Source organism: Henckelia pumila, chromosome 4 (genome assembly GCF_033568475.1).
Source record: "Henckelia pumila isolate YLH828 chromosome 4, ASM3356847v2, whole genome shotgun sequence".
NCBI classification, from domain to species: Eukaryota; Viridiplantae; Streptophyta; class Magnoliopsida; order Lamiales; family Gesneriaceae; genus Henckelia; species Henckelia pumila.
Window position 1 is genome coordinate 125,382,272 of NC_133123.1, and position 143,310 is coordinate 125,525,581.

General features: G+C 35.4%; 5 protein-coding genes, 1 long non-coding RNA gene and 1 pseudogene across 7 annotated transcripts; 4 read left to right on the forward strand and 3 right to left on the reverse strand.

The window, feature by feature from the left end:
• Positions 1 to 24,870: 24,870 nt before the first annotated feature.
• LOC140861695 (uncharacterized) lies at positions 24,871 to 33,163 on the reverse strand. Its single transcript, XM_073264712.1, has 4 exons — positions 33,113 to 33,163; positions 26,742 to 26,856; positions 26,242 to 26,482; positions 24,871 to 26,200 (listed from the first exon to the last, which is right to left on the reverse strand). Exons 1-4 carry the CDS (start codon positions 33,161 to 33,163, stop codon positions 24,871 to 24,873), a joined length of 1,737 nt encoding a protein of 578 aa, XP_073120813.1.
• Positions 33,164 to 55,781: 22,618 nt separating this feature from the next.
• Positions 55,782 to 56,573, reverse strand: LOC140894376 (uncharacterized). 2 transcript variants are annotated; one of them, XR_012153806.1, is made up of 3 exons: positions 56,510 to 56,572; positions 56,374 to 56,406; positions 55,782 to 55,929 (listed from the first exon to the last, which is right to left on the reverse strand). It is a non-coding gene; the product is annotated as an uncharacterized lncRNA (long non-coding RNA). The 2 variants fall into 2 exon arrangements; XR_012153807.1 differs by lacking the exon at positions 55,782 to 55,929 and having other exon boundaries at positions 56,079 to 56,406; positions 56,510 to 56,573.
• A 726-nt stretch (positions 56,574 to 57,299) lies between these two features.
• On the reverse strand, positions 57,300 to 60,651 carry LOC140861696 (rust resistance kinase Lr10-like). The gene is made up of 4 exons (XM_073264713.1): positions 60,624 to 60,651; positions 59,413 to 60,234; positions 59,237 to 59,263; positions 57,300 to 58,998 (listed from the first exon to the last, which is right to left on the reverse strand). Exons 1-4 carry the CDS (start codon positions 60,649 to 60,651, stop codon positions 57,878 to 57,880), a joined length of 1,998 nt encoding a protein of 665 aa, XP_073120814.1. The 3' UTR covers positions 57,300 to 57,877.
• Positions 60,652 to 61,684: 1,033 nt separating this feature from the next.
• On the forward strand, positions 61,685 to 66,896 carry LOC140863688 (LEAF RUST 10 DISEASE-RESISTANCE LOCUS RECEPTOR-LIKE PROTEIN KINASE-like 2.4; annotated as a pseudogene).
• Positions 66,897 to 71,559: 4,663 nt separating this feature from the next.
• Positions 71,560 to 74,342, forward strand: LOC140859941 (ubiquitin-conjugating enzyme E2-17 kDa-like). The gene is made up of 5 exons (XM_073262580.1): positions 71,560 to 71,681; positions 71,777 to 71,855; positions 73,240 to 73,367; positions 73,759 to 73,863; positions 73,977 to 74,342. Exons 2-5 carry the CDS (start codon positions 71,786 to 71,788, stop codon positions 74,118 to 74,120), a joined length of 447 nt encoding a protein of 148 aa, XP_073118681.1. The 5' UTR covers positions 71,560 to 71,681; positions 71,777 to 71,785; the 3' UTR covers positions 74,121 to 74,342.
• A 39,411-nt stretch (positions 74,343 to 113,753) lies between these two features.
• On the forward strand, positions 113,754 to 115,025 carry LOC140861697 (uncharacterized). Its single transcript, XM_073264714.1, has one exon. The coding sequence runs from the start codon at positions 113,754 to 113,756 to the stop codon at positions 115,023 to 115,025; it is 1,272 nt and encodes a 423-aa protein (XP_073120815.1).
• A 720-nt stretch (positions 115,026 to 115,745) lies between these two features.
• Positions 115,746 to 116,953, forward strand: LOC140861698 (uncharacterized). The gene is made up of 2 exons (XM_073264715.1): positions 115,746 to 116,007; positions 116,121 to 116,953. Exons 1-2 carry the CDS (start codon positions 115,746 to 115,748, stop codon positions 116,951 to 116,953), a joined length of 1,095 nt encoding a protein of 364 aa, XP_073120816.1.
• Positions 116,954 to 143,310: the final 26,357 nt, after the last annotated feature.

Consider the following 143,310-nt stretch of genomic DNA (forward strand, 5'->3'; position numbering starts at 1 on the left):
ATTTCCTGATGAACATCTTTTTGAGGTAAATTCTAAACTTCCTTGGTTTGCAGATTTTGCTAATTTTCTTTCGTGTGGTGTTATGCCTCCAGATCTCAATCATCACCAAAGGAAAAAATTCTTTCATGATGTCAAGTTTTATCTGTGGGATGATCCGTTTGTGTACAAGAAGTGTTCGGACCAAGTGATAAGGAGATGCGTGGATGAAGCTGAAGCAAAAGAGATTTTGGAACAATGTCATTCTGCACCGTATGGTGGTCACTTTGGTGCCACACGGACAGCCGCCAAGGTACTTCAGTCTGGTTTTTATTGGCCAAATTTATTCAAAGACAGTTATACCTAGGTAAAATCATGTGATAGATGTCAAAGGATGGGGAATATATCTAGGCGTCATGAATTACCGCTCACAAATATTTTAGAGGTTGAATTATTTGATGTGTGGGGTATTGATTTTATGGGACCATTTCCTATATCCTTTGGGCAATCGTATATTTTATTGGCTGTTGATTATGTTTCGAAATGGGTGGAAGCAATCGCCACCTCCACTAATGATGCTCGTGTAGTGGTGCAGTTTGTGCAAAAAAATATTTTCACGAGGTTTGGAACACCAAGGGCCATTATCAGTGATGAAGGTACGCATTTTTGCAATAAAATCTTTAATTCATTGCTGACAAAATATGGTGTTAGGCATAAAGTGGCATGTGCATACCATCCACAAACAAATGGGCAAGCTGAAGTATCCAACCGGGAAATTAAGCAAATTCTGGAAAAGACTGTCAACACGAACCGGAAGGATTGGGCAGTTAAGTTGGATGATGCACTATGGGCATACCGGACCGCGTTCAAAACTCCTATTGGCATGTCTCCATACAGGTTGGTCTTTGGTAAAGCATGCCATCTGCCAGTGGAGTTAGAGCATCGAGCGTATTGGGCGGTGAAAAAGTTGAATTTTGATATGAAAGCTGTTGGAGAAGAGCGATTGTTGCAGTTGCATGAGATTGAGGAGTTTCGTAATCATTCTTACGAAAATGCCAAGCTCTACAAAGAACAAACCAAAAAGTGGCATGACAAAATATTACTGAAGAGGGAGTTCGAGCCTGGACAACATGTATTATTATTTAACTCTCGTCTCCGCTTATTTCCAGGTAAGTTAAAATCAAGATGGTCTGGTCCGTTCACCGTGGTGAAAGTGCATTCCTATGGCGCCATTGAACTGAGCTGTCAAGATGGTCAGACATTCCAAGTCAATGGGCAGAGGTTGAAACATTATTTTGGCAATGAAGTGCGGAACATGGAGAAAGTTGCCTTGATAGACCCTGCATAAACACTCCAGAAAAGTCGGGCTGACGACGATAAACCAAGCGCTCTTTGGGAGGCAACCCAAATTTCTTATTTTTTAAAATTTTGTTTTATTTTATTTTATTTTATTTTATTTTATTTTTTTTAGTTACTTTTATTGAAATTTCAGTTATTTTACTAATTTGGTCCTAATTCGGAGTTTTATTGCAGGTTCTGTTCTTCACAAAAATCACATTTTGGAGTATGAAATTCGAGAATATAGCGCTCCAGCTCCCTCCATATAGCGCTCCAGCGCTGTTCTTACGTTGGATTTTTTAAGAAAAGTCGAAAGTTTCGCGCTCCAGCGCTATCTTTCCGGCGCTCCAGCGCTCGTATGTGAGCATCAAAGTCGAAGATATAGCGCTCCAGCGCTGCTCTGTATCATCAAGGACGAACGTTTAGCGCTCCAGCGCTCTGCATATAGCGCTCCAGCGCTGTGTTTGAAAAATAACGGGCGCTCCAGCGCCACTTATATAGCGCTCCAGCGCTATCGCGAAAATTTTGAAAAATAAAAGGGGATCTCAGAATTCATTCAGTCATAATCTTCAAATTTTCTTGCCTTGTTCGCCGCCTCCAAGAAATTGGCCCTTGCAATTCGAGAAAAACTCCCACCTGAAACTCTCGGCTACACCATACATCGCACAAATTCATCCTTTCCTCGCATCTTGTTCGAATTTTCGTCATCCGGGTTTCAATATTTTCGCAGCTAGGGATTTCGAGAAAAGGGGCATCGATTTCTATTAATTCTGTCGAAGAAGTGAACTTCGAATTCATTGAGGGGCGAAGCCGAGTTGTTCTATATATTGTCAAAATTTCTCTATTCCGCCGGACTCGACACCAGCCGAGGTAAATTGAACATTTTGGGGCTAAAAAAAAAAAACAAAAAATTTCTGCCGATTTTTTCTTTTGGAAGGGCTCCGTGCTGAGTCTTATTTACATGTTTATGGTGCTTTTAGAATTGATCATCCGAAATTGTTGTGAGAAATTCGTACATGGATTGGAAGTTGATCATTAGGTGGTGCATAATATTTGCTTATTTGTTATTGGAAGGGCCAATGTATGTGACATTGTTGTTCTGCTGAAGATTTGCGATTTGTGCGGTTATATCGGGTTGGTAGACTTGTTATTGTTGGTTGTGCGGCGTGGTAAATTATTTAGATTGGTTGGAGATTAAGCGGCATAGTGGGCGGTGGTGTACTGTTGTGTTGAAGTATTACTTGGTTCAATTGAGATTGCACTATTGTAATGGCTCCGAGAAAGAAACAAAAGCAGGGTGCATCTTCGTCCGGTACTTTCGATGCCCATCGGTTTTGGGATGAAGAGGCCGCCAAGAATTATTCTCTCATGGTGAGCAAGAGCATGGTTAGAGAAAGAGGGTTTGATCCTAATTCTCCTCTACCTTTGTGGGATGTGCGACAAGCAGCTGTTGCGCAAAGATGGACGAATTTTGTCCAACACCCCGGTGATGCTGTGATTTCTTTGGTCCGGGAATTTTATGCCAATCTAAAATGTAAGCATGAGCAATTCCATGTTCTAGTGCGAGGTAAGCGCGTGGCATTTGATGGGCACACCATTAATACCCTCTATGGTATGCCATCTATAGATGAGGATGGGTATTCGGCATTCAAGGCGAGTGATGTGGACTATGATGAGATTATTGCCACTCTTTGTGAAGAAGGGGCACAATGGAAGATGAAGAATGAAGCAGTGGTACATTTTCCTTCCGGGAAAATGAAGCAAGACGCGAGGTCTTGGTTTTTTCTGATAGCTGCTCGTGTGCTACCCACTGGCCACACTTCTGAGGTGACAGCGAAACGGGCTGTGCTGACTTACTGTATTGTCACAGGAAAGACGGTGAACTTGGGGAACATCATTCAGGATTCCATTATTTCGGCGGTAAAGGGCACCACGACTGGTGGATTGCCGCACCCTGCTTTGATCACCGCGCTTTGTGCACATGCTGGCGTTACATGGGGTGCAGATGAAGAGATTTTTAAGGTTCAAGGACCTATTACTGGGACTACACGAGAGAATATACCACCCCCTCCGCGAGCAGCCGCACCTCGAGATCGCCCGACGAGTAGCAGCCAGCCACCACCACTACCACTTACTGGAGCGTATGAGCATTTTGATGAGCGCTTGATGCGAGTGGAGCAGCGGCTAGACCTTCATTGTCATCGGACTGATATTTTCATGGATTATATGGTGGATTTCACAACGACTCTAGCCCAGCGCTTTCCTGGCTCCAGTGAGGATCCGCAGTTTCCCCCACCTCCTACGTGGCAACCCCAGGATGATGACATGGGCGATGACCACTGATGGTCGTTGCCATAGGTACGTGTCTTCCCTTGTTCTTTTATCGATTCATTGTACATTAGGGACAATGCACGAATCTAAGTTTGGGGGGGTCTTGAGTTGTTATGTTGGTTGAGATTTGGATGTACAATGTTTGATGTTTATGTGGTTGTTGAATTGTTGGATTGGCGAAAGTGGTTGGGTTGAAACGTAGTATGAAATTTGGATAGTTGTTGTTGCATGCTGAATCAGTCACTAGTTCCTGCATCTGTGTTTTTAGTTCTCGTTCGCATTTTGTTTTTGCTTGTTTTGTTTTGTGTCAGTTTTATTGTTCAGTTGTTCGTTTTATTTTAATGTTGTCTGTGTTCGGTGGTGTGGTTGTTTATTTGAGAAAACAAAAACAAAAATATGAAAATGAGAAAAGAAAAAGAAAAATGGCCTATGACGATGAAGTTGAAAAAAAAAAAAAAGAAAATATAATCTAGTGTTGGCGACATTGGATCTTGAGTTCTCACTTTTTCTGCACTATAGCCTTGACTGTCGATACTCCTGATAAGTAGAGAAAATTGTGTGGATTTTGTGAGAAGATTAACTGATTTGATTCTTAACTTTGGTGATACATATTCGAAACTGAGGTAGATTTTTACAAACAGAGAAATGATTTAGGCAACTTTGTTTTTGAGCCTGCAAGCCTTTGATTTGTTAGTCTTTCATTTGTAGCCTTGCAAAAAAAAAAAAAAAAAAGAAAAATCCAATTGGATGAAAAAGAAAAGATAGAAAAAGATGGAGAAAGTAAGGTGAGGGGAGGCATTGAAAATGGACTGAAATTTGAGTCCAAAGAAAATGCAAAAAGGTGTAGAATGTATGGAGTAGAGGAGTCAGACAAATATCTGACAATGCCCTGCAACTGATAAACCTAGCCTACTCAATACCGCAGAAAATTATAAATATCCAATTCTCTTTGCTTGAATCTTATATGCTTACATTGACTATGGATACTTCTCTGCTATAAAAAGTGCTTGCCTAAAAGAACTCCCTGATAAGTCCTGTTGATCTTTGGGAGTAACGGTTGAACTTGGTGGAGAGTGTGTTGAAACTAGAGAGCGGGGTTAATGACTCTTTGAGGCTTACTGATTGCATGATTTGACCGAAAGTTAGGTGGGTAGACAAGATTGGCTAATCACACACACACGAGAACTCTTGAGAAAATTAGCTACACATGGATTAATTGTTGAACATCTGAGGCCAGTTGGGTTAATAAGTTTTACTGTTTTCTTGTGTGTTTTTAATTCCCTGTGCGTCTTAGTATTTTGTTTGTGTTGTTTTGTTTTGCTCGGGACTAGCAAAAGTTCAAGTTTGGGGGGATTTGATGAGTGCAATTTATGCACTTATATTTTATATGATTTAGCTTGGCTTTTGTTGTGTTTTGAGCGATATTATGCATTTTCCTTGTTGTTTGTATTGTTTGCAGTAATTTAAGTGTTATTCATTTTAATCGGCCAAAAGAAGTGAAAAGGAGGTGAAAAAAAAGAGTTGAAAAAAAAAAAAGAAAAAATATTGCCCAGACTAGCGCCCCAGCGCTACAATTCAAGTGCTCCAGCGCTACACGGAGCTTTCCGAAGGGTGAAAAGTCGAAGAAATAGCGCTCCAGCGCTATCAAACCAGCGCTCCAGCACTGTTGAGGAAATTGGACGGGCGCTCCAGCGCCAATGACTAGCGCTCCAGCGCTGCGCAATCCTAAAATTTGGAAAGTTTTTGATCGAGTTTAAAAAAGGATTTTAAGGCTGATTCTGAGGGATACGAGGGTTAGAGAGAATTTTTCAGAGCATAAGACGGCTATTGAGCGATTGGAAGCGCACAAGAGCTTGAGAATTCGGTAAGAAGACGGAAGACGGCGGCATCCGGCGACGGAGAAGCTTCATTCTAATTCGTTCTACTTTCTCTTTGAACTCTGTTTTTCTTAGTTTATGGATTGTTGGAAAAACATGAGTTATTTGATTTTGAATTGCGTTATGAACTAATTTCTTAGTCTAGAGGTAGACGGATCTTGACTGGAACCCATGATTGACATATTTTGATTTATATATTTAAATTTCTTCACACAGTTTATGTGTGTTTTCCTGATCTTAATACTTTCAATTTACTGGCCATAGATTGAATGATATTTTATTTAGAATCTATCACTTGAGAGAGGAGATTTTGAATACGACATAGGAAAATACATCCTTGGTGTTTATACTGTTCGAGAGGCATATAACTCCATAGAAGTTGTTATAAGAATTCTTGTGCTATTTAACGGATTTAATAATTGAACTTTGATAGAGATATTGAGTTTGTTATTGAATACGAATTTCTGCTTGACACTCGAGAGAGGTAGTAGAAAATAATAGGGATTTTTGGCTAATAAACTAGAAGATTTTATAATTGAACAATCATTAGAAATAAATTGTGGTGTACAGTCAAGTGAAGTCGAACCTCTAGCATTCATCACTTATTGAATTTTTTTCTCGTGAACTCGTAGTTATTTAGTTTTGTTTCTTGCAAAATTTAGTTTTATAAAAATCAAATCAACTTCGTAGCTCTACATAGGATTAGGATTATATTAGTTGCAAATATTTGATATAATATCATTTATTCATTCTTCGTGGGAACGATCTGGACTTAAATTCCTGTATTATAACTTGACATCGTGCGCTTGCGAGCGAAAAACACGCAACAAACATCACTCACACATTGAAGGAACAGAGCCTAACCAAGATAACTTGACTGATCAAGATTTAGAGGCGCAAGTGTACTATGAAAATCAGACTAATACTAAACTCAAATGGTCCAAAAAGCATCCACTCAGTTCGGTGATAGGTAATCCTATAGCACCACTAAGGACTCGAGGGCAAATGATTAAAGAACTTCTTCATGCAGCCTTTATATCCCAAGAAGAGCCAAAGAAAATTGAAGATGCATTGGCTGACAGCTGTTGGATAGAGGCTATGCAAAAAGAATTAAATCAGTTTACTAGAAACGCAGTATGGGATCTTGTTCCAAGACCATCACATCAGTCAGTCATTGACACTCGATGAGTCTTCAGAAACAAACTCAATGAAGAAGGAATTGTAATCAGGAATAAAGCAAGATTAGTAGCTCAAGGGTACAGGCAAGAAGAAGGAATTGATTATGATGAAACTTATGCACCAGTAGCTAGATTGGAAGCCATAAGAATATTCCTTGTGTATGCATCCTTCAAAGACTTCAAAGTATATCAAATGGATGTCAAAAGTGAATTCTTAAATGGAAAACTTCAAGAAGAAGTATTTGTTGAAAAACCGCCTGGATTCACAAATCATCAGTTTTCAGACCACGTATATCATCTAAAAAAGCTCTATATGGACTGAAACAGGCTCCTAGAGCTTGGTATGACACTTTAACCAAATTTCTTATTGAACACGAATTTATAATAGGCACAGTTGATAAGACTTTGTTTAAATTCACAAAAGGTGATCACACACTACTAATTCAAATATATGTTGATGATATTATTTTTGGGTCAACTAACCCCAAATTGTGCACAAGATTTTCTAAGCTAATGCAGGAAAAATTCAAAATGAGCATGATGGGTGAACTGAACTTCTATCTTGGTTTGCAAGTTCGCCAAATGGAGAATGTGATATTTATAAGTCAAACTAAGTATGCCAAGGAACTAATCAAACAATTTGGCATGAAAAACTGCACAGTGGCAACAACTCCCATGGGTACATCAATCAAGCTTGACAAAGATGAAGGGGGAATACCAGTTGATGCAACTATGTATCGAGGTTTAATCGGGTCATTACTTTATCTAACCACCAATAGACCTGACATTGTTTTTGCAGTCTGTTTATGTGCCAGATTTCAATCCAATCCCTAACAGTCTCACTTCATAGATGCCAAAAGGATACTTAAGTATCTTAAAGGGACACAGAGTGTTGGTCTATGGTATGCTAAGGAAAATTCTTTCAACATAGTTGGATACTCAGATGCTGACTATGCTGGATGCAAACTGGATAGAAAAATTACAAGTGAATCATGTCAATTCCTCGGGGATAGACTGATCTCATGGTTTATCAAGAAACAAACATCCATTGCAACGTCTACAACTAAAGCTGAGTACCTAGCTGCAGGTAGTTGTTGTGCTCAACTGCTCTGGATTCAACAACAGTTGAGGGATTATGGAATTGAAGAACATGAATCACCTATATTTTGTGATAACACCAGTACCATTGCAATCCATTACAATCCAATTCTTCATTCAAGAACAAAGCATATCGAAGTCAGACATCATTTTATCCGTGATCATGCACTCAAGAAGGACATTAGACTGGAGAACATTTCAACGGAGCAACAAACTGCTGACATCTTCACCAAACCACTCCGAGAGTCTAAGTTTTCTTTCTTTCAAAATATTTTAGGGCTCATTGAACTGACTTAAATTTAAATTGATCAGTTTATGCTTTGCAAATTTCTTAACAGTTTAGATTGACCTAAACTAAATCTTTTAAATCATTGAACTGATTTCTTATTTCATCCAAGATATTTCCTTGTGTATATCTTCGTTTATTTTTAAAACACTTTTTATCTGCTTAAAATCAGTCTACACATATATTAAGGGGGAATATTGATATCTTTCTTGCATTTTATCTCTTAGGCATATCACGGATATCATAATAACACAATATAAAAAAATATCATATTTTATTAATAAACACCATTTAAAATGTCTATTTCACTTTCCACAGCTATTTTTCAGAGGAGCAGATGCTCCTCCAGTGGGCCATCCTCCACCTTCTCCAAGCCATGGAGAAGGGTCACCACCCTCAACTCCTTCTTCAGGACCAGCAGCTGTATGCCCTCTCGGCCGAGGACATAAGCAGGATCGTTGATCCCAAGTACTTGTTTGTACTTTTCGAGGCGTCGAACCTCGTCAGGACCACGGGCTTCCAACTCTTTAAACTGCATATACACAAGTTTTGCTCAAAGATGAGCAAGCTTTTCTTCGACAAAGTTTTCATGAACGATTCTCCAATTATCCATATCCTTTCTGCTTATCTTGATTATTTGATATCTGAATGAATATCTTAATTTCTCTTTTTATAGTCTAACAGTTCAGATATCGAAGAGTCTCTCACATTTATTATATTCAATTTACTGAGAATATAAAGAGTCTCTTACGTATACTTTCACGAAATAAGACACTGCTTATGAAAAAATATCTCTGAAATTTGATTGCATGTAATAATTATCTGATAACATCATTTTTCGTGCTTATTATTACATATTTCAGTTTACCTTTATTAACTTAGCAGTTGCATTGAAACAGTTTAGGTAAACAGTTCGTGCACAAAATCAGTTTAGTAAAATATCTTTTATTGATAATCGAAATTAAAGGAGACAATCACACACGTTTAATTTCCCTCATCTTAAGAAAAATCTCAAAACTCCAGTTCATCACCCATGCTCGTAGAGGAGCAACTGAAGGATCCATAAGTTCATCTGATGCAAGGCGAACCAATGTGATGTACTCTTTACTAAGCATAATATAGAGAACATTTTTATCCTTAAAAATGTCTCTGGGTTCAAATGTGTCCAGTGCTATCATGTAGAACATTTCTCTCTAAGCTATCTCCTTCGCATCCTCAAATTTCCTTGGAGGAAACCGAGCATTATGATACATGTGGAGTTCTTCTATCTTCAACCAGACTTTCATCACTTTTTTATACACTCTTTCCTCGATCCTCTTCTTTTCAGCCTCAAAGTAACTTTCTCGACATGCTTCACATGTCACGTATGGACTTTGACCAAAACTGAACAAGAGAATATTGTTACTTCTATTTCTCTGCACAACTGAAATTATAAAGTTGGTTATCTTACTGAAATTCTTTATTTATAGTTGAAACTTGTAGAATTTTTAGAGGGAAATATGTGTACTATCTCCCGCTTTACTATACTATTTTTTTTGAATTTCAAATTTTTTTTGCTTGCCACATCATTCTTTTGTCGTATTGACCAAGTCACTCATTATATACCATTTTAGTTTATCATAAACCTTAAAACGCCTATACTAACTTCATTTAGATTTCTCTATTGATCCACAGGAACTATTTCAATGGCTACTTTATCTGTGGTTTGCATTCTCAATGCTCTCGCCGTCGACTTTGAATCTCTGTATGGAATGGATAAACCGAGCATAACCAAGATTTGCACAGCTCTTGAACAATCTGGACTTCGCTCCTTTTTGGATATCAAAAATCTGAATATCTATCAAATGGACTTGATATCATTATATCACAATTGTACGCTCAAAGATGATGGCATACTGTTACTTTCTCTCGGAGGACATACTATCCAAATCAGTGAAGAATTATTTGCCAAAACTTTCAGTTTACCTACTTCAGGTGCTACTGACTTCAATATTATATCAACTACTGATATCACTAAAATTCAAAGCATATTTTCTGGCTCAAGTCAACCGATTTCTCTGTCTGGATTCAAAAGAGACCTGAAGCCTGAATATCAAATGCTAGCTGATATTTTTGCTAAGAGTATTTTGGCAAAAGGAGGGTCCTTTGCCAAATTAAATGTCGGAAAGTTCAAGGTGATGACTGCTATCATGAAAGGTGTAATGATCAACTGGAGTAATATTCTATTTAATATTTTTGTTCAAATGATGACTCCTACAAAGCAATCTTTTGGATATATACTGCAAGTCAGTCAACTCCTTGAAACTCTCGGAATTACTCTTCAAGCATCTTCTCAACTGCACAAGCTTAGAGTTCTGAATGTTGAGTATCTGACCAACTTTCACTCGAGGGAATCGACTGATTTAGTTATTTCAAAAATACAAAAAACACCAGTAAAGAAACCAGCCAAAAAAAGAAAAATCTACTTATATATGACAGTGAGGACACTGACAGTGAAGAAGTTGTGATAAAGCCTCAAACCAAGCGAACAAGTACTCTCCAGACAAAGGCTATCTCATCTCCATCTAAACTGATCATCTCTGTGTTTCCTAAACTAATGAATGTGGCCTCAACTGAAGACACACATTCCCTTGATGAAATAGTTAAAGAGCTACAAGACAAAACTGACTTAAAGGGAAAGCAACCCATGATGATTGAACCAATTCAGAGCCTCCATCCTTCTCAAGAAATTCCTTCAAATGAAGACTTGGAAACTTTTGTTAAAACTCAGAAGGCTCCCTTGCAATTTATATCACCAATCATAAATTTGCCTCAAGCTATACCAATCGGTGGTTTATCTTCAAATCAACTTGTTGAATACACTCATTCAGGCTTGGACTTGGCAACATGAAGTTCTCAAATTGCTTCTTCCTTAGATCCTGACAGGCCATCCAATGTCATTCAACTTTAAATTGACTTGACCATGGATGAGGTACTTGAATATGCTGAGAAGCGCACTGCTGAAGTTTTTGATACTTGGCACAGATACAGGACCTCTACATTGGCCAGACATCTCACCAAAAAGAATGAGCTGTCTAAATTTGTCAAACCTGAAGAAATCGTGCTGAGGGTATTCAAGACTGCCAACATTCCAGAAGTCCTGACAAGAAGAAAATACTTCTATGATCTGTTAAGGATCAAGAAATTGAGTGAAATTGTTGATGAATTTCAAAGGAACTATGATCCACGCGCCAGAACTTCTTATGAAGATCGAGTCATTTTTACTCAACTTCAAACTGATCTCATCAATATACAAATAGAAGTAAAGTTTGGAAAACTGATCAATCTTTGGAAACTCCAGAACTATTTGTATGGAAGAAACACAAATCTCTCTCCAAGTCTAGATCCAAACACAAGAAAATCAAGAAAAGTCACACTTCCACTGAATCCTCCAACCATTCAATTGATCAGGTGTTTGAAGAACTTCAAAGAGAAACTTCAGTTGCTCACAATATAACAGATACATCCATTGAGCAGCAACTTCACATTTTAGGCGCCAAAACCACACTACCTGACCTACAATTAATGAACATTGATGAAGTGATTTCTCATATTGAAGATGACACACAACAACTTTCTCTCTTAACAGATATATATATAGGAGAAGTTGTGCCTTCACTTAATCTTCAAGAAGAACCTGAGGAACCTCAACCACTCACTATGGAAGTACAATCTTCTCAAATTTTTGACAATGCAGATGAGACATTAACTTTGTCTCATAAGAAATCCACAGAACCACAAATTTCTCAAATAGATGAGTTACCTTCCTCAAATCCTACTGAACAAGCTCTGAAAAAATCAAAGAAAGTCTCAGAAACTTTGGAAATTCCATCTCAGCTTGATGACACTCCTGTTCCAGCCAAGTTTATTAGTGAAGAAGTACTTCGGACATCCAGTTCAACTGATGATCCATCAGTCACACCATCTCTTGTCACTGATACCAAGCTGCAAGAATCAGTACATGAATCACCATCACATGTACAAATCGCCAAAGATTCATCTCTTAATTATAAAGCTATTGAGACTGAGACTTTGTCTCAAAATCTAGCAATGATTGTTCATTTAGTCCCTGAATCATTAGCTCATCAGGACAAAGGAAAAGACAAAATTGAGATGATCTCAACTACACCCTCATATCCTCCCAAAGGACAGAAGACAGACTTTGTCAAGGAACACATTTCATTCAGTGGTAAAGAGACTTTGTCTCCCACATCAATTTACGATGAAGATTGGTATCAGTTGATCTCTCAGATTGAAAATTCAGTGTATGCTATATCCAAGATTGTCACTAGTCTCAAGGGAAATCAACAAGAAACCAACAACAATATCTCCTTTCTGAAGCAGTCAATGAGTACATAACTAGGTAAACTTCAAGAAAAATTTGCACTATTGGACCAAGTTATACTAAATTCAAGTCACTTAACCAGCTCAGTGTCTCAACTGCAAAATTCTAATCAGTCTCTTGAGGCCAAAGTTGACAACTTAAGTGGATTTGTTCAATCCTTTCACACTTCAGTTCAATCCAATTTTCAAGGAATTTTTCGGCAACTCAATACTTTGGCAAGCTTATCTCAGAATATTTTGCGCACTCAACATGAAGCTCAAGCCCTACATTGTAATACTTCAGCAGCTCATCAACCATCTCGCAGTTCATCATTGCACAGATCGTCTTCCGATCGAAGATAATCTATCTTTTATTGCGTCAAGATTATTATGTTATCTACTTTTGTATCTTTAATTCCGGATCTTTATTATCAGTTTATCAAAAAGGGGGAAGATTTACAAGAACTTGAAACTACATTCGTATGTCAAAAACTAGTTTACATTGAATATCAGTTTATCACGCTAAGTCTCAAAGTTTTGATAAACACCAAAAAAGGGAAATTGTTGGAAAATTTAGTTTTGGTATTACAAAGTCTAAAAGAAAGCCAAACTAATTGAGCAACTAAAAAGCGCTAAACTGATATTCAAAAAAAGGGAAATTATTGAGAAATTTAGTTTTGGTATTTACAAAGTCTAAAAGGAAGCCAAACTAATTGAGCAACTAAAAATCGCTAAACTGATATTCGGAACTAAACTACGTCATCATCAACGGCCGCGCTCAACTGGCTAAGGGATGCAGTTTACCTCGGTAAACTGAATCCATCAGTTTACCTCTGCCAAACTGACTGCATCAGTCTACCCACAACAGTTTACTACCTTGCCATTTTTGGATAAGATCATCCGTACTCTGACAACTCTGCAGAAGGTAGTGTCGCGATACTAAGGGAATGTCGGATCCAGAATTCGTTGATGATAGTGACAAATCCAACGGGAATAATTTAAATCCTATCTGAAGGACAATTCGAATTTATGACCGTTGGCAATCCAAAGGGTATAAATAGAGATCTTGATCAATCACAGGAGCACTCTCACGTTCTAAAAGCTCTGCCATTTTTTGCGAGAATAAAGCTTCATACGCTCAAGATTTGACCAAGGAACTCGAAGCACAAACGCCCAAGTATTATTCTGATCATTGTAGGATCATTTTTGTGCTAAGGATTTCGAGTTGTATTCATTTTGTTCTATTATCAGTCTAGGACTGAAACTGAAGTGTTGTACTAGGAGTTCTTGTTTAGGCAGTGTCTAAGTCCTAAATTGGATCGGGATTTTGCAAATTGCTTGTAAAATTCAAAGTCTTCTAGTGAAATCCTTCCAAGATGGAAGAAGGGGTGGCGAAGGAGTGTTTGAAATCTCCGAACATCCATAAACAATTGTTTGTACTATTTCAGTTTACTCACCTTCACCACACACCCTAAACTGATATTCACTCAGTGTTAAATCTGCAGTTTGACATATTTTCGCACATATTTTGTTTGTCAAACTACATCTGACATTAAGATAAGCCTCGAGCTCAATCACTAAACCGATCGAGTTCAATATTTCTTACTAAAATGCTTGAAAGTATATTCACCTCCCCTCTAGACTTGCAACCGATCCTAACAGATATTAGTAATGTTTTAGTCGGTCACTATTTATAGAATTAAGAAATATTTAATATATATATATATATATATATATATATATATATATATATTGTATGTTTGAAAAAAAAAACTATTGTATATTGTATGATAGATTTTCAACATGTAATAATTATTTTGTAAAACATTGATTTTTAAAAATAAATTTTATTTCATGTAGTATATATATTTTAAATTGTGTACACTCGAACTTTTAAATTTAAATCATATAAAACTATATAAGTGAGATTTTATTATTATGTATTTAAATCAAAATATATTGATTACTATTATGTGTATTTAATTATTTTTTAAAAAAATTTGAAAAATCAAATATTTCGGGTTCAACTTGAACCTCAACCTTAATCCGATAATTATCTGGTTTAATCAGGTCGGGTTCAATTTTGACACTTTTAAAACTACACAATAAATAATAAAATAAAAAAATACTATTTTCGTTAAAAGTTCTGTTGAAAATAGGGCATGTAACCCTCTATGTAAAACTCTATGTACACATAACATTATCTATAATGAATTGTGTTTGGATTAATAGATTTCAAATGTATTTTATTGTTTAGAGAATTAAGATCATAAATTTCAAATCCATCTCTAGCATATTTATATTATATTTCATGTTAATTAGGATGGATTTCAAGTTCACGTGATAATCTTTTTATTTGAAATTCATTCTACTTTGTATTACTATAAATAAGTAAGATGTGAATTTAAAACTTGATCTTTTATTTTCCATTGTAAACAATTTATAACTTTCAAATTCATCTCTAATGAAGTGCAACCATTGTGTACATTTGGAATATTGATTCATTCTAGTTCTGAACCAAATGGATACGATGAAATTGCGTAGCGGATTTGAAATTGATTCCACCCAAATCCTTTTATTAAACAAAACCTTGAAATAAAATCTTATGTTTCATTTGGATTGAATAACGTGATTTTACATATCAAAACCATATTATGCTTTAGCAACTGGCAATTTACTTAGCTCAATATTGAGAATTATGATGAATGATTTGAAATCTCGTGTATTGCTGAAGCGTATTGTTATATTTCAATGAGAAATCAACTTTCTTACATTTATTATACTCCATGCATTCCACAATCATTTATTATACTCCATGCATTCCAAATCTTCCTACAAATCCAAATTTTTTTATTGAAACACATCTCTAGAGAAAGTATCTATTGAACGAAGAACTATAGTAAGAAAGTGGTGTTTAATAGCATAATATAGTTTATCCAGCTGTTATTCGCAAGATATGCTTGCATTCATAATTTATATCAATTAAATTTTGTGTATAATGATTTTTAAATTTTATTTTATAATTTTATTTAAGTAATTTTTTCTATCTAATGTTAGGATAAATTGTGGATAAGTTATGTTGATTGTGGATAAGTTGTGTTGTTTATACTAAAAATAAAAACTTTACACACATAAATGTGTGTGCTCCGATGACTAATATGAATTAACATACTTCTTCATATTGGTGAAACTTTAAATGAAAATTATACATACGATATATTAATAGAAATTTAGTTAATTAACTTATTTGTAAATTATCAATAGTTATAATATTTATCTACTTTTTAGTTTTTTTTTAAAATTACAAAATATTATTTTATAATTATCTAAAATTTTAAATATTTAATTAATCGTATATTCCTAAAATTAACATAAAAATTAATTGATAGTATAAAATATATATATATGAACTTATCATGTGTAAATGACATTAGTTTGAATGAATAAAAGTGATATATATTATAAGATACAATATAGAATTTTGTTGTTACAAATTTACTATAAGAAATGGTTTAGTGAAAAGTTCATGAATCAATATTTTCCATCGACCAAGCTTGGAAAGTTCATTAATATTCAATATTTCCACCAACCAAGCTTGCACAATTGCGTACAAATAAGACGAAAATTAAGGTACATAACCGTTTTAAGAAAAATAATGCATGCTTTCAGGTATGGGTTGATTGAGACTATATTACTCTTATAACATTTTAAGAAAAGTAATGCATACTCCCTGGTATGGGTTTTTTTGGGACTATAAGTACTCTTTTTCACCAATTAATAACATTTTTTTTTTAATAGAATTGAGTTCTATCTCTCTTTTATAATTAGAGGTAATATCTCAAAAATTTCAATGCTCGCATAAGTGAATTCAAACTCAAAATTTGTCCAAAAAAATTGTTTTATTTTTTAAAAAAATGATATTTTAAAATATTTATGTATAAATGAAAAAAAAAAATCAATTATAAATGAGTTTTTTTGTTTGTATATGCATATTTTTGGCGCTAACAAAATGAATTTCTCAAAAAAAAATTGAATGACGTGTTGTTTTGGACTTATTTTGAATGTATCTTTGTTTTAGGGGTAAAAATGGATCCAACCGAAATGCATGTAATAACTTGCTTCCAGACACCGGAAGAGTTCTATGGAGTAAATAAAACAAGTCATAACAGTTAATAATTTATCTAAACAACATTCAGCTTTCATCCATGTAAAGTTTTGATCATTCCATAGAATAGGAACAATACCAATAAATAAATAAATAAATAAATAAATAAATAAACAAACAGCTTATTCTCTATATCAAACTTAACGCCAAAGACATGAATCAATCTGATGCCTATGCTACCTAGTGTTTCTTGGTTCGAGGCTGTTAGTGGACTAACATTTCCATAAACAATGATCGAAATGTCCCCGTAGTAATTCAACATTTCCAATGTGAAACTTAAGTTATTTGATAGTGAGATGACATCGAAATTTTTTGGGATCTGAAAGTTCTCGAAATCCCACCATATGGACATTTTTTATCCATGAAACTCTTCCGGTGACAGAAAGCAAGTTATTTCATGCATTTTCATTGGATCCATTTTTACCCCTAAAACAAATATACATTCAAAATGGGTCCAAACCAACATGCCACTTAAAAATTCTTAAGAAACTCATTTATTAGCGCTAAAAATAAACATACACAAACAAGAAACTCATTTATAATTGAATTTTTTTTAAGTTATACATAAACATTTCTAAATAGAATTTTTAAAACAAACAATAAAACAATTTTTTGAACAAATTGAGCTTGAATTCACTTATGCGAGCATTGAAATTTTTTGATATTACCTCTAATTATAAAAGATAGATAGAACTCGAATCCTCAATTCTATTAGAAAAAAAATGTTATTAATTGGTGAAAAAAAACAATACCTAGGAGCATGCAATATTTTTCTTAAATGGTTATAAGGCTCCGCTTGATACATGTGATGAGATTATTAATGTAAAGATTAAATGTAGGATTGTTATGTTTCATGTAAAGATTAAGAAAAAAATGAATTTTGTTTGGTTGGTTTTTTATTCTCAGTATTAATAATAGGACTAATTTTTAGTGGACAAAATTACCCTCGGCATTCTAAAAAGGATCTCGTTCCAATATAATGAAACCCTAAAGCCCAGTGTTACATCGACGAAGCTTTCTCCGACTCGGTTGGCCATCTGAGTTGTAGTGACCCAGCATGGAATCACCTACTAACTGGCAACTAATAGCATGCATTAAACTTAATACAGCAAAATACTTAACAGAGTAAGAACGTGCGGAAACTTAACCATAATTTACATATCAGCTTAGTAATATAATCCAGGCTTAAATCTGTAGTGATACAACCATATCGAAATTCTTAAACAGTAAACATTATACAGCTAATAAATCGAATCTTGCTGTATAATAAAATCCTCAAGGCTCCTGCTCCCTAGTCCTGCCTTGAACTACCAGCTCCGTCCATCCTGCGACCTGCCCCATAGAATAGGGTGTCCAAGATAACAACTAGGACGTGAGCGCTAACGCCCAGTACATAGACATGAGTAAACATATGTATATAATGCATGCAACATGATGACTGGTACAGGGTCATCTGAAAAATCATGCTCAGAACCGGCGCCATATGAGTGCTGCCACCGCACGGATCAACCTCTGGGTGCAACCACACTCGTCTAGTACACCAGAGTAGACAGACATAAATGCCCCCGCCGTCGCGGTACTCTCAGTGACAGACTATCGAGTATAGAGCTGAGCGGCTCTATAGTCAGGTATAACAAGGTATAGGCTCAACGTGTATATGCACATGACATATGGATATAGAAAGCGGTAAATCATATATCATGCCATATAATAATGCCAAATAAATGCAACATATAAACATGTATACTCGCTGGCAATCTCAGTCAATGTGTACGTACCTCTAGGCTAGTTCAAGTATAATAGGATCCTAGGTTCCAAGCCTATATTCAAAAGTTTACCGTATCACTACATAAATTCTATAAGCCTTAACTAAGCTAATAAGTACTCCCAAAAATTAAATAGATTTCCGGACCATACCTTCGTCCGTCGATAGCCCTTTGAAGTCGCTAGTCCCGGATGACTATAACCACACCTTGGTTATTCCAGAACCTCTATTATAACCGATAGGGCCCTCAAGTGTATAACTCACACTATATAACTGAAGAAGGAAACTCGGGAATTCGTAATTGAAAATGAACTCTGAACGGCCCTATTTATAGCCAAATTTCTCGGCCAGGATCGGAACTTCCGATTTCGGGATCGGAGCTTCCGATCCAGCTCATTGCGTGCATGTCTGCCACGCCAGGATCGGAACTTCCGATCTACGATCGGAACTTCCGATCTGCTCTATGACCGACACTTGTCAAAACTCGCGACTGAGTCATCGATCATTTTTGACAGCTGGGGATCGGAACTTTCGTTCCGGGATCGGAGCTTCCGTTCAAATCGGAGCTTACTATCCGGGATCGGAGCTTACTATCCGGGATCGGAACTTACTATCCGGCCCAAAATGAAAAAGCTCAAATTTTACTTCTGAAGTCCAATAACACTCCGAAATTGGTTAAATACCAACCCTTAATCATGTTTAACATATTATTATCTTAAAATGGTATCTGGGTTACTACATGAGTTGTGCCATTTTCTGCGCTAGATCTGTCGAATATCAACGACTATGGTAATTTCACGACCTCCGATCTTCCTCTTCTCTGTTATACGATTCGCTCGGTGTTCATTTTCGCATCAAAATAATTTGGACAATATTTTCAGGTCAGATTTTGGGATCTGACGTTCACCATAGGGCGATTCTTCGAAGAACACATCTGACTGTTAATGGTGAATTTGGGTGCATATTTGAGACATGGTGATTGGCTTGTTTCTTTCTAATACTCAACGTAGTGAATTAATCAAAGCACAATGTATATTGAAAGGCTTACAACAGAGAAATTACCTTAATTAAAGAAAAATGTGAAGAAGGGTGTGTGAAAGTAGTACAGTGGAGAAACCCTCGTAGCGGCGAAGGTGCATAAGAGAAAAAAAAAAAAAAAAAAAAAAGGAGAATGGAAAAGGTTGGGTTTTTATGGGAAAATTGGGGAAAAGAGAGTCATTTCTATTTTATTTCAAAAAAAAGATTCAACTCTCCATTTACCATATTGTCCCTCTGTTTAATTGCATATGTATCATTATATGTTTTAAAACATTATTTAACCCTAAATCTTTATCTCACTCTTATCGTTACTCCCCTCTTTCAAACTATCTTCTCAATCCCTCGTTGCAGACCTCGTCTCACTGTTCTTTTTTTTTCAAAAAAATCTTTATTCTTCTTCTCAAATCTTTATCAACGAAATGACCAACAATCTGGTATGTTTTCTCAAATTATTTATTTAAAATATCAAAAAAAAAAAAACAAATTGGAAAGACCCAAGCTTGGGTCAGACCCAAGCTTCGAAAGCACGGTGCAGACCCAAGTACTTGGGTCTGACCCACGCTTGGGTCGACCCAAGCACTTGGTCTGACTCGTGCTTGGCAGACCCAAGCTTTGGTCTGACCACTTTGGTCAGACCCAAGCTTGGGTCTGGCACGTGTGGTCAGACCCAAGATTGGGTCTGCCAAGTGTTTGGCACTTGGCAGACCGTGCTTGGCAGGCCCAAGCTTGGGTCTGACCCAAGTGCTTATTGCTCTCTAGGTCTACTCATCTAATAATTGTTTTTTTAATTATTTTAAAGCATATATTTTTGTATTTTGCAGGTGAATTTGCCAACAAAATTAGGTAAGGATGTAATTTTTCGTGTCAAATTGACTATGGAGTCGAGGTATAAAGAGACGTCGGAGAAGATTCATAACTATCTAAACAACAATGAGAGAGAGACGTTTTTTGAGCACTCTCCATTTGGTAATCTCGTTAAGTATTACCGAGATTTTAATGTTTTCGGTCAAATTATTTGGTATCTAATGAGTAGGCAAATATTTGATAATAACAGTGATGATTTTTGGATGGTCGTGCGCAAGAGGCCGGTAAGATTTTCTATGTTAGAGTATTGTTTAATAACCGGTCTCGATTGCGGTATAGAGCCGATAGATTTACCAGAGGGAGATGTCTTTGTATCCAGACATTTTGTTGGTAAGTCTCAGATTTTTCTCAGTGATTTGGAGGTAAAGATCAAAGCCGTAGGGCAGAATATGACCAAGGGGATGGATGTGGAGAAGTTGAAGATAGCTAGTCTTTATTTTTATTGTGTTGTGCTCGGTGGGGGGAGGGGGAGTAGGAAAAAGAGCATGAAGATTGATCTCAGATGGTTAAGACTTATAAAAGATTTGGATAGATTTAATAGTTATCCTTGGGGTAGAATAGTCTATCGGGATGCCGTCAAATCTTTGAAAAAGGACCTTTTAGGGAAATATACTTCCCTTAGCGAGGCACATGGTTGTAAAGAAGTTGATGGCAGTTTTTTTCTCAGTGGTTTTGTGCTTCCTCTGTAGGTATATCATTTTTTTTTAATTTTAAATTTTAAAATGACTTTGTTTTCTTTATTTCTAATAATAACATTGCTTGAAATTTATGATACAGATACTTGCTTATGAATATTATCCTAGTGTGGCAGAAAAGTTTGCCAAGAGAAGAGATGTGGTGGATGGTTTGATGTTGCCCAGGATGTTTCAGTGGATAACTAACACGTGGTCCTCAAACCGTGCCCCGTCTGATGTTGATGTTTGTGCAGCCTTTGGTGCCTGTGATATACATGTAAGTAATATGAATTAATTTGATATAATAACTTTTGTAATAAATTTTTAATTTATCTGATACGATATTAAATTAATATAGGATTGTGTTGGATTTTTGACTCCTACTCCTGAGGAGCTCGTGTCATCGTATTATACGACCGGTGTATTTGTTGATTCTGCACCAGATGTTGTCACCACTCGGGTACTAGAGCTGTGGAGTCAGGGTCAGACTGTTATATGTAGTCAGCACCCTCTCGAGAATGATGTGGAGTCTCCCCTAGTCCAGCACACACCTTCTTGTCAAGATGGTTCCCGCACCCCTTCTATTGAAGTCACTAGATCCAGCTCTAGCACCTCTTCTGCTGAAGCCACTAGATCCAGCTCCAGCACCAGTTCTCTAATTCGTACAGGTCCACGAGTCCACTTTGGACTCAATCCTTTCCGCCGCCCATCACCACTGGAGCATCGTTTGAGTGCATTGGAGGATAATGTTAAATCATTGCGTACAGAGATGAGAGAGTGCAGAACGGAAATGAGATTGGGTTTTGATAAGTTGAGATCGATTTTGGTGGAACAAATTAGAGCAGGTTTGGATGAGATCAGGTCTCAAAAAACAGTGCATGATCAGAGAGATTTTAGCACAGTCTATTGCAGAAGACAGAAGAGGAAATCATCTGTACTTGAGACAGACGTTGGTGAGTAATTTTTAATTATGTTTGCATAAGAGGATTATGTAATAGAATTCTCTTTAGAATTTTAATTTATTTGATGTATGCTATTAGGTGTGGATCATAATATGGTCAAGAAATTGTTTCCCTATAATAGCCGAGCTGAGCTGCCAACTATACCAGAAGAATCCTCGAAAGGTGAGTTGATGCATTTTTTACTTATATATTTATGTATAGTATAATAAAAAATCAACTTTATGTTTAGATATTCAGGTGACTCCTGATGCGGTCATGTCAAGTGCCGAGGCAACCACGTCGAGAGGTTGTGACGGTGTGAGGTCATTTGCGAAGAGTGTGACTATCAAGGTAAACAACTCGCTGGCTTGAGTCAGGGCATCGATACTCGTGAGTTCGCCTAGCAGAATTAAAGGGTTTTATAACGATTATGACAAGACGTTTTACCGGCACATGGCGATTGCAAATTCGTTATTCATGATTAGTGTAAGCATTTACAATTCGTGTATATTTGTATAACACTTATTTTTAAACTTTGAAAACTTATTGTTCTATCAAATGAAGCACATGGGTGAAGCTCTCCGGGGATTGCTCGAGATTCAGCTGTGACATCCTGAAGTGATGTCACCCAATGTATCGCTGATGCATAGGCAATTCTATACGTTGATGTCAGTAGTAAATGAAGATGAAAATCAAGTTCTGAACAAAAATCTTGTGGGGGTGGTTAAAGGGACTAATCCAGAATGGCCCTGCGTGCCATGGGAAAAGGCACAACTAATTATGATCCCTGTCCACTTTGATGGGCGCTGGTTTTTGCTAAAACTCGTAGCAAGGGTCAATAAGTGCATTATATTTGACTTGCAGCGAAGAGACGACCCTAATTGCAAAGATTTGGACGAGGACATATGACCTATACTTATCAATGCTGCTCGTCTGCTATCTCTTGTTGGGAACAATCCACACCCTAAGAGGTCATGGTATATAAAGATGCATGATGAATTCAAAGCCCAGATAAAACAGTAGGTTCTCTGACATATAATGTTTAATATGTTTAGCATTGACAGATGACTAATTAGTTCATTGCTTTTTATTGTACAGCGAGGATTCAGGAGCATTTGTCCTAGCTGCGGCTGGATATTCATTAACTAGAGACAGTGCTCACCTAGTGTTAAAGTTAGATGATAGACTTGTAACTGAGTTTAGATTTTTTTAACATGTAATATGTTTGATAATCGATGGACATTATTTTGATTTGTAATTATTTTTTTTGAAGTGAGAAATTTAAGATTTTATGGTTGAATCTTTGAATGTTTGACATAGAAATCATTTGAATTGGTCAACAATGGCTCTCCACGGTAGACCATAGAAATTTTTTGGTAGACCATGAAAAGTTTTTGGTAGACCATGGAAATTTTTTGGTAGACCATAGAAATTTTTTGGTAGACCATTAAAAGTTTTTGGTAGAACATAGAAATTTTTTGGTAGACCATGAGAAGTTTAAGGTAGACCAAATTTAAGGTAGACCATGGAAATTTTTTGGTAGACCAAGGTAGACCATAGAAATTTTTTGGTAGATAATTATACATATTTTGATATAGAAATCAACTGATTTAATGATAATGTTATGTTATTATACATATTTTAATATATGAATCCATTAATTTCACGATTATGTTAGATAAAGATGCATATTTTGATATAAAAATCAACTGATTTAATGATAATGTTATGTTATTATATATATTTTAATATATGAATCAATTAATTTCACGATTATGTTAGATAATTATACATATTTTGATATAAAAATCAACTGATTTAATGATTATGTTATGTTATTATACATATTTTAATATATGAATCAATTAATTTCACGATTATGTTAGATAATTATGCATATTTTGATATAGAAATCAACTGATTTAATGATTATGTTATGTTATTATACACATTTTAAGATATGAATCAATTAATTTTACGATTATGTTATATAATGATACATATTTTTTGGTAGACCATGGTAGACCATAGATAATTTTTTGGTAAACCATGGCAGACCATGTTAGACCATTGACATTTTTGGTACAGACCATGGAGATTAGGTAGACTACGGTAGACCATAGATAATTTTTTGGTAGACCATGACAGACCATGTTAGGCCATTGACATTTTTTGGTACAGACCATGGAGATTAGATAGACCATGGTAGACCATAGATAATTTTTTGGTAGACCATGGCAGACCATGTTAGACCATTGACATTTTTTGATACAGACCATGGCATGGTAGACCATAGATTATTTTTTTGGTAGACCATGGCAGACCATGTTAGACCATTGACATTTTTTGATACAGACCATGGCATGGTAGACCATAGATTATTTTTTTGGTAGACCATGGCAGACCATGTTAGACCATTGACATTTTTGGTACAGACCATGGAGATTTTTCTTGCTGGACCAAGACAATCGAGACATATTTTAACACAAAAATCAACTTATTTCACGAGTATATTATATAATAATACATGTTTTAACAATCGAATACACTAACTCACGATTATGAGATATAGTTTTACATGTTTTTGCAAAAGAATACAATCCTCTCGCTTCTACCTTTTGCTAAATTCACCAATAGAAGGAATTCTCTTTTGTTTTTTTCTACCAACTCTCTTCTCTAAACAAGGAGGTAGGACCACTGGAAAATTAATGTTACGTGGCCATTCACTTTCTTCGGGAACGGGATAGACAGTCTCTGAGTAAGCCATGCACCATGTCATCGTAGAATAATACTCTGAACACAATTGATATAAGTCAATCTTCGCTAACCAACTGGCTGCAATGGCATGAGCACATGGGAATCTATCAATATCAAAAACTCGGCAAGTGCATCTTTTAGATTCCAGGTCCACAATGGCCGAATGTCGACCACTCCGAACATCAAACTCAAGACGGCCCAATTCAAAAACTTGCATTCCCTAGGCATCAGTGAAACGGCTTCGAAGAATTCCCTCTATGGCTGGGGTCAGATTAGTGTTAGCTGCAACTAATGCGTTGCGAGAGCGGACAAACCAAGATGATGCCAGTCTCTGCAAAGAATCTAAAAGTGAAATAATAGGAAGCTTCCTCTCTTCAAGTAGTCGAGCATTGATCGATTCAACCCCGTTTGTCGTCATAATATTGTAACGGGTATTTGGGCAATATGCTCGAGTCCATCGATCAAGTGTATCTCTCTCGTCCAAAAACTGTGCGGCCTCAGGATATCTCTTCCTAAAATCACTGTATGCAATATCAAACTTGTTTTGCTTATAAATTTTTTCAATTTGCAGAAACAGTTCCGTTGCACCCTTCTTTTTGCACCTGATTTTCAAGTTCTGGGATAAATGCCACGTACAATGGCCATGATGTGCATTTCTATAGACACTAGAAACCGCATTAATTATTCCCTGATGTCTGTTTGAAATTATCACCAGTTCATCCTCGTCTGGTACTACTTCTAACAACTTCTTCAAAAACCAACTCCACGAAAAAGAAGACTCAACATTGACGATTCCCCACGCCACAGGATATTGGTGATAATTTCCATCCTGTGCGGATGCCACAAGTAAAACACCATTGAATTTTCCCTTCAACCATGTGCCATCAATTGATACAACTTTTCGCATGCTTTGATATCCCCTGACACATGCACCAAAAGCAAGAAACATATACTTGAATCGATTTTCCTCGTTAACACATATTTCTGTTATGCTTCCTTGATTCATCTTCTCAACCATTTGTAAATAACAAGGCAGTAAAGTAAAACTTTTGGTAGGATCACCTTTCAAAATATTGTCTGCTAGTTTTTTCCCTTTCCAAGCCTTGTAATATGATATATCAGCATTCATATTATTGTGTATCATCACCATGACTGTTTTTGGGGCTATTGACACTGGATTACCTTGGAAAGTATTCACCAACATATCACGAACAACATCCGAACTAGCTCCGCGGATTCTCTTACTTCTCCCTGTCAAATCACAAGTGTGTGTATTGCAATATGTTCGAATGGAGAATACATGTGAATCTTTAATCTTTGAGGTCCAGATTCTCCACTTACACTCAGCCACTATACATTTTACAGCATACACTATATGACTACTTTTTACTGTCTCAAATTCAAAACATGCTTCCAAACTGATCCTTCTTAACACCTTTTTCACTGCATCTCTGTTTGGAAATTCTTGACCAACAAATAAGTTTGAACCATCTGTGAATGAAAATGTGTCGTTAACAATATCCACATTTGCAACCACATCTGCCTCATTTCTTGCAATCACAATTGTCTCATTATTTGCAATCACAATTGCCTCGCTATCAATATCCACATTTCAACCACATCTGCTTCATTTCTTGCAATCACAACTGCTTCATTACTTGCAATCACAATTGTCTCGCTATCAATATCCACATTTGCAACCACAACTTCCTCACTATTTGCAACCACATCTGCCTCATCAAAAGCCTCACTGATATTATTATGATCCAAAGAAACAATATTCAAATCAAAATAATCATCATAAGAGGTTTGATCGTTATAATCAGTATTGCCTTAATCAATACCAACTTCATGTACGTTATCAGAAACATCCAAAAAACCAACAACATGTTCAATTTCAACTTTGAGCACTGGCCTCGTTTTGGGACAACCAAAATACATATATGCTTTCAAATCTTGGTCATTCTCTATATATCGGTTGAATGTTGCACGTCAACTCTAGAAGGTAACTCAACCTCAGGTTGGCAGACTCTTCTATTTTCCCAGTTCTATATAGTTCACGATTTAAATTTTCAAGAAGAAAAAAATCACCATCTAGTGGAATAGCAGCAAACTTTGAATTGGGCCCTGGATTCCATTTATTTATGTTATATTCACTCGCTTCCCATCGACCATCAAAATGAACAACAATAACTGTAGGCATAACCTACAAAATTCACAAAAATAATGAGAATAAGACTATTTCAATTACAAAAAATAACAAAAATTCTCCATGGTCTAGCATTGTGGGGACCTCGGGTTGCTAATCTCATCTTAGGGCAATAAACGATTAATCAACAATTAATCATATAATAAAAGAATATTCAAACCAAATTTTTTTTTTTTAGAACCCCACGCGCGCCCGCGCCCCACTTCAGGCGCGCCCGCGCATAGGTTTCGGACAGAATCTGGTAAAATGATAAACATAACAGTTGTATATCTTTGTCTTAGTTTTCCAATGCCACCAACCGCACCCTAATCGGAGTTTTCATTAAAACGTTATGCTCATTCTACCAAGAAGGGTCGGTGCAGAAATTTACAAAAATTATCAAAGGCTACAACAAAGATCAAAGTTGCTAGGGCTATTTCAAATCTGAAAAATTGCATACATAATCTCAATATGTCCGAAGCATAAACACATGCATATCTAGACATAACAATAATCGCATACATGTTTCTAAGGTGCAATACAATAAACTCAATTCTAAGTTTTCTAAGCTCAAACTAAATCAACACCTTCTAACATGCATTTGACAGCAATCTATTCTTAGCCCGAAATCACCACATGCTAATCTTTCTCAATCTTGAGCTATCCAAGCCACATCTGACTCGCTCATGCCCCAAACCTGATGCAATGCACACATACAAACAAAGCAACAGCCGGATAACTCCGGTGAGAATAAATCTCAGTATGAACAACATGCATATACATCATTTAAGCATGTAACTTATTCAATCATGAATGTCATATAATAACATAACATGCTAGCATTTATATACGCATATTCTAAACCATAGAAATCTCTAGGTTAATGCATAAATGCAATGCATGTGCCAAGGAATAGGCTATCAAATCTGATATCAATAAATCGTAGTTCTGGGATCCCGAGGAAATAAAATCTTTAACCGACCACCGACTCTCCCAATCGAGGTGGTGATAAATATCTCAATTCCCCTGACTTTGGTGCAACTATAGTGAGTCATCTAGCTCTGGAAAATAAATCTATATTTCGTGCCATGAGTCATCTGACTCTGAAAGTAAATCTACATTCCATGCCACTCACTACAGTTCTCCAAACGTCATCTGCACTCTAGGCCATTCTGCCCTCTGTGCTTTTCAGGCTGGAGTTCAAGATGAATGCAACATGTTTTGTATGCATTAAATGCTATAAAAAAAACCTTGAACACATCAATCATATAATCATATGAGCATATAATCACTCAACGATACCGAAAAATCTGTAAGTATCACATGTAATACATAAAACATGTTCAATACAAAAAATACTATAAATCAAAGAAGACAAGTAAATATTTACATAAATATTCTGGGAATTCAAGAAGATATCTATCTTGAATAATCTATCCCATTTATGTAAACGTAAACAATAACATATATTAAAACATGCAGGTATGTGATTTTAGGAAACTCGATAATCAGAAACAACCTCGAGTTATTCTGCCCATCTTATTAATGTCTATTCATACCTTTTTCGATCTCGATTCAAACTTCTGAACTCGTGCAAATCGTGATCAATCACAAGTTATCAAACTTCTGCTCTTCTTTCCATCTTGCTATTCCAACTCTTGTTGCTTCATTTCTGTTTGCATTCCTAATCTTATTTTCAACTTCAACTTCATCGATTCAACTTCTAAATCTCGAGTCTGAATCGCTTATTTAAGAATCTGAAATATGGCATAACAATTTATGCAAATCAACTAATGAACTCACATTAACATATTCTTCAACACATCTCAACTTCAAGGCCAAAATTAAGTGCAAACTTATCTCATTCTTAGCTTATTCAAATTCTAATTCCCGAGTTGGACGACTCGACTTTGATACCTCATTTCTCAACTGAAACTGAAGTGTTTAACATGTTTAGCAATCTTATCAAATCTGATATTCATTGCTAAGTCCGATCGATAGCTGAAATCGGATTAAAAATCAAACCGACAGCGTAGCGATTTGAAATCGATAATCCCGCAACGCCACAACATTTATACAATGCTAATCCAATCTCATATTCAAGTTAGTTTCCTGGCTTATACACGTCCAGCACAACTCTCAAAATCAGAATTATCAAAAATCTTTCAAAAATCCAAAACATGTCCAAACGACGATCTTTTCTCGATCCGTCTTAAATATGCTATCGTCATATATGCTAGAACACATTTATACAATCAAATCTTAATTCCAACAACAACTTAAAATTCAAACATGGTAGAACTTCATAAAACTTACATCAAAACTTAGCACTCAAAGTTGTGATCGCAAATATATGTTCAATCGGAAATTCTACCGGGCGGATCGAAAGATATCGGAGTTTAAAAGTGCCAAAATGGCTTGGAACCCCTTTTTTTCTTCCTCTCACGTTTGCTTCTGGATTTTTTTGTTGAAATCTGATCAGATTACACGTTTTATATAGCCAAGTTGCAAGAAATTTTCAGTTTGGTCCCTGAACTTTGGCCTAATTGCAATTCAGTCCTCAAACAAGCGATTTAATTCAATTTCAATTCTAAATAATTTAAGAATATTAGAATTTAATTCTAAACTCTAAATATTCTCAAATTAAATATTTTCGAATTAAAATTAAATCATTTCGAACTTTATCGCATTTTAGTCCTTGAACTATTCAATATTTGCAAATGGGTCCTTGCTAGAATTTCATCCTCAAATTAAATTCTTGATATTTATCATCTTAGAATTCACATCTTAAATTTCATAAATATCAATTTAAATATTTTTAATCTTTTAATTTAAGAATTTCGGATATTAAAATCTTAAAATCCGAAAAATCCTCAAATTAAATATTTCTGACCCGAAATTGAAATCTCTAATTTCCATACATTCTTAAATTCATCTTTTCTCTCTTATTCGGAATTTAAATCTTAAATCCCATAATTAAGAACATAATATTTTTGGGCCTTACAATTTCTCCCCTCTAAGGAATGATTTCGTCCTCGAAATCGCATTCGATCTTACTGCTGATTCTCGTAAGTTGTATAGCTGACGAAGTAATACTGACTTCAATTCTCTGAGCTTTCGATATCTATTCTGATATCGTCTCTTCTATAATATCTTACTCTTCCTGATCACTTCTATAAAACATATAATCACTGAGTCAACTTATATCTAAGTTGCTTTTTCTCGTGATCTAACTCTGCATTAGTTAGTCTGTCTTGCTTACAATCTTATCAACTTCGGTTGTATCTGAATTGAATGCATATACATATTCTAGCTGATATTCTTTAGCCAATGCATATGGATAACAATTCATTTATCGGACAATTCGAAATTGAGTATTAATCAATTAGCTAGATCAAATACTCACAGGGATCAATTCTTACATCTCTTTCTAAACCTATTGATGCTTGAGAAAGAACTTCTTTTCTGATCATTCTGTTCAGGCTTCAAAATCTATATCTGTTGCTCATTTGCTAACTCTTTCTATGCTGCTCTATTCTTATTCTGTTCAAATCAATCTTCACATTCTCTATCTTTTCTTGACTCATATATGGTCTGATAGCTAATATTTTTGAAATATCGTTTCAATATCAAGACAATGCTGTGTTTTTGATCAATCAATCATCAAAATACTGTCTTTATATCTATCAAATAGCTGTCACAGGAATCATAGTAATCAAGTGGAAAATAATCAATCACTAGTACCGGATCTAGTACTATCGTTCTGAGTATATCCTCGGAAATCTGGATAATCACATCTGATTTTCCACTAATCGGAGGATGGTATAATGAAATCTCATACAATTATACACTCAGAACATCTGACAATCAATGCCACAATCTAAAAAAATAAATTTAAAGTCTCTATCTCGACAATAGATATCAATAATTCCTGTAATCTTATCATCTTGCTAAATGCATAACCAGTATCGCTTTATGTTTGTATCATGTCTAATACAACATATTCGTGAATTTGTCGATATCTACTACAATCTAAATTGCAAAATCATGACATTTCAAGTAGATTCGAACCAAAGTCGTTCACAAAGTTAATCTTATGTCAACTCTTATGTAACTAATCTGTTACAGAAACCACTTGAGTTCTTCTTTTCTGCTTCTTTTACTGGAATTTTAGTATTGGTAATGTTAATGATATCGTATCTGCTTTCATTTCTTTCACCAATACGAATTTCCAAGTAATGACTGCATGTAAGTCATACATGTGTAGACAACTGAATGGATATTCAATATGTTGTCATATGCCTTTTTCAGAATCTGATATTCCATATCTAGAATATCTTGCATAATCAAACGATTCATCATCGAAAAATTCATCTATTCTGCTCGGCTGTCTTATCTCATCTCTTAATCTAGCGTTCTCAAACAATATTCTATTTCTTGATCTAAGATCAATGTTGCTTTTATCTTTCCAAACCAATTCAAATTTAGCTTGGATCGCAACAATTCTGATCGTTTAAGTATTTGTCAAGCATAAACATACAACAAGTACAGATCTGTACTCAATCAATCAAGCAATTATTTAAAACCCATAAATCTTGCTAGTATTCTGAATCTGAATTTCTATCAGTTACGAGCCAAATACTTCAAGATACACTGAATAAATACATCAAATAATCAAAATTCTCAAATCTCAACTCAAAGGAACTTGCTCAAATCAAGATCATCCAAAATTACATATTCTGAATGATAAAATCTGCTAAGTGATACCAACTCACTTGCATCATAAATTTCAAGAAGAATGAATCAAATCAGACTCTAGCAAAGGAATAAGAGTCAATCAAAATTGATCGAGGTCGAATACAAAAACCTCAGAATCGATATCAAGAAATTCAAGAATCACGATTTTTATGATGTAATAGCTTCAACAAAATTGAAGATAACGCTCAACTGTAACTAATTTTTCTTATTCTCTAGTGACATGAGTTCAGTTATTAATTCTTAGCTGACAATAGTCGAATATAATCTTTTCGACGTAACTTATTGTCATAGAATTAATCATCATTTCGGTACTACATAACTCTTTTCTACTCAATCTTCTAGCTGTTTTTGGAATTCTTTAGTTCACGTAATGCTTTTCTATACAAGTTGCCATAATACTTTCGTACTAGACACCACTCTATATAGAACTGCATTCATGTCGTAGAAAGGTCGAAATATGTCATTGAACTATTTCTGTACATTCTAACCACTGACATAGCTGTCAATTCTAGGTTAATTTTGTACTAGTTCAATATATCAACTAGACTTCTACTGACATTCTTCCACGGTCAAATGTGATATAACCAGTACCGAAATAACAAAATCTACTTTCTGAAACTCATATCATAAATTGCTAGTCATGTCTATTGCTTTATCAGTGCACGGATTCAATCAGCTATTAACTGATACTCAGTTATTGCATTAATATCTGTAATGCATTCTAGCTTAATATCTCATGCCTGATATCAGCACATTCAATCTTATTTCCTCAATTCTGTATTTCATCTGTTATGACTAATCTTACAAATATATTCCATCTACTCAAAGGCCAATTCTCAGCAAATACGATGAATAAAGGCTCATCAGATACGAATTATAGCATGTATGCTATGCAATCAATATATAAGCGGATAACTAGAATTAACTCACTTACTTGTAATATTCTTATCTGATACAACTTGAGCCTTTCAGTTAGGGGAGCTATGCTTATAGTTCTTCCTCTGCTGGCATTTAGACTTATTCGATTTTTGCTACTGTTGTCACTAGCTCTTGCTTCATAGCTATACTGCTATGGAAGTTATAGTAAAGGTAATGATCATAGCATTTCCACAACTAAAGAGGCATGAATAAAAATTCAACTCTGCCTCGTACTACCGGTTCATGATTTCGTTCTTCTATTACTTGCGTGAAATCAACTTATGCTTCTATTCTGCAAAGTCTACTGTTCTATCTTCTTTAGCATATACGAAAAGAAACAATTCTGTTTACTTACCTGCCAAACAATTTCAGTACTTCTTCTGACAACTTCACCAACTTCTTGCTAAGTCTTGGAGTTGATATAAAATCAAGCTGATTCTATGTTCATCTGAATATTCTTCTCTTAACCAACTGATCCATCTTTTCAAATCAACCCCTTTCTAGACATAGCATTTTCTGTATCGTTCTGAGTTGATGATTAATAGCTTTGGAGTTGTTCAACTCACATACTCCTCAGTGCATCGGCTCAAAAACTTACCTTAACACTGTTCTGTTCTATCTGCGGTTCTGTTATGTCTGAGGTTCTCATGCTATCTGCATAGTCTGTCTTATTCGATAACAGAAGCAATATATATGGCAGAGATTATAAATAACATACATATACTCTCATGCTTCTGAATAGAACACATGCTTGCAAATACTCATGCTTTTTCACATATTACATGCTTGCAACGAATTCATGTATTCAAATGAATTCAAGAAATCAGGCATACATATCAGCATATAAGCATGTAGTTCTTATCTCAATAAAGCAAGTAATGTTCAATCAAGCAATCATAGTCGCATACAATTCTGTAAAGCAAGTAAAGCATACTCATTCCATACTATCAATGCATGTGACTCAATCTACCCCTCTCAACTTCTAGCTTAGTTCAAGACTTTACGCTCTGATACCACCTGTTGTGGGGACCTCGGGTTGCTAATCTCATCTTAGGACAATAAACGATTAATCAACAATTAATCATATAATAAAAGAATATTCAAACCAAATTTTTTTTTTTAGAACCCTACGCGTGCCCGCGCCCCACTTCATGCGCGCCCGAGCATAGGTTTCAGACAGAATCTGGTAAAATGATAAACATAACAGTTGTATATCTTTGTCTTAGCTTTCCAATGCCACCAACCGCACTCTAATCGGAGTTTTCAGTAAAACGTTATGCTCATTCTACCAAGAAGGGTCGGTGCAGATATTTACAAAAATTATCAAAGGCTACAACAAAGATCAAAGTTGCTAGGGCTATTTCAAATCTGAAAAATTGCATACATAATCTCAATATGTCCGAAGCATAAACACATGCATATCTAGACATAACAATAATCGCATACATGTTTCTAAGGTGCAATACAATAAACTCAATTCTAAGTTTTCTAAGCTCAAACTAAATCAACACGTTCTAACATGCATTTGACAGCAATCTATTCTTAGCCCCAAGTCACCACATGCTAATCTTTCTCAATCTTGAGCTATCCAAGCCACATCTGACTTGCTCATGCCCCAAATCTGATGCAATGCACACATACAAACAAAGCAACAGCCGGATAACTTCGGTGAGAATAAATCTCAGTATGAACAACATGCATATACATCATTTAAGCATGTAACTTATTCAATCATGAATGTCATATAATAACATAACATGCTAGCATTTATAAACGCATATTCTAAAACATAGAAATCTCTAGGTTAATGCATAAATGCAATGCATGTGCCAAGGAATAGGCTATCAAATCTGATATCAATAAATCGTAGTTCTGGGATCCCGGGGAAATAAAATCTTTAACCGACCACCGACTCTCCCAATCGAGGTGGTGATAAATATCTCAATTCCCCTGACTTTGGTGCAACTATACTGAGTCATCTAGCTCTGGAAAATAAATCTATATTTCGTGCCATGAGTCATCTGACTCTAAAAGTAAATCTACATTTCATGCCACTCACTACAGTTCTCCAAACGCCATCTGCACTCTAGGCCATTTTACCCTCTTTGCTTTTCAGGCTGGAGTTCAAGATGAATGCAACATGTTCTGTATGCATTAAATGCTATAAAACACCTTGAACACATCAATCATATAATCATATGAGCATATAATCACTCAACGATACCGACAAATCCGTAAGTATCACATGTAATACATAAAACATGTTCAATACAGAAAATACTATAAATCAAAGAAGACAAGTAAACAATTACATAAATATTCTGGGAATTCAAGAAGATATCTATCTTGAATAATCTATCTCATTTATGTAAACGTAAACAATAACATATATTAAAACATGCAGGTATGTGATTTTAGGCAACTCGATAATCAAAAACAACCTCGAGTTATTCTGCTCATCTTATTAATGTCTATTCATACCTTTCGATCTCGATTCAAACTTTTGAACTCGTGCAAATCGTGATCAATCACAAGTTATCAAACTTCTGCTCTTCTTTCCATCTTGCTATTCCAACTCTTGTTGCTTCATTTCTGTTTGCATTCCTAATCTTATTTTCAACTTCAACTTCATCGATTCAACTTCTAAATCTCGAGTCTGAATCGCTTCTTTAAGAATCTGAAATATGGCATAACAATTTATGCAAATCAACTAATGAACTCACATTAACATATGCTTCAACACATCTCAACTTCAAGGCCAAAACTAAGTGCAAACTTATCACATTCTTAGCTTATTCAAATTCTAATTCCCGAGTTGGACGACTCGACTTTGATACCTCATTTCTCAACTGAAACTGAAGTGTTTAACATGTTTAGCAATCTTATCAAATCTGATATTCATTTCTAAGTCCGATCGATAGCTGAAATCAGATTAAAAATCAAACCGACAGCGTAGCGATTTGAAATCGATAATCCCGCAACGCCACAACATTTATACAATGCTAATCCAATCTCATATTCAAGTTAGTTTCCTGGCTTATACACGTCTAGCACAACTCTCAAAATCAGAATTATCAAAAATCTTTCAAAAATCCAAAACATGTCCAAACGACGATCTTTTCTCGATCCGTCATAAATATGCTATCGTCGTATATGATAGAACACATTTATACAATCAAATCTTAATTCCAACAACAACTTAAAATTCAAACATGGTAGAACTTCATAAAACTTACGTCAGAACGTAGCACTCGGAGCTGTGATCGCAAATATATGTTCAATCGGAAATTCTACCGGGCGGATCGAAAGATATCGGAGTTTAAAAGTGCCAAAATGGCTTGGAACCCCTTTTTTTCTTCCTCTCACGTTTTCTTCTGGATTTTTTTGCTGAAATCTGATCAGATTCCACGTTTTATATAGCCAAGTTGCAAGGAATTTGCAGTTTGGTCCCTGAACTTTGGCCTAATTACAATTCAGTCCCCGGACAAGCGATTTAATTCAATTTCAATCCTAAATAATTTAAGAATATTAGAATTTAATTCTAAACTCTAAATATTCTTAAATTAAATATTTTCAAATTAAAATTAAATCATTTCGAACCTTATCGCATTTTAGTCCTTGAACTATTCAATATTTTCAAATGGGTCCTTGCTAGAATTTCATTCTCAAATTAAATTCTTGATATTTATCATCTTGGAATTCACATCTTAAATTTCATAAATATCAATTCAAATATTTTTAATTTTTTAATTTAAGAATTCCGAATATTAAAATCTTAAAATCCAAAAAATCCTCAAATTAAATATTTTTGACCCGAAATTGAAATCTCTAATTTCCATACATTCTTAAATTCATCTTTTCTCTCTTATTCTGAATTTAAATCTTAAATCCTGTAATTAAGAACTTAATATTTTCGGGCCTTACAATTCCTCCCCTCTAAGGAATGATTTCGTCCTCGAAATCGCATTCGATCTTACTACTGATTCTCGTAAGTTGTATAGCTGACTGAAGTAATACTGACTTCAATTCTCTGAGCTTTCGATATCTATTCTGATATCTTCTCTTCTATAATATCTTACTCTTCCTGATCACTTCTATAAAACATATAATCACTGAGTCAACTTATATCTAAGTTGCTTTTTCTCATGATCTAACTCTGCATTAGTTAGTCTGTCTTGCTTACAATCTTATCGACTTAGGTTGTATCTGAATTGAATGCATATACATATTCTAGCTGATATTCTTCAGCCAATGCATATGGATAACAATTCATTTATCGGACAATTCAAAATTGAGTATTAATCAATTAGCTAGATCAAATACTCACAGGGATCAATTCTTACATCTCTTTCTAAACCTATTGATGCTTGAGAAAGAACTTCTTTTCTGATCATTCTGTTCAGGCTTCAAAATCTATATCTGTTGCTCATTTTCTAACTCTGTCTATGCTGCTCTGTTCTTATTCTGTTCAAATCAATCTTCACATTCTCTATCTTTTCTTGACTCATATCTGGTCTGATAGCTGATATTTCTGAAATATCGTTTCAATATCAAGACAATGTTGTGTTTCTGATCAATCAATCATCAAAATACTGTCTTTATATCTATCAAATAGCTGTCACAGGAATCATAGTAATCAAGTGGAAAATAATCAATCACTAGTACCAGATCTAGTACTATCGTTCTGAGTATATCCTCAGAAATCTGGATAATCACATCTGATTTTCCACTAATCGGAGGATGGTATAATGAAATCTCATACAACCATACACTCAGAACATCTGACAATCAATGCCACAATCTAAAAAAACAAATCTAAAGTCTCTATCTCGACAATAGATATCAATAATTCCTGTAATCTGATCATCTTTCTAAATGCATAACCAGTATCGCTTTATGTTTGTATCATGTCTAATACAACATATTCGTGAATTTGTCGATATCTACTACAATCTAAATTGCAAAATCATGACAATTCAAGTAGATTCGAACCAAAGTCGTTCACAAAGTTAATCTTATTTCAACTCTTATGTAACTAATTTGTTACAGAAACCACTTGAGTTCTTATTTTCTGCTTCTTTTACTGGAATTTTAGTATTGGTAATGTTAATGATATCGTATCTGCTTTCATTTCTTTCACCAATATGAATTTCCAAGTAATGACTACATGTAAGTCATACATGTGTAGACAACTGAATGGATATTCAATATGTTGTCATATGCCTTTTTCAGAATCTGATATTCCATATCTAGAATATCTTGCATAATCAAACGATTCGTCATCGAAAAATTCATCTGTTCTGCTCGGCTGTCTTATCTCATCTCTTAATCTAGCGTTCTCAAACAATATTCTATTGTTTGATCTAAGATCAATGTTGCTTTTATCTTTCCAAACCAATTCAAATTTAGCTTGGATCGCAACAATTCTGATCGTTTAAGTATTTGTCAAGCATAAACATACAACAAGTACAGATCTGTACTCAATCAATCAAGAAATTATCTAAAACCCATAAATCTTGCTAGTATTCTGAATCTGAATTTATATCAGTTACGAGCCAAATACTTCAAGATACACTGAATAAATACATCAAATAATCAAAATTCTCAAATCTCAGCTCAAAGGAACTTGCTCAAATCAAGATCATCCAAAATTACATATTCTGAATGATAAAATTTGCTAAGTGATACCAACTCACTTGCATCATAAAATTCAAGAAGAATGAATCAAATCAGACTCTAGCAAAGGAATAAGTGTCAATCAAAATTGATCGAGGTCGAATACAAAAACCTCAGAATCGATATCAAGAAATTCAAGAATCACGATTTCTATGATGTAATAGCTTCAAGAAAATTGAAGATAATGCTCAACTGTAACAGATTTTTCTTATTCTCTAGTGACATGAATTCAGTTATTAATTCTTAGCTGACAATAGTCGAATATAATCTTTTCGACGTAACTTATTGTCATAGAATTAATCATCATTTCGGTACTACATAACTCTTTTCTACTCAATCTTCTAGCTGTTTCTAGAATTCTTTAGTTCACGTAATGCACTTCTATACAAGTTGCCATAATACTTTCGTACTAGACACCACTCTATATAGAACTGCATTCATGTCGTAGAAAGGTCGAAATATGTAATTGAACTATTTTTGTACATTCTAACCACTGACATAGCTGTCAATTCTAGGTTAATTTTGTACTAGTTCAATATATCAACTAGACTTCTACTGACATTCTTCCACGGTCAAATGTGATATAACCAGTACCGATATAACAAAATCTACTTTCTGAAACTCATATCATAAATTGCTAGTCATGTCTATTGCTTTATCAGTGCACGGATTCAATCAGCTATTAACTGATACTCAGTTATTGCATTAATATCTGTAATGCATTCTAGCTTAATATCTCACGCCTGATATCAGCACATTCAATCTTATTTCCTCAATTCTGTATTTCATCTGTTATGACTAATCTTACAAATATATTCCATCTACTCAAAGGCCAATTCTCAGCAAATACGATGAATAAAGCCTCATCAGATACGAATTATAGCATGTATGCTATGCAATCAATATATAAGCGATTAACTAGAATTAACTCACTTACTTGTAATATTCTTATCTGATACAACTTGAGCCTTTTAGTTAGGGGAGCTATGCTTATAGTTCTTCCTCTGCTGGCGTTTAGACTGATTCGATTTTTGCTACTGTTGTCACTAGCTCTTGCTTCATAGCTATACTGTTATGGAAGTTATAGTAAAGGTAATGATCATAGCATTTCCACAACTACAGAGGCATGAATAAAAATTCAACTCTGCCTCGTACTACCGGTTCATGATTTCGTTCTTCTATTACTTGCGTGAAATCAACTTATGCTTCTATTCTGCAAAGTCTACTGTTCTATCTTCTTTAGCATATACGGAAAGAAACAATTCTGTTTACTTACCTGCCAAACAATTTCAGTACTTCTTCTGACAACTTCACCAACTTCTTGCTAAGTCTTGGAGTTGATATAAAATCAAGTTGATTCTATGTTCATCTGAATATTCTTCTCTTGACCAACTGATCCAGCTTTTCAAATCAACCCCTTTCTAGACATAGCATATTCTGTATCGTTCTGAGTTGATGATTAATAGCTTTGGAGTTGTTCAACTCACATACTCCTCAGTGCATCGGCTCAAAAACTTACATCAACACTGTTCTGTTCTATCTGCGGTTCTGTTCTGTCTGAGGTTCTGATGCTATCTGCATAGTCTGTCCTATTTGATAACAGAAGCAATATATATGGCAATATATATGGCAGAGATTATAAATAACATACATATACTCTTATGCTTCTGAATAGAACACATGCTTGCAAATACTCATATTTTTTCACATATTACATGCTTGCAACGAATTCATGTATTCAAATGAATTCAAGAAATCAGGCATACATATCAGCATATAAGCATTTAATTCTTATCTCAATAAATCAAGTAGTGTTCAATCAAGCAATCATAGTCGCATACAATTCTGTAAAGCAAGTAAAGCATACTCATGCCATACTATCAATGCATGCGACTCAATCTACCTCACTCAACTTCTAGCTTAGTCCAAGACTTTACGCTCTGATACCACCTATTGTGGGAACCTCGGGTTGCTAATCTCATCTTAGGGCAATAAACGATTAATCAACAATTAATCATATAATAAAAGAATATTCAAACCAAATTTTTTTTTTTTTCATAACCCCACGCGTGCCTGCGCCCCACTTCAGGCGCGCCCGAGCATAGGTTTTGGATAGAATCTGGTAAAATGATAAACATAACAGTTGTATATCTTTGTCTTAGATTTCCAATTCCGCCAACCGCACCCTAATCGGAGTTTTCAGTAAAAAGTTATGCTCATTCTACAAAGAAGGGTCGGTGCAGAAATTTACAAAAATTATCAAAGGCTACAACAAAGATCAAAGTTGCTAGGGCTATTTCAAATCTGAAAAATTGCATACATAATCTCAATATGTCCGAAGCATAAACACATGCATATCTAGACATAACAATAATCGCATACATGTTTCTAAGGTGCAATACAATAAACTCAATTCTAAGTTTTCTAAGCTCAAACTAAATCAACACCTTCTAACATGCATTTGACAGCAATCTATTCTTAGCCCGAAGTCATCACATGCTAATCTTTCTCAATCTTGAGCTATCCAAGCCACATCTGACTCGCTCATGCCCCAAACCTGATGCAATGCACACATACAAACAAAGCAAAAGCCGGATAACTCCGGTGAGAATAAATCTCAGTATGAACAACATGCATATACATCATTTAAGCATGTAACTTATTCAATCATGAATGTCATATAATAACATAACATGCTAGCATTTATAAACGCATATTCTAAATCATAGAAATCTCTAGGTTAATGCATAAATGCAATGCATGTGCCAAGGAATAGGCTATCAAATCTGATATCAATAAATCGTAGTTCTGGGATCCTGGGGAAATAAAATCTTTAACCGACCACCGACTCTTCCAATCGAGGTGGTGATAAATATCTCAATTCCCCTGACTTTGGTGCAACTATACTGAGTCATCTAGCTCTGGAAAATAAATCTATATTCCGTGCCATGAGTCATCTGACTCTGAAAGTAAATCTACATTCCATGTCACTCACTACAGTTCTCCAAACGTCATCTGCACTCTAGGCCATTCTGCCCTCTGTGCTTTTCAGGCTGGAGTTCAAGATTAATGCAACATGTTCTGTATGCATTAAATGATATAAAACACCTTGAACACATCAATCATATAATCATATGAGCATATAATCACTCAACGATACCGACAAATCTGTAAGTATCACATGTAATACATAAAACATGTTAAATACAAAAAATACTATAAATCAAAGAAGACAAGTAAACATTTACATAAATATTCTGAAAATTCAAGAAGATATCTATCTTGAATAATCTATCTCATTTATGTAAACATAAACAATAACATATATTAAAACATGCAGGTATGTGATTTTAGGCAACTCGATAATCAGAAACAACCTCGAGTTATTCTGCCCATCTTATTAATGTTTATTCATACCTTTCGATCTCGATTCAAACTTCTGAACTCGTGCAAATCGTGATCAATCACAAGTTATCAAACTTCTGCTCTTCTTTCCATCTTGCTATTCCAACTCTTGTTGCTTCATTTCTGTTTGCATTCCTAATCTTATTTTCAACTTCAACTTCATCGATTCAACTTCTAAATCTCGAGTCTGAATCGCTTCTTTAAGAATCTGAAATATGGCATAACAATTTATGCAAATCAACTAATGAACTCACATTAACATATGCTTCAACACACCTCAACTTTAAGGCCAAAACTAAGTGCAAACTTATCTCATTCTTAGCTTATTCAAATTCTAATTCCCGAGTTGGACGACTCGACTTTGATACCTCATTTCTCAACTGAAACTGAAGTGTTTAACATGTTTAGCAATCTTATCAAATCTGATATTCATTGCTAAGTCCGATCGATAGCTGAAATCGGATTAAAAATCAAACCGACAGCGTAGCGATTTGAAATTGATAATCCCGCAACGCCACAACATTTATACAATGCTAATCCAATCTCATATTCAAGTTAGTTTCCTGGCTTATACACGTCCAGCACAACTCTCAAAATCAGAATTATCAAAAATCTTTCAAAAATTCAAAACATGTCCAAACGACGATCTTTTCTCGATTCGTCTTAAATATGCTATCGTCGTATATGCTAGAACACATTTATACAATCAAATATTAATTCCAACAATAACTTAAAATTAAAATATGGTAGAATTTCATAAAACTTACGTCAAAACGTAGCACTCGGAGCTGTGATCGCAAATATATGTTCAATCAGAAATTCTACCGGGTGAATCGAAAGATATCGGAGTTTAAAAGTGCCAAAATGGCTTGGAACCCCTTTTTTTCTTCCTCTCACGTTTGCTTCTGGATTTTTTTGCTGAAATCTGATCAGATTACACGTTTTATATAGCCAAATTGCAAGGAATTTGCAGTTTGGTTCCTGAACTTTGGCCTAATTGCAATTCAGTCCCCGGACAAGCGATTTAATTCAATTTCAATCCTAAATAATTTAAGAATATTAGAATTTAATTCTAAACTCTAAATATTCTCAAATTAAATATTTTTGGATTAAAATTAAATCATTTTAAACCTTATCGCATTTTAGTCCTTGAACTATTCAATATTTGCAAATGGGTCCTTGCTAGAATTTCATCCTCAAATTAAATTCTTGATATTTATCATATTGGAATTCACATCTTAAATTTCATAAATATCAATTCAAATATTTTTAATTTTTTAATTTAAGAATTCCGGATATTAAAATCTTAAAATCCAAAAAATCCTCAAATTAAATATTTCTGACCCGAAATTGAAATCTCTAATTTTCATATATTCTTAAATTCATCTTTTCTCTCTTATTCGGAATTTAAATCTTAAATCCCGTAATTAAGAACTTAATATTTTCGGGCCTTACAAGCATGGTATACCATGGTCTACCCATGGTCTAGCATGGTCTACCCATGGTCTATCAAGAGAGTTTATGGTCGACCAAAAGAAAGTTCTCGGTTTAACCATGGTCCCAAAACTCTTTGGGTCGTCCAAAAAATTCTCCTGGGCTACAGATCACCAATAAAATCAAACTCAGCTTATTCCAACGCATCATTTTTTAATCCACACTTGCTAAATGAAAAAAAAAAAAAAAAAACTTAAATCGTATTAATGCTTACATTCAACAACAATGGAGAAAACTTGCGCTTGTACTAAGATAAGTTTTTTCAAATACAGATGAATGAGAAATAGAAAATGTTTTAAATAGATTAGGTCCTCTTCACAGCTCAAGGATCGGAGCAGCCACGTGAAGAGAAAAATGAAGAAGATGACTGCCCCAAGTTTTTCTTGCGGGGAAAATAAAATAGGGCAAATTGCGGGAAATAATCAAATAAAACTGGTAGGATTGTTAATTAGTTTAACTAATTAACTTGTTAGGTTTAATTTTAATTTAACTTAATCAACTTCCTTTTTTTAAAAAAAAAAAGTCAACATCCCTTTTTTTTTAAATACTCCCCAAAGTAATCATATTTTTTTAACCAGCTCGGGTTTTTATACGGGTCTTGTAGGGAAAAGGGTATTTTGGTCTTTGAAGCTCTCTATCACATACACTGTAGAAGATGGTGTAGATAATACCTTCTCTCATCAGGGATTATTTTCACCCATTTTCACGTTGCAACAGTAACATTTTCACGGACCCATTGTTATCTTGGGTAGTGTGAAAAACCAGACAAACGGTGGACTATTTCCTTTATCCCATGCTAATCCTCCATACCAAACTGGCCCTAAGAGTACTATAGTCTCAGTCAACCCATACCTGAGAGCATGCATTACTATTCTTCAAACGGTTATGTACCTTAATTTTTGTTTTATTTGTAAGCAATTGTGCAAGCTTGGTTGGTGGAAATATTAAATATTCATGAACTTTTCAAGCTTGGCCGGTGGAAAATATTGATTCATGAACTTTCCACTAACCCATTTCATGTAATAAATTTGTAACAACAAAATTCTATATTTTATCTTATAATATCGACCTTTATTCATTCAAACTAATGTCATTTACACATTATAAGTTCACATATATAAATTTTATACTATCAATTAATTTTTATGTTAATTTTAGGAAGATACAGTTAATTAAATATTCAAAATTTTAGATAAATATAAAATAATATTTTGTAATTTAAAAAAAAGTAAAAATTAGATAAATATTATTATTGATAATTTACAAATAAGTTAATTACCTAATTTCTATTAATATATCGTATGTATAATTTTCATTTAAAATTTTACCAATATTGTACGTTAATTCATATTAGCCATTGGAACACAAGCATTGCTGTGTGTAAAGTTTCTATTTTTAGTATAACCAACATAAATTATCCACAATCAACATAACTTGTCCAAAATTTATCCTAATATTGGATAGGAAAAATTACTTAAATAAAATTATAAAATAAACTTTAAAAATCATTATACACAAAATTTAATTGATATAAATTATGAATACAAACATATCTTGCGAATAACAGCTAGATAAACTATATTATGCTATTAAACACCACTTTATTACCATAGTTCCTCGTTCAATAGATAGATAGATAGATACTTCTCTAGAGTTGTATTTGAATTTGGATTTGTAGAAGGATTTGCAATGCATAAAGTATAATAAATGATTGTGTAAGAGAGTTCTCATTGAAATATAACAATACACTTGAGCAATACATGATTTCAAATCTTTCATATATCCTAATTCCTAATATTTAGCTAAATTTATTTCAAATTGTTCATCCTAATTCCTAATATTTAGCTAAATTACACTACAAGAAAACATGGTAATTAGCGACGATATTTGAAAATTTGTTCCTAAAATTCGCGACAGTTTGTAACAAACCGTCGCTAGTAGCGATAAATTTTTAAAACTACGTCGCTAATTCCAAATTTTCAAATTCAGCGACAAGTTTTGTATTTTATTCGCTGAATTTAGCGACTAAAATAAAATATTCGTCTCTAAAAATGAATGTGACAAATTTAATTATTGATGTTCGTCGCTATTTAGTACGAACTTCAAATAAAATAGACCGTCACTAAAAGTGTACGGATTACATTAGCGACTACTTCATAAAATTCGTCGCTAATAACGACACACATAAATACTTGTCGTTAAAATTAGAGACTAACTAATGACAAAACGTCGCTAATTGCGACTAAATATTTTTTTCGTCGCTGATTGTGACCAAATATTTTTATGCATCGCTAATAACGACGCCTTAAATATCGTCACCATTAGCGACAAAAAGATTAAATTGTCGCTATTAGCAACGATAAATGTTTGTGTCGCTACTAGCGACATATAAAGAAAACGTCTCTAGTTGCGACGTTTTATTTATTTTAGTCGCTATTAGCGACTATTTTCATAAAGAAACGTCGCTATTAGCGACAAAAAATTAACAACTGTCGCTAATAGCGACGATTTTAAAAAAATTCGTCGCTAATTTTGAGATAATAAACACTTCAAACCCCAGCGCCGCACTATTTCCTTCTTACATTTTTGAGTTTTCTCCCTACACCCGCCCATCGCCCATCCCCAATCGCCGCCCCAAGCCCGAAGGCTTTGCCTGTCCTTTACAAGATTCCGGCTTTCGCCGCCCCACACCGCTAACCGCCATCGCCGCTGTAGAAGAAGGTATATATATATATATATATATATATATACGTAAATATTGTGTGTGTGTGTATATATATATATCTACAAATTTATGTGAATATTATTGAAAATTTTGGTTTGAAATGAGTTTGTAGTGTGAAATTTTGCTTCCTTTCGGCCGTCGTCCTCTGCTCCGGCCGCCGCCGTCCTTTGCCTCGTAAGTGATTTTAATTTTGTGTTAATTATTGTAGTATAATTTATATATATATATATATATATATATATAAATAAATGCAATTGCAAATGAAATTTGTTTATTTTGAAAATTACAAATTAATGTGTTCTTAGTTGATTTGTCATCGTCGCCGCCTTCTTCTTCTTCTTCTTCTTGAGGTAGGTATGTAAATATATAAATATCTATATATATATATATAATTATAGATTATGGCTTAATATGTTTATTGCATTTTAACATGTTTAGATCGAAGACTACCTGATGTATGGCCGAGGATGATGACGAAGACTACGAAAAGCAACAGGACTATAAAATTAATACAAAACAATGTATTAAAAGAGCAAAGCATATTTTTGAATATATTTTTTCGGCATTTAGCGACATTTATGCACAAAATGTGTCGCTAATAGCGACGAAATGTTAATTGTTTCGTCGCTATTAGCGACGTTTAGAAACAAAAATCGTCCCTATTAGCGACGACTATTATTATAAAACGTCGGTGTTAGCGACGATAATTATGATAAAACGTCGCTAATAGCGACAAAATTAAAAATTTATTTCGTCGTTATTAGCGACATTTAAATATTAAAAATGTCACAATTAGCGACGTAATGTTTTATGAAGATCGTCTATATTAGCGACGCAATTATCTATGAAGATCGTCGCTATTAGCGACAGAATTTTATATGAAGATTGTCGCTAATAGCGATGATTTTTTCAATTTCGTCGTTAACAACTAACGACGAAGAAAATAAGGACGAATTTAAAATTAGTCGCTAATGCATCGTTAATTTAAAATTAGCGACGATTTTTTACCCTAAAAAGCGTCGCTAAACACCGAGCATTTTTGTAGTGTTACCAGTTGCTAAAGCATAATATGGATTTGAGATGTAAAAAACCACTTTATTCAATCCAAATGAAACCTAAGATTTTATTTTGAGATTTTGTTTAATAAAAGGATTTGGATGAAATCGATTTCAAATCCGCTACGCAATTTCATCGTATCCATTTGGTTCAGAACAAGAATGAATCAATCCAAACACAACGGTAAGCTATGTATTGTTTACAATGAAAAAAAAATAAGATAAAGTTTTAAATTCACATCTTTCTTATTTATAGTAATACAAAGTAAATGGATTTCAAATAAAATGATTATCAAGTGAACTTGAAATTCATCCTAATTAACACGAAATATAATATAAATATGCTAGAGATGATTTGAAATTTATGATCTTAATTCTTTAAACAATAAAATACATTTGAAATCTATATAGGTGATTTATATGGCTGCCCCTAAGTATAAGAATTTAACCCTTGACCATTATAAGAATTTAACTTTGACCATAAGCTTTTTCCCAATTTAGAGATCGTTAACCAACCAACCGAGACTAAACCACTCCTAACTTGGTCATCCCCTATCCAAAATGACTCCAACTTGAACCGACAGAAGCCTCACATCCTAGACTTGACATTGGACCAGCCCACAAGTCCACAACCGGACCCTGCCATTGGACCTATCAACCTAAACAGAATATCAACAGCCCACAACAAAGACTAAAAAATATACACTACTCACCTAGGAACAATTCAATCATTTGCACTCCTTAACCTCAACCAACCTTGGACCAGCCATAGTGCACACACCCTGGACCATCACTTGAACCACACATAGCCCCGGAACTAACCCTGGTTCGAACTCAGCCACCAATGACCCGATTCAAGCACAACAAGCCTACACTTCTCAACCAAACCTCCACCCATTCAAACCACTCTAAACACAACCAAAACACTACAATGGGTGCTCAAGAACCTAGCCACGGCAGCCCTTAATCACCATGCCCAATAAATTTTCAAATTTGCACAAAAACCACCAACATGAAGAGCTTCAAATTTTCAAACTCCAAGAAACAATCAAAGATCATTCCATGGCTCAAACATAACCCAAACCCAACCAAAAACAGTAGTACTTCCATTTTTCCCTGATTGAGAAGTGTAACTTCATTGAAGCTAAAACGATTTGCTCGTGAAAGCTTCTCAGCTCAAGAAAGAGTCTCTTTCTTGAGGCGAGAAGCTTTCACCAGCAAATTCGATTTAACCCCGACGGAGTTTTACTTGTAAAATGAGGGCAAAAGATTCTCTTTGCCTTAGAAATTCTTTTGAATTTTTATATATTGCACAATACTACGCAACTGATGCATACTCAAGACAATATATTTCCATGTGCATGTTTTGAAAAAATTCGAACTCTAAAATAGTTTAGTCGTAAATAGCATCGCAAAATATAATAATAAATCAACTAACGAACACACACATATGCATTGATGCATGTATACGATGTAGTACGTACTTGTATTTTAAAAATATTTTTTGATTTTGATATTATTTTAGTGGTCGTAATATTTGTAATTATATATAAAGCTAAAATAAGAATCAACAAAAAATCTATTTAATTTAATATTCTAAAAAATTAAATAAGACATGAGAGTTAGCAGCAGTATTTTCTTACAACTTTGACTCGTGGACGTTACAATAAGAAAAATATATATGTGAAACATGCAAGGTTATGGTTTAATGGAAACTTAATTAATGTTTGGTATATATATAATATAACTAATTAATTACCTTTGGATTCTCCAACCAAGTAATATTGGCAGCTCTGATAGAAGAAAGCGGGGAGGGCCTATGCCACACCGGGTGTCCTTCACCCGGTGCAGCATCTGCTCTTCATTGGCCCGAGACCCATACAAAATCCCAAGCCAAGAAAGCGGGTGTGACTCTGACTCCTGCATTTGCCAACCTAGCTAGCTAGCTATACGGGTGAGACTATGCTCCACCGGGTGTGTTATACCTGGTGAAGCTAAGCCCTTGGATCAATAGAAATATCCGTGCACGAAAAACCTGATAAAAGCTGCAAAAGTGGTTGGGCTCTGCTTTAGCCAATTACATGGAATGAAATTCACCACATAGAAATATCCGAAAGTCGTTGGTGTTTTGGCTTTCATAAAAGATCAAAAATAATTTAGGACCAAAATCTTATTCTCAATTCGCAGAAAATAAATAAAATCGGTAGATTTTGTATGTGATGGGTAAACTATATTTAAGTCTAAATTAAAACCAGTCACATATAAAACGGGCTAATTACATCCACACCCCCTGTGAAAAGTCTAAAAGGCATAAAACACCCTGTGTAAAATTAATAGCATGTTAGACCCTATGTTATAAAAAAATTAGCATAAAAACCCCTATGAGAGGGTATAAATGTGCCCGAGTTTGTATAATATAGGGGTAAAATGTGCTACATTTTAAAAAACTGAGGGATTCATTAGCCTATTAATATTTCTTAGGGGGTTTTATGATTATTAGACTTTTCACGGAAGAGATTAATGCAATTAACCCATATAAAACTGACTCATGTCACAATAGTTTGGGGGGAAAAATACTTATTTTAATAAAGATTAGGTGACGTGGTCAATAAATACGGATAACAGTGCAATTATATTTCCACGTGCAGCAGGTACATATTGGTACGTTTGACCACTTTATGTACCTTTTAATGAAAATTACTCTTTTTTATGTATTCTTTTTCCTCATCGCATAAAGCATACTGCAAATCTTGTGATAAGAAATATCACAATCCGGGATTTGCAATCCGAATTCATGATAGGCTGTTATGTCGGCAGAATCTCTAATGTCTGTCCCGGATTCAAATTTTTATTTTTTATCCCGTTTGATTGTACGTAAAAATCGGTTGGATACTTGGATCAATCTCTAACCCAGATTTTTTTATAAAAAAAATACTAATACGGTCTGGTCTATATCTGATAATTATATTTTACTTTGAATTGTTTTGAAATTGACATATCTATCAGTTTATAAATATTTTGTTTTGTGAAATAAAATATAGAAGATGGAATATCTTTAGCCAATTTTTTTATTAAATTCTTTTTAATATTTACTTTTTCGTACTATTATGGATATTTGACATAGTAAAATCTACCATTTATAGTGAAATTTATTTTAAATCAATTGGATTTTTTTTAATGTTATTGGTCTTTTTAAACTACTATCATAAATGATAAAGTTTATGATTTATACATGTATTAGATATATATTTAGATAGTCTTTGCAACTTTTACAAATAAATGATTATAAAAAAAAAATTCAGAAAAAAATTCATAATCACTTATTTTTTAATGTTGCAAACAAACTATTTTAGCTATCAAATTACAAAATTGAGAGATGATAGAGTATTAAATTTATTTTTCATCTTTAAACTAGCGATAGAAGATCCGATTAAATATTTGATAATTAAATAAATTTAATACTCTATCGAATATCTCGTAATTTTTTAATTTTTTATCGCTAAAATATTTTAATACATACCTAATTTAGAATTTATAGTCGTTCGTTTGCAATTTACATTTTTCTTTAACACAAATTGGTGCATTCGCACCTAGCACGTCCACATTCCCAAAAGTTTTACGTGAATAAATATGTCGATAGAAAATTAATAGGTTAATATTTTCCTTATATATTATTTTAATATTTTAATTTGTGTGTATTTTTCAAAAAAAGTTTTACGAGCCCAATCTCGTTAATATTGTGTGTTTTTTTTAACTTTGTTATATTTATTTCCTAAATTTTATCCTTTTGATTTTCTATAAATTCAACTTAGAAGTTAGAACATTGGGTTATATTTCTATAATTAACTTTTACTTTGAAGAAATATATATAAGAAATTTCATTGGATGAATGAAAATTTTGTTTTACTTCCAAGAATTTTGAAAAGTTGATACATTTAGGTTCCTTTTGATACAAGGATGAGATAACTCTTGACTAGAAGATTGATTGATAAGTGGTTGATGATAATGGAAGATATGTATGTATTGATATTTTATTTTTATGTTTGGTATGGTTTTTAAAGGTGAGATAAGTTAGTATATATTATTTAGGTGGACCAAAATACCCTCCTTTCTCACCCAAATCTTCTTCCTCAAACCCATCAATTATTGAAGGGATAGTTTTGTAAATTATTTGTGTAATCAATGAGACAAATTTAATCCATGAAAAAAGAGGTGGATGGGTTATCAAAGTGCTAATGTGGTCTTCTATCAATCCAGGTCCATATCTAAGCTCAAAAATTAAGACAAACATGGGCTTATAAAACAATCCCGGATTTATCAAGGATACCAAACGGGGCCTAGTTCTATAATTGTCAAAATCTGAAAAAAAAAAAAATGAGAGAAAACTTTTTATGTTGAAGTATTTAATTTGAATGTAACTTACATTGGATGTTTGTTCATTTAAACATAAACATAAATTAATTTGATTTATCAAAAAAATAATTAATTTACTTGATGGAATATAATTGTTCTGTATAAAAAAAAATAAATATTTTTGTTTTATTTTTCACTTATTATTTAATTTATATTATTAGCACCCGTTGTAACACATACATAGTATATTAGGCCATCTCCAACCCATTACGCTATCTTGGTGTCACACTAACTTCAAAATAGTGTAATTTTTGCACCAAATTCAAAACTCATCTCCAACCCATTAACTCTAAATTTTACACTAAAAAGAATATTCTCGGAATATTTTCTATTATTTTATTCACAACAACTAATTTATTCCACAAAATATTTTTAAACACCATAATTAAAATATCAATAATACCTAAAATAATTTCTATATAGATATTAATTAGAAATATTGATGAATTAAAACTTTAAATTAAATCTATTTTAGGAGATATTTTTTTTAAAATTCAAAAATTTAATTTCGTTATTTAAATACTTAAACTTCTTAATTAATTGAATATAAATAATTAACTATTAAAAACATTAAAATCACACGTAAAAATAATCTGAATAAATCAAAATGTAAATTTAGTTTATTATTGAATAAATTAAAATTTTAAAATAAATAATTAAAATTTTATATAATAATATAATTAAATTATTAATAAAAAATCTTAATATTTATTATAATAAAAAAATAGAAAGAAAAAACAAAAAAAAAACGGGGGGAGGGATAGCGTTGCTACAGTGTTGCACCAAATTTGGTGCAACACTGTAGCAATACGCCAACCCAGCGCCAAAAATAGCGCTGGGTTGGAGCTCCAATTCAAGCGCCAATTTGGCGTATTATGCCAAATTGGTGTCTGATTGGAGAAGCTCTTAGGCTCGAACATTATCTAAGTCCATTGCAATTTTTTCTTGAGTTCAATAGTCAGTGGTGGACCTACATGGTTCTGAAAGTAGGTGATCCTCCCCCCCTGAAATTTAAAAGTATTTAGTATTATATATATAATATATTTTTAAAATATAAATTTTAATGAGTGATGCTACATGCACAACGAAATTTGTGCATCAAATCTCACAACATAAAAAATTTAATACAAGATTTTAATTTATCAAAATCTCACAATACATTAAATACAAAATCTCACGATAGCAAAATACAGTGTTGTAAATGTCAGGAGGTGGTGGCGGGGCGGTCCGTGACTGTTTACCGCCTCGGCCGCCTAGGCGGTTGAATTTTTTAGCTTTTTTTTATACGTAATCCGCGCTGCAAAAAAAATAAAAATTCTTGGCTTATTGGTTGCTTATTGAATGATTAAATTTAGACTAGATGATTAGAACTGAGGTCCTCACACGCTTAGTTGTATCACGCTCAAATTAACCCAACTCGGTTCAACTAAATAAACATCTAGTAGCAAGAGTAGGGATCATTCTCACAAGGAAAGCGAAATTTATCGTGTTCTTAAAAATACTAAAAATAAATAAAAGGGATTTTTTAGATTTTGAAATTAACTACAAAAAATTTAAAGCAAATCAAAATGAATTTTACCAACTAGCATGCAAGAAGAAAATTTTAGCGAAACAATCAACTAAAACACGTCTTGGTATTGGTCGACTACGCCCTTGAAATTATTCACTCGATTATCGATTCTCTAAAAATAATTAATTCACATTTGAATATTCATCATTAAAAATTTAATTTCTATCTCACCTTAATCTTAGTTAATTAGACATAAGTGTTCTAAATTAACCCTTATCGATAAATTAACCAAAATACAAGCGATTAAGATTTAAATCTAAGGTAGCATTCAAACTAGTGAGATTAATGAATCTTGACAACACATATAATTAACAAATTCATAAGCGAAAATTATTAATCATAGTTGCTTCACAAATTAGAGGGATCAAATAATTACGGATTTGATATCTAATTTAGCTTTAGATTTTATGAAAAATCATTAGGTGATCAAACCAATAATCAAACACACAAGCATATCAATTGATTCCAAACAACTCTTGATACTCAAATAAAAATCAAACAATGAAAATCAAAATCTCACGAGATAAATAAACTTCAAGGATTCGTCTTCCTCAACCAAGAATTAAACTTAGCCACTAATATTCATGAATTATTAAGAAAAATTAAAGGAAAAAATAAATTTGAGAATAGAGAAGAAAAACCTAGCCGCCTCTCTATCTCTGCATGTGATTTTCTTTTTAATGCTCTCTAGTCTTCTATTTATATGACTTGAAAAGCTCACGAAATAAAGCCCCCAAAATAAGATTTTTAATTCCCAAAAATATAAATTTTTTTATTCGCAATCACTCGCTCGAGCGGTAGAAAATCCCGCTCGAGCGAGACAACTTCTGCCTCAAATAATTTTTCACCTCGTTCGACCGGCAAAAACACGCGCTCGAGCAAGAATTTTTCTGCTCCAATTTCTTCGCAACACAGCATCAGCGCAAATGCAAGCGCAATAGCGCTTAAACTAGCGCTATAGGAAAATCAAAGCATGTGAGGATCAAAATAATGTTTTATTTTTAATAAAAAATTAACATTTTCTTGCAACGTAATTATAAAAAATTTGAAAACAATGATACGTCAAAACTGAATAGATATTTGACGATGAAAATATATATATTTGAGAAATAACATTTTGTTGAAACATGATTCTTAGAAAATCTACAAAAAACAATGAATTGAAAAAATGATTATATATTTGATAATAAAAATATACTTTCATTATAAGAAATATAAGAGAATATATATATTTAATCTATTATACCACTAAAAGTGTGACTAGAATGACAAAGTTTTTCGTTATGGATTTTCTACATTGCCTTTAATTAAATCGTATTTTTCTTTGTTAATCGTATGGACATTTTCTTCATCATTCTTAGGAAATCTAAAAAAATGACACATTAAAAGTGAATATATGTTTGACAAAAAAATATTTTTCATTGAAATTATTATAAAAAACTAATGTATATTTAATCTACTGTGAATATAAGGGAAAAAAAATTATTAGAGAAAGAACATTTTGTTGAAACATAATTACATGGACATTTGATGAAAAATTAGTATCAACTATTAAGGGAAAATTAAATGAAACATAAATTTTATGGATAATTTGAAGTTTCAATAAAGGTAAGTATTATAAATTAAATTCATCAATATAGTGAGTCAAAGATAATTATTTCAAAGTAAATATAAAAACATAATCCGCATTTATCGAAATAAATTTAAGATTCAAGTATAAAACTCTCAACAACTATACATCTAAAAAAAATAAAACAAATAGATTATTGTAATTTTAATTATTATTAGTTTTATTTTTTATTATAAATGTGAGTAGCTTTAATTAATTTATTTTATTTTATATTTAATACGGTGACAAATTTAATTATATCAAACAAAACAAAGCATTAATTAATATATAAACATGATAAATTTAATTAAATATTGTGAATTCTCAAAAAAAGGAATAAACTATCAAGTTCATCTTCTTCAATTCCCCCTTTTTTTTCACAAAACTATTTTTAAACTCATTTTCATCAGGTTTATTTGGGAAAAAAATGAATGAAAAATTCGGGTAGAAAGTTCAGATTGTTTAAAGTCAATACGAAATTTTAAATATTTTATTTTTTATGGTTAAATATTTATCTTTCAAATATTAGGTTTTGCACGTTTTTACCTGGGTTCCGAAGACCTGTGGAAAGGTATTTAATGCACCAGCATCACTCTGTGTTCTCAAGGGACAAACGTACAAGGAAGATTACTTGAGGCTCGGGCTATGCTCCATCGGGTGTGCTTCACCCGGTGGGATCTTGGCCATTCATTGGCCCGGGACCCACACAAAATTGTGTGGGTCCCAGGCCAATAAATGGCAAATGCTGCACCGGTGTAGCATACTAGCATAGCCCCTGCCATTACTTGATGGTGCTTGAGTCATTCAAGTTTCTTGATTTTTGTGGGGACCTCGGGTTGCTAATCTCATTTTAGTGCAATTAACGATTAATTAACAATTAATCATACACAAAAGAATACTCAAACCAAAAATTTTCTTTTTTTTTTAAAACTCAACACCTCGCTCGATCGGGCAAACTCAGTCGATCGAGCGAGCTGGAAATCCAAGCTTTCGGGTCTGCATCATTTTTGGCCTCGCTCGATCAGTTAAAATCAACCGATTGATCGGGCACAAAGTTTTAATTTTTCTGTTTTGGATAAACCAGGCCTCACTCGATCGGTGCAATTCAACCGATCGAGCGGCCATCCCTGCTCGAAAATTCTGCAGAATCCATTTTGCTGTCAAGTTGAAAATTCAATCCAAAATCGACCAAAAACCAACTCAAATCATGATTTAACAAATCTGGATCAAGCATATATACATATATGAAGTTTCAAGCATAAATCCATGCATTTATTACATCAAACAGATCATTCAAAAGGTGATACAAAGCACAACTACATCAAGTCTAGTACATGAACTTCAAACCAAAAGAGTTCTAACATGTTTGATGTTTCTAGACAACACAACTTTAACTAAAACCCGAGTTCTCACGTGCTAAACTCTCTCCCGTGCTGTCAATGTCGTATCTGACTAGCTCCAGCCCCCTCTGTTGCCATGCATACATACAAAACAAAGCAACAGCCGGATAAACTCCGGTGAGAATTCGTTCCCAGTATAATCGACATATAAAGCGTTAAATAAATCATATCAACTCTAACCATAATCGACTCAACAGTAGAGCAAATAACGCATATATCGATCAAAAATTGATTCATATAACGTCGTTGTCATCAAGATTCGTAACTGATCTTGATATGGATATCCATCTATCATTGTCATATCTGACTCAAAAATAAGGTCACCTCAGACCTTGGCAATAGAATCAATTCTAACATCATATCAAATCGAATTTAAAGATCTACTACCTGATATGGATCGACAACATCAAACAAATAAATCAAACAATGACCAAATATATGATTTTGGCGGGACAACTCAAGAAGCTTCATTCTTGAGTTTCAAATTCCTGACTTGCGATGTCGTCTTATACCTTCGTATTTTCTGGGTTTTGAACGCTTTAAATCTGAAACATAACATCAAAACATTCATATCAAACTTCGTTCAAATCTATCATTTCAGAATCGATTCAAAATCACATTAGATCTTCAATTAAAATCACTTCAAACCTCGACTTCTTCTTCTTCGGTTTGAAATCAGAGTTCTTAAGTCGTTAGCCTTCAAAACTAGTCTGAAATTGAAGAATATAAATGTTACAACATCAACAACATCTCAAAGAACATCTCAACTCAATCATAAGCTATCAAAACGGTCTCAAAACATGAATTGACGGCATAGCGATTATAAATTGGTAACCGACATAATATCGAAATCATTCTAACTTCATATGCAACTTCTAATTAATTCATCTCAGTCATAAACCATCGAAAACCAGCATAATCATAAGCTATACAAGTCGAAACACCTGCTGGAAATCATAACAAACACAAACGATAGTCATTCGTCGATTCGGTTTTGAATATACAAAGTAAAAACGTTCAAGAACATGCTCAAGGCATAAAAATCCGATTTCTGAAATCTTTCAATCTTCAAAACATGCCGAAATAAATAGAAACTTACACCAAAACGAAGTCCTCGTCGCAAGGATTCCAGAACTAATTTCAGAATCAAAATCGAACAATCGGATCAAAAGTTACGGGGTTTTGAAAATCGGAAATCAAAAGAAAAGAAAGGTCTCGGCTTTCATCTGCAATATTTTCTGAATGAAATCTGATATTAACACGTATACAAGCTGATAAATCAAATAAGATTTTGATAAATTCAGCTTATTTGAATTTTAGCCCTTAGAAACCTCAGAAATTGCAATTCAGTCCTCGGCCCTTATTTTAATTCAATTTCAATCCTAAATAATTTAAGAATATTAGAATTTAAATCGAAACTCTAAATATTCCCAAATTAAATATACTCGGATTAAAATTAAATTATCTCGGATTAAATCAAATAATTCCGGGCCTTACAATTTTCGTCTCACGAACTACTAATCTGCTGCGGTAAATTTCCCGGGTTGCCAAAAAGGGTTATCTAAACTGTTTGAAGGAGTGCCAAAATGGTAATTTTTCCCGGTTTAATTCAGCCTATCTTACGGGTTATTACTCTAGCAAGACATCTAACACTATAATATTAATTTTACATGTTGAGATGTAAACCTTTGATGCGTCGGGTAGGGACTCATACTCTCATTGATCAATTTTCTCATTAATGCACAAATATTTTCTGGGAATTTTAGATGTTTGGTGTGGCGAATTGCTGTCAGCTTCTTGGCCTAAAAAGAGTAATCTTTCTTGATAAAAGTTTGTTGACTAGCCTGTCATTAGCAGCAACAATCACGGAGTATTTAAAAGTTTAAATACTGCCAAATGTGGATTAGCAGCTGCACGTTAGTAAGGAAACCAAAATTTAGGAAAGTCATTAGTCTGTCCTAAGTAAGCATACACTTTTCAAATGCAAACACTTTCTCTTACACAAATATTAAGTATTTACTTTGTCTCTGATATGATTTCCAACTCTGGTTGATATTGATAACGTCTTCCAGGTATTCTCGCAACAGAGTTTGTGTCATTCGTGAGTGGAAATGGATTTGGTGGCATAACGAGATTGTCTCGATCTCGTTCCAGCATCTGCGCTACTGCTTTCATGGATGGACGATCTGCTGGATACCACTGAATGCACCAAAGTCCAACAATTGTAAGCTTCCTTGCCACCTTACTTTCATCACCTTCTTCCTCAGCATGCATTAATATGTCATCTCCTTGATTTAAATGATCATAAATCCATTGAGGAAAGTACATTTGACTGTTATTTACCGAATGATCCACGTTCTTCCTCCCTCCAACCATTTCAAGCAACAGCATTCCGAAACTATAAACATCCGACTTATAGGATACTCTGCCAAATGTCCTAGACAACATCTCAGGTGCTATGTATCCCATCGTCCCCCTCGCAGCTGTCATTGATACGGCACTTTGTTCCTTAGAACACAGCTTAGCAAGGCCAAAATCACAGATCTTTGGATTGAAATTCCCATCTAACAAGATGTTATGTGGCTTGATATCGAAGTGAAGGATCTGTTTGTCGCATCCCTCGTGAAGATACTCGATCCCTTTGGCTATCCCCAAAGCTATATCCTGAAGCCTCATCAAACCAAGGGGATTTTTCTTACGGCCCTCTTGGAAGATGAACTTCTCCAGAGATTCGTTTGGTAGAAATTGGTAAATGAGAGCTCGTTTAAATCCATCAGCACAAAAGCCCACCAAGCGGACAACATTGACGTGATGAATTTTTCCAATCGTACCCACTTCATTTATGAATTCCTCACCATTTCCCTGAAAATTATGGAGGACCTTCACTGCAACAGAAATTTCACTGGAAAGTATTCCTTTATAAACAATACCGTAACTCCCCTGACCCAATTTTTCACCAAACTCATTGGTCATCTTCCTTACATCAGCGTAAGAGAATCTAGTGGGTTTAAGAGCTCTGTAATCTTCCAAAAAATTTTCAATCTTCTCTTGATTTTCTTTGTTTGTTCGAATTGAGCTGTAAAGAAGGTAGAGAGCTGCTAGAATCAAAGCAGAAAGAAAAGAGCCCAAGGTTGCACCTACGGAAATATAAAGACAGGTAAATAAGTGTTTTTTTAGCTATAATTTTTGGCTTTTGAAAAAGCTTTTTTTTTTACTTAAAAAAGTGTTTTTTTAAGAACTTATTTGGTCATTCAAATATCTTATTAACCAAAAAAGCACTTTTTTTTTAAAAAAAAAAGATATTTTTTTGGCCTGGCTTTTGATATCAAACGGGGCTATATCTTTTACAAATAGCTGGGAACGACTTTTTTTTACCTGCCATCCTCGCTGTGTTTGATCGATCTGCAGAAGACCGTAAACAATCAAGGCATAAGAAACGTTTAGCAAACTTTAGATAGTTAAAAACTTGGCAATTCTCTTTAAAGGTGACCTGCACTCAATTAATATCCCCTAACTTTAGATTTACATTTAAAAAACAGAAGAGTAAATACCGTTCTTTGTATCAGCTGGTTTGTTAACATACTTAAAATGATGATGGCCTCTTGTATAATTTTTGAAGCTGCACAATTTTCCTTGAGATTCACAGTGGCCACATGCTGGTTTAGACCAATTCAACGTGAGGTCTTGTCCATATATCATATCCCATGAAACGGATGAAATTTGATGAAGCTTGGTGCATGAAATCAATAAATACGGATAATCGTTAGCAAAAGAGTCAATCGAAACAGCGAAAGCTTGGTGTTTGGAATCACTATAACAAGGAATATTTTGAGATAAATAACTTTGTGAGGCAGAACAATTGAACAGTATATAGTCACTTAATGGGTAGTAATTCAGGAGTTGGAATGGGGAGGCGGAAAGATTTAGCATCTTTTGAAGAAGACATCGTTCTGGATCATAAATATGAACTGTTTGAAGTTGATAATCAATTTCCTGAACCATAACCTTTGCTGAGAATGGCAGTTCAATCACCGTTTCATTTTTCTCATGGTCGCAATATAAATCAAAACCAGGACCATAACCACAGTGTTGTGGTTGCAGATATTTGTGCCTGAAGGGAAACTGAATTTTGGGGCCATGTTTCCTGCATCTGATAGGCAGACAATCATCGTCGATTCCAGCTCCGAACAATGGAAAGAATGATACTGATGATGTCGATTTTTTCCTCCGGGTTTGGTCTGGTAGAATGGATCCTCCAATTCCTTTATAGAGTAGGTCGGATCGGGTATCAATGAAATCTGCGCAAGCAACAGCTAGGTCAAGGGGCGCCGAAAGTGTTTTCGGCGTGACCCCTCCGATGCCTAAGTCAGTGTCTTGAAGGCAGAGGGTATGATTAATGCGAAAACAGTGTCTTGAAGGCAGAGGGTATGATTAATGCGAAAACTGAGAGATATGAGTGCGTGAATATAAAAGTGAGAGTGAATGTGTGATGAATAATGAAGAGTAAGGGATGAATAATGAATTATCAATAATGAATCATAACAATACCTGTATTTATAGGGAAAGAATAATAAGTTACCTAGTAGAATTATAACATGTCTTGGACTAGGACTCTTCATCCATTGGTCCTTTGTAAGCTTATCTATATCTCAGGAATATTTGAAAAGATCCATGTTTATCTCATATATATCAGAGTCCTACCTGAACTCGAAAAAGATGCATGCGGCCTATTAGGCCCAGCCCAAGTCGGCCCATAAAATACCAGCCCTGGTCATATCTGGTAGACCCATTATAAACGGGCTCGGGTGGAAATATTTTCTCGGGATAACAGATACCAAAACTATAACGACGGGGAAGATGGGCATCTTATGCCTGTTTCTGTTTTTGTCCCGTTGAGTATAAACTTCAAGATATGTTGGCCAAATATCCAAAGAGGCAAGAATGGAATTATAATCCAAATATTGGTTTTTAAGAGGCTACAATTGTTTTTTCATGTGTAATGTGCTAATGCATTGAATGACATGGAAAAATAAAATAATGTAAGTCTCCCGTACAATGGTCTCTTCGACCCACTCAATAAATGTAGTGAAAATATATTATTGACATAAAAATTATTATTTTCACTCAAATCAGTCTATGTTACACAATATTTTTTCATAACATAACAAAAAAATGATAATTTTACAATAAAAATTAATATTTTGGACAGTATATTGGTCGGATCATAAATATGTCTCACCGTTACTTTTGGTGGGAAAATGTACATGGTCCCCTATCAAGGAAGGTGTCGGACAAACTAGTTAAATCGTCAAATTTTCCATATAATTAAAGGAAAACTGCAAATTTGATTATGTATGTTTGTCATTTTGTGATTTTGGTCATCTATGTTTTCATATTTCAATTTTAATCCTGCATGTTCTGATTTTTTGGTAATTTCGGTCATTTTTATTTGAAAATGCTTACGTGGCACTGTACACGTCATCTCCACATCAGCACTGAATTGGCACCACGTCTGAAAAAAAGACTAAAATTGCCAAAAAAAATAAAGATAGTGAACCAAAACTGAAATCTGAAAATATAAAGGATTGAAATCGCAAAGTGACAAAAATACAGGACAAAAAATTAATTTTCCCTATAATTAATGAATCCTTTGCCGTACTTGAATTGGCTTCTTACTTGACTCAGTGGTTGACTCGCTGGACTACCAGCAATTGATTGAAGGACTTGTCATTTTTCAATGGCTGGCCCTCCCTAATAAGTTAAGAAGAAGATGGAAAAGTATTCATCCCACCATTGGTGAGTTGGAAAGAGACCAACAATAAACACAGCAAAAACCCTGCGTAGAATTAATAGTTTTTCATATCTTTAATGCCTCCAAATTTCTGTAATTCAATTCCTTAATTAAAAAGAAAACACCATGCTTCTTAAAAACTATCATCTCTTGACATGTTTGATCCTATTCTTTTTCATTCGGACCTCGTACTCTGCAAAGCAGCAGCAATGTAAGCCTTCTTCCTGTGGCACCTTTTATAATATTAGCCACCCTTTCCGATTGAAAGACGATCCAAAAGACTGCGGTGATCCCCTCTATGAAATATCCTGTGAAAACAACACTAGAGCTTGGATAACACTAGATTCTCGTGAATACCAAGTGCGAGCCATCAATTACCAAAACTTAACTATTCGTGTGGCTGATACTTCTTCTATAAACAGTAACGACACTTGCTCTTTTCCTCTCGACTCCCCAGATCTGTACTATTTAACATGTCCATATACTATCCAAAGCGTGTATACCAACAAGCCCATCATTTTTATCGCCTGTCCATTTACCTTGAATGATTCTATGATCGAAACAGATGAGTGTGTCGATAGTACTACAATTAGACACACATATATACAAGTTGGTCACTTTAATGCATCTCATTTAAGAGATATGTGCACAATAAGCTTCGTTGCTATGACATCTTTCCCATTCAAGAATGAGAATAATAATACTTCTCTTGCGGAAATTCACGACTCTCTGCTTTATGGATTTGAACTTTCATGGGGCCAATGTGCGAAAGACCACTGTTATTTGTTCAAGTGGCAAGTCGGATCATGTGGTAAGTATCGTTGTGTCATTGATTTAATTAGTTTTTCATGTAATTTTCAAAACCTTCCTTCCCCGGAAATATTAATTTGTGCTAAAATAATTAGTATTAATTACGTTAATAATATTCAGAAATGTCATTTCAATGTGTGCGGTTGAATTATCCACATGAATATTTTAATGTATTATTAACCCGAATTTTTTTTAACTTATAATTTTTTTTTATTCTTATGATTATTTTTTGTTTTTGGAGAATGCAGGAATAGCAGCAGTACTCAAAATTGTATTTATGAGTAAGAATTATGCGCTATCCAAAATCAGCTTTTATTTATAGTTTGTTTGTCTTAGGAAAATCAGAAAACAAATGCAACAATCCACAGAGCCAAAACAAATACAAGATATAATTGTGTATCAAGAACCAGCAATCAAGATATAAACACAACTCAAATCAAGCAAGAACACAATGCAATTACGTGGTTCGACCCTTGAACTAGGTCTACATCCACAGGAGAACTAGCCACTACTTTATTGACAATGAACATCTAATTACATACCAATTCCAGAATAGAAGAATTACAGCTCAAGATTCAATCCCAGAGCAACACAGTCTTAGACCTTCTTCCTGATTCTATCAATGCTTCGGATGATCTCTCCCTTGCCCTTCGATCTTGATTCTCTTAGCTGATATGTCGATCCCCACAACTAATTCTAAGAGCTTTGTTTTTATCGCCCTCAACCGTCGACCAACTTTCTACTCGGTGTTTTCAAAACCAAATTGTACCGGTCAGTTCGACCGATTCGATTAGGAATCGGTAACTGGTTCGGTCCGAAACACTCCTTAAAATCGTTTTAATGGTTACCGCTTAGAAGCGGTTAAAATTGATTGAACCAGTCAAGAATCTGCAAAAAAACCGGCCGAGAACCGGTTCAACCGGTATTTCGAATTTTTTTTTTTGAAAAATTAGTTTTTTTAAAACAAAATTTAAAACCTTAATTTAATATTTTATTATATATATATATATATATATGATTGTTTGGAATTTGTACGTCGTTAAAATATTATTTTAGTATTATTAGAGTTTTTTTAATTTATTTATTTATTTTTAAAATTATAATTAAATATAATTAATATTTTGAATATATTTATATCGTTATTTATTTTTTATTAGGATAAATATATATTTTGTATATTTATATACATCTTTTAGGTTTTTAAAATATATTATTAATTTTACTATATTAACAATTTTTTCGGTCCGACCGTTCGATTAAAACGGTCCGATCGATTGGACTATTTTTTTCAAAATATACCGGTTCAATAATCAATCTGATTATGAAAACATTGTTTCTACTACCGATGATGAGTTTTATGGCCCAATAAGCTAATTTCTAATTAACCTTGGCCCAAACAAGAGCAAGGCCGAACTTGAGAGACACTGCTTACAGTTTGCATAGCAAATAATGTTTTATTTTCATATAATAGGGGAACACGCATGTATAAGTAGAGCAAAAGAGCCTTTAATTTAGTTAATTTAATTTAATTTATTCACAAGTAATTGTAGATTGTCATTTAGTCCTTGGACTAAGATTACTTGAATTCTTTTTTTTCCCGTCCTGATTTTCTTATCAATTTTATGTTTTAAATGCGCAGGTTTCCTCAATTTATGGGGTAAGTTCTTGAACTTCAATCTTTCTTAAAAAGTCTATTTTTCTTCTAAATTTTGAGTAAGTCTCGTCTCATGGATATTTATCTGTGAGACGGGTCAAACCAACTCATATTTACAATAAAAAATAATAGTTTTGAAATAAAAAGTAATTTTTTTTTATTGGTGATCCAAATAAAGAATTTGTCTCACGAAATTGACCCGTGATACAATCTCAGAAGAGTTTTTGTACTAAATTTTATGATGATTCAGATTCATACTGTGGCTTAAATATTGCTGAAAGCGCTCTTAATAAATTGTAATTTCTTTTGTCATATAATTCTTTTACATGTTACAGCATGTAGTATAATTAACTCGTGTGTATATATGTGTTTAAAATAACATGATTTGTCATAAATAATTAACAACATTATGCAGTTAATTACTAGTCACATAATCAATTTATACTCTATACAACGACTAAGTAAAATCAAACTGTAATAATTTTTAATACAATTTGATGCTGTTAGAAATCTTGTTACAGTGAAGAAAATTCTCCGCGTGTTCAGTCAATTAGAGTAAACAACAGCTTTAGGAAACCAGTTGCTTCTCATGTATCCAATCAAGTAAAATTAGGGTCATCACCTGTGTCACGAAATGAGGTTAGAGGCGTCGGGGATGCCCGAAAAAATATATACTCACAAAAACTAAATAGCTTTTAGAACATAAATTAAGTAAATTACTTTGATTTGAGGGAAAGTATTTTTTTTATAGATTTTTCCAAATGGGCTTTGGGCTCTCCAAAATATGGGCTAACAAACACAAGGGTTTTTCTTAGTGGGTAACAACTTAAATAACAACTCAAGTCCAAACCCTAGTCATAATAACTAATAATTGCTTAATCTAAAAATGCTCAAATCAAATTAAAATACTCTTTTTCCTTATCACAATTGATTCAAATTATCTCTAGAATTTTACTATGTAGTAAATCAAGAGGTAGCTAAATTAAATTCTTGGTGCATACATATTAAATCATCTTAGAAGATTTGTTTGTTAACATACCAAAGAGACCACTCCAAAATGTTATAGCTTGTTATATAATACATACTAGCATAATAGTTTGTTTTTATAACAAAATTATATTTTAATTAAAACAGTCAATTAAAGTGATGTATTACATATTGTATACAAGAATTGAGGAGAAAAGAAAAGAAATAGTTAAATTAAAAAGAAAAAAAAATCATAATTGAGGGGGAAAAATTGAGATAGTGGAGAACTTTTTTTTTCCCCAATTATTGGCATAACAAAAGACCAAATGCTCTTACATAATATATAGAAATAGATATAAAGTGATACATATATGTTCCACAACTATAACTAATTTATAGGTCCTTTTTCTTGTGAAAATGAATATATGTAGGTGTCGGTACCTTGTCTTGCATACAATAACTGTAGGCAATGCTACAAATTAAACTGAGAATGTTGATTCAGTCGAGATTTTTCATTCCAGAATGGTTTGCATTGCTAAATTTTGGATTGAGGTTCATAATTGGAGTGCCATTCTTGCTTGGTCTGATAATCTACAAACTTAGAAGACTTCATTTGTCGATGTTTGATGTAATAGAAGGATTCCTGCAAAGTCACAACAACCTCATGCCAATCAGATACTCCTATTCGGACATAAAGAAGATGACAAAAGGATTTCGAGAAAAACTGGGGCAAGGAGGATATGGTTCTGTTTACAAAGGAAAGCTTCGAAGTGGCAATCTGGTAGCGGTAAAAGTACTAAGCAAGCCCAGCACAAATGGACAAGACTTCATCAATGAAGTCGCAACCATCGGAAGGATTCATCACATAAATGTGGTTGAACTCATTGGATATTGCGCGGAATGATCAAAATGTGCTCTTGTATACGATTTCATGCCCAATGGTTCACTCGAGAAATATATATTCAGGAAAGAAAAAGACGGTGATTTATTAACATGGGATAGCAAGTATGAGATTGCAATTGGAGTGGCACGAGGGATCGTTGCACCGAGGCTGTGACATCCAGATATTTCATTTTGACATCAAACCTCATAACATACTGTTGGATGAACGCTTTACCCCGAAAATCTCTGATTTTGGGCTAGCCAAATTTTACTCCACGGATAAAAATACAGTGACTCTCACTGCCATTCGTGGAACTATAGGATATGTGGCTCCGGAATTGATCCATAGAAGTATCGGTGGAGTCTCTTACAAAGCCGATGTCTATAGCTTTGGAATGCTGCTGATGGAAATGATCGGCCTAAAGAGAGACTTGGCAGCGAGGGATCAAACTTCCAGCCAATATTTTCCATACTGGATTTATGATTGTTTCAACAAAGGTCGAGATATCGAGATTGGAAATGTTGATGAAAATGACAATCAAATCGCGAGGAGGATGACAATAGTCGCACTATGGTGCATCCAACTGAGTCCAGGTGATCGACCCTCCATGACCAAAGTGCTAGAAATGCTCCAAAGTGCAGATGATGAATTCCCACAGATACCACCTCAGCCCTCTGAATTGCCTCAACAATTTGCAGCAGTTGAGGACCAAAATTGGGAAACAAATTCAACTGATTCAATAGCCTTGCTGGGTGATGATCTTTCAAGAGATCAGTAAATAAATGTAAGGGCATCTCTTTTCTTGTTCAAGATTAATCAAGATTCTTGCATAAACGCTCATGAAGTTGGGAATGATACTGTTACGTATTTAGGTTGAGTATTTGACTCGATTCAACAAAGAAATTTATGCAAAATGCTTTATTGTTTTCTTTTTCTTTTTCTCCCCTTAAAATGTGTTTGGATAAACGAATGGTAAAAAAAACCAAATTGGTCTTCTAACATTACATTTTTTTCTCTTTCATTAGTCTCGTAATTAATCAAATTTGGATATTGATCCTCTAACTTTTATATTTTTGGCTATTTTTTTCATTTTTAACCGAGTGTTTAATTTTAACTAGAAATTACTTATTAGTTATTAGAGTGTAAATTATGACATGACAACAAATTTAAGGGTTTTCAATTTGGTAGGAAATAAACCTAGTGGAATGCTACCTAAAACTTCACGACATCAAAAAGAAGACAAAATCCTCATATTTGTTGTCATATGATTGGATTTTACACTCTAGTTAGTAATTCTAGATGAAATTAGACACTAAGGTAAAAATCAGACAAAAACATTCAAATTTTAAAAGTTAGTGAATCAATAACTAAGTTTGACTAGTTAAGAGTAAACATATATTAAAATTACAAGACTAAAATGATTTTTTTTTCCGCCTATATGAGAACCTCTATCTCAATAAATTAAATTTTTTACAGTTGAAAAAATATTTTTGAAAATAAAAAAAAAACATCCATTTTAATCATAAATAAAAATTACATTTAGACTTTAGTCGAGGCCGGATTATTAAAACTTGTCAAAATGGACCGACGGGACAAATCAACCCGCGACTCACCAAAACTCGCTTGTTGGCAGGGCGGGGCGGGGCGGCCCACCATTTAGGTGAGGCGGGCCGACCCCCTAATTTTTAGTTATAGTTGGTAGGTTGTGGTGGGTTGGGACCCATCACTTGGTGGGTTAGGACGAGACGGGCTGGCTCATCATTTAGGCATGTTGAAAATTTGTCAACCCAACCCGCTTATATAGAAGGACGGGACGGGCAGCGGGCTCAATCCTCTACTCTACACACATAAAATTTTAAATACAAAAAATAATAAGATTTGAAGTGTTCCAGTTCCAGTGAAGTGGAAAATTAATATAATTTATCGAAGTATCATTTCAATTATCGGGGATATTTATGATAATGCCACCCTGAGGGTAGTACCCTCAGGGTGGCGTGTCAGTTTATTATTGGCCACTCATGTGGGACCCACACATGGGTCCCACAAAAGTGGCCAATAAAAAACTGACACGATGCTACCCTGAGTGTACCCTCAGGATAACATCGAATTATCCGTGTTTTAATTGGTATACCCAAATATATTTTTTGAAGTGTAATGATTATTTTACTCAAAAAGCGATTATAAGGACAGTGGGCGAGGAAGACAGGCTAGCCCAATTTCATCCCTCACCGCCTTCGAAGAGTGTTTTTCGACTTTGTTGTTCTTGCGATTTGGTGCGTCTGTCAAGAGTTTTCAACGTGGGAAAAAATGTTTTCATATAGTGTTTCAGAAGCTTTAAAGAGAGATGGAGTGAATCTCCATTAGATTTTAATGGGTAGATCACGTGAGAGAACATATTAGAAATAATTATGAAAAATCGGAGATCATTTTAGTTGTCCGAAAAGAAGAGGGGGTATTTTGGAGAAAAACAACAAACAAGCTGAGAGACCAAAATGATAAAATGTATATTAACCGGCCCGTTTCAAAAGCTTTAAGGGAGAGAGGGGCTGGAACTTCGTTATTTTTTAACGAAAAGATGATGACATAAATCAATTAAATTAATAATAATTACAAAACTTGAGGGTTTTTTTATTTATAATTTTTTTAAAAAATAAATTTACTTTAATTGGTGGAGTTTTGCAAAAGTACTGCAAAACTCCACCATGGAGAGCGAACGCTCAATGCTGCCACGAACTATGCAGCCCTTTTTTTTTCCTCTTTTTTTAAAAAAATTAATATAATGTTCATTATGTGATTAAATTGGACTTCATGTTATGTTACATATCAAATATGCGAGTTTCACTAATTTGAAAGATAAATGGTTTTCAAAGGGTAGAGTTTTTCGGCGTCCGGTGCATGCTTGAGCTGACATTGTATTTATTTGCAGCGTCCGCTCTTTAAGGTGGAGTTTTGCAGTACTTTTGCAAAACTCCATGATTTAAGTAAATTATTTTTTAGAAAAAAATTATAGATAAAAAAAACCCAAACATTAGAGATTATTTTGGCTACCTGAAAATAAGAAGAATTATTTTGGAAAAAAGGACAAAGAGAGATCTAAATGTGTATTAACCCGTTTTTTGACCTAAAAGTATTGGTATACCATTTCTTTCTTTCTATCGTAGTGAAAATAAAATTTTTGATTTTTTTGTTCAATTACAATTTCAGACACAATCTTAATCAATCAAACAAAATGTATTATTATCACAAAACTCTTATGAGTCTCACATGTTAATTTTTTGAGACGGATAGCTCTTTGATATGACCCTATCGATGAATTTTTTTTATTTTTTTGGCAAACATGTATGGATCAAATCGACATCTCTCACAAATATAAATACGTGGAACATGTCAATGACCTATTTATTTTTATTTATCTATAACCACTCTGTAATTAGAGGTGTCAAAGTGAGCTAGACCCGTCAGGTTGGGTCCTCTACCATATAAAGTAGGTGGATTCGTTTGATGTTTTTCCAATACGTCTAAAAGGCAGGTCATCTCATCCCGTCCCATTTAATGATGAGTTATGGTTGATAGGGAACCAACCCATCCCAACTCGCCAAATTACACGTAATTCCATCGAATTGACCGCTTCACCACCTAAAATAGGTGAATTGAGTTGATGTTTTTCCAACTCGCTAAAAAGTGGGTTGACCTGCACATTCTATTAAAATGTTGCGATGGATTGTAGATCTATCCACCCAACTAATCTGTTTTGATATGTCATCCAATTATTTTGATAATGATCTTATAATTAAGTTAACTCTGCACAATCTAATCCACCAAACTTAACGGATTATTCTATGTTACACCCAGGGGCGGATCCAGGATCACGTAAGAGGGGGGCCAACAAAGAAAAAACTGAAAGCGTAAACACATACAGATAGATTTTTTACTTTTTTTAAAAAATATATATTATTAGAAATGAAAAAAAAAAAACCAAGAGAGGGGGACTAAGCCCAAACCTCTCTCAAGATCTAAACAATAAAATAAGTTTCGAGTGAGTTCTGATATAAGAAAGTTGTCGAACATGATCAAAATGCTCAAATTGGATTTTTAATTGCAGCATCTTATGTTCTCCAAAGTTTTTTGGATAAAACTTAGTACATAAAACGAGATTCATTGCATTGAATTTTCTGCTAGTTTATTTAGCACTATCTACTCTATCTTTATCAATTAAATTACATTATGATTCATGAATATAGTAAAAATACATTGCTATCCACAAATATTTTCGACCAATTATTCAACAGATGAAATAGTCAAACAAAAATAATCAAAGACTCAAAAATTAACAATGCTAATTTCATTTTTACAATAAATTTTAGTATTTCTAACATTGATATCAAATGTATTGTCCCATAATTAAATGAAACAAAGATTTAAAACAAGAAAAAAATAAAGAGAAGAATTAAAAAATATATGCTCTCAAGAAACCAAAACCTAATTTTTTGAGAAAAAATGATTTAAAATACACGATATGAAGAAAAAAATACACAAAAAAACCTAAAATCATTTACGAAATGCCCTTAAATCTTTTTTTTTAAAGGCAAAACGACCTTAAATCTTAATTGGGTGTTGTGTGTCACTGTGTTGGTCGGCCACTCGAAAGAGTCGAAGAGAAAAAATAAATCAAATATCTCATAAAAAAGAGAGTTTGATCGCCACTTAAAATAAATTATCTTATTTTATTTGAGAAGTCAATGCATTATATATTAAAGAAAATGGGGCACGACCCATATATATATATATATATATATATATATATACACACACACACACTAAATCTTTTTTTTTTTTTGGGGCCCTGGCTACACCTGGAGTACTTTTTCTCCCATGATGTGGTCAAATATCAACTATTGGATTATTAACACATATGTCAATTTCCATAAAAATATAGGGGTCCCACGTGATCTAATGATATTGAAATAAAGAGAGAAACACTCTCGGTATAGCATAGACTAACCCAAAGTTAACAAATACTACTATGCTAAGCTTTTACGTTTTGCTATTCATATATATATATATATATATATATATATATATATATATTAATCGATGCAATAACTCAATGTCGGTTATTTAACATGAAATTGTAAAAATTATGTTGCTAATAAAGCTCTTGATTTTTTGGCTTCGACTTGAATTTCACCCGACCATGATTTCAGGAAACGTGAAACAAAAACCGGAACTTATCTAGAAAAACGCAAACCAAACTATCTTATTGGTTCAGTCCAAATAGAACCGAAACCGTAACATGAATTGTGAATTAATTTTAAAATTTAAGATTATGTATTATATATAAACTGATAAACATATTAAATTATGCTATTAAACTATTTAATCTAATTTTTTGTTTATTTTTAAATAAAAATAAATATAAATATCATTTTCCAATGTAATTATTGAATGATTAATTTCATAGTCCACATATCGTAATCGGAACCAGAAGCGGAACAAACAATTCGGATACGGTTTTCACCTTTTATTGAACCGGAACCGCAGGTTTTGGTCTTGGTCAAGCCTAACTTGAACCACTTCTTCTTCCACTTATTTAAATTTTTTTTATAAATATAAAAATTAATAAACCTTTACAACGCATTTCCGTACACAGCAGACGTTTTCTCTGCAATTTCTTCTTTTCGCTTGGCCTGTAGGAGGATCCTAATCTTTCTACGAGGTATGATTTCAGACAAGTTTAGTTTTTTTTTTTCCATATGAAGTTTGTATAATTTTTGATGAACAAAACGGATCTGTGTTTCTTTTCTTTAACAGCAAAAGCTCATGGCTTCAAAGCGGATCTTGAAGGAGCTCAAGGATCTTCAGAAGGATCCTCCTACGTCTTGCAGTGCTGGTAGATTGATTTTCTTTGAGCAAAAATATTATGCTATAGAAAAAGTTTCAATTTTGGTTTGTTTATTGACTTGGTTTTTGGGAAACAATATTTTATGAGTTTTTGTTACTTGAAGCTACTTGAGGTTATTTAATCAGCTCTCTTTTTTAGGGAGTGTTTTAGATTGTGCTTTTGTAGAAGTTATTAATCTATAGATTATAAAAAAGTTAAAGAAAAATCAAAAGTTGGTAGTGTTTGGAAACAAATGTGAAAATCTAAAAATCAAATTTTTGTAGTGTTTGATAAATAAGTGATTAGAATCACTTTTGGAAAATCATAATCACTACATGACTAGCTTTTGGATTTTAATTAAGTTAAGCATAAGATAACACATAATCTAGGTTTAAGAAACACACAAAAATAATTTTTTTTAAGCCAAAAGCTAACAATCACTTTTTTTTAGTGATTGCAAACACTCCCTTAGTCTTTTAGGAGAAACGTAAATTTTTCTATTGATGAGCTTGGATAATTCGTTTTGCATTTTCGAAAATTGGATATTCGTGTTCAGTGTTCTATATATATATATATATATAATATCTTTTTTTCTTATTCAATTTGGTCCCTTATTCACTTTGATAAATGCTTGGATGTTTTCCCTTGGTAATTCAAATTTGGAGAACTTTGTTCCTAATGTGCAGCAAAATGAAGTTTGAAATAGAGTTATGAATAACTAGTTTATAAGAGGCACTTTTTTTAAAAAAAATATGATGGATTGGTCCTTTGGAAGTTTGATAAGTTGTTTATCCAATTGACAAAGAAGCTTTTCAGGAAAACTATCTCAATCTGATGCATTGAGTAGGTTTATGAAATTGTGGCTTTGACATGCTCTGTGGTATTTTACTCTCTGTTAGGATTTGCATATTGTGTACGTGTTTCTTTGGCTTGCTAATTAATGAGTCCGTTAAGGTTTTGATGTGACCAGTTTCTTTCTTGAAATGGCCAGTCATATTGAGCTTTGTGATTTATTCATTAGGGATTGATTGCGGCTTTCGTTTTAGCTATTGCTGTTGTGAGATATGGATAACATGGATTCTATCTTATAAACAATCCTTCAAATTATGAATGCAAAAAAATGATCTCCGTATGTCATCTCTTCATATTACAGCATCATTTGCCCATTTATCTTTCATGGATATCTAAGTTATGTCATGTTTTGGCCCGAATTAGAAAGTGGAATATGACTGATAAATTTTCCAAATTTAATATCCACTTTTTTATTCTTCGTGCTAATTGAAGTTGGCAAACTACCCTCTTCAGAATCATGAATGACTTCCATTTGCGGGAAAAGGTAAAAAATTTCGATTTTTTATGCTAAATTTTGCTTTCGACTTGGCACATATCTCAGGTCCCGTGGCTGAGGACATGTTTCATTGGCAAGCTACAATCATGGGCCCTCCAGATAGTCCATATGCCGGTGGGGTTTTCCTAGTTACCATTCATTTTCCTCCCGACTACCCTTTCAAGCCTCCTAAGGTTTTTCATACTGACTTGTCTTTCTGCTTTCAGTTTCTCATCTTTCCTCTTTAAGGGCTATGTTAATTGTGTTATGTGTATTCAAATTACTGGTGGATTTGGGAATTCGAGAGAGAAATGGAATGAGGGATGTGAAATGGGGTGACTGAATGAATTTTTGTTCGTAAAACTTGTGGTATTAGAAAAGTTGAACAAATTTACAGAAAAAAATATCATTTCCCTGCGAGCCATTTTTGCAAATTTACAGAAAAAAAATCGTGATCCCAAATATTTGGCCATTAGATTTGCTTCTCTGATATGGCATCATCAGTCATCACTTTTCAGCAAGCCGTTTCACTACGTGGCTTTTGATTAAATTTAAATTTGTCGTGTATGCATCTTGTTTTTGCAGGTTGCTTTCCGGACAAAAGTTTTCCACCCAAATATAAACAGCAATGGAAGCATATGCCTTGACATACTGAAGGAGCAGTGGAGCCCTGCCCTTACTATTTCCAAGGTTCATTTTGCTTGTATTATGTTTGACCCATCAACTTTTACCAATATTAACATACCGCCGAGTGAACTCTCACTTTTGTTATAGTAGTTGCAATGATTTGCTACCAATTTTAGGTGTTGCTTTCTATCTGTTCCTTATTGACGGACCCAAACCCCGATGATCCTTTGGTACCCGAGATTGCTCATATGTACAAGATAGACCGGAGCAAGTATGAGACCACTGCAAGGAGCTGGACTCAGAAATATGCTATGGGGTAACTACCATGTTTCAGTTTCTATGAGGGGATGGCCAGCTTCAAGTACTTTTCTCGTTGTATTTTATGTATGATAGTGTTAATTTAAATCTATATTTGAAGTCCTTGATTTAGACAAAATAGAGGTCCAAGAAGTGCCCAATGCATTCTCATCCTTTGTGTTTAGTTGGTCTTTGAAATGTCTTGTACTATTTATATATTGTGCTTGTTCTCTCGTATGTTCTTATTCTTGTCTCAAAACAATTTGTGGGCATGTTCGAAATTATTCCTGACTTCATATTTGGCAAGAAATATCTCGAATCAAACTAAATGGAATTGATCCTGTTTCTTGACATTATATTATACTTAGCTTGTTCCTTCATCACAATGTATTGGATCATACAGTACTTAATAATATTGAACTGAAAGCACCAACATCAAACTCCAAGAAACGGACTGTAAAATACTGTGATAAATCCTTCCTACTCCCTTGTCTTGGACTCCATTCTTCATATTTCGTGCAACATACCGACTTGCAAGAATTTTTTGGACGCAACTGCTGAGACGCTGTTCTCCAGCAAGAAACTGTAGAGAGAATTTTTAGTCCAACATGTCAGCCAACCGTTGCTTTCTTTACATTTGAGAATCGTTCTTCCTCTGACAAAGACAACCCCTTTCTTGTGCGTGGAACGAGTTTCGCAGCTTCTTATGTACTTTCTGATATCTCTTTCAGCTTCTTCACGATCAATCCAAAGCATTTCTTCCTGCTAAGCTTTGTTCCTCTTTATAGCCGAACTGTATCAAACATCAGTAAACTCCATCCAGCCCACTTTGCCAACCTCAAACCGCTCTTCCGGAAGCACAGTCTTGATCGGAAGAGTTCTACTGGGATCCCGTGTATGAGATCAGCACAGAACAAACATATACCGGGAGGATGGTGAATGTCGCTTTCGTATAATTCTGTGGAGTTCTTCCAGTCCAACCTTTCTTTCACAATCATATTTTGTTTTCTTGCTTCTTCCACTGGTCCAGATAACATGATATGTAGAACACAGCTATTGCAAACGGAAACCATCCCCTAGTGGGATTTTTTTTACCATTGCTGATAAGAAAGCAGCTTTCAACGAAAAGAAACCAGACGAAAAAGGCTAAGATTAGAGGAAATTTGTGTCCTGACCAACATCACTAGTGTCACCACCAAGCAAGTGGTTATAAGCATATCACACATGACTGCAACGCCTGCATGACAGAAATAAGAAAGGCAAAAACTCAGGAAATCTTGAGTCAGATGAATCATAAAATGAACAGAAGATATAGAGAGATATGTTCACCATGTGCATTGCCTATTTCAACACTTTGTTTGAATCCCAAAACAGGAGCAATACAAAGAATCCCAAGAATGAAATTGACTTCTGGAGAAGACGTATGGAGCATGTTAACTCGAGGGAAGCATCCGAGAGCAAGAGATTGCTTGACGATAGAAAATGTTGCAGATATCATAGATTGGCTGGCAACAACAGCAGATACAGTGGCGATCACGAACATTGGCCAGTACACCGGAGTGGGAATGGAGCTATAATATGTTGTGCTTAATTTTTCTGGGAACTGGACCAAGTAAGCCGCTTCTTCGGCGTAACAAAACACCAACGATGGATAAACAAATGCAGAGAATGCCAACTGCATCGAAAAATCAATATTCTCTTAACTTGAACTGTCACAAGAATCTCAAACGTAAATTTCAAACCCGAAATAATTGATGTATTGAGTGGGAAAGCCTTGCAATTTTATAAATGGCTCCACCATGACTTGTGGAACTTATGTGAGATTATAATGAATACACTGATTAGTGCTGGTTTTCATTCTAACTTGGATCGATCTTTTGTTGAAGTGGCCTAAATCAGCGAACATTGCTTCAGCTCCAGATGTGCACAGAAAGGCTGCACCCAGGAGCTCCCAGCCGGTTTGGCCTTGTTTTTGAAAGAACTTGAGCATGTAAAAATTCGGTTTGGTTTATTCGGTTGGTCGGTTTATTTTTTTTAAAATATCGATCTAATCGGTTTAGTCGGTTCGGTTTCGATTTTTTTGAAAATATATCGGTTAAACCGATTAAACCGATTTTTTAATATATATAATAAAAAAATATATTATGCCCTTAACTTTACTCTGGATGGGTTCTTATTTATGTTGGGCTTTAGATATAATATAACCCAATTTTATTTAAATCTAGCCCAAAGCCCAACTACAAAACATATCTAAAAGTCGAAATATGTTTTCCACTTTCTCCAATTTGTATCTCAGAGCAGAATTCATCCTCATCTTCGGCTCTTCCCTTCACATCGTCTACTGAGCGGCAAGATTTTCATGGAAATTTTTGGCTGAAGGCACGCACACAACATTGGTAGGTTTTAAACTCTTTATTTTCTCCCCACGAACTATACCAGCTCCTTGATTTCTCGAAAATATAGGAAATTGAAGAACGATTGGTCTCTGGTCAATTAGATTTCATAATGCTTCCCCATTCTCTTCGATTATATGATTTTAGTGTTTATACGTATGTGTGGAGATGGTTTGCTTTAAGGATTTGAGATGATTGATTGTGCTCTGGTTTGTTACTTTTTAATTCACCAAATGCTACATGTATTTTTTTAAAAATATTTGGGCATGTTTTATATCTTTTGGTTGATTTAAAACTTGAATCTAATTAAAGTTTAGTTTGCATTTGAATGATGTATTTTTGTATTTCAGTTGTTGATGACTTTATTTTTTTTAATAAAAAATTCGGTTATTTCGGTCGAAACCGATTTAACCAATTGTTTATCGGTTCGGTTTTCTCGGTTTCACTATAAAAATTCGGTCGATTCGATTAGTCATAAAACTCAATCGGTCGGTTCGGTTTTAACCGATTGCACACCCCTAGTTTGGACTCATTTTGAATGTATCTTTGTTTTAGGGGTAAAAATGGATCCAACCGAAATGCCGAAATGCATGAAACAACTTGCTTCCCATTACTGGAAAAGTTCCATGGAGCAAAAATGTTCATATGGTGGAATTTCGAGAACTGTCAGATCCCGAAGAATTTCGATGTCATCTCACTACCAAATAACATAATTTCCGCATTGGAAATGTTGAATTACTACGGGGACATTTCCATCCTTGCTTATGGAAATACTAGTCTTCTAACCGCCTCGAATCAAGAAGCACTAGATAGCATAGGCATCAGAATGATTCATGTCCCAGCTGGCGGTAAGTTTGATATAGGGAATTAATAAGCTGTTTATAATTTATTTATTGTTTTTCTTTGGTATTGCTCCTATTCTATTGAATAGCCAAAACTTAGAGGGATGGGAGCTGAATACTGTTCTATTTGATTAGCTGAGAAAGATGCCATTGCCATGAAAATTACAATCCGAGTCCAGGAAATTGTTTTTTAATTTATGGAGATGAAGATTTCAAGGATACGCTGGAGCAATTGCGTTCCGAAGGATTCAACATTCTGCTCGCACATGGTGATAATCCTTCTGCTTCCCTTGTTTGTGAAGCGGAAACCGTATGGGAATGGAAAAGCTTAATGAATGGAGAGCCACCATATCTGACAAAATACTCATAATTTTATCTTTTAAAATTCAAATGTTCACGGAATGATATCTCCTCTTTCCTAAATTATGTTTGAATTGTGTTTCATCCATTTATGGAGTAAAGTCTATCAAGATGTGTTTGAATTCAATAATTTTTTGTTATATATTCGAGTAATTATAAAAGAAGTGCCTAATTATACTTGCTCGTTGACACCAAACAATTGAACACAAAATATAATAATATTTTGTGTTCAATTGTTTGGTGTCAACAAATTTTATTTCCATAATGATCGAAATAATAAAATAATAGTTGTTTATACATACTTCAATAATCAAGTCAATTATAGTTTTTTTTTTTTTTTGCTCAAAACAATACTACTTATTAAATGATTCTAACATCATAGGATTATGGGACAACCCAATGGAATTGATATTCTGGATTATATTTTTTAACATGGATTTCAGGATGAATTTTTTTTTTAATAATTTTATTTTAAAAAAAATTAATATCTTTGTCTTGATAATATTTCAATAGAGCTTTCCAATAAATGTCTTATCCCTTGAGTTTCTACCTAAAACATCTTGCTTGAATCTTGATTAATAATTGTGAGTTGATGATTGTAAGGGAATGAGGGTTGCACATAAACAGTTTGAGTTGTTGTCACAAGGTGTTGACAACACCTACAATAACACCTTGAGTAATTTGCAGCGGAATATAATTTAGGCGTGAATAAAATAAACAAACAACCAAATAAATAGACTCAAATGATTTAAGCAAGAGTATAAAATACTCTTGCAGCGCCTCAGAGCAAAACTTCACTAGAAAACTTTCAAAGAGTTTTACAAATCCTAAAACTAGTGATTATCGTAAAATCAATTTTCTTCAACATATGAGAAAATAAAACGAATAAAAATAACTCCTAAAAATTCTATTTGAAATAGAATAAAGAAAATAGATCAAGGAGTTGAAATTCTCGACGCCAAAACTTGTAGAGATGAAAACACTTTTTTATCAATGATTTTCAAGTGTTCTTCAAGCATCAAGAAAACACGATCGATACCGACTTCAGAAGATATTCACTCAACGTACGTGTATGAAGTCTTTTTGATAAACTCTCTTGGTCTCTCTATCTATCGGTTCCTTTATATTGATTTGTCTCTCTCCAATATATAGACTAGAATCCATCCTTGTAGATGTTTTCTTGTAAACATAGGATTCTCTAGATTTGTTCATATCAAATCTACACAATATGAAAACAATATATTAGATAAGATATTATAATGAGTTTATCAAAATCTCAAATCAAGTTATTCAAGGAAATAAATAACTACATGTCCAAGAAAGACAAAAGGTATTTAAATAAAATCTTTTTCAAAATAGGAATAAAATATTCCTTTCAATCTTTCTCTTTTTGCCTTTCTGGACAAAACACATTTAATTCACAAACAGATCAACTAAACTCCCCCTTAATCAAAACTCCCCCTGAATAGATTCTCCCCCTAAGTTGAAGCAGAGGTGTTGTCACGAGATGTTGGCAACATCTAGCGACGACACTTCAAATCAGAAAACATAAGTGCAAGGAAAAACATAAACAGGAATTCATATCAGAGCGGACATAAAAAAAAACAGTTTTGATTAAGATCATAGCAAAAACACAATACTTAAGACTGAAACTAAACTAACAAAACCAAAAAAAAAATAAACTATAAACAAACTAGAATTGATTGCTCTCAGATGAGCCATCAGCATCTTCTTCTGTTTCACTTCCTTTTTCCCCTTTTTGTTCAGAAGGATCAGCTCCACTTAATAAGGATTCATAGTGAGCCTTCATCCCTTCGTAATAGGTGAGATCAGCCTTCGCTTGGATAATCTTCTGCTCAGCATGCAGCAGTTGATCTTGAAAAAAAGTTGGATCAATTTCTTGAGCAGCAGTCATGAAAACGTAGAACTAGTTGTCGCTCGAATGATCATGTAATTAATTAATGGGTGAATTGGTTTTCAGTCCCTAAATTCAAAAGCAAATTAAGAATCAGTCCCTTGTCAGAAAAAATTTGTTTGCACTCCCTGGGCCCACATTATTTTATTCGGATAAAATTAAGTACAAAACATTGAAAATATGGTACAAATACAAGATATTTGAGCACTAATTGTTCAAGATCGAGTACAAAAAATACAATTTTGAGTATAAAATCTAAACATCTTTATTAACGTGAACTTGCAACATGTGTTTGAGTACTCAAAAATCATATATTTGTACCAGATCTAACACATTGGGTACTCAAAAATCACATATGTGTACCATATTTTCAATGTTTTGTACCGATTTTCATCCAAATAAGATAAATGTGTTATTAATATCAATATTTTTTAGTACTCGAAAATCATATATTTATACTAGATCTAACACATTTGATACTCAAATATCATGTATTTGTACCGAATTTTATCCGAAACAAAACATGTGGGCCCAGGGAGTTTAAACAAAGTTTTTTTCTGACAGGGACTGATCATTAATTTTTGTTTAGGTTTGGGGACTGAATTATAATTAACCGTTAATTAATTACACGTAGATTCTCTTTCTTCACATCAAATCATCTTTTTGGACTAAATAATTAATTAAATTATAATTAATTTCTAAAAACTTTCATATTGTGATAATTATTTATTCACATGATCTGGCAGTCTCGCTATCAAATGTTATGCTTGGACATAATTCTTATTATTTAATTTTTTTTGTTTGAGGAGGAAATAATTTTTATTTGAAAATTCATGTTATTCGAAAATTCTTATGGATGAAACAGAAACAGGGTAGTTACGTCATATTAGTCGTACTTCAAACTCAATTGCTCATGTTTTAGCTTGTTTTGCTTCTTATCTCCCTAACTCATTTGTGTGAGAATATGAGAATTTTCCTTCTTGGTTGAAAAATACTACTTTATAATTTCTCCATTTAATATAATTCACGATCTTCCTCTCAAAAAAAAAAACTCAAAATTTAGTCAAATAATAAAATATAAATATAACAAAATTGTCCCTACTTAAATAAATAATTAAATAGTTTTGTTTAGAATTCTATATTCAATTGAATATATTAATCAAATTTTAATTAAATAACCATTAAAATTATCTATAATTATTATATCTTAATGTTAATTATACGAGAAATATATTTTAATTGTAAATTGATTTATTACATTAAATTAAGTAATAAGTTTAATTATTTTTTAAAATAAAATAAAATATTTAAAGTAATTGTATAAATAATTTTAATTAAAAATATAAGTTAATGCATTGATTTTTTAATTAAAATTTTCAATATGAGTGATAGAAGATTTCATAATTGTTATTTAAGGGTAATTTAGACATTTTATCCCAAAAAAAACTTGAATATTCGCAACTAATAATGTGTGTACCACAAAACTTAGACGAAGGGGTGCGTACGCTACAGATATGAAATCACAGCAGATTATTAACTTAAAAAAATTTCATAGTAATTTATCAGCAAACCCGATATTTCACATGAGGTGATATATGCAATTTTCTATTTCACATGGGGTGATATATGCAATTTTCCCAAAATATAATTGTATACTCATCTTTGAGTTATTCATAAATATTCATTCTGGCAAGAGATATGTCGTATCACAATAAATGGAATTGATCCGGATTCCCTATAATATATTATCCTTACCTTTTTCCCCACATCAAGCACGTACATGTATTCAGTCATAAATTCCTATTAATGAAAGTAAAAAGAAAGAAAGATGATCAAATTCCAAGAAGGCGAATGCAAAATATTGTGTGATGTTAATAACTACATGATTGGTGACACTACTGATGTTTGTCATTTGGGACACAAATTTCCTTATAATCTTAACCTTTTTTGTCCTGTTTCTTTTCGTCGAAGGTTTCTTTTGAATCTTGTTGATATTTGTCAAGAAAATCGGATCTCTTTTTCTCTGTTAGAAAGTTAACATTAAGAAGTGTAAGATCTAAAGCAGAATATATATGGATGTGTTGGAATATGTTAAAATGTAGAAACTATAACTAAACTCTAGATTTCATAGACACTTATTACTACATTTGAAGCCCTATAGAATTAACCCTGTTAACATTTGATTAATTGGTCTTGATATATATTTGAAATTTCTATTTACTTCTTCCCTTTCCAACTTGAATGTGTTTATTACAACCACTAAGATAAATGATGTGTTTACTTTGTATTTTACAATACCATGATAATGATGCAAATCCTAATATTTGTTTCATTTTTTCCTTTTCAGATTATGTTGTCCTTATGGCAGTTATTCTTCTCTTAATTTTGTTCTATTTCCAAAGATTTGGAACAAGTAAAGTTAGCTGCTCTTTCTCTCCAATAATGTTTTTGTGGTTTACTACAAATGCTGCAATTGGACTCTACAACATTATCAAGTACCATCCCTCAATCCTCGAGGGCATTTCCCCTTATTACATGCTCAATTTCATTCAAAAACGAGGCCGAACCGGATGGGAGCTCCTGAGTGCAGCCTTTCTGTGCACATCTGGAGCCAAAGCAATGTTCGCTGATTTAGGCCACTTCAACAAAAGATCGATCTAGGTTAGAATGAAAACTATCGCTGATCAGTGTATTCATTATAATCTTACACAAGTTCCACAAGTCGTTGTGGAGCCATTTATAACATTGCAAGGCTTTCCCTCCTAATACATCAATATTTCGGGTTTGAAAATTTACCTTTGGGATTCTTGTTACAGTTCAAGTTAAGAGAGTACTGATTTTTCGATGCAGTTGGCTTTCTCTGCATTTGTTTATCTGTCGTTGGTGTTATGTTACGCGGGAGAAGTGGCTTACTTGGTCCAGTTCCCAGAAAAATTGAGCACAACATATTATAGCTCCATTCCCACTCCGGTGTACTGGCCAATGTTCGTGATCGCCACCATATCTGCTGTTGTTGCCAGCCAATCTATGATATCTGCAACATTTTCTATCGTCAAGCAATATCTTGCTCTTGGATGCTTCCCACGAGTTAACATGCTACATATGTCCTCGAAGCACGAGGGTCAAGTCTATTCTCTAGAAGTCAATTTCATTCTTGGGATTCTTTGTATTGCTCTTGTTTTGGGATTCAAACAAGGTGTTGAAATAGGCAATGCATATGGTAAAAATATCTCTCTAATATCTTCTTTTCATTTTATGATTCATCTGAGTCAAGATTTCCTTATTTTTTTTTGTCTTTCTTATTTCTGTCATGCAGGCGTTGCAATCATATGTGTGATGCTTATAACCACATGCTTGGTGACACTAGTGATGTTGGTCATTTGGGACACAAATTTCCTTCTAATCTTGGCCTTTTTCGTCCCGTTCCTTTTCGTCGAAACCTGCTTCTTATCAGCAATGATAAACAAAATCCCACTGGGGGATGGGTTCCGTTCGCAATAGCGGCTTCTTTATGATCATCATGTTATCTTGGACCAGTGGAAGAAGAAAGAAAACAAAATATGATTCTGAAAGGAAGCTCGGATTGGAAGAACAATTCACAAATCTAAAGAAAGCAATAGTTGGCTGATGCGTTGGACAATTAATTATCCCTTTAGATTCTTGCAGAAGAACAGTGCATCGGATTTATTACATGTTGGTATGTTTTTTGAAATAAGAGGAATGGAGACTGGAGTCCAGGACAGGGGAGTTAATAGGATTTATTACAGTATTTTGCATTCGGGTTCTTGGAGTCTGATGTTGGTGCTTCCAGTTCAATTTAGTATTAGTAATTTATGAATGCACTGATCAGTGTTGGTTTTTATTCTAACCGGGTCGATCTTTAATTTGTTGAATCGTTGTTTTCTTTACATTTGAGAATCGTTCTTCCTGTGACAAAGACGACCCCTTTCCTGAGCGCGGAATCGAGTTTTGTAGCATCTTCTTTCTGTACTTTCTGATATCCCTTTCAGCTTCTTCACGATCAATCCAACAACATTTCCTGCTAAGCTTTGTTCATCTTTATAGCCAAACATCTGTAAACTCCCTCGAACCCCACTTTCCCATGTACGATTTACAAGATCAGCACAGAACAATCATATACGGGGAGGATGGTGAAGCTAGATCGCTTTCGTTTAAGATTCTGTGGAGTTCTTCTTTTCCGACCTTTCTTTCAGAATCATATTTTGTTTTCTTAATTGCTTCTTCCACTGGTCCAAGATAACAACATGATAAACATACAGAACAGAAGCCATCCCCCTATTGGGATTTTGTTTAACATTGCAGATAAGAAAGCAGCTTTTGACGAAAAGAAACGGGACGAAAAAGACTAATATTAGAAGGAAATTTGTGTCCCAAATAACCAACATCACTAGTGTCACCAAGCATGTGATTATAAGCATCACACATATGATTGCAATAAAAACACACGCACACGCACCGGAGTGGGAATGGAGCTGTGCTTAATTTTTCTGGGAACTAGACCAAGTAAGCCGCTTCTCCAGCTTAACAAAACACCAACGGCGGATAAACAAATGCAGAGAAAGCCAACTGCACCGAACAATTAGTACTCTCTTAACTTGAATTTTCGAACCCGAAATATTGATGTTTTAGGTGGGAACTGGGAAAGCCTTACAATTTTATAAATGGCTCCACCATGACTCGTGGAACTTATGTGAGATTATAATGAATACACTGATCAGTGTTATTTGCTGGTTTTCATTCTAACTTGTATCGATCTTTTGTTGAATCAGCGAACATTGCTAGCTTCAGCACCAGACGTGCACAAAAAGTCTGCAACGAGGAGCTCGATCCCAGCCCGGTTTGGGCCTCGGTTTTGGAACAACTTGAGCACGTAATAAGGAGTAATGCCCTTTAGGATTGAGGGATGGTACTTGAAAATGTTGTAGATGTTGGGTACCAGTATATATAGTGGTATGCAAGGATTTCAATAAAACAATTATGAGCAGAGCTTTGAATTAATGAGTACGAAGCAAGAAAAGAAATATGCCGATCGAACAAGGAAAGAATGTAGGAAATAAATTAACACTTGAAAACAAATTCAAGACAAAAACATTGAATGTGGCATGTGATAGCCTACCCTTTTTGACAACGTAAACAATGAAGGCAAATGCATACAAATTATCAATTGCAGCATTTGTAGTAAACCACAAAAACATTTTGGAAATAGAACAAATCATCTCTCATGGGACTTTCAAGTAGAGAAGAGGGAATCAAGCACGTAAAGCGGAGTACTGCCTAGGTCTCCATACACGATTCCAAGTGTTGGAAAAGCTAGGAGCAGAGTTGTTTTTGCATCATATTCCTAACCCCCAACCCCCAAAAAAAAAAAAAAATCTGAACTAACAAATGAAAAATGAGATGCACGCACTACTAAATTGGAAAATAACATTGAACTAAAAAAAACATTAGATTTGAGACTAAGGTAGTGTTCAAAATTTTGTGAAGAAAAATCCGAGAAGCGCTTCTAAAAGCTCTCTCAAACACTACCTAAGTCGTTACCACCTTAGCTTCTTGGGGATGGAATTTGATTCCCTAAATCGCGGAATCTCCTCGATCGTCTTCCTCCATGTTCATTATGATTATGTGTTGATGTATGGGGGTGGAGAAACGGAGAGAGAGTAAAGATGAAAATTGTAAGAGATCGATCACAGGTGGGAATTAGGACTTGTAAACTTTCTGCTGCGTGCATATATATCAAGAGTGTACCCTCATACTCTTTATTTATTTATTTTTTTTTATTTCATACAAATATTTATTGATAGGATCGATCTTTTTCTTTTTTTTATATATACTAGTAAAAAACACGTGTTACGCACGTGAGAGTAGCACGTTGAGAGCACTTTGTTTGTGTCATGTTAGTTATTTGATTGAATAAAAAATGATGTTATGTCAATTTTTTGGAAATGGAATAATAGTTACACAAATATAGCTAACAATATCCATAAATTAATTATTTTATAAAAAAATATTCATGACTACCAATTCTTGATCTTTTTATTGTTTATTTGTCTCTTTCTCTCGATGATGCATGTTGTTGACATACCAATTTTTTTATTATCTTAAAGTTTGATGCCTATGATGTGTTGGTTATCAATGATCTCTGAGTTTTTCTTATTTTGGCATCAATATATTGAATCTTCTATTACTGTAATTGACTTCAAATAATTAATGTATTTATATCAGTATTCTTTTTTATTCTATAATTTACATACAATTGATTTTAAATAGTGACATGTTCTTTATATGTTGTCAAACGTTGTATGAATTTCAAATTTTCATTAACATCACTATCTAATTCACATTATTTCAAGAAGAGTGATTAAATTCGATATACACAAATAATAAACCATACCATAATGTATTTTCTTTGCTTCGTTAAATATTGTGTTTGACAAACTTGTTAGGATCGGTTCAGAGGGTAGAGGGGGGGGGGGAGGGGTGAATACACTCTGAAACTTTTCTTCTTTCTTTTCAAAATGATCAAGTGAAGTTTAGTTTACTTAATCTGTTTTCTCAACTTCTAAAACGGTTTGAACAACTTAAATAGTGCGGAAATAGTTCAGAGGTTTTAGTGATGCAAAGTTTATAACACGATGTATGAGCAATATGTAAGATAAATAGCAGTAAAGACTAAGGCACGATTTATGGAAGTTCGAAGGCTTAATCCTTCTACGTCTCCCCTTCTTCCACTTAGGAAGAAATTCACTAGAAGACTTTGGTTATTACAACGTCTTGCAATACACCCACTTCAGACTTAGGACTTATCCAATGCCTAATCCGAAACTCCTAGATTTACACAGATAAGATTCTCAGTTCTTATCAGACTGGTGGAAGCTTTCAGAGTAGCTTTAAGTCTCTTCAATAATGAGTACAGTCCGGTTGAGCTTCTCAAACTGTAGAGCGGTCGAGAGGCTTGGAAACCCTAGGATGATCCTTGAAGATCAGATATGTAAACTGTAGGCAAGGGTTTATTTGAGTAGCAAGTGAATGATCTTGTAAGTGTGCTCAAGTATTGCTTCAGTATATCAGATGAGGACTTCTGATAGTATTCAAGTGATTGAGTTGATTGAGATTTTTTCGTGTTGCCTGTCTTCTTATCACTTCTTGAGCAATCTTCCCTTTATATAGGTCAATCATCAACGTCTTTATTTTGAACGTTCTGATGCTGCATTGAATGCGCATTTAATGCTTCATAAATGCATTGATGATTCTGCATGAAGATCGTACACTTCTTTAAATGCAGACAACTTCCAGGGTCCAAAACTGGTATAAACGGTCGAATGCTTTATCTGTAGCCATTCTGCGTTTTTTCCATTTTAGTGCAACCTGTTGTCTCGATGCAAGAGTCAACAGATCTTCTGATACGCCGGTTCTGCTTTTGATAAAAAATTTTGCAATGAACGTCTTGTCACAAGTACTTGTCTTGAGATATCTTGATAAGCAGTTGGCATTCTACCGGTAGATAGATTTATCCTCTGCTGGTTTGAATAACCAGTCGATAGGCTTGTGACTGCAACCGGTCGAGAGACAAAGGCGGTTGACAAGCTTCCGGTAGATAACTTGAAGGGTTTAGACGGTTGCGGTAGGAGTTGTAGTAGATTCCTGAAATACAAAAGATTGGCAGCACATTCCTATACAATGAGTTGTTGTTTGTTATCACCAAAATGTCGGATTCAACAATTTCCCCCTTTTTTGTGATGACAAAACTTAAGTGCTCCAAAAACAATATGAAAGCATTAAAATGATCTTCATTGAGAGAATGAATTTCATTAATTACAATAAGCATTCTTATTATACTTACTGAAGAAAAACAAAATGAGATACAGCTGCGATAAGTAAAGAAGAGACAAGTTGTTCATCTTTTGAACCAACTGGCTCCTCCTGACCTATCGCCTTCTCTTCTTCTTCTGTCGGCTTCTTCCTCACGTCTTCTTGCCTCTGCTGCTCTTCGTTGCTCTTCTTCCCCCTTTTTGGCATCACCTTGGTTGAGTCGAAGGATGATCTCAGTGAGTTGAGTGCCAAGGCAGGCTTGCATAGTATCAATTTTTGCATCTAGATGAGCAAGTAGAGTAGCTTGCATAGTGTCCATCCGATCATTCAACTGCCTATGAAGGCGGTTTTCGGATCTGACAACTTGTTCGGAGATGGTAGAGAGCGTTTTGATTTGAGTGCGATGATGGGCAGTGATCTCTTTGGACAGATGAGAAAGGTCTCGAGACACGGTCTCAAAATGCCGAATCATCGTCTGGCGTGAATTGTCAACCGATAAGGATGAGTTTGTGATGTCTTGTGAAAAGGATCGAACTATTTGCATGAGCTCATGAAGCCTATTTATCAAAGTGTGATCCAGAGCTGCGGCCATGGCTTCAATTAATGAGTCATCAGTCTGAAGCATTTGACTCTGTGTGTCATTCCTTGGTGAAACCGGGCCAGACTCAAGATGATGTGGTGCTGGTGATCTGGCTGGTGAGCTAGCTGATGGACCTTCCAATAGCGGTACAGTTGGAGATGTAGGAGTCTCGACTGCAGCCAAGATGGTTGGTGGAGTAGCAGGATCAGCACTCGGTTCATCCATTAGGAGATCTTCCACAAACTTTTCAGTAGATGGAGACGGTTGAAGTGCTGGGTCAGCATCAGTCACTGGCTGTTCTGGAGGTGCAAGTGATACAATAGTGCTTGGTATCTCTGTTGGGGGCACTACTGCTTCACTGCTGCAAGGAGCCTCTGTCACAGAGGTGACAGGAATTTCTTGTTCAATCACTTCGAAAGAATCTTGTGGACGACTGGGAGAGGTGTGAGCGGTCGCCGCTGGAGATGAGTGAGCAGTCACAGCTGCTTCCGGTTGAATTACTGCTTGGACTGCGGTTGAGGCGGGGTCGACCGATGAAGATGCTCCCACAATCGATCCTAGAGTGGATGACTGAAACAGGTCAGCAGTGATGAGACCGGTCAGAATCCCATCTGAAAAAGTAATAGCAGAGACGTCTTCTTCACCCTGATCTTGAGTAAGAAAAGTCTTCATCATCACCTGTGCTTCCAGTCCATAAGCCTATAAAAAAGCGGCTGAAGCTGTCGTCTTTACGTTGTTAAGAGCTTGGAAGTGCTGAAGTAGTTGAGTGATTTGACGTAGACTATTCTGTAGTCCAGTCAAAATCACAAAGTCATCGGCGGCGGTAGGACTCTTGGATTTGAAGTTCTTGACACGCTCATTAATCAGCAGAGATAACAGGCTTCCTCGAAGCTTCAAGTCGATGAGCTGTCTTCTTCCCAGAGCCTCCACGATGTCTTCAGTGTCAGCAAAAAGAAGCATCTTTTGCTCAATAACGTTCAGAACTTTCCACTTAGGAAATATTTGAGCAAGCGTCAGGTGAGTACGGGAATGATGCCATCTGTCAAAGCGTTGTAGGTGACGCTTGACAGTGCGGAGAACGTGAGAGATGATCAAGTTGAGCTCCACAGTAGCTGATGGTTGAGCCTTAGGTGAGTAGATCATCACACCTTTTCCTTTGTCCTTGGGATCAGCGGGAGTGACCTTTGGAGTTGATGAGGCACCTTCCCTGATTATCACACCCTTGGTAGGACGTGGAGCAGTAGTAGCAGTAGTGGTAGTAGTCTCGACCGTTGGCAGAATTGGTGTTGGAACGGTAGGAGCAAGTCCAGAAAGGGACTTTAACTTCTTGTGCTGCCTCTTCTTCTCGCCTGCAGGCGTGGATGGCACAACTGCTTTGGAGACAGAAGGAGATGACTTGCTGAAGGCTTGAATCAGTGGAACGTTCTCACGTGATTCTTCTTCAGAGTCAGACTCTATGATAAGTTGACGCTTGGCAGATTTCTTGGTATGGGCTGGTTTGGCCGCTACCGGAACTGTTGAAAGCGGTTGAGTGATAGCAACAACACTTGCGGTTGAAGGCAGAGTGTCGACCGCAACCTCTTTCTTGTTCAGAAACTTGAAGATTGTAGACTTGTTGAGCCATTTGGTGGGATGCAGAGGCTCAGTCTTGGAGAAGTCTACTCCAAGGACGCTCAAGATGTGGCAAATTTGCAGAGCAAATCCCTCGGATTGCCCTTTTCCCCTGATCATTTCACATAAAGTAGTGAACAATATGTCTGACCAGTTGATGTTGATTTTGGAGGCGATACAAGCCATGTATTGGAATTTCTCCATCGTTACCTTGTCGTATGATCCAGCCTTGGCAAGAAGATTCTTGGCCACGATGTTGGTCAATAGCCTGAATGGAGCTTTAAGAGATGTCTTCTGAGCCGACAGTTTGATCGGAGCATCAGTGGTTGAGAATTCCTTCAACCAGTATGAGCAGTTACCATCGGGAAGATCCGCGCATTTTGTCAAACCCCTGGAGGGCAGATCAAATGTGCTGGCGAAGAACTTTTGATTGAAGGAATAGGACTCTGTCCGGATCAAGCATTTGACAGTCCCATGCTCGATTTGAGCGGTTGCAAAGAACTCCTTCAAGACAGGCAGATCGCAGATGGCGCTGCTTCCCAAAAATTTCTTCAGTCCAGAGGCTTCAAGCATGGTGAAGACCTCAGTGATTCCTGCATTGTTTACCTCAATAACGGAATCAAAGTTGATTGCAAGGCAAGTCTTCTGAATCGACATGATAGCTGTAGATAAGAACTAGAGCAGAGAGTAAGCAAAAGCTTGATAGTAATACGATAGAACTTTTAATGCAATATGAAAGCTTTAGCAACGGTGAAAGGTTGATATACGAGTGTAAAGAAGTATATATAGGAACTTATGGGCCATAAGGTGACGTCATGAAAAGTATTTTTGAAATTCAAAAAGTTTTGAAGAGTATAATCACCGCGCCCAATTAATGTCATTTGGTTCAAAGTACAAAGCTGCTAGTACGGAGCCTGTCAGAGACTAGCTAAAGGCGGATGATATGCCAACATTTATGACAATGTAACAGCTAAGCTATTAACGTCATACTAGCAATCATTCCCCCTAAAAACATGCATACTAACTTAGATCTACTAAGCCAAGAATATTTCGAAAATATGAAAACTTAGCGTTTGGTAAAGGCTTGGTGAATATGTTTGCTTCTTGCTGATCGGTAGAGATGTATTCCAGCCTGATTTCCTTCTTTAAGACATGATCTCGGATAAAGTGATGCCTGACATCAATGTGCTTTGTCCTAGAGTGCATCACTGGATTGTGAGTGATGGCTATGGCACTTGTATTGTCACAGTAGATTGGAGCTTCACTCGACCGGATTCCATAATCATTAAGCTGCTGTTGAATCCAGAGTATTTGAGCACAACAGCTGCCAGCAGCAAGGTATTCTGCTTCGGCGGTCGAGGTAGCAATTGATGTCTGCTTCTTACTTGACCACGAAATTAGTCTATCTCCAAGGAATTGACATGTGCCACTTGTACTTTTGCGATCAATTCTACAACCTGCATAATCTGCATCTGAATAGCCAATAAGATTAAGATTTGAATCTTTGGGATACCAAAGACCCACATTAGTAGTTCCTTTAATATATTTAATTATTCGTTTGGCGGCAATGAAATGAGATTGCTTAGGTGCTGCTTGAAATCTAGCACATAAACAAACTGAATACATGATATCCGGTCGACTGGCAGTCAAATAAAGCAATGAGCCAATAAGGCCTCGATACATTGTTACCTTGACCGGGATTCCCCCTTCATCTTTATCAAGCTTGATTGATGTACTCATGGGGGTAGATATAGTTGAGCACTGTTTCATTCCAAACTTCTTTACCAATTCCTTGGCATACTTGGATTGATTGATAAATATTCCAGTTTCAAGTTGCTTCACTTGCAATCCAAGAAAGAAATTTAGCTCGCCCATCATGCTCATTTCAAATTTCTCCTGCATCATCTTAGAGAACTTTGAGCACAACTTGGGGTTAGTTGACCCAAATATAATGTCATCAACATAAATTTGTACTAGTAACACATGATCACCTTTTACAAATTTAAACAAGGTCTTATCGACCGTTCCAATTTGGAAATCATGTTCCAGTAAAAATTTTAGTAATGTATCATACCATGCACGCGGTGCTTGTTTTAATCCATAGAGGGCTTTGTCAAGTTTATAGATATATTGAGGATGAGTAGGATTGACAAAACCTGGTGGTTGTTCAACGTACACCTCTTCTTGAAGTAGACCATTGAGGAATGCAGACTTGACATCCATTTGATAAACTTTAAAGTCCTTGAAAGCTGCATAGGCAAGAAAGATGCGGATTGCTTCTATTCTTGCAACTGGCGCGAAGGATTCCTCAAAGTCTATGCCTTCTTCTTGTCTGAATCCTTGTGCAACAAGTCGAGCTTTGTTACGCACAATAGTACCATGTTCATCGAGCTTGTTACGAAACACCCATCTAGTTCCAATCACATTTTGATTTTCCGGGCGAGGAACTAGATGCCAAACATTGTTGCGGGTGAATTGATTCAACTCTTCTTGCATAGCTTCAATCCAGCTGGCATCTGATAGAGCTTCATCTATCTTCTTGGGCTCTACCTGAGATATGAAAGCTGCATGCAAGAATTCATTAATCATTTGACCACGTGTTTTTTGAGGAGCAGAAGGGTCACCTATGACCAACCCAGGTGGATGATCTTTGTTCCACCTAAAATAATTCCTTAAAGGATTGTCATCAATTGGTTGACGAACGTCCTCGTTTACTGGATCATCATTGGCAGGAGGATCGTTATCAACCGATGGATCCTCTTCTGGCCTTGTTTGATCACACACGGTAGAGGGAACTGGATCATCTTTCTTTGGAGGATATGGATCACTGTCACTCTCTTCCTATAGATTTGTGTTTTCCAGTCTATGACTCAGATCATTTATGCTCCCTTGAGTTTGTTCTGTACAAAGAGTAGATTCATCAAAAACAACATGAATGGTTTCCTCGACCGTTAGTGATCTTTGATTGAACACTCGATAAGCTCTGCTAACGGCTGAGTAACCAATAAAAGTTCCTTCGTCTGCTTTGGCATCGAAGGCTGTCAAATGATTTTTGCCATTGTTGTGGATAAAACATTTGCACCCAAAAATTTTGAAGTATGAAATATCAGGTTTTGTGCCATTCCAGATCTCATATGGAGTTTTGTTAAATCGTTTATTAATCATAGATCTGTTTTGAGTATAGCAAGCTGTGTTAACTGCTTCTGCCCAAAGCCTTTGAGAAACATTTGAATCAGCAATCATAGTTCTGGCTGCTTCCTTTAAAGTACGGTTCCTTCTTTCAGCCACCCCATTTTGCTGTGGGGATCTAGCAGCTGACAACTCATGCTTGATTCCCTGATCATCTAGATAAGTCATAAGAGTGGTGTTTAAAAATTTAGTCCCTCTATCACTCCTGATTCTATCTATCACAGTAGATTGTTCATTTTGCAAGCGTTTAAAAAGCTTAATCAGGTGAGGTGCAGTTTGATCTTTTGAAGAGAGAAAGATGACCCAAGTAAATCGAGAAAAGTCATCTATAACAACAAGAGCATATCTCATTCCCCCTATGCTTCTTACTGGTATAGGACCAAATAGGTCCATGTGAAGTAAATCTAAGCATTTGGAAGAAGACATACACCCTTTATTTTTAAAAGTTGCTCTCACCTGCTTTCCTAGTTGACAAGCAGGACAGACTTTGTCTTTTATAAAATCTCCTTCAGGCAGACCAGAAACCAAATCATGCTTTTTCAAGTTAGAGATGGACTTAAAATTTAGATGATTTAACCGCTTATGCCACAACCAATGTTTATCATGATGAGCAGTAAGACAAGTAGGTGAAGAAATATGTGAGCAAGACCAGTTTACCTTGTAGGTGTTTAGATCTCTTACACCGGTCATAAGAGTCTCACCTTTGTCATTTTTGATGATTCAAGTGTGTTTGTGAAACTCGACCGAATGATCATTGTCACATAGTTGACTAATACTTATCAAATTATAGCACAGTTTGTCAACAAGCAACACATCTTTAATAATGATGTTATCATGGATAATCTTACCCTTACCCACGGTTTTACCTTTGGAGTTGTCTCCAAAGCTAATCTTTGGTCCTTTGCACAGCACAACTTCTGTTAGAAGTTCTGGATTTCCTGTCATGTGCCGTGAGCAACCACTATCTAAGTACCAGGTAGTGTCCTTGATAGAAGTGGTCTTCTTGCCCGTTTGTACTTTTAGTACCTGCAAAAAGTGAAGAATTTTTGGTACCCATATCTAGTAGGGTCCAGGTCGGATTAGCCCTTTCGTGACCCACACCTGGAACACCCTTACAGGTTTGCCCGTGTGTGTGTCCAGAAATCTGTGCGGTCGATAAGCAGTAAATGTGTGTGCTTGTGAGGTTGCTGTGTGCTGCTTGCCTTTTTGATCTTTATCAGTTAGCCTGTACCTTTTTTGAACTGGCCTGCAATTAAAGTACTGGTAAGGCTTCTCCTTTGACCATCTTCTTTTAGAGTAGTTAGTCTCATTCCATGGCCTTTTGAAATTAGATTGGTTTTCCTTTCTTCTTTCATTAGGTTTTGGTTTAATCCAAGTTCCTCTTTGATTAGAGATCTGGGGATCCACATATCCCAGCCCTCTATGCTTAGAGCTTCGTTCGTTAGATACTTTCTGATTTTTGTCAAAGCTGCACTCATCATGTTCATATATCGTGCTGGACCTGAAAAATCTTATTTTATTAAGATTGCCTTTGTCCAGGCTTGACTGAATACAAGATTCCATAGACTGTTCATTTGTTCCAAACCCTAGACCGGTTTTGTCATGTGCCGGTCTTTGGATTTCTTGAATCTTGTCAATGGTTACAGAAGATTTATTCCAAGCCTTAATTGTTTCAAGTAGTTTTTTGTTCTCAGTCAAGGTTGCTTGGAACACTCTTTTCAAGGTGTCATTCTCAGTAGCCAACAGACTTAGCTTGACCTTAAGACCATCAAGCTCTTTTCGCTGCATGCAGCTTGATTCGCTTGACTTATCTTTTAGGTCAGCTCTTTCTGCCTTTACCTCCTCGAATTCCTTGGATAATGCTTTGTATTCATTAGCCATTTCGTGTAAGGCAGTAACTAGATCACTGTGAGTAAATTCAGGTGAACCAAAGTCAAATACCTCCTCAGCTTCTTCTTCGATGTCAGCCATAAGGCATTCCACCTTTTCATCATCGCTGTCATCTGAAGAGCTTCTGGTATTGGGGTTGTCAGAGTCAGACTCAGCCCACTTGCTTTTGATTTCGTCTGCTACTAGAACCCTTTGGTCTCTTCCTTTTCTAAACGTCCTCTTGTCCTCCTTGCCCCTTCTTCTTTCGAAGAATTGCTTCTGATCATTGCTCTTAGGCTTGGTGCAATCTGCAATGAAGTGGCCTGGCTTGCCACAGCTAAAACAAGTAGGACCATCGTCTGTATGGTCCGATTTATGATAATTTTTAAATTTAGAATTGTTTTTACGCATAAATCTACCAAATTTCTTGACAAAGAGTGTCATGGCTTCGTTGCTGATTTGCTCAGCTGATCTCTTTGGAGCTTCCTCGACCGGTGGACGCATCACCGTTGAGGTTAAGGCCTTGGTTGGTTGAGAGGTAGATGGTTCATCTTCTGTCCTCATGTTGAGCTCGAACTCGTAGGCTTTGAGATCTGCAAAGAGATCATGCAGTTCAACCTTGCTTAAGTCTTTTGACTCCCTCATGGCCACTGTCTTGATCTCCCATTCTTTGGGCAAGGCTCTCATAACCTTCACAGCAATTTCACGGTTAGTATAATTTTTTTCTAAAGCAATAAGATCACAAATGATACTACTGAACCGTTCATCAAATTCAGCCATGGTTTCCCCTGGCTTCATTTTGGCATTGTCATATTTTTGAATGGCCATGGTGAGCTTGTTTTCCTTGGTCTGGTCATTTCCTTCACACAGCTGAGTGAGCTTCTCCCAAATCTCCTTTGCTGTGGAGCATGACTTGATTTTGCTGAACATGTTCTTGTCCAGTGTTTTGTATAGGATGTCCCGGGCCACATTGTCAAGATTGGCCTTCTTTTTGTCCTCAGTAGTCCACTCAGCTCTTGGTTTCTCAATCATTTGTCCAGCACCATTGGTTAGAGCTGGGTTGACCTTCATGATTTTGATAGGACCGTATGTTATGACATATAGCATGTCATCGTCCTGTGCTGCAAGATGTGCCTGCATGCGAATTTTCCAGTCATCATAATCTTCTTTAGAGAACATAGGAATTTTGTTGAAAGAAGTCATGATTTTAAAACTTTAGATCAGCAGTTGAGAAAGGAACCCGCTCTGATACCACTTGTTGGGATCGGTTCAGAGGGTAGGGGGGGGGGGTGAATACACTCTGAAACTTTTCTTCTTTCTTTTCAAAATGATCAAGTGAAGTTTAGTTCACTTAATCTGTTTTCTCAACTTCTAAAACGGTTTGAACAACTTAAATAGTGCGGAAATATTTCAGAGGTTTTAGTGATGCAAAGTTTATAACACGATGTATGAGCAATATGTAAGATAAATAGCAGTAAAGACTAAGACACGATTTATGGAAGTTCGAAGGCTTAATCCTTCTACGTCTCCCCTTCTTCCACTTAGGAAGGAATTCACTAGAAGACTTTGGTTATTACAACGTCTTGCAATACAACCACTTCAGACTTAGGACTTATCCAATGCCTAATCCGAAACTCCTAGATTTACACAGATAAGATTCTCAGTTCTTATCAGACTGGTGGAAGCTTTCAGAGTAGCTTCAAGTCTCTTCAATAATGAGTACAGTCCGGTTGAGCTTCTCAAACTGCAGAGCGGTCGAGAGGCTTGGAAACCCTAGGATGATCCTTGAAGATCAGATATGTAAACTGTAGGCGAGGGTTTATTTGAGCAGCAAGTGAATGATCTTGTAAGTGTGCTCAAGTATTGCTTCAGTATATCAGATGAGGACTTCTGATAGTATTCAAGTGATTGAGTTGATTGAGATTTTTCGTGTTGCCTGTCTTCTTATCACTTCTTGAGCAATCTTCCCTTTATATAGGTCAATCATCAACGTCTTTATTTTGAACGTTCTGATGCTGCATTGAATGCGCATTTAATGCTTCATAAATGCATTGATGATTCTGCATGAAGATCGTACACTTCTTTAAATGCAGACAACTTCCAGGGTCCAAAACTGGTATAAACGGTCAAATGCTTTATCTGTAGCCATTCTGCGTTTTTTCCATTTTAGTGCAACCTGTTGTCTCGATGCAAGAGTCAACAGATTTTCTGATACGCCGGTTCTGCTTTTGATAAAAGATTTTGCAATGAACGTCTTGTCACAAGTACTTGTCTTGAGATATCTTGATAAGCAGTTGACATTCTACCGGTAGATAGATTTATCCTCTGCTGGTTTGAATAACCAGTCGATAGGCTTGTGACTGCAACCGGTCGAGAGACAAAGGCGGTTGACAAGCTTCTGGTAGATAACTTGAAGGGTTTAGACGGTTGCGGTAGGAGTTGTAGTAGATTCCTGAAATACAAAAGATTGGCAGCACATTCCTATACAATGAGTTGTTGTTTGTTATCACCAAAATGTCGGATTCAACAAAACTATACTTTTAAATATTGGGTACAATTAAAGTTAAAACAAATTACAGGTGAAAATTTTTGTAGATATGAATATAATCACGGATATATTTTATATATTTATGAAAAAAAAATTGTAGATATAAATATAATCACGTGATATATTTTATAGATTTATGAAATTTTATATTTATAAATATTTATTCACGTTGGAGAAAACAATTAGTGACTTCTCAATAATCAATATTAATTCATGTCATATTACCTTCCGCACATTGAAAAATCATCATTTGAATAATATATATAATTTTTGGTTTTATATTAACTGATTGTTAAGACATCTTAACTTCTCTTATTCCTCCTCTTCTTCTTACATACTCTAAAAAAAGAGTTTTGAAATATAACTTGTATCTGGTGTGAACATAGAGAGTTAATAAATAAATTTATACTCTGAAAGCATGTACGAGCAAGGTTATGATGTTCGATATTTGAAAATCAAAATCACAAACAGATCTTCGAGACTAAAATTAATTAATTAATTGCATATAACACTTCTATGAAATTCAAAAATTGCTAAAAAATAATAATATTCTATTAATTTCCAGTGTTTTCAAGTCTTGTGCACATATATCCTCATGTTTTCAAATTTTGACAGCACACCCCTTGTCCGTAATGTGTGCTCAAAATTAGAGGTACCAAAATGAGCTAGCGATGTGGGTCAGTCCACAATCCGTCGCAACTCACCATTATATCTTTTGATTTAAAAAATAATTTATTGTCATTAATTGAATCTACAATAATGTATTAAAACTAAATTATTAATTTTGTTTGCATTTCTTTTCTCAAAGAGAAGAAATAAAGGGAAAAATTATCTCGACCATATTATTTTTTTTCTTTGACGCCATTGAAAATTATAAGCTAAAGTAGAACAACTATGGTTTTTTTTTGACGCCATTGAAAATTATAAGCTAAAGCAAAACAACACCGACGTTGTTTAGATGTCAAATCCAAAAAAAAAAAATTAATTAAATTGATCATTTCTTGTGACAATGGGGATTTCATCTATCAAATTTTACCCGTTCTTCTTTGTTTTTTTTGTTATGTTCAAGGGCCCAATCCACAATTTATTATCTAATATTAATTTAACCATTTTATGTCCATTTTTTTTTTTAAATTTTGGATAACTTCATATGTGAGTCTCTTTTGTTGTCCTAACTCCTAAATCCTAATAATTTTCTTTTTTTTTTCGGGTGAAAGTTGATATGTTCTCATCATCCCTAATTACCTCAATTAATTGGCTTTAGTGTTCTTGTTTTTCTTGGTTAACTCATAAAATTTTATTTTTTTGGTCATTTTTGTCTCTTGTATTTTTGTTCGCGTTCAATTGTGTTTGTTTTCGTGTTCTTCTGTTCTTTGGAATCATATGCCAATGTATTTGATTTTTGACAATATATATGCTTCTACTATCAAAAAATATTTGGATTTGATTATGATGGTTATATGTGGTGAATTATTTATTATTATTAGTAAGTTTGTTTTTAACAATGTTATGATTCAAAATCTATCCATTGGATCAATGACATTATCAAAAGATTGCAAGAATGTCAGTTGCTATCTTCAAAACCCTGAAATCGTGCTGATAAATTTGGTCAACTTTCAATTTATTAGAGACATGATGACATATTATTTAAAAAATTTTAAATAGTTGACGATGGTCAAAAGAGAACTTATAAAATTATAATCATGAAAACTAAACTAAAACAAATTGTGAAATGCAAGAACAAATGATCTGGAAATACACACACACACACTCTAAACTTCAAACATATTTCTATAACTTTCGTTTTAGGAACAAATGATCTGGGTGACACGGTGAATCACATTCACATAGAATTGTGCATGTAATAAGAGATATGGTTAGAGTATTGTAAAAAATATAAGGCTGAGTTTGGATCAGGAGTGCAAAATGAACTAAACCTGTTCGTGAGCTTTACGAGCCAGCTCGATAAATATTTGATTCGTATTCGAGCTTATCGAACTCGAGCCGAATTCGAACATGTTCGAACTTTTTTTTGAGCCGAGCTCGAGCCAAAATTATACTGTTCGATAGTTCGCGAATAGTTCGTGAACCTTAATATTTAATTAATATAATATAATTATATAATAAATATATATACATTTTGAACTTTTTTTGAACATTTTGAGTTTTTCGAACCATAATATCCGAATAGTTCACGAATATGTTCGAATATTTCGAGCCGAACTCGAACTCGAACTTCATTTCGAGCCGAGCTCGAGCCAAAATATTTGAAATTATCGAACTTCGAATCGAGCTCGAACTCGAATATATTCTTATCGAGCCGAATTCGAGCCTTAAAATTTTATCATTATTCAGCTCGATTCGGTTCGTTTGTACCCCTAGTTTGGATAGAAGGATTTGAAATCATATATTTAAATATATTTTTATTGTTTAGATAACTTACATACAAGAATTTTAATTCATCTCCATATTTATTTAATTATACTATAATTGATCTAGTCACAATGAATTTCAATTTCTTAAAATATTAGAACCATATGAAATCCATCATGGTAAGTATAAATAGAGTGTAAATAAATATAATATTGATTTGGTTTTATATTGTTGAAGTAATGGAATAATGTAGATGAATTCAAAATTCATGAATTTCAAATAAGTCAATCTAAATGCAAACTAATAATCAAATTAATTTATAAGAATAGAACATAAACTATTAATAAATAATTATAATGTAAAATAATTTATGTAAAAATATTATGATAAAATAATGAAAATAATGCTTATAGTCGAAATTAATTAATTTCTCTTTAACTTGGAATGTATTAATTTTGATTCATTAATTTGGCTACCAATAACTAAACATTTTCTCATTGACTACACGACACATACATGATAATATTTTAGACGTTGAAATCATATTGGGAACACAAATAGATCAACGTTACGTAAAATATTTAAATTTTAACATTATTTAAATTATAAAAAATTGTTAATTATTTATTTATAATAAAGTATCACATATAATTAACCAACTAAAAAGTCACTCATTCCTAAATGATGCAAACTATAAATGAAACACAAACAACAAAATTGACTGCTACGTAAATTGTGCAAATTAATTAATTAAATTTAATTTAATATATGAAACACAAAAAATAAAAAAACATTGACCAATCTTAAAAATCAATAATCCAAATTTACCTTTATTTTTGCTCCAATTTTTCCATACATTATCCATGCCAAAAGCACACACCAAGAACCAATAAAATGCTCAATCGGAAATTCATAGTAAATTTTTTTAACCCATTTATTGGCTCTTTTAATTGAATAATAATAATAATAATAACAATAATAATAATAATAGAATTATTATTATTATTATTATTATTATTATTATTATTATTATTATTATTATTATTATTATTATTATTATTAGTTTTTATTTTTTGAATCTTATTTTTATATTGGTTGATATTTTGATTGCCCATTTTTTATTATTATTATTATTATTATTATTATTAATATCAATATTATTATAATTAAAATTATATTTAATAGCCGCAAAATTGACAAAGTTTGACAAAATTTTGATATTCAATGTTTTGCCCTTATTTTTTCATATATTTACCAAAACATATATTAAAAAATCTAATCATTGAAAGATATTAATGACATATCACAATTCTAAACATTGACTCTTTACCAAAAATATATTGAAAAACCTAACCATTGAAGGATATTAACGATAATGATAATAATAATAGAATAATAGATTATTATTATTATTATTGTTATTATTATTAATTTTTAAATCTAACCATTGAAGGACATATAATAATTCTAAACATTGTCTCCTTTATATTATTATTATTATTATTATTATTATTATTATTATTAAAATCAAAATTATTATTATTATTAATTTTAATATTATTATAATTAAAATTACATTTAATGGCCGCAAAAGTTGACCAAATTTGACAAAATTTTGATATTCAATATTTTTTATATTCAATGTTTTGCACTTATATTTTCACATATTTACCAAATTCTTATCGAGAAATCTAAACAATGAAGGATATTAATTTATTAATATTATTATTAATTTTAATATTATTATAATTAAAATTACATTTAATAGCCGCAAAAGTTGTTTTTTATATTCAACGTTTTGCCCTTATATTTCCATATATTACCAAACACTTATTGAGAAATCTAAACATTGAAAGGTATTAATAACATATCACAATTCTAAACATTGGCTCTTTTATATAGATAATAGATAATAGATAGATAATAGATAATAGATATATATAATTTAATTTAAGTCCAGAAATTAGAGTTGATATAAATTTAATTTAATATTATAAATTGTGTTTTTATTTAATATAGTATATATCTTATCATTTACTTATCCTTATCATATCATTTATTTATTCTATCCTATGTATCAAAATGTCTTAATCAAAACAGTTGTATTAACTATGCACATGCAAGATGCATTAGTATTGGGAAACTTTTTTACTTTTTAAATCGAAAGTTAATGGGTGTGTCATGATCATCAGACAATAATATATATCCTTAAATATATATAAAGTAAAAACATGTTGCTATTGAACTTTTCTATATAGAATAATCATATATATATACAATTTTGCTATTCTGCCCACTCACCGTGCCCACCTAATATGCCCACCATGAGGTGACACTCAACTATTGGATGTGATGAATTGTGCGTCCAATAGTTGAGTGTCACCTCATGGTGGGCACATTATGTGGACACGGTGGGTGGGCAGGATAGCAATTAATCCATGCAAATTATTAAAGCTTTCGACTTTGCTTGCGTTCAAATTAAATACCTAAAAGTTGTTGGAGAAAATAGGTAGGTGCATGCGTAAAAATAAGCTGCAAAATAAAGTAATTAAGTAATTTCAATTTTGTCTCTTCAATTTATGTTTTTAAAATTTTAATTATTATATAAAACTCCGATCCTTGTTTTTTAAAATTAAAATAAATAAAATATATAAAAATAATGAGGCATAAAATTTTAAAAAATATAAAACACGTATATATAACCATTACTTAGTGGAGGATGTAGTTGTACATAAAGTGAAAATGGGTCTAATTCTTATTATCATATAGGTTACACCTAAAAATTCAACTGGGTCTGAGCCCAATTATGAAGGCCCACTCCGAATATTTTTGAAGTCCAAGCTTATTTAAATATTATATATATTTAATCCAAACAGACTCTGAATTGTACAAAAGCCCATAAGAGGTTCAAACCCGTGAAACTCTCCGAATCTCTATAAATAGCTCAAGTCACCTCATTATTAAGGTACACACTTTCTTTAGCACTATATCGGTCTACTGTCGATTATTATTCCTTGAGTAATAACTGACTTGAGCGTCGGAGTGCCTTTGCCGGAAACCCTCCCGGCTCCTCTGACTTTGTTTTGTGACATAGGAATAACCCACTGAAGATCTCGATAGGGAGCATACAAGGATCCGTTGATACTTCGGACTTTGCGGAAGCAACGTGTCATATACAAGAGATTTTTGGCTACATCAGTTTGGCGTCGTCCATGGGAACCTGTTCTCTACGTCATTGAGAACACATATTACTTCAAAAATGTCTCAAGGAAATAATAACAATGGAAACTGTTGGAACACCGTCGTTCTCCGGATCGAAAAAGAAAGTGATACCCGGTGCAGCGGAAGTTTTAAAATTTTATATGGAACGATTCCATATGGGTATCAAATTTCTACGATTAAAATTGATAACATAAAATTTAAACAATGTAAATTTTACCTTAAAATCTCGAAACGAGATTATGGACACCAACAGATTAAACTGCTCTTGTTGTATATCCCAGGAACTGATGAACGAACGTTTCTTCAATCAGGTCCACGAACGGAAATTTAATCCCTCTGATAGACTGCACTAAAAATTCTATCAGAAGTTTCTACGAAGAGAAATAGCAGATTTGATCTGCTAATTCAGACTGCAAATTCGAAATTTGCAGACTGAAATTCTCGAACACAGTAGGGGAGGGGGGCGGCCGAAAACCCTAAGAGAGGAGGCTCTAGGTTTTCGAAAATTATGCCTGTGTTGTGTGTAATTTCTGTACTGCAATAACTTATTTATAATGTGGGCTGCTAACAGCTTAGGGCCCATTAGTCATAAGTTCAAGCTTGACAAGCAAAGCCCGCATGTTTAAAAATTAATATAAAATTCATCGTGACTCAGATTGATAAACCAATTTCACCAATATGTACAGAAACCATTTCTGCATCTTTTAAAGTCAAGATAAATTTTTTGAATCCGAATTCAGTGATTTCCAAAAATGTCCATCACTATGTCATTTTAGGAAATCTTACTCCCTCTACTCTTAAATAAGAAGTCCCACTTCTTTATTCACTAAATTTAACTCTTTAAATTTAATTATCTCAACGGGGATTAGAAATTCATTACTTGTGTGACCCTCAATGGTTCAGGGATACAGCTAGCCGTGGGCTCACAACTCCTTGTGACTCGGAACAACAATTTCCGACTTGCCCATCGAATCATGGTAAGAGCGTCTAGCAACATCGCCCCATGATTCTCTAGGTATCACTGATAGTGCCTGCAAGAACCAGTAGATTTTGATTAGCGTACAGTACGGTCCCTTCATCCATATATCCCGATCGAATCAACAACCATTGGTACATCGAGAGTTGTTCGAGATTCGATAACTATGCAATGCATCTTGAACATCAAATAGTGACATCGCATGTGCTACTAGGAAACCAAGTAACCTAAAATACATCATGTACTCTGGCCAGAGATTCGTCACACTAATATCTCCTCAGATTGCATAGGATATCCACACTCGAAAGTGTGTGGTGAATCCTTGACAACAAAGCATCGAATCCTATATATGTCGTAACTGTACCCAATCCCGACACCTGATGACCCTAATAGAGTCGGTAAATGAGTCAAAGCACAGTACTAGCATATAGAGTCTCAATGATGTTTCAAGTAATAAGGACTAATGGCGTACAACCAAAACCGTGGACTATATCCACTCGATAAGTGATAACCACTTGGAAAGTCCGAATAGGGTAGTTCGATCATTCATCATATGAATATCCATTTGCATGCTTCGAACATCTCTATTTTCCATACCAATGAAACATGGTACTCGGCATCGCAAATGCTAGTCTCAATCTCGAGCGATCCTTATCCTTATTTGTGGACGGCTCAATTGACTAGGAACTGTTTAGAAAATACAGTGAACATAAGATGTGTTTCATGACAGTGATCTCTCTATATTCACTATCTCATCTTACTTTAGTATATTCAAGGTCTTTATCAAAATAGCAATAGTATATCATTATATAATAATAAGATAAAGTGAACGCCATTTAAAGAACGTATATTACATTAAACAAATATTGTTTACAAAAAGAGACTCTCAAAGCCCTTAGCCACAAGTTGGCTAGCGGGGCATCAACTCTTTCAATCTCCCACTTGCCCTAAAGCCAACTAGTCATACTACGTAGTCCCATTGATTCGCGATGTTTGTCAAATAATGGTCCTGGCAAGGGCTTAGTAAGTGGATCAGCGATATTGTCTGCAGAGGCCACTCTCTCGACAGTGATGTCTCCTCTTTCCACGATCTCCCGGATGATGTGGTATTTCCTCAGTACGTGTTTGGATCTTTGATGAGACCTTGGTTCCTTTGCCTGAGCAACGGCACCCGTGTTGTCACAGTACACCGGGACTGGACCAACAGCTTCAGGAATAACGCCCAACTCTTGGACGCAATTTCTCATCCAAACGGCCTCTTTAGCAGCAGCTGATGCCGCAATGTATTCTGCCTCAGTGGTGGAATCTGCTGTGGTGTCCTGCTTGGAACTCTTCCAAGAGACAGCACCGCCATTGAGCATGAACACAAATCCAGAGGTTGACTTCGAGTCATCCACGTCACTTTAGTAGCTATAGTCGGTATAGCCTTCCAATTTCAGATCTCTTCCTCCATAAACCATGAATACATTCTTAGTTCTTCTCAAGTACTTAAGAATATCCTTCACGGCTTTCCAATGCATTTGACCGGGATTGGCTTGATATCTGCTCGTGACACTTAGAGCAAATGTCACATCCGGTCTGGTAGATATCATCCCATACATGATACTTCCTATGGCTGACACATATGGTATGTGTGTCATTTTCTCTATCTCTTTGTCAGTCTTGGGACACATAGACTTGGATAGAGAGACTCCATGACACATAGGTAGATGTCCTCTCTTGGACTCATCCATTGAAAACCTTTTCAATATAGTGTCGATGTAGGTAGCTTGAGTAAGTCCTATCATTCTCTTAGATCTATCTCTATAGATCTGTATCCCTAGAATATAGGACGCCTCACCCAAATCCTTCATCGAGAATCTACCTGACAACCATATCTTTGTTGACTGCAATATCCCTACATCATTTCTAATGAGTAGGATGCCATCAATATAAAGTACTAAGAATGTTACCGCATCCTTAACTACTTTCTTGTACACGCATGGTTCCTCCGGGTTCTTGATAAAACCAAAATCCTTTATTGTTTCATCAAATTTTTGGTTCCAACTTCTTGATGCCTGTTTGAGACCATAGATTGTCTCTGAAGCTTACATACCTTATGCTCGCTTCCCATGGATGTGAATCCCTCGGGCTGCATCATATAGATCTCTTCCTTAATGTTTCCATTAAGGAATGCAATCTTCACATCCATTTGCCATATCTCATAGTCATACCATGCAGCAATGGCAATAAGGATTCTTATGGACTTGAACATTGCGACTGGTGAAAAAGTTTCATCATAGTCAACACCTTGTCTTTGAGTGTAACCTTTTGCAACCAATCGTGCCTTGTAGGTCAGTACCTTACCATCAGGCCCAAGTTTTCTCTTGTAGATCCATTTACACCCTATTGGAACAATTCCATCGGGAGGATCTACTAAAGACCAAACTTGGTTTGTATGCATCGAATCTATTTCCGACTGCATAGTTTCAAGCCATAAAATCGAATCCGCATCAGAAATTGTTTCCTTGAAGTTTCTTGGATCACATCCAATGTCGGGTTCACTTTGATCCCCTTCAAGAAGAAGATCATATCTAATAGGAGGCCTAGAAGTCCTCTCGGATCTTCTAATAATAGGCGTGTCTTGTGTTGGTTCTTGAGGTATAGGATCTTTATTTTGTATCTCGGGTTCTTCTCGAATTTCTTCGAGTTTCATCATCTTGCCTTTCTTATCCAATAAGAACTCCCTCTCCAAGAAGGTGGCATTCCTTGAAACAAACACTTTTGTTTCAGTGGGATGATAGAAATAATATCCGATTGAATTCTTTGGATACCCTACAAAATAACATAAGGTGGATCGACTATCCAACTTATCTCCAACTGTCTGCTTTACGTAAGCAGGACATCCCCAAATCCTCAAGTACGAATACTTAGGAGTTTTGCCATTCCATAACTCGTATGGTGTTTTTTCCACTGCTTTAGTGTGGACGTTGTTTAACAACAATACCGCCGTTTCAAGAGCATAGCCCCAAAACGAAGGTGGGAGCTCAGTGAAGCTCATCATAGATCGAACCATGTCCAACAAGGTTCGATTGCGACGCTCCGAAACACCATTCAGCTGAGGTGTCATAGGAGGAGTCCACTGAGAGAGAATCTCATTCTCTTTTAGATAATCCAAGAAATCGGTACTTAAGTATTCTCCACCTCAATCTGATCAAAGTGCTTTAATACTCTTACCTAGTTTGTTTTCTACTTCAGCCTTGAATTCTTTGAAGTTTTCAAATGATCCAGACTTATATTTCATCAAATATAAGTACCCATACCTAGAATAATCATCAGTAAAGGTAATGAAGTAGGTGTGACCAAATTTTGTACCAATACTAAATGGTCCGCAAACATCTGTATGGATCAAATCCAATAGATTTTGACTATGTTCTGGCTTCCCTTTGAAAGGAGATTTAGTCATTTTTCCTTTGAGGCAGGACTCACAAGTAGGTAGAGAGTTAATATCAGACATATCAAACATGCCCTCTCCCACTAGCTTGTTCATCCTCCTTGAAGAAATATGACCTAGCCTAGCATGCCAAAGGTTTGCCGGGTTTTGATTATCAATTTTCCTTTTATTTGTTGTTACCGGTTTATCAACATAATTAATTGGAACGTCTTTTAATTTTAAGTTATATAGATCGTTTTCAAGTTGTCCACATCCAATTAAACATTCATTCTTGTAAATATTGCAAATCCCATTCACAAAATTGCAAGAAAAACCATCTCTATCAAGGATAGAAATAGAAATAATGTTTTTAACCAAATCTGGCACATATAAAACATCTCTAAAAAATAACTTAAAATCAATCTGCAAAATTAAACAAATGTCTCCCACAGCTTTGGCTTCAACTCGAGAACCATTTTCGAGCCTCAGCTGGGTCTCACCCATCCTAAGCTTGCGACTTCTTGTCATCACCTGCAAATTATTGCAAATGTGAGATCCACATCCGGTATCCAATATCCAAGAAGTAGTATTAAGTGAAACATTTATTTCAATATAAAACATGCCCTTCGCAGTTTGCAACTGCTCGAGATATTCCTTGCAGTTACGTTTCCAATGACCGGGTTTCTTGCAGTGATGGCAAACATCCTTAGATTTTTCCATGTTTGAAGCCTTTGTCTTGTTCTTCTTCTCGGGTTCGGTTTTCTTGGATGGGGCAGAACATTTCTTACCCTTTGTATTTGGACCCTTCTTAGCAGAAGAAGAGGAGCCCACCAAGAGAACCGGTTTATCCTTCTTTAAAGTGGCTTCATAAGTTACAAGCATATTGACCATCTCTTCAAGGGAGACCTCTATCTTGTTCATATTGAAATTCACCACAAAACCGTCAAACGATGAAGGAAGAGAGAGAAGTAATAAGTCCACATTGATTTCATGCTCCAATACCAATTCAAGCGTTACCAACTTCTGAATGAGCCAAATCACGCGTACCCCATGATCACGGACCGAAGTCCCTTCATGCATGCGACATGTCATTAACTCTTTTACAGTAGCGAACCTTTCAGCTCTCGATTGAGCCCCAAAAAGTTCCTTGAGTTGTGCGTGAATGTCAGCAGCATTCACGGTATCCTCAAATCGCCTCTGGAGTTCATCAGACATCGAAGCTTGCATATATCATTTGGCCTTGATATCATGGTCCCACCATTTATCAAGTTTGGCCAACTCTTTCGGACTTATATCAGCTGGTGCTTCCTTCGGAGGAGATTTTTCTAACACGTAGAACATCTTCTCCGAGGTCAAGACAATCTTCAACTTACGGAACCATTCCGTATAGTTTGCGCCAGTCAGTTTGTTTTGTTCGAGAATAGAGAATAGTGGATTGCGCGAATTCATCTTAATGAAATACTGAAAAGAAACAGACAATAATCAGTGATTGTTTAATTAATTTACTAAGACATAAAATAAGGCGAAATTTATTTTATTTCACTCCCACTATTTTAACGATTTCACTACCCTCTAGTGAAAACGAGAAACATTTTCTTTAGTGGGAACATGGAGTCCAATTGACAAACTATAGTACCGAATAATATCAGCCAACCATAATTTTCAAATGGTAGAGCCCAATTGCTTCCAAAGCAACCTCCATGTTTTTACCTCATGTCCAATAAGGGCCCAATAATATGACGCCATTTATTGTGACACGTCAAGATGACCCATCAATATTAAGTTGTGATGGACGGTCGCCATATGGATCCCCAATAATATGAGCCAATCCCATGGGAGTTCCATCCAACTTACAACATGTGTCGATCCAATGTACAGCTTTCCGACAAACGGGCCCCCCCAATAATATGAGCCGAACCGTATCCGCAGGTAGCATCTCATACATTGATCGTTGATGGAAGGTAGGAACATTTAAACAATATTTAAATGCCCTTTTGTTTATCTTGATATCAATTTTAAATCATATTTAAAATGAGGGATTTTAATTTCGAAAATTTGTCTCATCATTTAAAATTTGTATGCTTGCGGGATTCATACAATTTAGTCTAAACATGCATACAACAATAATATCATATATTATTTTAGGATGATCGATTCCATTACTAATCGACCCGTGGTTGCCAATCACGAGTCTAAGTCCAATCCTAGGTAATATGCAAGTATGCAATGCAATCCTATTACATTGAGCTTCCAATTTACATTTCTTCGGTCTTTATTGTCTGCTGGGCCCACCTTTGTCTTCAAATCTTTATCTCCCACTAAGTCTAATAAATTTACAATAAATTTCGATGACAAGCAGGGGATACATATTTAAGGGGTGTGAACGGGTCATAAACCAGACCCACTTTTATTACATATGACAATTCATATTTGGGCCATAAACCAGACCCATTAATAAATCCAACAACAATAATTAAAACCAAATGTAAACAACCTAACATACACCTATAATATTGGTCATGGCAATCGATCATCCTTATCCAATATTATTTAATTCAAAAATTAATTTATTGGATATCATGCAATGGCAATAAATATAAATAGATAAAATCATATTTCATACATAAAATCTTATTTTATATATAAAATCATATTTTATCTAGTTTATCCATAAAATCATATTTTACATATAAAATCCAATTTTATACATAAAATCATATTTTATTATCAATTGTACCAAAATTATTAATTTTATAAAATCAAATTTAATGGATAAAATTTATAAATTTTCCAAAAATTCAAATTTATCCAAAAATCAATTTTTAAAATTTTGGACTCAAACAATTTGATCCGATGCCTCGTGGACCAATCAAAAATAATTTTCAATCGGACCAAAAACTGAAATTTAAAAAATTTCAAAAAATCAAAAAATTAAAATTTAAAATTTTCGGACTGCCCGGGACAATTCCGGGCAGCCCGGCCTCCACGTGGGACAGGGCTGCCCACGTGGAGGTGGGCAGCCAATCGCTGCCCGTGGGCAGCGATCAAGTCGCTGCCCTGCTGCCCTTGGGCAGCGTCGTGCGCTGCCCCAGGCAGCGACACTCGCTGCCCGATTGCCCTGGAATTTAATTTAAAATTTTCATTTTTTTTTCTGAAAAATCGAGGCCGGTACAATCGAATAAATTTTAATCGTAAAATCCGAGTACAACCTGTCTCTGATACCACTGTTGGAACACCGTCGTTCTCCGGATCGAAAAAAAAAAGTGATACCCGGTGCAGCGGAAGTTTTAAAATTTTATATGGAACGATTCCATATGGGTATCAAATTTCTACGATTAAAATTGATAACATAAAATTTAAACAATGTAAATTTTACCTTAAAATCTCGAAACGATATTATGGACACCAACAGATTAAACTGCTCTTGTTGTATATCCCAAGAAATGATGAACGAACGTTTCTTCAATCAGGTCCACGAACGGAAATTTAATCCCTCTGATAGACTGCACTAGAAAGTCTATCAGAAGTTTCTACGAAGAGAAATAGCAGATTTGATCTGCTAATTCAGACTGCAAATTCGAAATTTGCAGACTGAAATTCTCGAACACAGTAGGGGAGGGGGGCGGCCGAAAACCCTAAGAGACGAGGCTCTAGGTTTTCGAAAATTATGCATGTGTTGTGTGTAATTTCTGTACTGCAATAACTTATTTATAATGTGGGCTGCTAACAGCTTAGGGCCCATTAGTCATAAGTTCAAGCCTGACAAGCAAAGCCCGCATGTTCAGAAATTAATATAAAATTCATCGTGACTCAGATTGATAAACCAATTTCACCAATATGTACAGAAACCATTTCTGCATCTTTTAAAGTCAAGATAAATTTTCTGAATCCAAATTCAGTGATTTCCAAAAATGTCCATCACTATGTCATTTTAGGAAATCTTACTCCCTCTACTCTTAAATAAGAAGTCCCACTTCTTTATTCACTAAATTTAACTCTTTAAATTTAATTATCTCAACGGGGATTAGAAATCCATTACTTGTGTGACCCTCAATGGTTCAGGGATACAGCTAGCCGTGGGTTCAAAACTCCTTGTGACTCGGAACAACAATTTCCGACTTGCCCATCGAATCATGGTAAGAGCGTCTAGCAACATCGCCCCATGATTCCCTAGGTATCACTGATAGTGCCTGCAAGAACCAGTAGATTTTGGTTAGCGTACAGTACGGTCCCTTCATCCATATATCCCGATCGAATCAACAACCATTGGTACATCGAGAGTTGTTTGAGATTCGATAACTATGCAATGCATCTTGAAGATCAAATAGTGACATCGCATGTGCTACTAGGAAACCAAGTAACCTAAAACACATCATGTACTCTAGCCAGAGATTCGTCACACTAATATCTCCTCAGATTGCATAGGATATCCACACTCGAAAGTGTGCGGTGAATCCTTGACAACAAAGCATCGACTCCTATATGTGTCGTAACTGTACCCAATCCCGACACCTGATGACCCTAATAGAGTCGGTAAACGAGTCAAAGCACAGTACTAGCATATAGAGTCTCAATGATGTTTCAAGTAATAAGGACTAATGGTGTACAACCAAAACCGCGGACTATATCCACTCGATAAGTGATAACCACTTGGAAAGTTCGAATAGGGTAGTTCGATCATTCATCATATGAATATCCATTTGCATGCTTCGAACATCTCTATGTTCCATACCAATGAAACATGGTACTCGGCATCGCAAATTCTAGTCTCAATCTCGAGCGATCCTTATCCTTATTTGTGGACGGCTCAATTGACTAGAAACTGTTTAGAAAATACAGTGAACATAAGATGTGTTTCATGACAGTGATCTCTCTATATTCACTATCTCATCTTACTTTAGTATATTCAAGGTCTTTATCAAAATAGCAATAGTATATCATTATATAATAATAAGATAAAGTGAACGCCATTTAAAGAACGTATATTACATTAAACAAAGATTGTTCACAAAAAGAGACTCTCAAAGCCCTTAGCCACAAGTTGGCTAGCGAGGCATCAACTCTTTCAGAAACGCCCCGCCGAGTATTACTCTCACCCGTGAATACTTGACTACGCTAATGGAAAACACAGCAGAACTCGCAGCAAAAGATGCAGTTGCTCAGTACCTAGAAACCCGTAAGCGCAAAAGCATCAAGAAAAAGGCTCAGACTGAAGGCTCATCATCTCTTGACCCTAATAACGAAGACCCAAATAAAGATAAGTCTAAAGTGAATGATAAAGATCAAGGGGAGACCAAGAAAAATACTACTTAGAAAGACGGTGAAGCAAGTGTTCACACAGTTCATGACACCTCTGCGAAAACAAAATCACTAATCCAACCCGGAAGGATGAATCACGCACACATGTAACTGGAGAGAATTCGTCCGCAATATTGCCATCACGTCAAAGCCCCTTCACTGATGACATCTTATCTGAAGCATTACTGAAGGAAGTCAAAATCCCCAGCTTACCTGAGTTCGATGGAACAAGTGACCCTCAAGACCATATTGACAAATTCTACGTGAAAGAGGATTTGTATGATATCATAGATGCTGCATACTGTAAAATTTTCCGAACAGCATTATCAGAAAGAGCACTCACATGGTTCAATAAGTTACCCTTTGGATATATTGCCAATTTGGAGCAACGTACTGACTGCTTCATCCAGCAATTCTCAATTAACAAGAAATATCCAAAAACAACAGCGTATTTGTTCACAATCATTCAAAAAGAAGGAGAAATTTTGAGGGACTATGTTCGGCGATTTACTCATGCGATGCACGAAGTTTTACACGTGAACCATGATTTGTTAACTGGAATAATGCAACAAAATTTGCGCCATCGGAAGTTCAAGGAATCAATAGCGGGAAGGCCGCCCAAAAACTTAGAGGAATTATTGGAAAGAGCTGAGAAATACATACGGGTTGAAGAATATGTAGAGCCACACTATTTGAATAAAAGAAAGAGAGAAGAAGATAAATCAGATATTAGAAAGCAAGACGAGAAGCGAACAGCACAGAGCCCCCGCCTCCAAAATATACCCCTCAATGCACGTGTGACCGATATACCGATAGTGGTTGAATAACAAGAATTTTTGCGTCCTCCTCGCCCAATGCAAAATAACCCAAGGCGCCAACGTTCGGACAAGTACTGTCATTTTCATAAAGATAAAGGTCATACTAAATAAGATTGCTTCAGTTTGCGAGCAGAAATTGAAAAACTCATAAAGCGCGGACATTTGAGGAATTTTGTGGACAAATCCCGCGGTGATAAGCGAGATGACAGGCTTCAGGATGAACAACCAAAACGTGACTATCAAAAGCGCCATGATGAAACTGGAAAACAACATGAATGAGCTGATGAAAATTTTCCCAGTGGAGGAGTAATCGACGTAATCACTGGGGGGCCTGCTTGTGGCAACTCGAACAATGCAAGAAAAGCCCTTCTGCGGGCAGCAAAAGGAACCAAAAATTTATCCAGCCCCACATCCTTGTCGATGTGTGAAATTGGAACCATCCAAGATGGATTATCATTCAGTGACAAAGATCTAGAGAACCCTCGGGGTACCCATAATGATGCTTTAATCATCTCAGCCACAATCTCCAATTTTTGGGTAAAAAAAATTCTAGTGGATTCAGGAAGTTCGACCAACATAATTTTTCATGATGCATTTGTCAAGTTGGGTATTAGTAATGCACAGTTTACTCCATTCAACACTCCACTAGTCGGATTTTTTGGAGAAATAGTTGAAGCTTTGGGAGAAGTAACGCTTCCTCTTTCCTTGGGTTCTTACCCCAAGCGGTTTACTAAGATGGTGAAATTCCTTTTAGTAAAGGCTTCATGTGCGTACAATATGATATTGAGACGACCAAATCTCAATATATTCCAAGCCATCGGATCGACCTATCATATGAAGCTGAAATTTCCGACTCCAGAAGGAGTAGGAGAAGCCATTGGTGACTATCGTCTAGCCAGAGAGTGTCATGCGGTGACACTACGGGGTTCATCAGGAAATCATAAAAGACAAGTTTCTAGTAAGGAAAGAGCACCGAAACCAGGAAAAATTTTGCGTGAAAACGGGATACATTTGGTGGATGAGGAAGCCGAGAGAAAAGAAAGAATAACAGCAACCAAAACTCTAAAACACGTGGAAATCGTTCCAATTGATCCCAAGAAAACACTGAAAATCGGGACCGAATTACCTTCTGAATTGGAAGAAAAGTTGAAAATTTTGCTCGGTCGCAACTTGGACGTGTTTGCCTGGGGTGATGAGCCTCTACCCGGAATACCTCATAAATATGCACTCCATCACCTCCGTGTTGATCCGAAAATGAGACCGATGAAGCAAAATAAAAGAGCATTTGACCCAGAAAAAAATCGACATATAGCCGCTGAAGTGGAAAAACTCTTAGCGGCAAAATACATCAGACCAGTTTCATACCCAAATTGGCTGGCAAATGTTGTCTTAGTACCAAAACCCGAAGGAAAATGGCGTTTGTGCATAGATTTCACTTATCTCAACAAAGCATGCCCCAAATATCTGTTTCCACTCCCACAAATTAACTTATTAGTTGATTCGACAGCAGGATGCGAGTTGCTCACTTTTCTTGATGCATATCAAGGATACAATCAGATCGGCCTAGCGCCAGAAGACCAGGAAAAATCAAGTTTCATAACTAATCGAGGAATTTATTGTTATGATGTTATGCCGTTTGGGTTGAAAAATGATGGAGCTACCTATCAACGTCTGGTAAATACCATGTTCTAACAATTGATCAGGCATAACATGGAAGTTTATATAGATGACATGCTCGTCAAAAGTACCCAAGCATCTAATCACTTGGAAGATCTTGAGGAATGCTTCATTATACTCAGAAAATACATGATGAAACTTAATCCGAATAAATGCACTTTTGGTGTACAAGGAGGAAAATTTCTTGGTTATATGGTGTCAGAATGAGGAATAGAGGCCAACCTTGAAAAAATCAAAGCAATTTTAAACATGAATCCCCCGAAGAGTGTGAAAGACATCCAAGAATTGACAGGACGTTTGGCTGCCCTCAACCGATTTATCTCAAGATCTGCAGACAAGGGTTTATCATTCTTCAAAATGCTGAGGAGTGGGAAAGGTTTTCGATGGACAGAAGAGTGCCAACAAGCATTTGACGAGTTGAAAATACATCTGACCTCTTCGCCGTTGTTGGTAAAATCAAAATAAGTTGACACCCTGCTGATTTATCTGGCAATATCTGCGGAGGCGGTAAGTGAAGTATTGGTCTCTGAAGTTGGACGTGAGCACAAACCAGTTTATTATATCAGTAAAACTTTACACGGAGCAGAATTAAGATATACAAAGATCGAGAAACTGGCACTGGCTTTGATAACTGCAGCAAGAAAACTACGTCCTTACTTTAAGTCTCATCCAATAATTGTACTCACTAATCATCCTCTCAAAAAAATTATCTCAAGTCCTGAAGCATCAGGAAGAATGGTTAAGTGGACCATCGAGTTGAGCCAATATGGAATTGAATATCGCCCACGTCCAGCAATTAAAGCACAGATTCTGGCTGATTTTCTCGTAGAAATGACAGTAACTCAAGAAGAAAGCTCCACCCTGACATGGATGGTTTATGTCGACGGGTCATCAACCTCTACAGAAAGCGGGGCAGTTATAGTTGTGGAGAGCCCACAGGGAGATAAATTTCAATATGCCATCAAATTTTATTCCCTGCAACAAATAATGAGGCAGAGTATGAAACTTTCATCATGGGAATTAAATTGGCTCTATCAATCGGAGAAAAAATACTGACGATACACAGTGACACCCAACTTATCATCAGTCAAATTAATGGAAATTACGAAGCAAAGGAAGATAAAATGCTTGGATACCTCACTCAAGTGAATGAGCTTCTCTCGCGTTTAGACAACTACGATGTAAAGAAGATACCTAGAGTGGAAAATGAATCAGCAGACTGTCTAGCCAAGTTAGCAAGCTCCTTGGCCAACATTGATAATAGGAAAATAACGTTCCTAACATATGGCAAAGAAGAAGATGATGGAAGTTATTTTACAATCTTCTATGCTGACAGCGAAGAACCTAGTTGGAAATATGAAATAATCGCCTATTTGATGCGAGGTAACCTACCTGCTAATCAAATCGAGGCTCGAAAACTTAGAGTGAGAGCTGCTCGGTTCACGATCATTGACGGAGAATTGTATAAAAAGGGTTTCTCTTCACCTTACCTAAAGTGTCTAACGCCCGCCAAAGGAAACTATGTGCTCCGTGAAATTCATGAAGGAATATGTGGAAATCACATAGCTGGCAGAGCTCTCGCGGGGAAAGCATTATGCCAAGGATACTTATGGCCAACGATGAAGCAAGATGCTATCGAGTTAGCAAAACATTGTCACGCATGTCAAGAGCATGCTAACTTCCATCACCAGCCGGCTACAATCTTGCAGACCCTAGAAAGTCCTTTACCGTTTGCTCAATGTGGAATGAATTTGGTAGGTCCTTTTCCTTCTGCTATCGGACAAAGAAAATTTCTGATAGTTGCTGTGGATTATTTCACCAAATGTGTCGAAGCTGAAATATTGGCCAAAATATATGAAAGAGAAGTAATAAATTTATTATGGAAGAATATAGTATGCAGATTTGGCATTCCTCAAACCTTAGTTTCGGACAATGGAACTTAATTCTCTGGAGCGAAGATAAAATATTGGTGCAAAGGACTCTCCATCAAGCAGTTCTTCACTTCTGTCGGGAATCCTCAAGACAATGGTCAAACCGAGGTCACGAACCGAACCATTTTACAGCACCTCAAAACACGCCTTGTCAATGCCAAAGAAAAATGCGTGGATGAGTTGTCAAGTGTTCTATGAGCATATCAAACCACTCCACGCTCTTCAACTGGAGAATCTCCTTTAAACCTAGCCTACGAAGCGGAATCTGTGGCTCCTGCCAAAATTGGAGAGCAATAATGGCGAGTGAAATAGTACACTTCATTTGGGAATGACCAAGCCCTCCGAATTTCATTCGACTTGGTGGATGAACTGAGAGATGAAGCTTTGACACGAGCCGAGAGATATCGAGCTTGTATGACTAAAGCATACAATGACAGAGTCAAACCAATATCTTTTCAAGTAGGAGACCTGGTTTTGAGAAAATCTGACATCTTGAAGTTTGTGGGTAAATTGGACCCAAAATGGGAAGGCCCGTACAAAGTAATTGAGATTGTGAAGATGGAAACATATCGCCTCCAACATTCAGATGGAAGAATACTTCCCAGACCTTGGAACGTGGCCAACCTAAAGAAATTTTATGCATAAATTGCAACTCTCTCCAACATTAGACTATATTTATCCTTTTTTGTTATTAGCATATTTTCCTTATGTTTTCATATTACAAGTTTGTGATACATTTTTCAACTAATTTGATTATTGTGTTATATAAACATATTACTTTGTCGAAAGCATACCATATCTCCTCTTCTATACTAATGCTTACTTACGACATAAACGTCATAGACTTAGCAATCATAAAAATCCCCAACAATAAGAGGCTTGATCAGCCTCATGGGACATTTGAACTTATGACGCTGTAAGAGGTCAAGACGAAATAATAATATTACAAGTACCGGGATACCTCACCACGCACCAAGTGGTTTAGGACTTCCCCATGAGACAAAATCTTGGGAGACTGATCCCCTCCCAAGTACTCCAATATTAAAGCGATAGTATTTTATTCATCAAACAAGTATGCAATAGCGACTTAAAAATGCAAAGAGATATGATAATCGACAAAGTTGATTATATATATATATATATATAAAGACTAATTGTTCGTCCTTTGTTCCTCCACCAACTGCTTACGCACTCAAAAAGAGCAAACAAAGTTTAAGACTTCAAAGTATTTATTACAAATAAAAAAATTGCCCAAAAGTGGCAAAAAAATAATAAACCTAAACTGTTCCACGGCTTTAAAAAGTAGTCTCCATTCAGTTTCGACATGCACCCCTCGACGTTATTGATTGTATAAGCTAGAAATTCGAGCGCAAAGCTTTGATCATCTCCTCGTCACCCAAACCTCCCAATAAATCTCCTAAGGGTGGGTCTGAGTCATCCTAAACTCTTGCAGACGCAGTTCTAGGCACCGGAATTTTAGGGTGAATCATCATAATAATTTCCTCCGGAACTAATTTAGTTTTTCGTAGTTCTTTGCGACAATCCACTACAACTTCATCATGAATAATGATCGCTCGCTGAATCACTTCGTCTCTAAAAGCGGTGGACTCTCGATAGCCTTCAATTGCTTTTTCTCCAATATTCCGCAAGAGATTCTTACCTACTGACGAATTGAGAAAAGTCTCGCCAGTTTTTGATTCATGGGAGTATTTTCCCCTGAGGTGTTCCATATCCTTACACAAGGCTTCATACTTTTTGGTTTTTTCTTCAAGCTCATTTTGCAATTTGAGAAAATCATCCCGAGCCTTAGTGTTTTCCTCGCCAAGTCTTTTGCACTCACCCCTTAATGACGTCAGCTCGTCGTCCAATTTCTTCCCAGAATTTTGAGATCTCTCTTCTCGAAATTGAAAAGTGTGAGAAAGCGATAAAATCTGTAAACACCCATAGATAAAAAAAAATTACTACATAAAAATAATAATAAATAGCAACAAGCAAATACTAATATACCTGGAAGGTGGACGAAGCAAGATACCGAGTTAACACTTCGGTAGGCTGAGGCAGTAGATGCAACCTATCAGGATTTTCAATGAGGTTAGCTCCAGTTCTCCATCCAATCTCCGGATCCTTCAAATCCCAAAAGGATCCAGAATTGTTTTTTTGATTCACTCCTTCCACGAATAAGTGGCAACCTTCGAGAGCATCAAGATGGACTACTCGTTCTTCATCACGTTTTCTCTTTGGATTTCTCATATCATCAACCTCCCTATCACGTGCATCGACATCGGGTTCGGCTACAACATTTTTCCTTTTGCCACCAATCTTTCTATCATGCGCATCAGATTTTTTAGGTAAAGGGCCAGAGCGACGAGTAAGATCGGATTGCCCGAGAGACTTCCTCCTTCGTGGAAGTTCTTTAGAACCAGAGATAGCCCGATCCGTTGGTAAATCTTTTCCCGGCATTTTTTACGCGGCTTTCTCGTTTTTCTCTATGCATGCCCGAATCTCCGCCAAGTTTATCTTTTCGCCTACAAAGTAAAAATAAGATCAATACATAAATAAATTGTATAAATCAAAAAAAAAAACTGACCAAGGTATATTCAAGGGAAGATAAATCACAATAGCATGAAAAATAAATGTCGGCAGAAAGCAAACTTTTTGGATCAATCATCCTTTTGAATAGACCTAAAGAGCGACATTCAAGTTGCAATTCACGGTGGGTTTTTTTGTTAAAAATAATTCTCCTATGGCCCGGACTCCACACTATGGGAACCCCCCAACCATAATCCCAAACATAAAAAAACATTTTTCTCCAACCGCTCTTCGGAGGTGGATAAAGAGATAAAAACTTACAATCCCCCCGATGTTGAAAAGAGATGTAAGACCCCGACATGGAATGACGCACGGCGAAAAGTGCGTAAAATAAATCTATGGTCGGAGATACTTTAATTTCCCTCGCTCTACAAAGGAAACAACTAAAGAGAAGAATCACACTTGGGGTTAATTGACTTAAAATCACGCCAAGACTATCTACAATTTCTATAAGAAGGTCGTGAGGAGAAAACGAGAAGCCAAAATTAAAATACTCCAAATATACAATAAGATAACCCGGGGGCGGTTCATGGCATGTATCTCCATTTTTGGGAATCTTAAAAATTTGTCTAGATGGCAATTTAAGTTTTGGGCATAGACTTAAAATCTCCGAGTCGTCCAAAACACGCTCGCTCATTTCCCTTGAAGATGCGTGGGAACCACTATTCCCACAAGAATTCGAGTCACTAATAATTTCTAAACTAGTTGATCTCTCCATGTCACATGATACCGCCGTTTTCAAATCATTCAAAGGAGATAAACAATCGTCAATTTCATTGTCATCTCTAGATTTCGATGGCAAAAGGGGATACATTTCTCGGTTAGCAACCAACACCGAAAATATCTTACCCCGTGAAGGGCAACCTGCAATAATTTAATATAAAATAAAAAAAACAAACATATAAAAAATATTGCACATAAATAGACTCAATAAATAATAGATCATAACATCAAACACTTTATCGCAATAATTATTTATATGTATATATTTATATGCTTATTTTATATATATATATATATATATATATATATATATATATATATATAGTTCTTTTATGGTGCCCAACACTATATGTCCACTTCATGCCCACTATGTACAAGTCAACTCATCTATTGTACCGGTCAACTCATCTATTGTACATGTTGGGCATGAAGTGGGAATATAGTGTTGGGCACCATAAAAGAACTATATATATATATATATATGCATTAATCTATCAGAGTCCATCATCACTACTATCATCTGCCGCCCCTGTCACCGCCATCGTCCGACCACCGACAACCACCATCTACGGCGAACCCTCATCGGCCGGCCTTCGCACAACCTCCGACAACCGGCAGCCACCCTTTCTAGAAATTCAGCATCGGTCAGCCGCCGAGCAGCCACGTTCTCTTCGGCCACCCTTCTCACGCAACCATCGTCTTCGAGCAGCCTCGGGTTGAGCCAGATCTGGTCGTATCTACCGATAGTAGATCGTCCATGCTGGAAGTCGAAATCCGAAGGCTACCACCACCCCACTCATCGCCACTACAGACGTCGATGCTTCCATCAAGCCAGAACAGTAACGCTAGGACGTTTCCATGGCTGGAAGTCGATGGGAGCCCGACACCGAATACGCCACCATTCCCGACATCCATCGACGAAGCTGCAATGCCCCGTTCTCACCTTTGAACCGCCAGCCCGTCACCTTCGCTTTCCGATCATCACCACGACACCTTGCCGCTTCTTGGTCGCACGTCACCGCTGGTTCGGCCATGGTTTGGGGCGCCGACAACATCTCATGAGTCATGGAGAGGGATGCAGATAGATGCACATATACATGTATATATATATATATATATACGATACATATGACAAACGCCACTAATGTGAAAAGAGGCAGAAAGTTAAAACGTTGCACATGGATAGAGGAAAGAGAGGAAGAAAATTAAAAATTGCACATATGTTGTCCACTTCATGGACCGTGATGGGAAATTGATTGGTAGGTACCTGCCATGATAAATCAGATTGCTTCTCCCCTCTCTAATCGTGTGGATACTACAATAAAAAATTCAAAAACCAAATTGAGTTAGTAAGTTGTGATAAAAACATACTGCGGTGTTAATGTTATGCCTTAAACGCATACAAATCTTTTAAATGAGATTAATATTTTTAATGTGATAACTTATCTTGTTTTGATAATTACAAAACTAGGTTATTATTTCTAATCGTTTAAAGTGAGACTTTGCAGATTAGATTATTACAAACATTGTTATAGTGAAGAAAATTGCAAAATTTATCGAGCTTTTTTGATTCATCCAATTCCAATCTCCACCAGTCATATTAAAGTTTAAGATGCTCAAAAGCTACGGTTCAAATCTCAGCTCAATCCAACAGACGGATATGAAGTTATGAATTTTTCAAAAGTGCCACGTAGATTATGAAACAAAAATATGACGAAGTAACTTCAGAAACATACTGGAATCGTTTGAGGCATCCAAATCCAATCTCCAACGTCCACAATGAAATTCAGGATGTTCTAAAGCTACTGTCCAAATTTCAAGTCGATCCGACGGACGAATTGTGAGATATGAATTTTTGAAGTTTGTCGCGAAGTCGGAATTATGCCGAACGGACGCAACGAACCTAGGAACGGACGCAACGTTCCTTGTCAAGAACACGATCCAATTTTTAAGGAAAAAAGTCATCCGACAAAAGCCGCAATCCGCCGAATGGACGCAATGAACCTACGAATGGACGCAACGTTCGTCATCAACGCCGAAAGAATTTAATGTGCGCCGAACGGACGCAACGAACCTGCCCGAATTTTCAGCTATAAATACATGCCATTTGAAGTCATTTGAACTCACCAATTCACTCTCATCTCTCTTTGCAAGCAAGATCCTCTCCTTCAAAAGTTCAAGAAATATTTGTGTGTTATATTCAAAATCGAGGGTTGTTTGTATAAGTTCATTCGTGAGTTGGTTGCTCGGTTATTGTAAACACTTGTGTGTGAAGCCAAGTGTATTTTGCGAGTGTTGTGGCTATCCTTGGAGCCCTTAAGGCCAAGTGTTGAGTTGTATCGGCGCGGTGATCATGTTGAGTTGTACGGCTATCCTTGGAGCCATCAAGGCCAAGACGTTGAAGTGCTAGTGGATCCTTGGTTAATCGATCTTAACCAAGAAGGGAAGACGTAGACGATTTATCATCGAACTTCCATAAACATCTCTTATCCCTTTTACTGCTTTATTTACATTACGCATTTATTTACTGCACTTATATTTGATTGCTTTAAGTCTTTCGCTTGCGTACTAGCATAATCGCTTTAAATTGCTAAAGTTGCCAATAGAACCTAAATCCCCCCCCTATTAGGCTCTAACAAGTGGTATCAAAGCCACCTTTTTACAAAAAAATTTCAAAAAGGCTCTATGGAAAATCTAGCTAGCGATTATGCTCAAGGGCAATCAACCAATCGTCCTCCTCTTTTCAACGGCATAAACTTTGGATATTGGAAAAATCGAATGTCCCTATATATCCAATCCATAGATTATGACATTTGGAAAGTAACTGTGAAAGGTCCCTACATACCTACGAAAGAGGTTGAGGGAGTCAAAATTCCTAAGGGAATGGACGACTTTTCAAAGGAGGATATGAAATTGATATCTTAAAATGCTAAAGATATGAATATTCTTCATTGTTCCTTAGATATGAACGAGTACAACCGGATCTCGATGTGCTCATCCGCAAAAGAGATTTGGGAAAAATTGGAGATATGCCACGAAGGGACCAATCAAGTCAAAGAGACAAAGATCGATCTACTTCAACTCAAATACGAGACATTTGAGATGGAGGCTAGTGAGGATGTTGATACCATGTTCCGAATGCTCTCTCAAATCATCAATGAGCTAGCCCAACTTGGAGAACAATATCCAACAAAGTAAGTATGGAGGAGAGCTCTACGCGCCTTACCCAAGGAGTGGGATGCCAAGAGGACTGCCATCATTGAGTCCAACAAAGGCGACACCGCATCGTATGACCTTGATCAACTTCATGGGACCCTTAAAACCCATGAGTTAGAAGTGTCTACAAGGAAAGAGTCAAAGAGGGAGGATGAAAAGACCAAGGCAAAGGGGATTACCTTATCCAACCAAATCGAAGAAGAAGATGACGATGATATGGCACTCTTCGCAAGAAAATTCAAAAGATTTATGCGAGAAAACAACTTCAAAAAGAAGACGGACAAGGAAGTAACATGCTACAACTGTCAAAAACAAGGCCACTATGCAAATGAGTGTCCTCTCAAGAAGAAGGTTGACAAGGGAAAGAAGAAAGCACTCATATCCACTTGGAGCGATAACGATGATGACGAGGAGGAAGCCAACATCTGCCTCATGCCTAGGAGTGATGATATCGTCGCTGACGACGATGATGAGGTACCTTCCTATGATGAATTATTGCATGCATATAAACATATGTTTGATATGACTAAATCACTTAGAAAGGAAAATAGAAACCTCAAACTTGAATTAGAAACTAAGGAGCATGAAAACCTAAGATTAAAGGATTACATAGCTCACTTAGAAAAATCATTTGATAAGTTCAATTTTAGTAGTAATAAATTGAATAACTTACTTAGCATGCAAAAATGTAGTTTTGATAAGGGTGGAATAGGGTATGGTAAGAAATCAATAGACTTTACTAGCCTAATTGCTAAGGCAAAAATGAGATTAGCCCTTACATGCTCTTATTGTTGTAAAATAGGTCATGCTAGACATAAATGTAGATCTTTAAGATTTTAATATGATCAAAAGAACTATATGAAATGGAGGCCTAAGAGTACTTAACAAGTCATCAGTTGGCATTATGAGATCATGATCTAAGGGAGTTCATCATAGACCAGTTTAAACTGCCTTGACTTGTGACTGGTCTTCCTGATGAACGCTGCTCTGTCCAAGGAAATAGGTTTTTAAAGAGGCCATAGCCCTACCTACTACTGGGAGCACTCTTAGAAAGTGGCGATGATGTTGCTATGAGAGACTGAACTCTTATAAGTCTATTTCGTATCTCTCTTTTCTAACACTGTGGATCCAAAAGAACTAAAGGGTACCAAAATCAAATTCTTGTAGGGAAATAGGAAAAATGTTCTCCCTAGCATATGGTATCTAGACAGTGGATGTTCTAGACATATGACGGGGACCAATGAGCTACTCCAATCGATCAAACCAAAGGAGAATGGATCTGTCACCTTTGGAGACAACAGCAAAGGAGTTATCGAAGGAATCGGCTCAATAGGTATTTCTAAATCCTGCTTGATTGATGATGTAATCATAGTGAAATGACTTAATCATAATCTACTAAGCATAAGTCAATTGTGCGATAGAGGTTATGAAGTCAAGTTCACTCCCCAACACTGCACTATATCACTCACATCCGACAAATCCATTTCAAAGGATATAGAAGTGAAAATGTATACAAGGTTTCTTTAAATAATTTATCTTTATCAAATATTAAAAGCCTTGTATCCTTGAATGTTGATGACAACATTCTTTGGCATAGATGACTAGGTCATGTTGGTCTTAGTACCATAGAAAAACTTTTTAAACTTGATTTAGTTGTTGGTATGCCAAAACTCAATTTAAAATTAGATTTTGTTTGTGATGCATGTCAACTTGGCAAACACACAAGGGAATATTTTAAAAACAAAAATTTTGTATCAACTTCTATGCCCCTTGAACTTTTTCACCTAGATCTATGTGGTCCCTCAAGGAACGCTAGTATAGGAGGGAAGCTTTATGCATTTGTCATTGTGGATGATTTCTCACGTTACACGTTGACATTGTTTTTAGCCCACAAAAATCATGCCTTTGATTATTTTAAAACTTTTGTCAAACGAGTTGAGAATGAGAAAAATCTTTCTATCAAACAGATCCGTAGTGACCACGGAACTGAATTTCAAAATGAGAGTTTTACAATTTTTTTGTGAAGAGAAAGGCATCGGTCACAATTTTTCTTGTCCTAGGACTCCTCAACAAAACGGGGTCGTTGAGAGGAAAAATAGGACACTTGTGGAGATTGAAAGGACCATGATATGTGAGCATTCTCTACCAAAATATTTTTGGGCTGAAGCAATGAACACTGTCTGTTACATTATCAATCGTGTATCAATAAGGCCAATTCTCAAGAAAACTTCATATGAATTATGGAGAGGGAGAAAGCCTAACATTTCATACTTTCGGGCCTTTGGATCAAAATTCTTCATTCATAATAATGGTAAGGAAAACCTTGGCAAATTTGATGCCAAATCCGACAAAGGTATTTTTCTTGGGTATTCTACTACGAGTAAGGCTTTTAGAGTATTTAATAAACACACTTTACTTGTTGAAGAATCAATGCATGTTGTATTTGATGAATCTATGTCTATAGTTTCTCGTAATACTAACGATGATGTAGAATTACTCGAAGAAGAGATGGCCTCCTCAAGCTTAAATGATATAGATGTTTTTGTTGAGGAAACACCACTTTCGAAGGATTGGACGCTTCACAAAGATCATCCTATAGATCTTATCATTGGAAGTCCTTCGAAGGGAGTAACAACTCGATCTTCTCTTAATAATATGTGCAATCATCTTGCTTTTGTTTCGCATGTTGAACCTAAGTGCATTGATGATGCTTTATTAGATGAATAATGGATTATTGCTATGCAAGATGAATTAAATGAATTCAAGCGCAATGATGTTTGGTGTCTTGTTCCTAGGCCGCATGATAGATCTATTATTGGTACTAAATGGGTATTTAGGAATAAACTTGATGAGCATGGTACTATCACTAGAAATAAAGCTAGGTTTGTAGCAAAATGATATAGTCAAGAAGAAGGCATTGATTATGATGAGACTTATGCTCCTGTTGCTCGACTTGAATCTATTCGCATGTTGCTTTCTTTTTCTTGCTCTAAAAATTTCAAATTATTTCAAATGGATGTTAAGAGTGCATTCTTGAATGGTGAACTAAAAGAGGAAGTGTACATTGAACAACCTGATGGCTTTGTTGATGCATTATTGCCTAATCATGTGTATAGATTAAACAAAGCTTTGTCAAGCTCCTAGAGCTTGGTATGAAAAACTATCAACTTTCCTTCTCTCAAATGGTTTTTCGAGAGGAAAGATTTACATTACTTTATTTACCAAAAATGTCAAAGATGATTTATTGATTGTGCAAATTTATGTTGATGACATAATTTTTTGTTCTACTAACGAAACTCTCTGTCAAGATTTCTCCAAGCTTATGTAGGAACACTTTGAGATGAGCATGATGGGGGAACTTAACTATTTCCTCGGATTGCAAATCAAACAGTGCAAGGATGGGTTCTTTGTGAACCAAAGCAAATACATCAAGGAGATTCTAAAGAAGTTTGGGATAGAGAACACAAAATCATCATCCACACCGATGAGCACATCAATCAGACTCGACAAGGATGAAAATGGTAAATCTGTAGATCAATCTTCCTTTCGTAGTATGATTGGCTCCTTACTTTATGCTACTGCTAGTAGACCATTTTAATTTCGAGGACGAAATCTATTCCTAGAGGGGGAGAATTGTAGCGCCCCGAATTTATCTTAATTGACTTTATTTGAGATAATCGGAGATTACAGAGTTCAAGAGCCGACTTGATTTTGATCAGGATCCTTTTTGCAAATTTCGGATTTTTCAGGGACTAAAATGCAAATATGGGATTTGTTAGATATTTATAAACCCTTTTGACTTTTCAATCCCATTCCCTTCCCCTCCAAGCTGCCTCTTCCCTCTCCAGACGCCATGGACGTCTCTTTGAGCTCCTAGATTTCACCCCGAGCTCGATCCGTCCGTTGAAATTTAATTCTGAAGGCATATTAGCGATCACGGCAATGAGAGCTCCGTTATAGCGTAAGTTTATCTTCGATCGGGCACTTTCCATTTTTCAGATATTGTTAGAATCGATTGGGTTTCGGGTATGTTGTTCTTGGCAGAGTTTTGATTGTTTATTCTCTTTCGATTTTGAATTTGGACGTCGTTCGGAATTGTTTTGATTTTTGGTAGATTATTCGAAATTTGGGTTTTGGAGATTTGTTGGGTTTGAGCCATTTTTGGTTGTTTGATGGTGGATTTGAATTTATTGGATTGATATTATACTGTCTGTATTTTCGATTTGATCAGTTATAGCCGTTATGCCGCCAATTTGAGTTTTGGAATATCAATCGTTTATATTGATTAGATTTTGGATTTAGGAGTTGGAATTGAGTTTGAATGGTTTGATTTGGATGGATTGACATTGGAATTCTTTTATATCTCCTTTCAGATTCAGTTGCAGATTTTGGAGTCCAGAAATTACAGAATTCGAATCGTTGACGAATTGATCGAGGTTTGATATCGAGGTTACTTTATTATTTGACTTGAATCGAATGATGTTTGATTGAGCCTTTTGTGCTTGTAGCTTGTCCGGATTTCAGCTACGTCAATCAAAGAAGAGGTAAGAGACGACATCGTTTGAAATGGGACGAGTTCTCGAATCGGAGTTATATTCGAGAGTCCCGAAGAAATCACATACTTGCATGCTACTTGAAGTCTATGTGTTTGTTGTTTGATTTGCACTTGCATTCATATTTAGCCAACTACCATTGTTTTGCGGGCAAGAGAGGCCCAGAAGAGTTAGATGTTCTGTGGACTATAGTTGAGTGACATTGGTTAGCAGATTTTTACCAATTGTCGAGAAACACTCTCTATAGGTGCCCAAAGTCTAGAGGAGTAAAATATACACCGTCCACCTCGATCGGGAGAGTCGGTGTGTTGGCGATATTCTATCCTCGGGATCCCAATTGAGAGAAGAGAATCTTTACCTTGTGATTATCCAGACTTGATAATCCTTGTTTTAAAGACATGCATTGCACCTTATGCATTTTGATTTGGAATTATTGATATACCATTGGAATTCTTAACTGGTTGTGTCATATATCATGTTTGATATTTTAAGTGATATGCATGTTAGTCTCTTTTACTGGGAATTATATTCTCACCGGATTATCCGGCTGTCGTTTTGTTTTGTATGTGTACTTGATGGCAGGTGGGGCAGGATCGAGTCAGGTGCTGCATGACTAGGTCGAGATGGAAGCAATAAAAGTGAGACACCGTGAGTCGTAGGGTTGTGTCTTTGGACTTGTATTATTTTGATTAGTAGAACGAATTTTATCGTCGAACTTGATATGTTTTACCTTGGGCAGAAATTAGAATATTGTATGATCAAATATTGATTTGTATGGGTGCTTGGGTTTTGGAATTGATTGGAAATGTTCTTGTTTGGCTTGTGGAAAGCCTGGGAATTTCTGCCTGTTTGGCCTGGGCGCGAGCGAGGCTTTTCCTCGCGTGCGCGCAGGGGAGGCCTGGGGAGACTCGGGTTATTTTGCCCGCGCGCGCGCGAGCTGAGTTCCTCGCGCGAGCGCGGGGTCTTCCGCCGTGCTCTGTTGAGCTAGCCCGCGCGAGAGATGAAGATCTCGCGCGAGCGCGGGGTCTTTAAAAAAAAAATTTGATTCGAGTCCTTGGCTTTTAATTTTCACTTATGGTTAATTATTCGAGGTTAGACGATTAGAAACGGGGTCTCACATTAAGTGGTATCAAATCTATAAGTTCTTGGTCGAACTAGAGTGAGCGGGGTAGATCGAGTCCGCATGAATTAAATTCTCGCATGTGATTGATTTATTTAAATGATTATTTAAATACGTGCAAGCATGCTTTATTGATTCTTTAATTAATTGAATTAAATGAGTTGTGATGTAATGTTCGAAGCACGATTACGTGATTTAATTGAAAGCATGCTTTATTATTTATGAGTTACTTGGAATTACATGATTATATGATTTAAATTGTAAAGCATGAATTATCTGGAATATAAACTGTAATTGTTTCTCAATTGCAACTGAATATTTTTGAGATAGAAGAAAATTATGGAATAGAGATTATGGACACGAGATGATTGAGATTGAGATTGAGATGTGTCCTAATGCTCTCGAATTTGAAATATGTGTTCCTCGATAGATTTTGAACAGGAACATTCCGCATCGAAATTCGATTAAACGAAGTTGTTCTACGACCGAAGAATGGACGTTACTCCAACGCCGATGGAAGCCTTGTTGATGAGGTTCCAGACCTTTCAACCCCCAACCCTGAGAAGTTCAGAGAGTGCAGTGGAATGTGTGAATTGGTTAGAAGAAATCAACCAGTTATTTGATTCTCTAGAATACAACGATGACCATAGAATTCGGTTAGTTATGTACCAACTGCAAGGGACTGCCAAAAGTTGGTGGATTTCTAGGAAGAAGGCATTAGAGAATCAAGGTTTGGTTTTTTGTGGAGTTTGTTCAAAGCTGAATTTCTTAGGCAGATTCTGTTCCAAAAACCGACCGTGTATAGAGGGAGTACCACTAGAGATCGTTTGCAACCGAGAGGATGGTCATTCAAGAAGTATGGGATTAGTTCTTCCAGCTCCAGCAGATCGAAATAGTCTGGTTTCGGACATAGTTCAGGATCTGCCGGTGTATCTTGCAATAACTGTGGAGGTCAACACCTCAGTGAGCATTGCCTTGGGATTTCTGGATGCTGAAATATCTGCCATCTTCTAGGACACTTTGCTAGGAGATGTCCTCAGCGTTATACCATTGGGTCTCAGTCGGGGAGTTCTTTTAGACCGATGGTTCAACAGGAGGGACAAGCTCGTGTAGTTCACTCATTTCAGCCGCCGCACCAGAATCAACTTAGAGGCTCTTCGATCATGAATCAACCTCCGATTCAACAGACGCTGAATCTCGCTCTCAATGAGGATCCGCAGACTTGGGCTGCACCCGATGATGACACAGCAGGTAATTGTTGAGTATGATTTTATGCTCTTATTCTGATAGTTCTGTTACGCTCCGTATTTCTTAACTAAGGATATTACTATGATGCATCCTCCGCCTTTTTGAGCTTTTGCATTCCGTAGTTTCTATCGTCTGTCGTGTGACCGCTTAATTTCGGAGTTGTACGGAGGAATTCTCTTTGTATGAAGTTGAGGTCCTAGTATCTAGCCCGGATTAGTTGATAAATCAGTGGTTAGAGAGTTTGTTGGTATTGCCAGATGAGATTCCAAGATTGCCTCTGATTTATGAGGATAATTTCAGCAACGACTTGAGATCAGACATCATCAGTTGAGAGTTAGTAAGAAAGAGGTATGGAAGAGTGGATTCGGAATGAGGTATGGCCGCTTTGATTCTGTTGTAGTACCGTTTGAATTGTAAACTCGTCTTCAGTTTTATAGACCCTTTGAACTGAACCTATCAGAGATGTTAGATGAAATCATAGTATTCGATTGGTGGATTTCACATCCGTTTGAAGAGTTGTACTGATCTTTTAGATTCTTGGTTGATGATCGCTGATGGCATGCCGAGCAGTGGCATGCTATTTTACCGACGTCGGAATTTTGATTGTTTTGAGTTGTTCTTCTCAATCATGTTATCTGGAGGTGGAATTTCTGTTGATCACCTCAAGACCGGCACAAAATGAATTGATCTGTATCGATGTCTTTACCTGGAATTGAAGATGTTTGAGTCCTATCGCAGATTCTGTGAGAAATTCTTATCGTTTGTAAATCCGATTACTCAGTAGGATGTATTCTTATGTCTGGACTTAATCTTATGAGACCAGTTTTTATAGTTTTGAATAAGAGATTGACCAGCGCTTCAGAATTCTTTATTCTTCTGTATTGAATACCTTACGGTGCTTTGCACTTATACTTATTGAGATTTGAGGCTTATTCTTATGTTTAAGAATCAATTATTAGCTTGAGCATCGAGACAACTGAAGACGCTCGAGACTCAATGTCTGAATCTGGACTTTGATCTCATCGCGATCTTATTGATTAGAAGTTATGTATCGCTTTTCTTATGAGGAAATTTCCATAATTTTTCCTTGATGTTGGAAGATGTAGTATAATTTTGCCGTACAGACTGAGTATAAGAAAGAGAAGATGATTAGAAGTACTGAGGAATTTCTGATTGGAAATCCTTTCTTTCCGAAGATATCGAATACAACAGCTGTTGCTCTGAGCCGAAAGATGTGTTTTTATTTCATCTACTATCGGTATTTCTCTTTGATTGACGATTGATACAGTTTCGATTTTGAGTTTGAAGCAGATATGAGAATTTGTTGAAGAAATTCAGATTGGGTTAGCAGTTCGAGTTTCAGTTCAGTGCCGTAATCGTATGTTGTGAGTAATTGTTTCTATTATGCCAGATGTTTCAGGAAAGAAGGGTATCTAGAGATCGACACTTTACAGTTATTCAGTATTCTTTCAGATGACAGACGAATATTCAGAAGATTGAGGAATTGATCTTTTCAGAACAGGTGCAGGAGGAAGTTTAAAGAATAACTACTGATAGTCTGGACTGTCCACAGCTGGTAGCTGAGAGAGAGATCTGAATTCGGTGATACCGTTTATTATTTCAGAATAGAATTGGGAACTTTCGACATGAGTTGTCGCGGAGCTACTGCTCAGTCTGAGTTTGAATTACCGTCCGAGTTTGATTGACCGATTGACGAATCTGCTATTGTATTCCCTACAGAATGGTTCTCAGACATGATCAGATGTTAGTGCTCTGTCAGAACTTTTGTCAGATGTATTGAATGTCGAATTTGGTCATTTTAGATAGAGATCTTGGTTATGGCCTTTCTTTTGGTATAGTCTTCGAAGAGACTTTTGATATTCTAGTACATCTGAGTTCAGCGATTACCCTCAGAACGACGGACAGCCAGAACAGATGATATGGATTAGAGGCTTGCCTTTCGTTTAGAAAAAGTGTTTGTATGAGCAGTCTATGCCTTCTCTTAAGCTCAACCTTAACCAGACTTGGTAAATCATGGTACCGATCCTCAAGGTCCATGGTTCGAATAAGATGAAGATATGAAACTCCCTGATCCCGGGAGTGGGAAATTTGAAGCATGGTGCTTGACTCTTGCACTAGCTGACGAGTCATGCTAACTTCTATGAAGTTCTTATACAACAAAAACTATCAGATGATTATCTGAATGGAATCTTTTGACGAGTTGTGCGAGCAGAATTGAAAACCTCTATTTTATTGGGATGGTTCTTCTTTTGAATCACCTGTTTTGGGATCAGATTTGTTTCGAGGTTTTGAGCAGTTGACAATTGTGTGTCAAGAATGAAGAGGAATTGGACTTAGCGGTCGAAGTATTCAGATTTTGAATGCAGACTTTTGTATTTGATCGAAAAGATCGAATATTTCTGAAGACTCCGAATATCAGAAAGATTGGTCAGAAATGAGAAGAGAGATAAATCGTCTCTGAGATTGTTTGAATATCATTAGAGTCCGGAGATGATGGGCGATCTATCCTACAGACTTGTTTTATTCTGTCTCTTTCTGGTTTTCACGTAATGTTTTCCATCCTTTGATGCGGATTATCACCAGATTCTCGTTGTTGGGTTACCAGATCAGAATTTCTTTTGCTCTTTAGCTGATGAGACCGGATTTGTTGAGATAACAAATTGCTTGAGGTGACTGGTTCAGAGTATGACCGAATAGAGTAGCAGCTACATAGCCAAACCATTTCAGTTGTGTTTGTACAGTTGAGCAGTTACGGATTGAAGAAGCAGTTAGAAGGACAGAGTTTGTGTGGATCAGCAAATTTAGAGTTAGTCTTGAGAGAAAAATCTTTATTGCAGTTTTGACTCTATCTCGTTCTTATGAGATTGAACCGTTTTGATTTCGAGAACGAAATCTATTCTTAGAGGGGGAGAATTGTAACGTCCCGAATTTATCTTAATTGACTTTATTTTAGATAATCGGAGATTACAGAGTTCAAGAGCCGACTTGATTTTGATCATGATCCTTTTTGCAAATTTCGGATTTTTCAGGGACTAAAATGCAAATATAGGATTTGTTAAATATTTATCAACCCTTTTGACTTTTCAATCCCATTCCCTTCCCCTCCAAGTCGCCTCCTCCCTCTCCAGACGCCATGGATGTCTTTTTGAGCTCCTAGATTTCACCCCAAGCTCGATCCGTCCGTTGAAATTTAATTCTGAAGGCAGATTAGCGATCACGGCAACGAGAGCTCCGTTATAGCGTAAGTTTATCTTCGATCGGGCACTTTCCATTTTTCGGATATTGTTAGAATCGATTGGGTTTCGGGTATGTTGTTCTTGGCAGAGTTTTGATTGTTTATTCTCTTTCGGTTTTGAATTTGGACGTCGTTTGGAATTGTTTTGATTTTTGGTAGATTATTCAAAATTTGGGTTTTGGAGATTTGTTGGGTTTGAGCCATTTTTGGTTGTTTGATGGTGGATTTGAATTTATTGGATTGATATTATACTGTCTATATTTTTGGTTTGATCAGTTATAGCCGTTATGCCGCCAGTTTGAGTTTTGGAATATCAATCGTTTATATTGATGAGATTTTGGATTTAGGAGTTGGAATTGAGTTTGAATGGTTTGATTTGGATGGATTGACATTGGAATTCTTTTAAATCTACTTTCAGATTCAGTTGCAGATTTTGGAGTCCAGAAATTACAGAATTCGAATCGTTGATGAATTGATCGAGTTTTGATATCGAGGTTACTTTATTATTTGACTTGAATTGAATGATGTTTGATTGAGCCTTTTGTGCTTGTAGCTTGTCCGGATTTCAGCTACGTCAATCAAAGAAGAGGTAAGAGACGACATCGTTTGAAATGGGACGAGTTCTCGAATCGGAGTTATATTCGAGAGTTTCGAAGAAATCACATACTTGCATGCTACTTGAAGTCTATGTGTTTGTTGTTTGATTTGCACTTGCATTCATATTGAGCCAACTACCATTGTTTTCCGGGCAAGAGAGGCCCAGAAGAGTTAGATGTTCTGTGGACTATAGTTGAGTGACATTGGTTAGCAGATTTTTACCAATTGTCGAGAAACACTATCTATAGGTGCCCAGAGTCTAGAGGAGTAAAATATACACCGTCCACCTCGATCGGGAGAGTCGGTGTGTTGGTGATATTCTATCATCGGGATCCCAATTGAGAGAAGAGAATCTTTACCTTGTGATTATCCAGACTTGATAATCCTTGTTTTAAAGACATGCATTGCACCTTATGCATTTTGATTTGGAATTATTGATATACCATTGGAATTTTTAACTGGTTGTGTCATATATCATGTTTGATATTTTAAGTGATATGCATGTTAGTCTCTTTTACTGGGAATTATATTCTCACCGGATTATCCGGCTGTCGTTTTGTTTTGTATGTGTACTTGACAGCAGGTGGGGCAGGATCGAGTCAGGTGCTGCATGACTAGGTCGAGATGGAAGCGATAAAAGTGAGACACCGTGAGTCGTAGGGTTGTGTCTTTGGACTTGTATTATTTTGATTAGTAGAACGAATTTTATCGTCGAACTTGATATGTTTTACCTTGGGCAAAAATTAGAATATTGTATGATCAAATATTGATTTGTATGGGTGCTTGGGTTTTGGAATTTATTGGAAATGTTCTTGTTTGGCTTGTGGAAAGCCTGGGAATTTCTGCATGTTTGGCATGCGTGCGAGCGAGGCTTCACCTCGCGCGCGTGCAGGGGAGGCCTGGGGAGACTCGGGTTATTTTGTCCGCGCGCGCGAGCTGAGTACCTCACGCGGGCGCGAGCAATCCCCTTTGGCCTCTATCTCGTAACCCCGTGCGCGCACGAGGGGTGTATCTCGCGCGAGCGCGGGGTCTTCTGTCGTGCTCTGTTGAGCTAGCCCGCGCGCGTGCGAGATGAAGATCTCGCGCGAGCGCAGGTTCTTTAAAAAAAAAAATTGATTCGAGTCCTTGGCTTTTAATTTTTTCTTGTGGTTAATTATTCGAGGTTAGACGATTAGAAACGGGGTCTCACAAACACGATCCAATTTTTAAGGAAAAAAGTCATCCGAAAAAAGCCGCAATGCGCCGAACGGACGCAACGAACCTACGAACGGACGCAACGTTCGTCATCAACATCGGAAGAATTTAATGTGCGCCGAACGGACGCAACGATGGCCCGAACGGATGCAACAAACCTGCCCAAATTTTCAGCTATAAATACATGCCATTTGAAGTCATTTGAACTCACCAATTCACTCTCATCTCTCTTTGCAAGAAAGATCCTCTCCTTCAAAAGTTTAAGAAATATTTGTGTGTTATATTCAAAATCGAGGGTTGTTTGTATAAGTTCATTCGTGAGTTGGTTGCTCGGTTATTGTAAACACTTGTGTATGAAGCCAAGTGTATTTTGCGAGTGTTGTGGTTATCCTTGGAGCCCTTAAGGCTAAGTGTTGAGTTGTATCGGCGCTGTGATCGTGTTGAGTTGTACGGCTATCCTTGGAGCCATCAAGGCCAAGACGTTGAAGTGCTAGTGGATCCTTGGTTAATCGATCTTAACCAAGAAGGGGAGACGTAGACGATTTATCGTCGAACTTCCATAAACATCTCTTATCCCTTTTACTGCTTTATTTACATTACGCATGTTGGAGAACGCGGCGTTCAGATCAAACAAGATTGATACCCGGTGCAGCGGAAGTTTAAAATTTTTATTATATGGAACGATTCCATATTGGGTATCAAATCTTTACGATTAAATTGTGTGTGTAAAAATTTAAATAACTATTATAAAATTTTTACCTTTAATCTCGAATCGAGATTTTGGACACCAACAGATTTCTCTGCTCTTGTTGTATCTCCCTGGAACCGATGGACGAACAGTTCTTCAATCAGGTCCACGAATAGAGATTTAATCCCTCTGATAGATTGCACTAGAAAATCTATCAGAAGTTTCTACGAAGAGAGTTAACGAATTTGATCCGTTAAACCAGACTGTAATTCAAAATCACAGGCTGGATTTTTCTCAAGCAGAGGGAGAAGGGGGGTCGGCCACCTATTGGAAAATTACTTAGGGTTTTTCGAAAATTTGGTGACCTGTTGTGTGTAATTTCTGTACTGCAATAACTTATTTATAATGTAGGCCACTAACAGCTTAGGGCCCATTAGTCATAAGTTCAGGCCCGACAAGCAAAGCCCGCATGTTCAGAAATTAATATAAAATTCATCGTGACTCCGATTGATAAACCGATTTCACCAATGTGCACAGAAACCATTTCTGCACCTTTTAAAGTCAAGATAAATTTTTCTGAATCCGAATTCAGTGTTTCCAAAAATGGCCATCCCTATGTCATTTTAAGAAATCTTACTCCTCTACTCTTAAATAAGAAGTCCAACTTCTTCGTTCATTAAATTTAACTCTTTAAATTTAACTATCTCAACGGGGATTAAAAATCCATTACACTGTGTGACCCTCAATAGTTCATGGATACAGCTAGCCGTAGGCTCACAACTCCTTGTGACTCGGAACAACAATTTCCGACTTGCCCATCGAATCATGGTAAGAGCGTCTAGCAACATCGCCCCATGATTCCCTAGGTATCACTGATAGTGCCTGCAAGAACCATATAGATTTTGGTTAGCGTACAGTATGGTCCCTTCATCCATATATCCCGATCGAATCAACAACCATTGGTATATCGAGAGTTGCTCGAGATTCGATAACTATGCAATACATCTTGAAGATCAAATACTGACATCGCATGTGCTACTAAGAAACCATTTCTTAAATCACATCATGTACTCTGGCCAGAGATTCGTCACACTAATATCTCCTCAGATCGCATAGGATATCCACACTCGCAAGTATGTGGTGAATCCTTGACAACAAAGCATCGACTCCTATATGTGTTGTAACTGTACCCAATCCCGACACCTGATGACCCCAATGGAGTCGGTAAACGAGTCAAAGCACAGTACTAGCATATAGAGTCTCAATGATGTTTCAAGTAGTAAGGACTAATGGTGTACAACCAAAACCGCGGACTTTATCCACTCGATAAATGATAACCACTTGGAAAGTCCGGATAGGGTAGTTCGATCATTCATCATATGAATATCCATTTGCATGCTTCGAACATCTCTATGTTCCTTACCAATGAAACGTGGTACTCTGCATCGCAAATGCTAGTCTCACACTCGAGCGATCCTTATCCTTATTATCGGACGGCTCAATCGACTAGGAACAGTTTAGAATATACAGTGACTATAAGATGTGTTTCATGATAGACATCCCCATGTTCTACCACATCTTACATACACTATAGTATATTCAAGGTCTTTATCAAAACAACAATAGTATATCACAATATAACAATATGAAGAAAGATAAAGTCATTGCCATTAATAAAAGTGTAAATTATATTAAACAAAAGATTGTTTATACAAAGAGTCATCAAAGCCCTTAGCCACAAGTTGGCTCACCGGGCACCTACTCTTTCAACGCATTTATTTACTGCACTTATATTTGATTGCTTTAAGTCTTCCGCTTGCGTACTAGCATAATCGCTTTAAATTGCTAAAGTTTCCAATAGAACCTAAATCCCCCCCCCCCCATTAGGTTCTAACAGTTCAATTTATAATGACATTAGTTGATAGAGTTCTACTGGGTTTCTACAATTAATATTCTGGCAGAACTTTGATTCATATTCAATTACACTGCAATTATTATTCTGTTGCATTACAGTCCTACTACGTTTTCTCCATCATGGTATCTCCATATCTGAAGAGCTTTCGGGGGCGTTGCCCCTGAGCCCCCACCAGGTGGCTCTGCCCCCTCGACCTGACCGGGCAGGTCGATCCCTGTAATTTTCGCAGTGGCACACAATATTCGTTCTCGCAACTAAAATTTTGGCAATACTCCGATAAAAATTTTACTCTCCATCCTCTCACCACACGCGACATGCCCGAGAGTGGGGGGCCTATGATAGGTTACACCTAAAAATTCAACTGAGCTTGAGCCCAATCATGACTCCGAATATTTTTGAGGCCCAAGTTTATTTAAATATTATATATATTTAATCCAAGCAGACCCCGAATTGTACAAAAGCCCATAAGAGGTTCAAGCCCATGAAACTCTCCGAATCTCTATAAATAGCTCAAGTCACCTCATTATTAAGGTACTTACTTTCTTTAGCACTATATCGCTCTACTCTCGATTATTATTCCTTGAGTAATAACTGACTTGAGCGCCGGAATGTCTTCGCCGGGAACCCTCCCAGCTCCTCCGACTTTGTTTTGTGACGTAGGAACAACCCACTGAAGATCTCGACATGGAGCATACAAGGATCCGTTGATACTCCGGACTTTGCGGAAGCAACATATCATATACAAGTGATTTTTGACTACATAAATAAATATATATATATATATATATATATATATATATATATAGATATATTAGTCACGATCTCATTTCATCATTTGACTTGTGATGAAAATATTATACATGGGTTATAATAGACATTTCTCTCCACTCACATGATAAACACACAATATATATATATATATATATATATATATATATATATATATATATATATATATATATATATATATATTTAAAAATATATTATTATTATTATGTTGAATATTGAATATTGAATGTTGAATGTTGAGTTGTAAAATGTGGAAAATTAGTGTGTGATGATGTAGATGATGATGTATTAATTTTTAGACTAATTTCAAATGTGGATCTATAAATAGGTCTTCATTTGTGATGAAAAACACAATTGAGTTGAGAGAAAATATTATAAAGTTTAGAGTTTGATATATTTTGAGTTTTGGAGTATTTACTTTTTACCGTAAATTTTTACTTTTTCACAACACGTTATCAGCACGATCGCTCGAAAGTCCTCCATATTTTTCCAAGCTCCAAAACATAAGAAAAAGGTAACAAAAGTAATAATATTTATTTTATTATTTATTTATTTTTTGTGCATATATTTAATATATAATATCATGTTATTATCAGAAATGATCAAAAAAAATTAGTTTTTAAAAACTTATTATAAATCTTGGGAGGATGTTAAGACGACATCACACACTCCCAGTAAGGGATACGACAAGTATAAAAGCCTCTAAGGTTTTTAAACAATAACGTGACATGATATATATTTATTATGTATATATACTATATCAATATATAATTTCATGTTATTATATAAGAGGTTGTCTAGGACACTGACCTTACAATAACGTGATATGATATATATTATTGTGTATTTATATACTAATCATATTCGTATAATCTCATAATATTATATAAAAGGCTGTCTAAGACACCGACCTTATAATAATGTGATATGATATACATAATTATTTAATTATGATTATCATTATATGTATCGCATGATTATCACGAATTCTTATTCAACACATACTCGATTTTTTTCTTTACTCCCAACGGTCACAAACGGTAACAAAACGACTAGTTTTTGCCCTATAAATATGTTCACTCAAACTCATTTTCAATCACACCAAAATTCACTCTTTCTCTAAAAATATTTTCTCCTCGACTTTTTCAAAGATGAAGATGATGGCATTTCTAAGGCTATTTTTCATAACGATTATGATCATCATGCTCACGAGTCTTGTACTCACCGGCGATTATCCACCGCACACTTTTCATCTATTTTTAAACATACTTGTACTCGTCGTTTATCCATTATTTTGTATTGTCATATTAATGAAAATTAACTTATAAAATACATTGTTATTTTTCTAGAAACAGGTTATACTTTGCATATTTATCATGCATTATTATGAAACAGGTTATACTTTGCATATATATATTATCCTTAATTTTCTTTATTGCATTTTTTTGAAGTATGGAAAATGCTATGAGCAAAGATAAACCCATGGAAGTTTGCATACCCGATAGTGGTACAACGCATACCATTCTCCGAGATAAAGATATATCTTGGAATTAAAATCAACAAAAACAATGATGAATACAATATCAGGTCCTGTAGATTTGATTGAAGGTTGTGGAAAAGCACATTTTTTGTTACCTAATGGTACAAAATTTTTGACAAATGATGCTTTATATTCACCAGGATCAAAAGAATTTTTTTGAGTTTTAATGACATATATTCTCATGGGTATGATACTGAGACGATAACTGATGGAAATCAAAAATATATGTGTCTTACCACATATAAATCAGGAAAGAAATATGTGGTTGAAAAATTATCAATGCTCCCTACTGGATTGCATTATACACATATAAGACCAATCGAAACAAATATGGTGGTTAATAGTTCTTCAATATTAACCAATTGACATGATCGATTGGGACATCCTAGTTCAATAATGATGCGAAGAATTATTGAAAATACACATGGTCATCCATTGAAAGACCAGAAGATCTTTTAAAATAATAAGTTTCAATGTAAAGCATGTTCTCTTGGAAAACTTATTATAAGACCATCGCCAGCTAAAATCCAAATAGAATCACTCATATTTCTTGAACGCATTCAGGGTGATATTTGTGGGCCAATTCATCCATCATGTGGACCATTTCGATATTTTATGGTATTGATCGATGCCTCTAGCAGATGGTCACATGTATGCTTATTGTCAACTCGAAATGTGGCATTTGCAAGATTAATGGCTCAAATAATAAAATTGCGGAATCAATTTCCCAATTATACAATCAAGAAAATAAGACTTGATAATGCTGGAGAATTTACTTCCCAAACTTTCAATGACTATTATATGTCAATGGGAATTACTGTTGAACATCCTGTTGCTCATGTTCATACACAGAATGGATTAGCTGAATCATTGATTAAACATCTACAACTGATTGCTAGACCAATGATTATGAGAACAAAACTCCCTATTTCTATATGGGGACATGCAGTTTTACATGTTGCGGCATTAATTCGCATCAGACCAAGTGCATATCATAAATTCTCCCCATTGCAGCTTGCATTTGGTAAAGAACCAAATATTTCTCATCTGAAAATTTTTGGATGTATGGTGTATGTGCTTATTGCACCACCTCAACGATAAAAAAATGGGTCCTCAAAGAAAAATCGGTATTTATATCGGTTATGATAGTCCATCAATCATTCGATATCTTGAGCCTCAAACAGGCGATGTGTTTACAGCACGCTTTGCTGATTGTCATTTTAATTAAGAAATCTTCCCAATGTTAGGGGGAGAAAAGAAACACTTCGAAAAAGAAATCACATGATAAGTACCATCATTGTTACATTTGGATCCAAGGACCAAACAATGTGAGAAAGATGTACAACAAATTGCGCACTTGCAAAGAATTGCAAATCAAATACCAGATGCATTTGCATACACAAAAGGGGTAACAAAATCATATATACATGCTGTAAATGCCCATGCTCGAATTGAAATTCCAAAGAAACAAATTGAAGACACTCATGATGTCATAAAATGCTTGAAGTGTGGAAGGCCAGTCGGTTCCAAGGATAAAAATCCTCGGAAAAGAAAAGGAATAGAGAAGCACGATGATCATAAAATAGAAAATGGTGTTCCAGAAGAAACACCTAATGATGAAAATGTTCTGTCAGAACCACAAACTGACGGGAATCGTGAAATTTCTATCAATTATATTAATACTGGAAAAATATGGAACCGAAAAGACATAGAAGATATTGATGAGATATTTTCTTATAATGTGGCTTGTTACATCATAAATGAAAATAAGGATCATGAACCAAAATCTTTTGGTGAATGTAAAACTCGTCATGATTGGGCCAAATGGAAAGATGTCATCTAGGTTGAATTGGATTCGCTGAATAAACGTAATGTTTTTGGAAATGTAGTCCTTACACCTGAAGGTGTAAAACCTGTTGGATACAAATGGGTTTTTATTCAAAAGCAAAATGAGAAAAATGAAATAGTCAGATATAAAGCTAGACTTGTTGCACAAGTTTTTTTCTCAAAGACCTGGAATTGATTATGAAGAAACGTATTCTCTTGTTATGGATGCAATTACGTTTCTGTAGTAACCCAGAACTCATTTTAAGATAATAATATGTTAAACATGATTAATGGTTGGTAATTAATCAATTTCGAAGTGTTATTGAACTTCGGAAGAGAATTTGGGCTTTTGACTTTGGGCCGGATCGGAAGCTCCGAACCCAGATCGGAAGCTCCGATCCTAGCCACTTCGAAACCTCATCGGAAGCACAGAGATCGGAAACTCCGATCCTGGAACGGAAGTTCCGATCTCCAGCTGCCAGCAATGCTCGATTACTCAGCCGCGAGTTTTGACAAGTATTGAACATAGAGCAGATCGAAAGCTCCGATCATCCGATCGGAAGTTCCGATCCTGGCGTGTCTTGCATGCACACAATGAGCTGGATCGGAAGCTCCGATCCTGAAATCGTAAGTTCCGATCCTGGCCGGGAATTTTGCCTATAAATAGGGCTCGTTCGATTTCATTCTGAATTACGAATTTCCGAGTTTCTTTCTTCAGTTATATAGTGTGAGATATACACTTGAGAGCCCTATCGGTTATAATAGAGGTTCTGGAATAACCAAGGTGTGGTTATAGTCATCCGGGACTAGCGACTCCAAAGGGCTAACTACGGACGAAGGTATGGTCCGGGAATCTATTTAAGTTTTGGGAGTACTTATTAGCTTAGTTAAGACTTATAAAATTTATGTAGTGATATGGTGAACTTTTGAATATAGGCTTGGAACCTAGGATCCTACTTTACTTGAACTAGCCTAGAGGTACGTACACATTGACTGAGATTGCCAGCGAGTATACATGTTTATATGTTGCATTTATTTGGCATTATTATATGACATGATATATGATTTACCGCTTTCTATATTCATATGTCATGTGCATATACACGTTGAGCCT

Coding starts and splice junctions, on each gene's coding strand:
- LOC140861695 (XM_073264712.1), bottom strand. CDS start 33,163: ATGAGAACCTCAGACATAACAGAACCGCAGATAGAACAGAACAGTGTT. Junction 26,857..33,112: donor TAGAACAGAACAGTGTTAAG/GTAAGTTTTTGA, acceptor TGAATTTTGTAG/GTTATGCCTACAGTTATTGT. Junction 26,201..26,241: donor ATGTGGATATTGATAGCGAG/GCAATTGTGATT, acceptor TGTGATTGCAAG/AAATGAGGCAGATGTGGTTG.
- LOC140861696 (XM_073264713.1), bottom strand. CDS start 60,651: ATGGGTCTACCAGATATGACCAGGGCTG. Junction 60,235..60,623: donor ACCAGATATGACCAGGGCTG/GTATTTTATGGG, acceptor TCTGCCTTCAAG/ACACTGACTTAGGCATCGGA. Junction 59,264..59,412: donor ACCAGCTGATACAAAGAACG/GTATTTACTCTT, acceptor GGTCTTCTGCAG/ATCGATCAAACACAGCGAGG.
- LOC140859941 (XM_073262580.1), top strand. CDS start 71,786: ATGGCTTCAAAGCGGATCTTGAAGGAGCTCAAGGATCTTCAGAAGGAT. Junction 71,856..73,239: donor TCCTACGTCTTGCAGTGCTG/GTAGATTGATTT, acceptor CACATATCTCAG/GTCCCGTGGCTGAGGACATG. Junction 73,864..73,976: donor CTGCCCTTACTATTTCCAAG/GTTCATTTTGCT, acceptor TACCAATTTTAG/GTGTTGCTTTCTATCTGTTC.
- LOC140861697 (XM_073264714.1), top strand. CDS start 113,754: ATGTGTGAAATTGGAACCATCCAAGATGGATTATCATTCAGTGACAAA.
- LOC140861698 (XM_073264715.1), top strand. CDS start 115,746: ATGGTTAAGTGGACCATCGAGTTGAGCCAATATGGAATTGAATATCGC. Junction 116,008..116,120: donor GCAACAAATAATGAGGCAGA/GTATGAAACTTT, acceptor GAAATTACGAAG/CAAAGGAAGATAAAATGCTT.